General features: G+C 25.5%; 12 protein-coding genes and 1 long non-coding RNA gene across 24 annotated transcripts; 6 read left to right on the top strand and 7 right to left on the bottom strand.

Annotated features, from left to right (window-relative positions):
• The first annotated feature begins 22,345 nt into the window (after positions 1-22,345).
• Positions 22,346-24,566, top strand: LOC122860590. Its single transcript, XM_044164475.1, has 7 exons — positions 22,346-22,592; positions 22,641-22,922; positions 23,013-23,236; positions 23,306-23,559; positions 23,631-23,911; positions 24,003-24,141; positions 24,230-24,566. Exons 1-7 carry the CDS (start codon positions 22,346-22,348, stop codon positions 24,564-24,566), a joined length of 1,764 nt encoding a protein of 587 aa, XP_044020410.1.
• A 1,148-nt stretch (positions 24,567-25,714) lies between these two features.
• LOC122860581 lies at positions 25,715-29,184 on the top strand. The gene is made up of 7 exons (XM_044164462.1): positions 25,715-26,248; positions 26,331-26,607; positions 27,519-27,730; positions 27,870-28,114; positions 28,211-28,491; positions 28,571-28,709; positions 28,791-29,184. Exons 1-7 carry the CDS (start codon positions 25,715-25,717, stop codon positions 29,182-29,184), a joined length of 2,082 nt encoding a protein of 693 aa, XP_044020397.1.
• A 690-nt stretch (positions 29,185-29,874) lies between these two features.
• Positions 29,875-31,657, bottom strand: LOC122851524. The gene is made up of 4 exons (XM_044150796.1): positions 31,038-31,657; positions 30,806-30,959; positions 30,223-30,716; positions 29,875-30,129 (listed from the first exon to the last, which is right to left on the bottom strand). Exons 1-4 carry the CDS (start codon positions 31,482-31,484, stop codon positions 29,959-29,961), a joined length of 1,266 nt encoding a protein of 421 aa, XP_044006731.1. The 5' UTR covers positions 31,485-31,657; the 3' UTR covers positions 29,875-29,958.
• Positions 31,658-32,436: 779 nt separating this feature from the next.
• On the bottom strand, positions 32,437-33,857 carry LOC122851517. The gene is made up of 3 exons (XR_006373692.1): positions 33,733-33,857; positions 32,978-33,514; positions 32,437-32,913 (listed from the first exon to the last, which is right to left on the bottom strand). It is a non-coding gene; the product is annotated as an uncharacterized LOC122851517 (long non-coding RNA).
• A 218-nt stretch (positions 33,858-34,075) lies between these two features.
• Positions 34,076-53,536, top strand: LOC122851497 (cytochrome c oxidase assembly factor 5). Of its 3 annotated transcripts, none has more exons than XM_044150761.1 (4): positions 34,076-34,243; positions 34,317-34,418; positions 34,914-34,996; positions 53,419-53,536. In XM_044150761.1, the coding sequence occupies exons 1-3, from the start codon at positions 34,139-34,141 to the stop codon at positions 34,953-34,955; spliced, it is 249 nt and encodes an 82-aa protein (XP_044006696.1). In that variant the 5' UTR covers positions 34,076-34,138; the 3' UTR covers positions 34,956-34,996; positions 53,419-53,536. The 3 variants fall into 3 exon arrangements, with proteins under 3 accessions (XP_044006696.1, XP_044006705.1, XP_044006713.1); XM_044150770.1 differs by lacking the exon at positions 53,419-53,536 and adding an exon at positions 35,450-35,470; XM_044150778.1 differs by lacking the exon at positions 53,419-53,536 and adding an exon at positions 35,204-35,252.
• Positions 35,032-43,485, bottom strand: LOC122851469. Of its 2 annotated transcripts, XM_044150728.1 has the most exons (6): positions 42,947-43,485; positions 38,659-38,885; positions 37,153-37,314; positions 36,789-37,026; positions 36,419-36,712; positions 35,032-36,337 (listed from the first exon to the last, which is right to left on the bottom strand). In XM_044150728.1, the coding sequence occupies exons 1-6, from the start codon at positions 43,023-43,025 to the stop codon at positions 36,123-36,125; spliced, it is 1,215 nt and encodes a 404-aa protein (XP_044006663.1). In that variant the 5' UTR covers positions 43,026-43,485; the 3' UTR covers positions 35,032-36,122. The 2 variants fall into 2 exon arrangements, with proteins under 2 accessions (XP_044006663.1, XP_044006654.1); XM_044150719.1 differs by lacking the exon at positions 42,947-43,485 and having other exon boundaries at positions 38,659-39,302.
• LOC122851460 (monocarboxylate transporter 4) lies at positions 44,352-55,669 on the bottom strand. Of its 2 annotated transcripts, none has more exons than XM_044150705.1 (12): positions 51,409-51,844; positions 49,881-50,071; positions 49,401-49,602; positions 48,733-48,873; positions 48,237-48,425; positions 47,258-47,513; positions 46,992-47,181; positions 46,745-46,912; positions 46,462-46,684; positions 46,148-46,387; positions 45,830-45,955; positions 44,352-45,762 (listed from the first exon to the last, which is right to left on the bottom strand). In XM_044150705.1, exons 2-12 carry the CDS (start codon positions 49,998-50,000, stop codon positions 45,608-45,610), a joined length of 2,010 nt encoding a protein of 669 aa, XP_044006640.1. In that variant the 5' UTR covers positions 50,001-50,071; positions 51,409-51,844; the 3' UTR covers positions 44,352-45,607. The 2 variants fall into 2 exon arrangements, with proteins under 2 accessions (XP_044006640.1, XP_044006631.1); XM_044150696.1 differs by lacking the exon at positions 51,409-51,844 and adding an exon at positions 55,412-55,669 and having other exon boundaries at positions 45,207-45,762.
• Positions 55,670-57,605: 1,936 nt separating this feature from the next.
• Positions 57,606-68,322, bottom strand: LOC122851445 (monocarboxylate transporter 3). Of its 3 annotated transcripts, XM_044150666.1 has the most exons (6): positions 68,206-68,322; positions 67,793-67,898; positions 60,048-60,348; positions 59,837-59,980; positions 58,009-59,771; positions 57,606-57,934 (listed from the first exon to the last, which is right to left on the bottom strand). In XM_044150666.1, the coding sequence occupies exons 2-6, from the start codon at positions 67,883-67,885 to the stop codon at positions 57,785-57,787; spliced, it is 2,451 nt and encodes an 816-aa protein (XP_044006601.1). In that variant the 5' UTR covers positions 67,886-67,898; positions 68,206-68,322; the 3' UTR covers positions 57,606-57,784. The 3 variants fall into 3 exon arrangements, with proteins under 3 accessions (XP_044006601.1, XP_044006618.1, XP_044006609.1); XM_044150683.1 differs by lacking the exons at positions 67,793-67,898; positions 68,206-68,322 and adding an exon at positions 65,526-67,485; XM_044150674.1 differs by lacking the exons at positions 67,793-67,898; positions 68,206-68,322 and adding an exon at positions 61,376-62,617.
• An 18-nt stretch (positions 68,323-68,340) lies between these two features.
• Positions 68,341-70,434, bottom strand: LOC122851481. Of its 2 annotated transcripts, XM_044150749.1 has the most exons (7): positions 70,024-70,434; positions 69,759-69,948; positions 69,581-69,699; positions 69,421-69,525; positions 69,090-69,355; positions 68,709-69,030; positions 68,341-68,449 (listed from the first exon to the last, which is right to left on the bottom strand). In XM_044150749.1, exons 1-7 carry the CDS (start codon positions 70,057-70,059, stop codon positions 68,441-68,443), a joined length of 1,047 nt encoding a protein of 348 aa, XP_044006684.1. In that variant the 5' UTR covers positions 70,060-70,434; the 3' UTR covers positions 68,341-68,440. The 2 variants fall into 2 exon arrangements, with proteins under 2 accessions (XP_044006684.1, XP_044006676.1); XM_044150741.1 differs by lacking the exon at positions 68,341-68,449 and having other exon boundaries at positions 68,626-69,030.
• Positions 70,435-70,581: 147 nt separating this feature from the next.
• LOC122851414 (delta(14)-sterol reductase TM7SF2) lies at positions 70,582-74,621 on the top strand. 2 transcript variants are annotated; one of them, XM_044150622.1, is made up of 8 exons: positions 70,582-70,777; positions 70,982-71,136; positions 71,548-71,770; positions 71,856-72,124; positions 72,286-72,951; positions 73,038-73,291; positions 73,378-73,505; positions 73,578-74,621. In XM_044150622.1, the coding sequence occupies exons 2-8, from the start codon at positions 70,987-70,989 to the stop codon at positions 73,862-73,864; spliced, it is 1,977 nt and encodes a 658-aa protein (XP_044006557.1). In that variant the 5' UTR covers positions 70,582-70,777; positions 70,982-70,986; the 3' UTR covers positions 73,865-74,621. The 2 variants fall into 2 exon arrangements, with proteins under 2 accessions (XP_044006557.1, XP_044006566.1); XM_044150631.1 differs by lacking the exon at positions 70,582-70,777 and having other exon boundaries at positions 71,131-71,232; positions 73,578-74,278.
• Positions 74,622-74,960: 339 nt separating this feature from the next.
• Positions 74,961-75,485, top strand: LOC122851437 (gonadal protein gdl). Its single transcript, XM_044150653.1, has one exon. The coding sequence runs from the start codon at positions 74,961-74,963 to the stop codon at positions 75,483-75,485; it is 525 nt and encodes a 174-aa protein (XP_044006588.1).
• Positions 75,486-75,848: 363 nt separating this feature from the next.
• Positions 75,849-79,342, bottom strand: LOC122851396 (lon protease homolog, mitochondrial-like). Of its 4 annotated transcripts, none has more exons than XM_044150581.1 (5): positions 78,971-79,342; positions 78,677-78,904; positions 78,425-78,603; positions 77,796-78,316; positions 75,849-77,717 (listed from the first exon to the last, which is right to left on the bottom strand). In XM_044150581.1, the coding sequence occupies exons 1-5, from the start codon at positions 79,219-79,221 to the stop codon at positions 75,861-75,863; spliced, it is 3,036 nt and encodes a 1,011-aa protein (XP_044006516.1). In that variant the 5' UTR covers positions 79,222-79,342; the 3' UTR covers positions 75,849-75,860. The 4 variants fall into 4 exon arrangements, with proteins under 4 accessions (XP_044006516.1, XP_044006536.1, XP_044006525.1 ...); XM_044150601.1 differs by having other exon boundaries at positions 77,796-78,265; XM_044150590.1 differs by having other exon boundaries at positions 78,431-78,603.
• Positions 79,343-79,420: 78 nt separating this feature from the next.
• LOC122851428 (nuclear exosome regulator NRDE2-like) lies at positions 79,421-80,623 on the top strand. Its single transcript, XM_044150641.1, has 3 exons — positions 79,421-79,896; positions 79,963-80,274; positions 80,349-80,623. Exons 1-3 carry the CDS (start codon positions 79,529-79,531, stop codon positions 80,470-80,472), a joined length of 804 nt encoding a protein of 267 aa, XP_044006576.1. The 5' UTR covers positions 79,421-79,528; the 3' UTR covers positions 80,473-80,623.
• The last annotated feature ends 31,961 nt before the right edge of the window (positions 80,624-112,584 follow it).

Here is a 112,584-nt window from a genome sequence, read left to right as displayed (position 1 = left end):
ATGCTTGTGAAATGTCAGGATGTATGAGTTGTGGTGATGATGATGATATTATTTTTTGTGATTATTTTATTTTTAAGTCGTTTGCATTCAATGTTTAATGAGTGTTGTTAATGTTCCGATTTTTATATCAAAATTTTTCATATTGTGCTATACCATGTCTATTTTCTCATGTTTTTGTATGTGTTTTATAAATTGTTTTCTTACCAATTGGTTCTTCATCTGGATCTTCTGTTGTTATCTCTCTGATCCTAGACATTTTAAATTTTTGTTGCATTGTTGATATAATATACCTTGATATTTTCCATCAACTTTATTATAGTATATTATTCGGTCCTCATCTCGAAAAAACTTTTCAATTTTAACCGATATTGCTCTTATCTCGTCTGCTGAAATCCTATAAAAAAAATTATTTTATATTTTGCATGATGTCATTGGTAATTTCAGGAATGTTTTAATTTTTTCATTTTTTTACTTTTGTTTAACAGCCATTGCCACATTTCCAATTATACGTGAAATCACTCTTCGATTTTTTTCTGGACAAGGCAGGGTTTTCGTAGTTGATTTATCATAAACATCAAGAATTGCTAGACCTTCTCCATCAGATTTCAAAGCATTCCTAATTGAAAGACTTCTAACAAAATTTATTTGTTCAAGATCCAAATCTTCTTGTTCTTGTAAATCTTCCTTCACTTTCACCTTCTGAAACCTATACGTGTAAATTATAAAAAAAAATTTTTCTTAAACATTACCTCAATGACATGATTTATAAATATACCCTTAAGACATACTGTCAATTTTCCCATTGTTAAGTTTTAATGAATACTTTGTAAATAAATTAAATACAAATCATTCAATACATTTATAGTAAATGTCAATGTTAAGTTTTTAGAATTATTTTTTTAAGTTCACTATAAGTTGTGTAAAAAAAAAAAAGTATAAAGAACAAAGCGATATGTTATATTTTAAAATTAAAAATAAATTATTAAAGTCGATTATTTTTAATATATTTTCAATTTCCAAATTATAACCAATCATAAAACAATAATTTTTTTATTTTTATAATAAAAAAGATAAAAAATTGAGAATTTTACACGAGGCATTATCTTGTTCACATTTTATTCGTTGTGTTGAACTAATATTAATTAAGTACATAAATATGATTAAAAAAAAATTTAACTTGCCATTTTGATGTTGTCCGTATTTTCCAATAAAATTTTTATTTATTAAAAATAATTTTACACAAAAAAACTGGCGTCGATTAGTGTGTCTTGGTCGACAACAAAAACATGAATGATCTGGAACGAACTCGTTCAAGTTTTTACTGCATTCCTTCTTCCGTTTTTTTTTTTTTTATTTGTTATTCAACACTGTTGAACACCACGAAAAAAAAAACACATAGATTGGAGAGCCCGCCAAAGAGTCGAGCGACAATTCCATATAAACAGCGTTGAACCGTAATATAAATATTATATATGATTAAGGCTGTTTTACAAAATTGTCGCTGCGCTCGAAATGCCTTTACATGCAATACACCGTATCTGTTGGTAACCAAAACCAACCAGAACATGAAGTTATGAATTGATAATTCTGGTTAATAAAAATACATAAATCAATTCATCGAGACGTGATTCGAAAAAAGGAAAATTTATTTATTGAACATCTATTTGAAACAGAAAAAAAAAATTCATACTTTTTTTTTATAATACTAAATTTAATTTATATTTATTAAGAAAAAAATAATTATCGAGTTTAATATAACTGTCATAATTCTACATAATACAAGATTTTAATAAACATAAATCTATTAATTAGTATTTTTTGTTTATAATAACAATAATTTATCATAATTATTTTACATAATGCATGCAAAAATATTGTTGAGAAGTATATACATTTATACATTCATATACAAAATTCTATCAAGCTCAAAAACCAAGATCTTTTTTATTTCCGAATTATGATGAATTCATACGTATTAATTGGTAAATAATATTATTCGGTGTCTCATCGAAATTTTTAAAAAAATGTTCGTGGAATCACTTTTTTTTTTTCCAATATTCCTTCGTTCTCTTGGGATTCGCTATGATTTTCGACTAGTAATTCCACTGATTGAGTATAAAATGTCATATGAGTGGGTAATTGTTTTTGTTGTATTACGATCCATAAATCAGTATCATCCACAACATAAGCCTGAATATGTTCATCTAAGTGTAATGTATTTAATTTTCTTACGATGAAATATATAATCTTATGAGCTCTGATCATGTATTTAATTTCAGCAAACACTGGCGCATTCCCAGAAGTGTCAATTAATACGTTGACCCCTACTTTGTATAGAGATCCATTATATTTTGCCTCGGATATTAACTCAACCTCTTCGTGTCCTGCGACAGGACTCATATCTTTAAACTTATCAAAATCCAACAAATTTTCGCATTTCATTTTTTTTTTTACTCTGAATTTTTCCGCATTTGTCATCGGTTTGTTGTCAATAAACCTTTTCGCAACAGTCAATTGAAATCTCAACGCCAAAGTATATGGGGTATTTCGTCGTGAGATAGAGGAACTCGCAGATTTTTTTCGATCACGATGAACAGCTTCACCTCTAATTCCCGACGCGTATCGTAAGGGACCTACGATTCTCATAAGACCCGGATAATGAAATAAAAAATGGTCTTTTGGAGTTCCATGATCAATTTCTAAGTCTTTAATATTTTTATAAAATTTTATTATTAATGCATGTAATTCATCAGGAGTATTTTCTTCAAAATTTGGCGCCATTATGATGAAATAAATTTTCCTAAATAAAATATAAAGATTCCAAATTTCATTTTTTCGTGGGACATATCGACCAACTAATATTCCTAAATATTCTATGAGGAAAGACATTTCGGATCCCGTCAATGAAAGTTTTTTTTCTTTTATCCATTTTTCTGATATCATAGAAGGGATATTTATGCCACTAGCCTTATCAATATTCAACAATTTTATGTTGTCATTTATTTCATTGATTGTAAACTCTAGGCCTTCATGGAATAATAATTCATGGAGGATTCGCGAAATCCAACGTTTGGCAGTACCTTCTTGTATGTCATGAAGAACATCAATAGAAGGATTATCAAAGATATCAAAAACATTTTCAAATACGGATCTTTCTAACACACCTCGACTATGCTTTCCTTTTAATTGAGCACGATTTACGTCTTTATCGTAACTGTCATGATTTCGTAAGAGAGAAAAATCTGGTTCTTCCAGAGTTTGAACTTGTATATTATCTGCAACACATATTCTACAACAATGTGTAGCCGTAAATCCAGACACAAACCCTAGAACTTCATTTAAACCTAAGTTATCTCCTAACAATCTACCGATACAGAAAAAAACCCGATGTGTATTACCATTAATCATTACTTTAATTCCAGTATTCTGCAATTCTTGAATTTCGCTTATCAATTTTCCGAACATTATTGCATTACCTAATTGCTTGTAATCTTTTTGGTGATGAAGTTGAGCTAAAAACCAGTTTTCTAACTTGCCCGAAAATTCTGGTGGAAGACAACTAATAGTAAAATAAACTGCGGTTATTTTTTTTTTATGTGAAGAAAGTGGATCATTTGGCTCAAAATCATCGATAAATATACTTAGTGGTATTAGTAATTTATCTGACGAGTATTTTTTTTTAATTTTATGCCATGCTTTTCCTTGAACGAAGGAAGTAATGGGATAAGAAGATTCAGATTTTTTCAAAGACTCTACAATAGTATCAAAAACAAGTGGCAGCTCTAAATATTTTTTTAATAACTGTTTCATGGGGACTGACTGAATGTATGTTTTAACTGGTAACCAAACTTTTTTTCTATTTTTTTTTACCGTTACATATCTCAGACGTGAATCGACTAATTTTGGAACAGGTCTAATAAGCGCTTTTTTTGCTGTAAAATATTTAAATGCTTTTGATTCTGTGTCCATTAGAGAAAACGAATTTTGTAAATATTGCAACCCTATGTTAATACGATTATTACTAGAAAATAATTGAGGATCAATTTTTTTTAAACCTTCGATTGATTCTTTCTGGAAATGACTGAAAATTGCGAAAATTTGTTGGATCACTGATCTCGATAACGAAACATTAGCATATAATTCTTTAGCAACAACTCCACATTTTTCTATCAATTCATTTTGATAATCTAGCAATTGCTGGTCAAAAGCAGGCTCAATAATAATCGGTTCCGGAATTCCTCGATTTTTATTTAAGATTTCTTCAAGTGATTCATTTTTTGATGGTGATCTTATACGAATTTTTTTTGTTTCTTGAGAATTGTTTGGATGGGTCTTCCGTTTTTTATCTTGAAAATCTTGATTTAATTTTAGGGGATGATATTTTTCGACGTGTTTTAAATAATTGTATATGTCTCCACAATTTTTTTTACAATTATCAAACGGACATTGACACGTGATAACTCCTGATTTATGACTGATTTTTACGTGTTGCAAAATATCTTTTCGATTATTCGTTGTCCAAGAGGAGTTGGGACAAATTGGACACTTATACATATTTGTTTAAATTGTGTTTTTACACTTTCAAAGTAGAATTGAGTGATCTAAAAAAAAAAAAATATATATATATATAATGTTAATATATTTGTGTAATTATATAAAAATATCTCTACTATTTGAAAAAATGGATTTAAAAACAAAATATTAAGCTCTAATAATTTATAATACTTGATAAAATATAAAATGCAACTTTGATGCAGTTATTATATTTTATTATTTTTTTAAATTTTAACTTTCATCTTGTTTTCTTTTAAAATTTAAATTTTCATTTCTAAATAATATTCTTCTTTTTTTTAATATTGTAATTAACTAAGTGTAAATTTGATGAATTGAAATACTAAGTTCATAATAAAATTTAATTGATAATTTGAGAATTGCTATCACACGTGCTGAGAAAAAGAAAAAATAGCTTAGTATACTTTATTTTTTCAGTTCGTTATTTCATTGTCAAATTAATTTATTTTAATGTTGTTTTGGGTGTAGATTGTCTAGTGATTTCATATTGTTTGTTTTCAATTTTATATGTTTATAATTTACAAAATAGATACCCGAATTTTATCAAAATAATCATTAAAAGGAGTCAATCTATAAATTGATCGGATTTTTAGTTCAATAGTGAACAATTTATTATTTTTATTCAACTATTTTCTGGTCTCTTTAATTTTTTTCTCACCTTCAGAATTTTTTTATTACTGATCGTTGAAGAAAAATCAACAATTGAATAACTTGCCAGAAAATTTTATGTCTGATATTAATGTCGTCAAAAGTTAATGAGTCTTCTTTAGTTCGTATGCTGAATGAACTAATTTCCAACCACTTAATTTCTAAAAAAAATTCAACATTATTCTTGTATTTAAATTCATACGATCAATAAATTGAATCTTCATTTATATTTAAATAGCTCCTAACTTACCTACTTGATGATTAATTATCACGTTTTAAGTATTTTTTACGTATGAGGTATTGACATATATTATTTATTTAGATACATCTTATATTTATCGAATAAATACCATATTCATAATTTCACTGCAGGGTTTAGAGGTTAGAATTCTATGGCCGCAACGTTTAGCAATTATTCAGTTGGTTTGTATTTATACGTTTGCAGATATTTTTAATTTATAGAAAAAAAAATATTAAAATATCTAAAAATGTATTAACTGTGTCAACATTGTGTTTTCGAAAAAACAAAATTATATTGAAATCTTGACAGGACCGCATCATCAGACAATTGAACACATTTATTATTATTTCTTTTCATTGTCCTTTACGTTCTGGTTGGTTTTGGTTACCAACAGATACGGTGTATTGCATGTAAAGGCATTTCGAGCGCAGCGACAATTTTGTAAAACAGCCTTAATCATATATAATATTTATATTACGGTTCAACGCTGTTTATATGGAATTGTCGCTCGACTCTTTGGCGGGCTCTCCAATCTATGTGTTTTTTTTTTCGTGGTGTTCAACAGTGTTGAATAACAAATAAAAAAAAAAAAAACGGAAGAAGGAATGCAGTAAAAACTTGAACGAGTTCGTTCCAGATCATTCATGTTTTTGTTGTCGACCAAGACACACTAATCGACGCCAGTTTTTTTGTGTAAAATTATTTTTAATAAATAAAAATTTTATTGGAAAATACGGACAACATCAAAATGGCAAGTTAAATTTTTTTTTAATCATATTTATGTACTTAATTAATATTAGTTCAACACAACGAATAAAATGTGAACAAGATAATGCCTCGTGTAAAATTCTCAATTTTTTATCTTTTTTATTATAAAAATAAAAAAATTATTGTTTTATGATTGGTTATAATTTGGAAATTGAAAATATATTAAAAATAATCGACTTTAATAATTTATTTTTAATTTTAAAATATAACATATCGCTTTGTTCTTTATACTTTTTTTTTTTTACACAACTTATAGTGAACTTAAAAAAATAATTCTAAAAACTTAACATTGACATTTACTATAAATGTATTGAATGATTTGTATTTAATTTATTTACAAAGTATTCATTAAAACTTAACAATGGGAAAATTGACAGTATGTCTTAAGGGTATATTTATAAATCATGTCATTGAGGTAATGTTTAAGAAAAATTTTTTTTTATAATTTACACGTATAGGTTTCAGAAGGTGAAAGTGAAGCGGAAGATTTACAAGAACAAGAAGATTTGGATCTTGAACAAATAAATTTTGTTAGAAGTCTTTCAATTAGGAATGCTTTGAAATCTGATGGAGAAGGTCTAGCAATTCTTGATGTTTATGATAAATCAACTACGAAAACCCTGCCTTGTCCAGAAAAAAATCGAAGAGTGATTTCACGTATAATTGGAAATGTGGCAATGGCTGTTAAACAAAAGTAAAAAAATGAAAAAATTAAAACATTCCTGAAATTACCAATGACATCATGCAAAATATAAAATAATTTTTTTTATAGGATTTCAGCAGACGAGATAAGAGCAATATCGGTTAAAATTGAAAAGTTTTTTCGAGATGAGGACCGAATAATATACTATAATAAAGTTGATGGAAAATATCAAGGTATATTATATCAACAATGCAAAAACAAAAAATTTAAAATGTCTAGGATCAGAGAGATAACAACAGAAGATCCAGATGAAGAACCAATTGGTAAGAAAACAATTTATAAAACACATACAAAACATGAGAAAAATAGACATGGTATAGCACAATATGAAAAATTTTGATATAAAAATCGGAAACATTAACAACACTCATTAAACATTGAATGCAACGACTTTAAAAAATAAAAATAATCACAAAAAAAATAATATCATCATCATCACCACAACTCATACATCCTGACATTTCACAAGCATTAACAACATTCATTGAGACATTAGAAACAACGACGTTTTAAAAATAAAAATAATCACAAAAAAAATAATAAAATCATCATCACCACAATTCATACATCCTGACATTTCACAAGCATTAACAACATTCATTGAGACATTAAAAACAACGACGTTTTAAAAATAAAAATAATCACAAAAAAAATAATATCATCATCACCACAACTCATACATCCTGACATATCACAAGCATCAACAACACTCATTAAGACATTAGAACCAACGACGTTAAAAAATAAAAATAATTACAGAAAAAATAATAAAATCATCATCACCACAACTCATACATCCTGACATTTCACAAGCATTAACAACATTCATTGAGACATTAGAAACAACGACGTTTTAAAAATAAGAATAATCACAAAAAAAATAATATCATCATCATCACCACAATTCATACATCCTGACATTTCACAAGCATTAACAACATTCATTGAGACATTAGAAACAACGACGTTGAAAAAATAAAATTATCACAAAAAAAATAATATCATCATCACCACAACTCATACATCCTGACATTTCACAAGCATTAACAACACTCATTGAGACATTAGAACCAACGACGTTAAAAAAAAAAAATAATTACAGAAAAAATAATATCATTATCACCACAACTCATACATCCTGACATATCACAAGCATGAACAACAATCATTGAGACATTAGAACCAACGACGTTAAAAAATAAAAATAATCACAAAAAAAATAATAATATCATCATCACCACAACTCATACATCCTGACATTTCACAAGCATTAACAACATTCATTGAGACATTAGAACCAACGACGTTTTAAAAATAAAAATAATCACAAAAAAAATAATATCATCATCACCACAACTTATACATACTGACATATCACAAGCATCAACAACACTCATTGAGACATTAGAACCAACGACGTTAAAAAATAAAAATAATTACAGAAAAAATAATAAAATCATCACCACAACTCATACATCTTGACATTTCACAAGCATTAACAACATTCATTGAGACATTAGAAACAACGACGTTGAAAAATAAAATAATCACAAAAAAAATAATATCATCATCACCACAACTCATACATCCTGACATTTCACAAGCATTAACAACACTCATTGAGACATTAGAACCAACGACGTTTAAAAAAAAAAATAATTACAGAAAAAATAATATCATTATCACCACAACTCATACATCCTGACATATCACAAGCATGAACAACAATCATTGAGACATTAGAACCAACGACGTTAAAAAATAAAAATAATCACAAAAAAAATAATAATATCATCATCACCACAACTCATACATCCTGACATTTCACAAGCATTAACAACATTCATTGAGACATTAGAAACAACGACGTTAAAAAATAAAAATAATCACAAAAAAAATAATAATATCATCATCACCACAACTTATACATCCTGACATATCACAAGCATCAACAACACTCATTGAGACATTAGAACCAACGACGTTAAAAAAAAAAAATAATTACAGAAAAAATAATAAAATCATCATCACCACAACTCATACATCCTGACATTTCACAAGCATTAACAACACTCATTGAGACATTAGAAGCAACGACGTTAAAAAATAAAAATAATTACAGAAAAAATAATAAAATCATCACCACAACTTATACATCCCGACATATCACAAGCATCAACAACACTCATTGAGACATTAGAACCAACGACGTAAAAAAATAAAAATAATCACATAAAAAATAATAAAATCATCATCACCACAACTCATACATCCTGACATTCCACAAGCATTAACAACATTCATTGAGACATTAGAAACAACGACGTTGAAAAAATAAAATAATCACAAAAAAAATAATATCATCATCACCACAACTTATACATCCTGACATATCACAAGCATTAACAACACTCATTGAGACATTAGAACCATCGACGTTAAAAAATAAAAATAATCACAAAAAAAATAATAATATCATCATCACCACAACTTATACATCCTGACATATCACAAGCATCAACAACACTCATTGAGACATTAGAACCAACGACGTTAAAAAATAAAAATAATCACAAAAAAAATAATAAAATCATCAACACCACAACTCATACATCCTGACATATCACAAGCATGAACAACAATCATTGAGACATTAGAACCAACGACGTTAAAAAATAAAAATAATCACAAAAAAAATAATATCATTATCACCACAACTCATACATCCTGACATATCACAAGCATTAACAACATTCATTGAGACATTAGAAACAACGACGTTGAAAAAATAAAATGATCACAAAAAAAATAATAATATCATCATCACCACAACTTATACATCCTGACATATCACAAGCATCAACAACACTCATTGAGACATTAGAACCAACGACGTTAAAAAATAAAAATAATCACATAAAAAATAATAAAATCATCATCACCACAACTCATACATCCTGACATTCCACAAGCATTAACAACATTCATTGAGACATTAGAAACAACGACGTTGAAAAAATAAAATAATCACAAAAAAAATAATATCATCATCACCACAACTTATACATCCTGACATATCACAAGCATTAACAACACTCATTGAGACATTAGAACCAACGACGTTAAAAAATAAAAATAATCACAAAAAAAATAATAATATCATCATCACCACAACTTATACATCCTGACATATCACAAGCATCAACAACACTCATTGAGACATTAGAACCAACGACGTTAAAAAAAAAAATAATTACAGAAAAAATAATATCATTATCACCACAACTCATACATCCTGACATTTTACAAGAATTATTAACACTCATTGAGACATTAGAATCAACGACGTTGAAAAAATAAAATTATCACAAAAAAAATAATATCATCATCACCACAACTCATACATCCTGACATTTCACAAGCATTAACAACACTCATTGAGACATTAGAAGCAACGACGTTAAAAAATAAAAATAATTACAGAAAAAATAATAAAATCATCACCACAACTTATACATCCCGACATATCACAAGCATCAACAACACTCATTGAGACATTAGAACCAACGACGTTAAAAAATAAAAATAATCACAAAAAAAAATAATATCATCATCACCACAACTTATACATCCTGACATATCAAAAGCATCAACAACACTCATTGAGACATTAGAACCAACAACGTTAAAAAATAAAAATAATTACAGGAAAAATAATAAAATCATCATCACCACAACTCATACATCCTGACATTTCACAAGCATTAACAACATTCATTGAGACATTAGAAACAACGACGTTGAAAAAATAAAATAATCACAAAAAAAATAATATCATCATCACCACAACTTATACATCCTGACATATCACAAGCATTAACAACACTCATTGAGACATTAGAACCAACGACGTTAAAAAAAAAAAATAATTACAGAAAAAATAATATCATTATCACCACAACTCATACATCCTGACATATCACAAGCATGAACAACAATCATTGAGACATTAGAACCAACGACGTTAAAAAATAAAAATAATCACAAAAAAAATAATAATATCATCATCACCACAACTCATACATCCTGACATTTCACAAGCATTAACAACATTCATTGAGACATTAGAAACAACGACGTTGAAAAAATAAAATGATCACAAAAAAAATAATAATATCATCATCACCACAACTTATACATCCTGACATATCACAAGCATCAACAACACTCATTGAGACATTAGAACCAACGACGTTAAAAAATAAAAATAATCACATAAAAAATAATAAAATCATCATCACCACAACTCATACATCCTGACATTCCACAAGCATTAACAACATTCATTGAGACATTAGAAACAACGACGTTGAAAAAATAAAATAATCACAAAAAAAATAATATCATCATCACCACAACTTATACATCCTGACATATCACAAGCATCAACAACACTCATTGAGACATTAGAACCAACGACGTTAAAAAATAAAAATAATCACATAAAAAATAATAAAATCATCATCACCACAACTCATACATCCTGACATTCCACAAGCATTAACAACATTCATTGAGACATTAGAAACAACGACGTTGAAAAAATAAAATAATCACAAAAAAAATAATATCATCATCACCACAACTTATACATCCTGACATATCACAAGCATTAACAACATTCATTGAGACATTAGAAACAACGACGTTGAAAAAATAAAATGATCACAAAAAAAATAATAATATCATCATCACCACAACTTATACATCCTGACATATCACAAGCATCAACAACACTCATTGAGACATTAGAACCAACGACGTTAAAAAATAAAAATAATTACAGAAAAAATAATAAAATCATCACCACAACTTATACATCCCGACATATCACAAGCATCAACAACACTCATTGAGACATTAGAACCAACGACGTTAAAAAATAAAAATAATCACAAAAAAAAATAATATCATCATCACCACAACTTATACATCCTGACATATCAAAAGCATCAACAACACTCATTGAGACATTAGAACCAACAACGTTAAAAAATCAAAATAATTACAGGAAAAATAATAAAATCATCATCACCACAACTCATACATCCTGACATTTCACAAGCATTAACAACATTCATTGAGACATTAGAAACAACGACGTTGAAAAAATAAAAATAATTACAGAAAAAATAATAAAATCATCACCACAACTTATACAACCCGACATATCACAAGCATCAACAACACTCATTGAGACATTAGAACCAACGACGTTAAAAACTAAAAATAATCACAAAAAAAAATAATATCATCATCACCACAACTTATACATCCTGACATATCAAAAGCATCAACAACACTCATTGAGACATTAGAACCAACGACGTTAAAAAATAAAAATAATCACAAAAAAAATAATAATATCATCATCACCACAACTCATACATCCTGACATTTCACAAGCATTAACAACATTCATTGAGACATTAGAAACAACGACGTTGAAAAAATAAAATGATCACAAAAAAAATAATATCATCATCACCACAACTTATACATCCTGACATATCACAAGCATTAACAACACTCATTGAGACATTAGAACCAACGACGTTAAAAAATAAAAATAATCACATAAAAAATAATAAAATCATCATCACCACAACTCATACATCCTGACATTTCACAAGCATTAACAACATTCATTGAGACATTAGAACCAACGACGTTTTAAAAATAAAAATAATCACAAAAAAAATAATATCATCATCACCACAACTTATACATACTGACATATCACAAGCATCAACAACACTCATTGAGACATTAGAACCAACGACGTCAAAAAATAAAAATAATTACAGAAAAAATAATAAAATCATCATCACCACAACTCATACATCTTGACATTTCACAAGCATTAACAACATTCATTGAGACATTAGAAACAACGACGTTGAAAAATAAAATAATCACAAAAAAAATAATATCATCATCACCACAACTCATACATCCTGACATTTTACAAGCATTAACAACACTCATTGAGACATTAGAACCAACGACGTTAAAAAAAAAAAATAATTACAGAAAAAATAATATCATTATCACCACAACTCATACATCCTGACATATCACAAGCATGAACAACAATCATTGAGACATTAGAACCAACGACGTTAAAAAATAAAAATAATCACAAAAAAAATAATAATATCATCATCACCACAACTCATACATCCTGACATTTCACAAGCATTAACAACATTCATTGAGACATTAGAAACAACGACGTTGAAAAAATAAAATGATCACAAAAAAAATAATAATATCATCATCACCACAACTTATACATCCTGACATATCACAAGCATCAACAACACTCATTGAGACATTAGAACCAACGACGTTAAAAACTAAAAATAATCACAAAAAAAAATAATATCATCATCACCACAACTTATACATCCTGACATATCAAAAGCATCAACAACACTCATTGAGACATTAGAACCAACGACGTTAAAAAATAAAAATAATCACAAAAAAAATAATAATATCATCATCACCACAACTCATACATCCTGACATTTCACAAGCATTAACAACATTCATTGAGACATTAGAAACAACGACGTTGAAAAAATAAAATGATCACAAAAAAAATAATATCATCATCACCACAACTTATACATCCTGACATATCACAAGCATTAACAACATTCATTGAGACATTAGAAACAACGACGTTGAAAAAATAAAATAATCACAAAAAAAATAATAATATCATCATCACCACAACTCATACATCCTGACATTTCACAAGCATTAACAACATTCATTGAGACATTAGAAACAACGACGTTGAAAAAATAAAATGATCACAAAAAAAATAATAATATCATCATCACCACAACTTATACATCCTGACATATCACAAGCATCAACAACACTCATTGAGACATTAGAACCAACGACGTTAAAAAATAAAAATAATCACAAAAAAAAATAATATCATCATCACCACAACTTATACATCCTGACATATCAAAAGCATCAACAACACTCATTGAGACATTAGAACCAACAACGTTAAAAAATCAAAATAATTACAGGAAAAATAATAAAATCATCATCACCACAACTCATACATCCTGACATTTCACAAGCATTCATTGAGACATTAGAAACAACGACGTTGAAAAAATAAAAATAATTACAGAAAAAATAATAAAATCATCACCACAACTTATACAACCCGACATATCACAAGCATCAACAACACTCATTGAGACATTAGAACCAACGACGTTAAAAACTAAAAATAATCACAAAAAAAAATAATATCATCATCACCACAACTTATACATCCTGACATATCAAAAGCATCAACAACACTCATTGAGACATTAGAACCAACGACGTTAAAAAATAAAAATAATCACAAAAAAAATAATAATATCATCATCACCACAACTCATACATCCTGACATTTCACAAGCATTAACAACATTCATTGAGACATTAGAAACAACGACGTTGAAAAAATAAAATGATCACAAAAAAAATAATATCATCATCACCACAACTTATACATCCTGACATATCACAAGCATTAACAACACTCATTGAGACATTAGAACCAACGACGTTAAAAAATAAAAATAATCACATAAAAAATAATAAAATCATCATCACCACAACTCATACATCCTGACATTTCACAAGCATTAACAACATTCATTGAGACATTAGAACCAACGACGTTTTAAAAATAAAAATAATCACAAAAAAAATAATATCATCATCACCACAACTTATACATACTGACATATCACAAGCATCAACAACACTCATTGAGACATTAGAACCAACGACGTCAAAAAATAAAAATAATTACAGAAAAAATAATAAAATCATCATCACCACAACTCATACATCTTGACATTTCACAAGCATTAACAACATTCATTGAGACATTAGAAACAACGACGTTGAAAAATAAAATAATCACAAAAAAAATAATATCATCATCACCACAACTCATACATCCTGACATTTTACAAGCATTAACAACACTCATTGAGACATTAGAACCAACGACGTTAAAAAAAAAAAATAATTACAGAAAAAATAATATCATTATCACCACAACTCATACATCCTGACATATCACAAGCATGAACAACAATCATTGAGACATTAGAACCAACGACGTTAAAAAATAAAAATAATCACAAAAAAAATAATAATATCATCATCACCACAACTCATACATCCTGACATTTCACAAGCATTAACAACATTCATTGAGACATTAGAAACAACGACGTTGAAAAAATAAAATGATCACAAAAAAAATAATAATATCATCATCACCACAACTTATACATCCTGACATATCACAAGCATCAACAACACTCATTGAGACATTAGAACCAACGACGTTAAAAAATAAAAATAATCACATAAAAAATAATAAAATCATCATCACCACAACTCATACATCCTGACATTCCACAAGCATTAACAACATTCATTGAGACATTAGAAACAACGACGTTGAAAAAATAAAATAATCACAAAAAAAATAATATCATCATCACCACAACTTATACATCCTGACATATCACAAGCATTAACAACACTCATTGAGACATTAGAACCAACGACGTTAAAAAATAAAAATAATCACAAAAAAAATAATAATATCATCATCACCACAACTTATACATCCTGACATATCACAAGCATCAACAACACTCATTGAGACATTAGAACCAACGACGTTAAAAAATAAAAATAATCACAAAAAAAATAATAAAATCATCAACACCACAACTCATACATCCTGACATTCCACAAGCATTAACAACATTCATTGAGACATTAGAAACAACGACGTTGAAAAAATAAAATAATTACAAAAAAAATAATATCATCATCACCACAACTTATACATCCTGACATATCACAAGCATTAACAACACTCATTGAGACATTAGAACCAACGACGTTAAAAAATAAAAATAATCACAAAAAAAATAATAATATCATCATCACCACAACTTATACATCCTGACATATCACAAGCATCAACAACACTCATTGAGACATTAGAACCAACGACGTTAAAAAATAAAAATAATCACAAAAAAAAATAATATCATCATCACCACAACTTATACATCCTGACATATCACAAGCATTAACAACACTCATTGAGACATCAAGAACATTGATAAAATTTATATGTTAAATTAATTTCTGATTCTTTAGTATGTTTTTTTTTGATGAACGTAATTTACAAATTCTCTACTTAAATAAATTGTCAATATTTACATTTTATGTTTTAAAAAATAAATCATTCGAAGGAAATCTATTTTACATTCAAATTTTTATATATATTTTATTTTTATTTTAGATTTAGATGTTGAAAGAAGTCGTCAATTTTTAAAATTGAATCTTTGTGATCCTGAAGAAGAAGTATTAAATGCATGGCAAAAAACTGTAGACATTCGTTACAATGAGTTGTTTCCTGCAGCAAATAAATCAAAAAAAAGGAAGAAGAGCCTTGACCAAAGTAAACATGATACATATTTGAGTAATTGGCAAAATTTTAATACGATACTTGGGCCTAAGCTGGTACAATTGGACTTTGATTCGTGGTTTCCGAATGCAAACAAGATATCCGAAGAAAAAATTGATGTATTATTAAATAAACTATATATTCGTCGTTTGCAAGGCAAAAAAGAAAACCAAATACGATGGTCAACTGAAATAAACGAAATAGGAAAAGTTATTTCAACATCAGATGATGAAAATTTAAAAAATTATTTGCGTATTAAACTTCTTATTTTTTTAATTCCATCAACTGGAAGAGGTTCGTCAACTGATAAAGTTACAGTTATGGATAGTATTGAAAGTATTTTTTTGCTAATTCAGGTTTGTAAAAAGTTAAAATATTTTTTTTACTAAATTTACAAAATTGTTAAAATCATTTATTTATATTTCAATATATTCGTTCCAGAACAATCAGGATATCGACACAGCTTTAGATCAAAAACGTGACGATCTCATAAGAAAAAAGCAAAAGTTACAACCACTTGTTGCAATTGTTGAAGATAAATATGAAGAATCATTTTGCTGCATCAACAATATTAAGTGGAAAGCACATAATATTTTAGACGCTTTTGATTTATTATTTAAAAGTTTTTTCACTTTCGATCTAAACTATCCATATCAAAGTTCTATCCATTATCAAATAATTCAAGAATTTATATATGGAATAACATCAAAATCTATTCTTTCAAATGCACGCCAAGTTTTAAATGATTTAAAACGTATACCAAACAACGCACCAGTACAGTTTCCACCAGTTGCATCAAGACCAACACCAACACCAACACCAACACCAACACCAACACCAACACCAACACCAACACCAACACCAACACCAACACCAACACCAACACCAACACCAACAACAACACCAACACCGACAACAACACCAACAAATAAAACACCACAACTACAAATATTTACACAAGAAAAACAACTTGCACAACCACAACTATATAATGAAGAAGTACAAACTGATACATTACAACAAACAAATAGTGACCAAATAAAACATATTTCAAAGACACAATCACAAACAGTTGATATAACTGTAAAACATAAGACACTAAAAAAAAAAATACCAGTAAATGAAAATGAACCGATGGATACATCACAAAATTTATCAGTAATTACCAATTAATTTTTGGAGAATTGATTTAGCTAAAGAATTAACTGGCAAGCCACATTTTTTCCTTAGTCATTTGTCAATAATTTTTTATTTATTTAAATAAATTTAAACTTATAGAAAACAAAGCCAAAGAAAGGATGTTGCTTACCAATTAATTTTTACAAAATCGTTTCAGCTGAAAAAATTGGAATGAAAATCAATCAAATCTAAAAGTTAAAAAAAAAAAAATATGTTAAAAAAGTCTATGCAAATTAAACAAGTTAATAAGAAAAAAGATACAGATTTATAAGTTAAGAAAAAATATTAGAATTCAATTGATAATTTTTTTAACATTATTTAAAAAAGTGTTCGATTATAGAAAAACAAAAAAAAAAAAAAGCTTTAATTCAAAAGAAGAATAGATAATCTTTAGTATTTTGGAAAATAAAGATTATAATTTTTTTACAGCTTCAAAAAAAAAAAAAAAAAAAAAAAATATTCTAATATTGATAAAAACAAAAAAAAAAAATTCAGTTAAATATAGATTCCATATTTTTAATGATTATTTTCACAATTTTCAAATAACAATTTTTTATTTTTTTTTATTGAAAAGTAAATATTAAAAAATGTTAACGAATTGTTTAAAAAAACAATTCATGATAAGATAAAATAATAAAAAAAAAATAAAATAAAGCAAAAATTCTGAAATACTAATATTGCTATATTTTTTTTTTATATCTAAAAAAAAGTAATTAATAACAAATAAATAAATTTCTGTAGTACACAATAATAATCTTTTTTTTTTTTTTTTTTTTTTTTTTTATATCTTTATTTAATAATAATCTTAAATTATTATGTTAGATAATTAAGTTAATGAAAAAAAATATAAATTTTTAAGACAAAAAAAAATATAACAATACACTTGATAATAAAAATTATTTTTTTTTTTAATAAATATATATTGATATATATGTATACTTTTTAAGAAATTTTTTAATAATCGTTTGTTATTGAAAATCTTGGATAATAAAAAAATAACATAAACTTATTGAGTGTAAATTATTTAATTATTTATTGAAAATATTAAACTATTCTTTATTGAAAAAAAAAAAAAAAAAGATGAAAAAAAATTAGTCTATTGTTTGATTATTTATAATTTCATTATCGATTAAATAAGAAAAAAAAAAAAAAAATTAATTAATAACAGTTGGGCAGATACTTTAAAATTACAATCAGTTGTATCAATAGTACAAAATCATACAATACAATAATTAAAAATTAAACAAATAAAATTCTAATAAAAGGTAGATGATCAACTAATAATTAAAAATCTTATATTCTATAAAATCATTCTTTTATTGTTCAAAAAAAAAAAATATCAATTAATAAAATAAAATATGCACCTAATTTTATAATTTTAGAAAATAATTATATATACTTTTTTTTTCTAAATTTTTTGTAATATTTTATTTAAAATATATAAATAAGTATTTCCTGCAACTCATTTTTTCAGCAAAAAAAATATTGAAACATATATACAAGAAATAAAATTTAATAAATACTAGTCACTGATGGTGCAGCGGTAAAGCGTTAGGTTCGTAATATATTCGGTCGTAAGTCGTAAAGCGTGCGTGAGTTCGAGTCTCTGTAGATGTAAATTTTATTCACTGATTTTTCAAACGAAAAAAAAAAAAAACGTATGTAATCTGACGAAGATTTAGTATGATTGAAGGGTAAAAAAAAAATAAAAATATATATATATTTTTTTTTTATTTTTTCAGACTTAAATTTAGAAATATATTTCTTTTTTTGTTCCAATACCCGATTGATGCACGAAAAGTGCTTTTCGATTCTAGAAATTTATTCCTTAAAATAAGTCATTCACTCTTTGTACATGGCCATTATTTGCATATATTAATTGACTTGTTATTTCAAATTATACATTTATATTGTAATATCAGTAAATTTATACTAAAATTAGTCGAATTATTTCCTTACTTAAACCAATTGTAGATAAAGTTTAAAGACGCAAGTAACTTAACAGTTATGACTACTCGTGAAACTAGAAATTTTTTACTTACCTTGATCCAACACTTGATGGATAAAAATATTATATTATTTACAAATAGAAATTTATTTCTCGAAATGAATTACTTACTCTTTGTACTAAACCACTGTTTTCATGTTGTTGATGATTTGTTGTTTCACGTTATACATTTTTAGCTTAATATTATTAAATTGATGCTTAGACTAATCAATTCATTTCTGTTTGCAAACTAATTGTTATCATACTGTAGCAAAATAAATGTAAATTGAAAAAACTAACGTATCGCAAAAATAGAAATATATTCTTTTATTTTTTCCAATACCTGGTTAATACAAGAAAACATTTTATTTAATTTTAGAAATTTATTTCTCAAAATGAATTATTAACTCTTCGTGCATGGCCATTATTTTCATATTTTAACCAGATAGTTGTTTCAAGTTATATATTTTAACTAAATAATGGTAAATTTATAGTCAGATTAATCCAATTATTTCTTCATGCAAACTGATAGTAGACAAAATACTGAGACACATGTCAATGATTAATATCGACTAATCGTCAAGCTAGAAATATTTTTCTTATTTCGTTCTAGCACCTGCTTGATACAAACAAATATTTCACTTGGTATAAGAAATTATTTTCATAAAATAAACTATTTTTTGTTTTTAAAAACCTATCAATTTCTTAAAACGAAGTAAAATTTATTTATTTTATGACATTTTTTATTTCTAATAAAACATTTCTTGTTCAACATAAAACTACTATTCTTTATTATTAGAAACATATTCCTTCAATCAAAGAATTTCATTTTCTTCACGTGATCAATTATTTATTTATATGAAATAATTTTTTTTCTTAACCGAAGGGGCAGATTGGGAAGAAAAAAATTTCTAATATACAGAAATAAATTTCTGTAATATAGCCGAATTTTTTCTCAGTGCGAGTGATTCGAATAGTTCGAATTATTCGAAACTATTCGACTATTCGAGGCTCGAATAATTCGATTCGCTACGAATTATTCGAAATTTCGAATATTCGCCCACCTCTAGCAAAGGGGAAATCGCCGTTGAAAATATCGATAAAATTATCTCAGGTCGATTGGGGAAGGAGACGCATATTCTCTTACTCCTCTTATTTGTAGTGCATCCGCGGCCGAAATTTTGAGAAATTTACATAGAATAAAAGTAAATATTGCAATTGGGCTTCAATTATTTTATGAAAAATTTCGTTTATAACTATATCGTTAATTTAAACTATTTTTCTAGAACATTCAGAGAAAATAAAAATGTTCCACATAAAAAATAACCAAAATTTTTTTTTTCTAGATAAATTATTTAATCGATAGCAGTTTTTTTTTTGGTTTTTTTTAAAATAAAATATTTAAACAAAAAATTTTTATATAGCATGCTATCTAGATTCGAATTCTTCATAATAAATTTTGTTTATAATGATATCGATCATTAATTTAGCTTTTTACTTGATTGAATGTAAAGTATATATATTTTGAATACAATATATACATGGCAAAAAAACGTTTGCTGGATCAGCTAGTTAATATATAAAAATGTGTCAAAACATAAACAAATTTTCGAATATCGCGCGCGTTTTATCTAGCCTAAAATAGTGGATCAATACAAAAAATCGATTGTCTTTTTTATAATAGATCGATATATATTATGTATGTGCAAGGATGGGCATGTATAAAACATAATAGTCCCTAGTAAAGTATTAAGGTTGTTTTTAAATGAAATTCCCGTAATTTAATTTTCGATTTTTTTTTTTAATGTTTAAATGAAATAATTATCTATTTGGTGGAATTTTTTCGTAATTTTCCGCTGCGTCGGAGGAAAGGAGTGGCCAAATAGATTAATTCTTAGTGTACATTAATTACTCAGCCATTTCGCACAATAATTTTGATTGAATATAGAAAATATTATTGAGGGATTAATCTAGACTAAAAATTAATTTATTTATTGCAAAATTCGAGTGATTTAAAGTTTGGCGCTTTTATTGGCTCTTCGTATTAAAAAAATGGCGCTTTTCGGCTCCGTCCGAGCCGCACCGTGGCGCTTTGCCCCTTCCAGTACCGGGCAACTCTGATTGTTACAAGCGAGATTATGAAATACCAATGGGGACAGGTACACGTAATTACTGTGATTGCAACCGTATGGACTATTTTTTAAGAGCATTGAAAAACATTTTATCAAAGTTTGCAATAAAATAAGAGGAGTTAAATATTGTATAGGCATGTGATAGTGGTTCTTTGAAATACGCTGAAGTTTTTTCTCTCTTAACTCATATTTATCTTTATGTATATCATCTAAAAATTTATTTGTACAGTATTGAGCGGTATTTAAAGTGATAATTATACTGTTTATTGTGAACATATATTTTTTGAAAATGCATCATAAATATTTTTTTGTTGTTTTAATATTACTGGCCATTTCGAGGATTCAACATGCATCATATCTTCAACTTGCAATTAAAACAATCAACTTTTTTGGTACTATAACAACAATTTATTTAGGTGGAGAAGAAAAATTTACACCAGATGAGACACTTTATCAGATAGATAGAAGCATGTCTCGACTTTCAGATATGATAGCAATAAAGCTCGACCTGCTTTCTTTAAAAATGAACAATATTGGAAGTACTATTGAAAAATATATATTACAACAAGAATACTTGAGACAGTATGAAAAATTATATGACAATGTTGATAGAATTAGTTTTTTATATAATGAAACTCGAAGATGGGCAAAATCCGAAGAGAAAAATAAAACATGGGATCTTCAAAGCAGAACTAGTCAGATGATATCTCTTGATTCTGATTATCCTCAATCAGTCTTGTTTACCTTGAGAAAATTTTTTTTTCCAATAAGTAAAAGGATAAAACAAACTTTTTTTGATAAATTTAATAATGTATTAGAGAAGATTGAATGTGACGAGGATCAGATAACGCCACATCATGAATTATTTTTATTATATAAACAAATTATTTATACAGAAGTTCAAAGCATGGCTGCAATGGCTTTTGCATATATGTGGAGACATGAAAATAATAAGGCTATTAATGAATTGAATAAAGTAAAAATGGAAAGAATAAAAAGTATCATTGAATACACCAGTTTGTTTAGAAATAAAATGAAATTTGCTAGAAATTTCATTCGACGATGTGATGAAAATTACAAAAAAAATGAAACCAAGATAGGTGGGTCTAAAAATTTAATTTAATTTAATTTAATATTCGTATACATATATATATAATTTGAAAAAAAATAATATGCTGTTGTTTTTTAAGATCATAAAACATATGCTGCTTTCGATAATGTATTCTACAAAATTGTACTCTTTAGAGAACATTTTGAGCCAACTGATACAATTACCGAATGGGAAATACCAGATCCTTTTCGAATGTGTCAAATACATAATGATTGCCGTGACAGTAATCATAGATATGATAAAATTTGTCCTGGTTTGATTAAGAATTGTCAAAGAGCATTGACTATCGAGTATTGTCAACGAGTAAGTTAAAAACAATCTTTATAAATTTTCAACAAGAAATATGATTAAAAATTATAAAAATTTATATAGAACGGAGAAGATCAAACAAGTACCAAAAAATATTATTGGATGATAGTTAGAAATTTAGAAAAATCCATGAACTTTGGTGATATAAATCATCCATGCGAGCCATTTTCATTCCATAGAAAGAATATTTTTCATACAGATTACATTAAAAATATTCAAATTCCTGTTTATTGTGATTGCATTGATGATAGTATTTACACTCGAAACGATACAATCCGAGCTTTCAGTTTGTTATGGTCACAAACGAGTGATAACATGTTGAGTATTATATGTATATAATTTTTTAGCTTTAAAATATAATTTATTAGATGATTATTTGTTCATATAGGGTAGCAACTGGTGCAAGACTTGTTGCAAAAGATCGTATGATTCATATTCAGCTTCGTGAAGGTAAACTTTTGCCTTATGGAGGAATTGATAAAAAAACTGAGAGATGGATACCACTACCAACCTTTGAATCATATGAAAATTTTCCTAAGGTGGCAATTGATTCAAATGGCAAGCGACATTCATTGAGCGAAAATATAGATTTTGTTTCTATACATCATCTGTATGCAAGAACGATATGTTTACAAAAACTGACTCTTGCTGAAAAGCATTTATTGACGGGTAAAAAAGAATTTGAAAAATATCACAAAGTGAACAAAAAAAAATAAAAAGTAAAACAGTTAATAATAGAAAAAAATCATTACAATTTTAGGGGTGAGGTTCAACTATGAGTATCTCGATAAAGACTTAGAAAGATGTTTCAAGTTTGAAGTAAAATATGTTGGTTTTAATTATCAACATGGAAACATAACATCTACAAGAAAATATAAAAAACAATCATGCAAAAAGCTGTAATAAAAATTTAAATTATATTTATTACTATAACAAAACATTTGAATTATTTAATTGAATATATAATTATTAATTTACACATTTCAGACCTGAATTGATTTTAAATAATCCAGATGATCCACTCAAATTTAATACACATCCACATGATTCTAAGGAAAATCAACTTATTAAAATCAGAGCATCAGACTTGATTAAGGATGCATCACAATCAACTATTCCATTTTTCGATCTTTTAGAAATTGCACCTGAAACAAGCCTACCAATTACTGGGATTGAATTATTTCACAAAGGACAGATTGATGGTACATCTGGTGGATATATTTCTTTGAAATTATATCCAATAAATTTAACTATGTATATGAATCCACCATTACTTCCCGATACTTTAAATATTCACAACATAACAATCCCTGAATTTGGATAATAAGTTTTAATAAGATTATAAATAGTTAAAAGTTTACATTTTTCATTTTGAAAAAATCCAACTTTGAAACAATTATGTAATTTAAATGAAAAAGTCCTGTTTGTTTATTGTATATAAGCTGTTTATTTTAGTTAAATAATGATAATATATATTTCGCAATAATAGCTTAATTTGAAAAAATACATGAGTAAAATAAAATCTCACTATTATTATTATTATTATTATTATTATTATTATTATTATTATTATTATATAAATTAAATTATCAACCATAATAATTATTTTTAAAAAATGTTCATAACAATTAACAAATGATGCTAACTGTTTGATATTTGCCCAACGATTCCTGATTCTACTCGCCATATATAGGTATGTTGATCATTCTACATTCCGCCGTTTTGAGGGACACCAAAAAACACCATCACTTTTTTTGGCATTCACCTGCGTCAATGCTAACAATGTTATTGATATGCAAATATGTTATTAGAATAAGGTTAATTACCAATGTTAAAATAATGTTCACATTATGCGTTATTACGAAAAAGTTTATGGGGGAAAAAGCTATATAAGAGTTCATGGACAAATAAAATAAAATAATTTTTCAAAACAATAATAAAAATTTAAAAAAAAAGAAACGTGCCTTAATAAGGTGCTTCGGTAATATATCCATTCGTTTCTGTTTACATATTATTTTGAAGCAACATACGCATTAAGCAACAAAGATAAGACATATCTATTTATTTATTTAATTTTTTTCGTTGAAAAACAAATATCCTAATGAAGCTAAGATTGCCAGGCTGATTAGGCAATTTTTTTTCTATTCTCTCGTCAGCACATTACGTGTACCAATCATCATTGGTACACGCAACTGTTTTACTAGTAGATTATTATTTTTTTTTTTGAAGATACAATTTATCAAATGAAATTTTCAAGGTGAACTACAAAATTAAATATTTAACTTGTGATTATTCTAAAAAATAAAGCGATGTTTGAAGCCTCTCCAGTCATATATAAGTAGTGCCTGAAAAATTAATTGGTGAAAGAGTATTTTATTAATCATCAAGTAACTATTGATTACGTATTTTAATTAAGTATAATTTAAATAAAAAATTATTCATAGGATAAATGTGAAAATAGAGGTTTTAAAAATGCATCATAAATACTTTATTGTTGTGTTAATATTACTGGCTATTGTCGAGATTAAAAATGCTGAATTTGTAACACTTGCAATTACAACAATTAGTGTAATATCTAGTATAGTAACAATTTATTTGGCTGCAGAACAACAATTTTCACCAGATGAGACAGCCAATCGAGTGAATGATAACATCTTTGATCTCTCTCAGACAATAGCAAACAGACTTGATAAACTAAATTCAGAGCTTAACAATATTGAAATTTTTATAAAAAATTATCTAGCAGCAAAAGATTACTCAGATCAGTATGAACACGTACATGATTATATTGATAGAATTGATTTTTTATACAAGGAAAGTCAAAAATGGGCAAGATACTTGAAGGAAAATAAAACATGGGATCTTGACAGTAAAATTGATCAAATGATATCTCTTGATCTTGATTATCCACAAGCAGTTTTATTTCAATTGGGCAGATATTTTTTTCAAATAAGAAGAAGACCTAAACCAACTTTTTTACACAAATTTTATGATGCAATTTTACAGGTAAAATATTTAAAACAATATAAAATAATACTATTGATATTGCACACAGAATAAATTGATAATTATTTATGAAATATTACAGGATACAAATAGCACACTCTGTGATCAGGATGTAACCCCACACTATCAATTATTTTCATTTTATAAAAAACTTATTTATACAGAAGTTAAAGGTTTTGCTGCAATGGCATTTTCATATTTATGGAAAAATGGTTCAACATCTGAAATGGAAGCAGTGCAAAGTAAAAGAATAAAAAGTATCATTGAATACACAAAATTGTTTCAAGAAAAAATGAAATTTAGTAAAAATTTTATACGACGATGTAATGCAAAAGAGAAAGAAGAACTAATAATCATAGGTAAGTTTATAATAATCAGAAAAGATAAAAAAATAAAAAATTTCTAGAGATGCACACGAGACGAGACTGACAATTTTTGAGGCGAGACGAGACCGAAACGATACTAGCATTAGTCCGAGACTTCTCGCGAGACTCTCGCGGTGTCATCAATAATATCAAATTTGGTTTTTTTAATTTTTTTTTTTTTTTTTTTTTTGTGGTGCCTTTTTTAGTATTAAGTTCTTATACATATTGCATCTATATAATAACTATAAACAAACAAAAAAATATATAAAATGAATAAAAATTAAATTGAAATCCAGCTTAATTTAAAAAAATAATGGTAAATTATATTTTGATTTAGACGTACGAAATAAATAAAGAACATCTTCATTATATATGTTAAATCAAAGTATAAATAAGCATTTTTTTTTTAATTTAAACTTGATTTATTTATTATTAATTTATATTCATTTTATATATTTTTTTTGTTTGTTGTTCAGTACAATCGATACGTAATTTTTGAGTTAAAATAAATGCAATATTCATTGTTAATTAATAATTGAAAAAAAACTAATAAAGTACTCATACGTTATAAAAGAATAAAAAAGAAAAAAAAAATATTTTATATGCATATATTACAAGAATGTCTAAACATTTCTCCAACCAAAAATTTACTCCAACTATTTTCCGACTTTTCTCCAACTTTTTTCCGCCATTTCTCCAATTTGAAATGTACTCCAACTTGTTTCCAACCTTTCTTCAACCAAAAATTTACTCCAACTTTCTTCCAACTTCTTTCCAACTTTTATCCAACCATGGGTCATTTTCGTAAAAAGGTGGAGAAAGTTGGAAAAAAGGCGGAGAAAGTTGGAAAAAGTTGGAGAAATATTTCTACCAGGAAAGACATTTTTTTATTGTTGTTTTTTAAGGTAATAAAACATATGCTTCTTTCAACAATATGTATTACACAACTGTACTCGATATGTCAAACTTTATGCTTTATACTGAAAACCCAAAGCCTACTTTTCGAATGTGTCAATTACACAACGAGTGCACTGGTCAAAGTCATAGTTATGATAAAATATGTCCTGGTTGGATTTCGAATTGTAAAGAAGTATGGAGTATCGACTATTGTGAGCGAGTAAGTTAACAACATTCTTGTCGCAGTATTATCAATATTCATGATTAAATTAATATGAATTTAAGCACAATATATAGAGATTACGTTAAAAGTTTAAATAAAAGTTAAAGAATTATAATTATTGATAAAATTAATATAGAATGAAGAAGATCAAACAAGTACCAAAAATTACTATTGGATAAAATACACAGAACTTGATACAAGAAAGGAAAAGATTTTAGGTGATAAAAATCATCCTTGTAAATCAACTCAATTGTCAAATGAAGTTCTAGGTGGTAGTCCAATCTTTAAAAAAACCACTGAACATTATCCAGTTTATTGTGATTGCGTAGATGAAAATATTCGCCGTCAGAGCAAATCAATTCGAGCTTTTAGTTTTTTATGGTCCGAAACGAGTGCTGAAATGTTGAGTATACAAACCCCTCAAATGATAATTTTTATTTTAAATGAAATTTGTTAAATGATTATTTGTTTGTATAGGGTAGCAACTGGTGCAAGAATTGTTGCTCAAGATCGTATGATTCATATTCAACTTCGAGAAGCTAGACTTTTGCCAAATGGAGGAATTGATAAAGAAAGTGAAAGATGGATACCACTTCCAACATTTAAGTATCGTAAAAATTTTCCCAATGTAGCAATTTATGCAAATGGAACGAAGTATCAATTGAAAGAAAATATTGATTTTGGCCCAATACATAATCATCATGATAAAGAAATTTGTTTACAAAAAATAATTTCCGATGAAGAACTTTTATTAACTGGTATACATAAAAATTCTTGTTAAATACAAATTAAAAGTAAATAAAATGTTAATTATAAAAAAAATTATTTGAGTTTTAGATGTGAGATTTGACTATGATTTTAACACTGCAGACTTTGGAAAACGTTTTAGACTTAAAGCAAAATATGTTGGTTTCAACTATCGAAATGGAACGATTACTCATAAAATGGAAAGAAAAGGACCATCATGCAAAGATCTGTAATAAAAATCTAAATTATATTCATTAAAAAAAAAAATATCATTTAATTAAATATATAATTATTAATTTACACATTTCAGACCTGAATTGATTTTAAATAATCCAGATGATCCACTCAAATTTAATACACATCCACATGATTCCAAGGAAAATCAATTTATTACTATCAGAGCATCAGACTTGATTAAGGATGCATCACAAACAACTATTCCATTTTTTGATCTTTTAGAAATTGCACCTAAAACGAGCGTACCACTTAACGGGATTGAATTATTTCATAAAGGACAGATTGATGGTACATCTGGTGGATATATTTCTTTGAAATTATATCCATTAAATTTGACTATGTATATGAATCCACCAAAATTACTTCCTGACATGTCAAATCTAAAGAACATAACGATGCCAGAATTTGATCACAAAAAGATTTTAGAGTTGTCATCTGATGAAACTTATCTTTCAAATAACTTATAAAATGAAATTTTTGTAGTCTCGATATAAAGGCTACGTATTTATTTAACGTTTATCTACTCGCAGTGAAAATTTTACTCTATACATACACGAATAAATTTATTTATTTAATTTCAACACAAATACTTTGATTATTTAATTTAAATAAATACACTGCTAAAGAAAAATGATGGTACTAAAAAAAAAAAGGCTAATAATTTTTTTGAGATTAATGTGCATGAGATTTCTATCGCTTGTACACATCGCTTTAATGGTAAAGATGCAAGAAATAATGACGATGAAGTTTTACGACTTCAAGCACAATTTAAACTCTAAGAATTTCATGATATTGTACGAAATTTTATGTTTATTACAAATCAATTATGCGATAAGATGAATTTATAACAAATTAATGCCTCTTTTTTTCAATGACAATCAAGGATAAATATAATATCATTGATAATTTAACAAAATCATTTGTAATTGTTAATTTATTTAGTAATTTTATTATTAAATTAAAATAAATAAATAAAACTGATTAATTTTAATGATAATTAGATAATATTAATTTATTTGTTTTAATTAAACAATATTATCTTGTCAATAAGATAATATTATTTTAATCATACAATCATTAAAATTTACTTGACTTAATTAAGATTTAAATTAATAGCTAACAATTGTTCATCTAATTGTCGTTTTGTTTTTGCTCTTTTTCAACATAATGGACTGTTATAAATATTCATATTTAATTTGTGTATTAGCCATACCATCTTCACATGAAATGACTATATACTATTAATTTTCTTCAACGATTTTTCTGCCTTCTTTTGCTTCTTGATAACGCGTATAATTCGAACAGAATTTTAATTCCACGTTTTTACAATGACCAAAAGACACAATTATATCAAGAGATGCATTTATACCCCTCATTCGAAATTTTTTCAAGGCTTTTAATTCAGTAAACACCTGCAAAAAAAAAAACATTTCATAAGTACCTTTATGTAAAGAATAAAAAAAATATTTTTACTTTTTTTAATATAGATATAAAGTTTAACTTACACTAATAAATTCTTCTGGCAATTCAGGGATTTCCTCTGGTGATTCTGCTGCAGCCCAATATGATAAATTCAGATGAGTCAATGTATCAGCAACGTTTAACAATGACTTGATTAAAGTAACAGGTACATATTTACGATCACATGAAAATTTTTGAAATGCAATTTTCAATACTTGTAGTTTAGAAAGACGTATAAATGCATTAGTTAATGCTGCTTCGTCAATATATTTTATTCTCAATCGAAGTTCTACGAGATTTGGACAATTTTCACTGATAACTGGCACTATATTACAATGGCTATATGTTGTCAAGTCTAATTTTCTTAAATAACCACCACATTTATTAAGCAATGATTTTAAAAAATTGAATTGTCCATCGATTGTTGGATAATTTGCCTTTAAAAAATTTGGACTCTTTTTTAAATGCCAATGAGTTAGTTCGAGTTTATTGACATTATGCCAAGAATCATCAAGAGCTCTTTTCCATTTTTTGCATACTAAAAAAATAAATTAATTATCATTACTAAATAATTTTTTAAATTAAATAATTTATCTTATGTCTTAATGTTAATTAATATCATCATACCCAATGCAAATTTTGGTCTTTCACATACTGGAAAATTCATGAATATATTAGCCAGGCAATAATCATCAACACGTTCAAGTATCATCGAATAATCTATGGCGTTTGGAACATCATCATCATCATTATCATCATGGTGACATTCGTGACAGGATTTCTGAAAAAAATAATTAATATTTATATATTAAATAACAATAATTCAATATTCATTCCAGTTATTATTATTTGAACTTACTTTATTATTCGTTTTGCGAGAAACACGTTTCGAAATTCGACCTGTAACCTTAGATTTTTTTCCCTTTTTTTTTTTTAACTTTTTTCCAACTGCAGCCTGGAATTTGCTAATGCTCATTTTGCCAAATTGTTTTTGATTCAATTGTTCATTATTATCTTCATAACTTGAGTCACAAGTGGCTTCTTCTGTTACAATTTTTCTTGATTTAACTTTTGATTTTCTAACTGCAACTTTGTGTCCATTGGATTTTTCAATTTTGTCCATAATTACCATCATGGCATCATACATGTCATGACCATAATTAAATGACAACTTTGAAAATATATTGGTTTCACGTTCCCCAAGATGATACCCTTTTCTTTTTAAAAGTTCACAACAAATATTAAATGAGTCAATAAACAATTGTTGATCAGTTTTCTCAAGCTGATGTTCATCAAAATGTTCCATCTTAGTAATGAATATATTTCAAACTTGTTTTTTTAATCTATATGGTTTTTGATTGTTGTATATTCACAATATTTACAATGTTTTTATTGTTGTTTTATACTTGAAAGATTTTTAATAAACGAAGCACATGAAACTCCAAACTGCTTTAAACTAATTACAGCGACCAGCCACGATGTGTCCTTTGTAGCAAATGAAAAAAAATGGAACATGTGGTCATGCATGTGGAGTTTGTGGACATATTTGTTTGAACACGTGTTGACGTGTTGAAACTTGAAATTGTTTATGGGCCGGTTTTATAATCCATAGTTACAGTTAACTAGGGGACGTTCCAAAAATCATTCGGAAACCCGGAAGGTCAAGATTGTGATCATAGAATATTTTTGATATTTTGTTGTGGTAGACATGATTTTTTGTTCATGTATTTTTATAGGCACAAAACAATAAATTATTATTGTTTAATTATTAATAATAATTATAAAAATACTTTTCACAACTATAATAAGTAACAAAAGTAAATGGCATATGCAATATGGCTGTTTTTGTTGCTTACAATATCTACAGTAACCTCTAGTTACTTTTAAGTTTATTTTATCACTATATTTTTTCATCTACTGCGCCGGTCCGGGTTTCCGAGTGATTTTTGGAACGTCCCCCATGTAGTTAAAATATTTAACTAGTAGTTTGTTAACTAGTGATTAACTTTTTATCGGCTGCTTTATCATATTGATACAAATTTTACATCTAGATGTCAGGACGTCGTCTTCTTTGAAAATAAAAACATAAGGAAAGACTTTTAGAGGTTATAAGATTGTTTATATATATTATGATTTATTTATTATTTATTATTAACAATTATTAGATAAATTGATAAAAGCTGTATTAATATCTTAACTGTTGGTGTTGTTGTTGTTGTTGTAATTGATCATCATTGGTTCGGATTATTTATTAATTGATCATGTGATGATTTTTCTATTTCAAATATATTATAATAGGTATATGGATTTGTGTTCATATTTGAAAAATTAATTGAGCGTACTGATAAATCATCAAATGTATAATATTGTCTAGCTTTTACTTGTGCAGCAGCAATATAATGACCACAATTAAGAGATAGTCCCATGTGCTACAATTGACATTAATTTATAATTTAATTTAAGTGTTTTTTCATTATTTTCACGCTATAAATATTGTCCCATATTAATTGTTTGTTTAAATTCAATACAACATGATATGTTACCACCAAGTACAAAACATGTTACTTGCACACATAAAACTTTGGGTGTTTGTTATAAACTAAATTTTTTGGTTAGTGGTACACATCTTTGACAGAATCCTTATTTATAATCATTATTATCAAGTTGTTGACGACTAAAATAATTTTATGATGCTTCATCAAGTGTACTTGCTTTTATAATATCAAAAAGTAAATCTTAAAAATGTAAAACTGCTGTTTAAATATATATGACGACAATGACGACATCCAACTTTAGTACCTATGTAACCACCAAATATTTGATTAATCGGTGTTGTTTCTATCAAGTTAACTTGCTTCATTTAAATATGCACGTTTTATACCCTCAAGAAGATTATGTCAAAGTTCATGTGCATTTTCTTGGTACTGATGGTAGTGTGTCTTCTTTGCATTTGTCAATTATTATACTTGGACTAACTGTTGTTGATCTTGTCGTATCCTGTTTAAACAAATTATTTATTTTACTAATTTAATCACATTTTAAGGATTAAAAATATAATGTATATGGTCGGATAACAATTTCATCATTAGTTGTGGCTATCAAATGAACATGCTGACCAAGTGGTAAACCAGATACATGTTCTGGTGTTCGTAAACCAAATCTAAATCTTCTTGTATATGAACTAATATCTCTTTTTCAATTAAAGGCAATTGATTCTTGGCTGTTGGATCTTCCAAGCGAACTGGTGTCTTTCTTTTGCTTTGTTTTCCATGATAAATAATTTTTAACAACAGCACCAACAGTTATTGTTCCCATTGCTGCAAGAGCAGTCACCAGCTATAAAGAATAAAAACTTGTCAATATATAGCAATATATAGGTATATTTACAAGGAAAATTTAACACTCTTTTAATTATTTTAACACAATATTTTTCTATTAAATAAACATTTGTCTTACCAAACTTTGAAAGGAATAAAAAATAATATAATAATCCTTATAAATTATTAATATTTTTTTATTAAAATAATAATTATTATTAAAAGTACTTAACATACCGTGACATCTACCGTTTGAACAGAAGAAATAAGTCGACTTATGGTAATGAATTCGGTTAGTTACTTAACTAGTAGTTAAATTTTTTATGGACTAGTAGTTAACTGTAATTATGGATTATAAAACCGGCCCTATCTCTGTTTCGGCTAATTATATCATCAACCGATAAACACAGTGTTTGACTTGACAAGTTAAGATGGCGTCTAATTCGTATTCTTCAATTTTTATTTCTACTGATTTCTACAGGTTATGTGAACCCAAAAAAAAATCAGCTGTTTATGATCAACTTGTGTTGTGTTTTTAATTTACAATATATAATATTTCCATTACAAAATATTTATAAAACAAATCCCAAAATCATCATTAAATACTTGTTATATTTATATAGTCAATTAGTTTAACAACAAAATGAGATACGAAGGAAAAGATGAAAAATTAAAAGATCAATCAAAATGTGCTGGTGTTCGTGCTGACTTGAAAATTTGTCTCTTGGAAAGTGACTGCTGCAAAATAGTTGAGTTAAAATATTTAATAAACATTTGTATCAAATTATAATAATACTTTTAATTTTATAATTAAATTACAGGATAAAAAAACACCAAAAGAATGTATGAGAATAAACGATCCTTCTATATCTGAGGAGTGCAAAGCATTGAGAAATGTACTTTTCGAATGCAAAAGATCTTTGGTAATTAAAAATATTTATTTATTTATTGGAGTAATAGTCAAGTGGTATGACGTTCTATTACTAGACTTATGTCAATTACTCCTAGAAATAATTCAACAATATGATACTTATTAGATTGAGTAAATAATATAAATTAATAATTTAAATTGGAACTTGACATTAGGCATAATAACAATATAATAAATAACAAAGTCACTGGGTATCAATGATGAATCCTAGTGTAAATAGTTAATATTTAATGGATGCTTTTTGGCAATTTATAGTCAATTAATAGATTAGATTTTACACTTGCCAAATTCATTTTCATAATTAGATTTTATTAGTCAATCAAATCATGGATTTAATGAATATATAAAAACCTAATTATTCAATCATTTGAAAGCCAAAAAATTCAATTATTCAAGTTCTAAATTAATTATTTATCTCAACATTTAATTAATGTTTTAATTCAATTTTAATAATAATATACTAATTTATTTTTTTTACTGTTTAAAGCTCGATGGGAGAAGGCGTTTTCGTGGTCCAAAAGGATACTGAAATAATTTATAATAATTATTTAGGAAATTAAAAAACAACGAGTAAGTTGTGTATATATTGAATGAATATAATAAAATTTAAGATTGTAGAATTAAATAATTTTATTATTAGCTTTTTTTTATTTACATTGGTTTTTTTTTTTTTTTATCTTTTAAACAAGCGTTCATTACAATAATTGAATAATTTTTTATCGTAGTTTATTAATTTTAATATTTTTTTTAATACTACGTTTTTTTTTTTTTTATTAGATTGTAATCGTTTTTACACGAAAATGAAAAATTTTTTAATTCTTCAAACTGGTCCAAAGTCTCAACAAACTTGTCATTTTAATTGATGGTTATTTTATTTGTTGAAATTATTTATAATTAATATTTCTTATCAGACGTGGTACTTTTTTTTTAAATTTTTACAATATTTTTTTTTTTTGTTATATTGATCACAGCGTAATTTCAAGTCACTCAATTTTTGATTTTATAACATTTTTTTTTTTTTAGATTTCATGGTCAGTAAATACAGCATTTACAATTTTAAAATAAATAATTACACTTATTGTGTGTTTTTAAAAATATTTCTACATTTTAACTACAAAATTTTTAATTAGATAATTTAAAATTCTCTTTCTAATTATTATTTTATCGTTCGGCAAGCTAGAAAATTTCATTTAAAATTTTTAATTCTAATAATTTGTAATTACTAATTATACAAAATTAATCAAGTAATTAACTATGTTATTATTTTTCCGCAACGATAATTTTTAAATTATCGAACGTGATTCGATTTTATAAACTAATTAGCGCTTGAACACAGGCAGGATAAAATTTTAAAATAGCAATTTGTCAATTTCATTTAAAATAATTAAATACGTTTTTAAAATTTTCATTGTTTTTTGTTTTGTTTGCATAATTCTGTGTTTTATTTTTCGATTTTATATCACAGCACATCAAACGTATGATATGTTTATAATTAAAAAAAAAAAACAAAAATATACAATAAAATTACGATAAAATTATTAAATTAATTTTCAATTTTCATTGTACAAATAAAAATATAAAATGAGCTCTACTTTAGCAAGTATTTTCATTTTAATTTTTTGTTATTTCTAACTCGTTTTTTAATGAATTTAAAAAATTTTTTTTTCCATTTAATATTATATTTATTATTGAATAATCAGAAACACACTGATGGTCGATAAAGACCAGTGTATCCACATAAACGTGCACGTAATGCTGGTAATAATATTGCTGCTGCATTTAAATTATCTTGTAATTGTGAACATTCACAAATCAATAGATACATCTTGTCACCTTGTGACATTGATTTATGAAGAGTTATACGTTTTAATCCAACTGATTTTGGTAAATAACGATAAATCATTCTTGCCCCTGTAATTGACAAATTAATCATTATTTAAATAACACAATTAAACTTTAAGATAATAAATTTAATAGATAAAAAAAACATACCTGTCCAGTAGAGCCAATTTTGTTCAAACTTAAGATTATCATCACCTTCAAATACTTTGAATATTGATACAATATAGCCAGTGGACGGAATTGGTGGTCTACCACCAGGTGGTTCAAGTGGTGGTCTTGCTATTGTTGCAACTTCATTAAATAAATCTAATGTATGACTTGCTGCATAACGCATATCACGTGGATCAAATTTACGTAATGCTGCACATTGTACCTCTTGATAAAAATCAGCTGGATCTGTATTGTGTTTGTTTATCAAATAATATGTGATGAATGGAAAATCAGCTGTTGAATAAATACAATAAATTTAATTATTGATTAATTTAAAATTAAAAAATTAAAATTAAATCAATAATAATACCATTTTTTTCCATATTTGTTAGTAATATACTTTGTGATGCTGATGGTGCTATTTCAGCAATTAATTCAGCAACAGTATCTCTTTGTAAAACTAATGGTCTTGTTGTTGGTGATTCAGCAACTGGATCTAGTGGCTCAAGTGGTGTCATAAAATGTGCAAGTATACATTGTTTTGGATCTTCAACTTCTAAAACTGATAATGGACTTCCAGCTCTTTTTTTATCTGCAATTGGTTGATGCTAAAAAAACATAAAATAAATATATAAATAATTTAATCAATAATATAAATAGGTCGATGGAAACTAGATAATTTATCTCATGCCAATTGGGAATAGACATATAAATTTTATGTAGTTGTAACTCACTGGTACACCAGCTGGTAAAAAGCGCTCAAGTGAAGCTAAAGGAATGATAAAACAATCACGATCTAGAGTTGCAAGAGATACTGGTTCACCACGTGGTGGACTGTTGTTTGAAACAACAAGAGGTGTATAAATTCCAGATGATCTGTTACCATTAAATGACACCTGTAATAAATTACATATAATATTTTAACACATTATTACATTTTCGAAATATTTCGAATTTTTTTTTTTTCGAAAAGTTTATAAATACATGGCGAAAAATTTATTGAGCAAATCACTTGTCTATGATATTTCCACGTTTTTTAGTGACTTGAAATTTATTAATAATTAACTGGCATGTGTTAATAATAAACAGGCGTATCTCTAATATAATAAATAATAAAATTTCGATTTTTTCCAAGAAAAAATCTCTTAGTAAAAATTAATTTATATTAGTGAAAGTAACAAATGTTTTTTTTATTTTTTATTTCATAACTAACTTCGTGACACATATCAAGGTGTTCGTGTTGTTTTTTTTTTAATTATTTTTTATCATGCATAAATGTCTACGTGTTTGCTTGCATTTTAATCAATATTTCTGAATAATAAATTTGATAAATATAATTTTAAAAAATATTTATCATCATTTTTTTTTTTGAATACTAAATAATGTTTAATTTATATTTTAATATTTAAAAATTCATGCTGTAAATATTTTGATGACCACTTGATTTTTTAATATGAAAAATTTCCATATTTTCTTTCTTTTTTTTTATTCATAAAAGATGATTGTTCAAATTTTTATTTTTTTTTATATTCATGACTTGATCGTTAAATCTATCACGACCCTTGAGGTTTTATCTATTTTTCATTAAATATTCTGGCAAAATTATTATGAATATTTTAATAAAGGTGTCACACTGTATACTTTAACGAAAGTATTCAAAGAAAATATTACATGTATGTGTGAGTTGGATGAATGTGTTAATGCAAGTCGATAAAATACAAGAACCACGTGAACCAGGAAGTTTGTATGGCAATATATTGAGCTTAACTACTGCCAGCTATATTCTGTGAATTTACCTCTGTGATACTGACAATATTATTTTTAAATTTAACTATAAATTTTTCATCACATTTATGGTTTTAGTCTATATCACATTTATAGTAGCAATCTATTTTATATAGATACTTAAAAAACAAATATTTATTTTAAATGAAAAAAACTATATATAATTTTTATTTTTAAAAATACCATCTAAAATTAAATTAAAAATAGTAAATAAAAAAAAAATATACTATTTTACAAAATGAAAATATAAATTTAATTAAATATAAAAATTTAAAATGTCTTGTTTATTTTAAAAAAATATTTAAAAATTTATTTCATATATTTTTTTTCAATCATTAATATTTTTTTTTTTTTTTATCAATTAAAATCTATTAATTTTTATTAAAATTTACATCATTTAATTGATGCTTATTTGAAGATGAATTAATGAAAAAAAAAATATTCAAAATAAATACCTGTCTTGATGCTGTTGGTGTTGGTAGTTCTGATAAATCTTTTTGCCCATTTCCATTTTGTTTTCTCTTATTACCATTACTATTATTGTTGTTGTTGGTATTGTTGTTGTTGTTGTTGTTGCTGTTGTTGTTATTGGTACCACCCCATTTAATAACATGTGATGATGAATTTTTTCTAATTCCTGCACCAATAGCACGTTCAATAGTATCTTCATTAGCAGCAATACCTGTTGGTGGTGACAGGAACAAATGTGTACGATAAGCATGAGTTTGATGTTCATCCATTGTGTTATAACCAAATTCACGACTACGTCTAATTTGTCCACGTCCACTACTACAACCAGTACCAATAATACTTGAACGTATTCCTAATCTAGGATTACCAGGCAATACACTAGCACTAGTATTGCCAATAGTAGCACCACCACTTGATGCGTAACCACCGCAAATACCCGAACGCGTTTCAACAGCCGGCGCCTTATCCGCACCAAAGTTCTTCCGGAACATAAGATTCATGATTTTTGTTGTTTTTTTTATTTATTTATTAATATCAAGACCAAAACACAATTGAATAAATCAATTACATAGACAAGGACAATGAATTCAAAATTTCAGAACGAAATAATTATCAACATGTAGGTTTTTTTTTGGTATATTTTTTTTTTGCTTGTTAGAAACACATAGTTTATTTTTACATATGACTTTTTTTGTTTAAGCACACTTGGAGGATTTTTGCAAATATTTATTTTCCCTGATCGATTGAGCAATATTATCGATCACCTCCTGACCACATTTACACACTGACACACGTATCCACATTGTCAATTCTAGAATTAAATATCAATTTTTATATTTTTTTATAAATTTGATTTATTTATTTATATTTATTTGATTAATAAAAAGAGAAAAATAGAGAGAGCTTTATTTTAAAAAAATATTTGAGCCTGCCAACTTTAATTTGATCCTAATTAAAGCAAAAAAAAAATTATTAAATTTGAATCTAAAATAAATTGCCAATGTCACGAAATGGAAAAAAAAATTTCTATATTTATTTTTAAAAAGCAATTATTTTATAAAGCATATATTTCGATTGAATAAAAAATTCATGCAATAATTTTAATTATTTGTTTTTTTATTTTGTAAAAAAAGTTAGTGTAAAAAAAAAAATTTTAAATACTAACTTCCGAATATATTTTATAAATTTTTTTTGTTTATAATTTTTACGCAGATACGCGTGTCAAAATAGCATCAAGGACAAGGTCACTGTGTATTTCCTTGTTGATTTTTTTTTTTTTTTTATTGTTACACAAATAGTAAAGCATAAATGACAATACAAATATACAACAAACACATTTAAAAAAAAAAAAATAAATTACTAGAACAATTTGAAGAGAAAAAAAAAAAGCTCAATAAAAGCGCACACAAATAATTCACAGTGTCATTGAGCTGAAGTCAAGGTCCTTTGTGACTTTAAAGTCGATAAAAGACATGAACTTGTAAAATCTTAAAAATCTTTGAAAGAAAAAAGAAAAGTTAAATAAAAATACCTGAACAACTATGAAGTACTTTTAATTTTTTAAAAATGTATATTTAAATGCGTGATATTTTGAAAAATTTTTAAATATAAAAAAGGAATAAATAAATATAAAAAATTATAGGTACTTTATTATGGCAACTTGTGTGTTGAGCTTAACTCTCGCACAACTGAACAAACCGATGTTGACTAACATTAACTGTCTGACCAACTACACGCGATTTCTACTTAAAACCAGGGTGGGGTTATCGAGTGATTAATATCACACATTGTTCTCATAAATTTATATATTTTTTATATTTTTTTTTTCATCACATTATTGTTCTTTTCACTATTATTTTTATTTTTTAAAAATCGATCAAATGACATTGACGTTAATTGATAAATCGTTTTGTCGATTTAGATAGATAAAATAATTTAAAATGTGTATAAAAAATTTGATATTAAACCTTGAAATCATATAAAAATTCATCGATGAAAATAAAATAAAAGTATAGCAACAATAAATTTACTTTTTTTTAAATTATTTTCAAGAGATAAATAAAATGATAATATAAGTTTTATTCGAAGGTTAATATTAGTAAAATAAGAAGCAAAAAAATGATAATAAAAAAATTGGCAAAGTGGATTTTGTTTTTATATTTTTTATTTAAAATTTATTGGACTTCCTATTGGTATATGATAAAACATGGAACAAGTTGGCAAGCTCGTCCATAAGTCTCAAGGACCTTAACCACAAAAAAAAATAATAATAAAATGAAAAAGCAATTGAAGGATTATCGATTTGTCATTTCAATAAATTAATTAACAATAAAAGCATAAGAAAATTTAAATCATAATCTTTCAAATAAATTTAATTTTATTTATCAATATTACTTTACTCTTTTTCCGGATATGTCAAATAAATTTTATTAAATAAATCACTTTTAATTGTTCTTTTTCAACATAAAAACACTTGTCAAGATGTTGACACGTTAATGGTCATTGCCATTTCAAGTAAATATTTGATTTACTTATTTTTTTTATTTACAAAAAAACCAGTTAAAATGACACGAGCTTAAAATTTACTAAGATTCAATCTTTGATATTTTTAAATGCAATTTATTTCTCCTTCTTTTTATATATATTTGCTTATTTTCATCTCTACTTTTTGCAATCTTTTGCATAAATTTATATTACTATCTCACTCTTTCTAACGCTGAATTTTATTATAATTCAAATATCCCTGCAATAAAATTTATTTGGCATAAGATTCGAAAACTAAAGATAAACTAATTTAATAATAGAATTAACAAGGCACAAATATATTATAAATAAAATTCAAGGTTTCGTCTAATACTTGCAATGAGACATTGAAAATTATTTCATCTTTAAAACGCTTTTTTAATCTTTAAATATTCATATCAATGTTTTAATTTTTTCTCATTTCAAGTATTGAAAATTCAAGAAAATATAGAAGAAAAATTATCAACACAAAAAGCTTGATATAAATTTTTAATTCTTTTTTCTCTTTTTATGAAAATTTATAGAAAAAAAAAAAATGAAATGAAAAAATTGTTCTGCTCCAGTTGGCTCCTGTTTTTATTCAATTTTTTTTTTTCATTATTATTATTTATTAGTTTTACTAAATATTTTTATCATTATTTTATTTTCAATGTAACTTTCAATAAATTTTCAGTGAAATTATTCATTCACTCTTGGGAATTTTATTTAAATTTAATTTTCAATTTTACAAAAATAAAATGTAAAAAAATTTGTGTAACTATTGTTATTGTTGTTATTATTATTGATATTTTTAATGTTTAGTTAATAAATTTATTCATTGTGAAATATCAAAGGTTATCGATTAAAATATGTGTGTGAAAAAATCGCTTGTCAATGAATAGAGAGACGCATAATTTCTTCCAACTTGGCAGTCGTCCAATTTTTATATTCCACCACTTTCAAATGTATATATATTTTTTAATTTACATTTTTTTATACTTTTTTCGACATTCAAATGCAGCTTAGCACAACTTGTGGCTGTGAAAAACATCTAAATTTTACCGGAAGACGTGACTAAAATACAGCCAATTTTTTTTTATAAAATTTACTTTTTTTTTTCTTTTTTTCTCGTCCTGTTAATTGTCAGGTTTTTTGGGTAAATATTATACTTAAATGAGAATTAAAATTTACCAGGATGTTCGAGTAATATTGTACGTGTTTAAACTATCTAAAATTTTAATCCTTTTCATCGTAAAAAAAAGACCAAAAAAAAAAAAGCCTTAATTTTTCTTCTTTTTTAATTACCCGTTTATGGCTTTTGTATTAATTAATTTGACAATTAATATTTCAAGTAAAAATTAATTAATCAATTAAACATTAACACTAACTTTTCAACTCTTTATTAAATAAATTTCTTTGGTTTTTTAGATTGGCTAATCGTTCGGGCGCCGGCATCGAAATATACAAACGAAATAATCGAAATACGTACGAAATAATCGAAATACAATATCAATTTTTTCCATAATTAAAAAAAAAAAAAAAACAGCAAAAATAATATTTTAATTAAATAAATTTATGCAAATCGAAATGGTGGCTGCTAACTAGCATCATGTAAATGCGCTGGCAAAATTTTATAACGGTTTTTTTCTTTCTCACATTTTAAAATACAACGAGCCAAAAAAAAAGCGCATTTTTTTGAAAATTTTTCATAATAACTATATGCTTAAATATATTATCAATAAATATATTAATTTTCGTAAATTAACTTACCTGATGAATCTTGAAGTGGACATGCCATATAGCAATATTTTTTTTCTGTACTTATTGGTACAATTTTTTGTCCACTCATTTTGCTGACTTTGATTAAATAATTATTCTTAAAATCTAATAATTATATCACCAAAATTGACTTAATAATAATTACAATTAGTAGTAGTAATTTATTTTTATTTTCTTTCTATTATCACTGTGATATTTAAAGCCAAATAATTAATTTATTATATAAATATTATACTTGATGAGTTTCGAATACATCTGTCAATGTTAATGTCGCAATATTAAGCGCGTATATTTAAAACCAATCACTTTAATATCTCACCAGACGTCGCTTTATAATTAAAATTAAAAATAGACATTAAATATATTATTATAATTAATTATTAATATTGTTATTATTTAATTATCTTCGAGCCCAATTAGCCGGATACTGTATCACCGTAAAAAATAATATATACTGAGCTTTTTTTTTCGTTATTTATTTTTGGCAAATTAGCTTAAATAATTTATCTTTATTATTAATTAAAAAACAAAATAATAATATAAAATAATAAAATTTAGACAAGGTGTCTATCCAGTACCCGGCTTTGGGCTCTACTGGACCGTTGGAAAGGTTGGAAATATTCTGGAGGTGGTCATGATGATGCTGCGGATACAGAGGGTGTTTTTAAAACTTTTTTTTTTATTAACAAATATACGATGCGCCAAAGTACATTGCGTTGAATTTTCATATCCATTTCCCCACATTGTTTGATTATGTATATATTTTTTACATATTATATCCTCTCTCTTCTCTTCTCTCTGTATCTAAATTTACCCCTAACATGTATTTTACCACCCCTCTCGTGACATGAGCCGGTACCTTGTTACTATCTACTCTAGCATGTCGCAATGTATCTGCAGAGCATGCAGAGTCTGAGCTTTGCGCACAGGTATATGAGCTTTTTTTTTTTTAACTACTTACTTTTACTCTCCCTCTCTCTCTCTCTCTCCTTCTCTCTTATTCATTATTTTATTTTATTATAATTTTTTATTACACTTGCACACGTGTGCATCATATCTACAAACTTTTTTTCTAAAAAAAATTTTTTTTTTTCTTTATTGTTCAACTTCTTTTGTAATTTTTTTACTTTCTTATTATTTTTTTTTTTTTTTTCTTTTATTATTCTACAGTCATTGTTTTACATTTTCTCTTGAAGAAATTTTTTACTCTTGAGACTCTTGATGGTGTCATAACGAACAAGATGCCTTGATTGTTTTATTAATTTTTTAAAAATAAATTTTATAACACAAAAAATTAACTTTTCACATAAATTAACATTACATATAAATATTTAGCTGAAAAAAATTAAAATAATAATATATTTTGACTAAAATAATAATTATTTTTAATACAAAATTCAATTTATATTTTATTTATTCTTCAGACTAATCATTAATATTAATTGATGACTAATGCGATATACATTGACTTGATAAATAAAACATTCATATACATATCTTTAAAGAATAATTAAAAAAAAAAAAATATATATAATATTTTAAAATTATGATAATGGCACAGTTATTAATATTGTTGATTTAAAAAATGTCTTCAGAGACTAGTAATTATGTGAATGAAAAATAAACATTGTATATCAATGATTATAATTATAGTTGTTTTTTTTTTTTTTTAATTATAAAAACAATTCAATTAAAAAAAAAACATAATAATAATTTATCTTAACCTTGAATTATATTCTACACAAGATATTTTACAAATTGAGTGGAATTTTTTTTAATATATAATCATTTTTTTCGATTAAAAAATTATCATTTTTATCGTAATTTTTTTTTTTTTATAAATAATAAAAATATATTATTATAATAACAATAATAATTATTATATATCTTTGAGTTCAATGTGTGTTATTAATTCAGATGTCACGGATATTTTTATCAATGACATTTGTGACGTTATTTAAATGATAAATGATGTAATAAAATTATTTGTATATTGATAACTTAATTTCTTTTTAATATGCTAATTTAGAACAATTTATTATTGTAAATAACATACGTATATATTTATATTTATATATGTTTTTTTGCATCATTATTTTACAAATAAATATATATTTTTTATTTTATTTATTTTACTAAATGCTCTGTATCACATTATTCATTTTTTCTTTTTTATATCTCATTTACAAATATATATAACATATTTATTTTTTTTGTTAAAGTAATTGCGACATCGCAGTATTAACAAAAATAATAGTATACACTCTTTTCTTTAATAATTGAGCTGTGTAATTATAAATATCTATACATTTTTTTTTATTTCTTTTTCTTATTTGTTCATCTTGAGTATCTAATGCTCGTTGATATTATTTTACAAAATATATTACAATACCTTTTTTTACATTTTTTATAGTATAACAAACTTTAAAAGTTTATTAAATGCTGGAAGACTTTTTTTTTATTTTGTACTTGCGAATCACATTCACACACTCGCAATCTCTTAATAAAAATATATATTTTTCTAACAATTATTTTTTTTCTATGAAAAATAAAATCTACATTTTTTTTATTTAATTGACAAATTTAAATGCAAATTTTCACAGAATTTTGCAGTCTTTAAAATAAAAAACAATTTAAACTTATTATTTATATTTAAGGTGTTGTTTCATCTAAGTGTTGATTTGTTTTTCTATTTTCCCATCTATTTATTGCTTTAAGTGGATAGCATATAACTGCTGATAAAACAATAACTGCACCAGCAATATAAAATGGTGCATTTGTACTCTCAAAATAAGTTCCAAGAAATCCTAAATAAAATATTAAATTACTATATGTATATAATTGAAAATAATTATTAGTTAATTAATTAATTACCAGCCAAAGGTGTGCCAATAGTTGCAGCAATTCCTTGAAATAATAAAATAAGCCCAAATGCATTTGTTAATTTTTCTAAACCCATTAATTCAACAACAAGAATTGATCTCAATGCAGCAAAAACAGCTGTAGAAAAAAAATAATAATAATTAAAAAATAAATATCTAACATGCATTTTTTTTATATTTAATTATAATAGAAATAAATAAAAATTTTAATAAATAATCTATTGAGCAATTAAATTAACAAATAGTGTAATTATATGCTTGAAAGAATAAAAAAAAAAATAGATAAAATAAATAAATAATTAAAACTTACAAATACTTAATCCAAAGATAGCAGCATAAGAAAACTGGTATCCAACAGTCATTGATATACAAGATAACATTGTTACAAGACCACCAACAGTTATAAATATATTATTAACAATGAGTGTATCAACACGTGGAATACTACTTGCTAAACCACAAACTATACGTCCAATTGTATTTGCAATTCCAATAACAGATACCATCAATGTTCCATAGCTATCATCAACACCCATATCTTTAGCACGACCTTATGAAAAATTAATAAATTTCGAATTTCGATTATCATCAATTTATTATCATGTTTTAATAAATTTATTTTACCTGGTAAATACATAAATGGTGTATAAAAACCAAGCATTGTTAAACCACCACTTATTGCAAGTATTAAAAATGATGGACTTTTTAATAAACTTAAATCAAGCATTGTTGTTAATATACGTGTTACACTTTCTGGACATATATAACAATTTCCACTTTTTTCTTCTTCAACATCATGAGCTGTTGGTAATCTTGTTACAGACATGTGATAACCAACTGAAGACATCTGTAAATATTTTATTGTATTATTTCTTTAAACATAAATTCATTATTTATTATTTATTACTTGAGATTTGTAGTGTGGTAATCTTGCCAATGAACCACCATAAAAAATATCATCTCTATAAAATGGTCTTTGTGGATCTCTTGATGTTGAATTACGTTTACCAACTTTTTTTAATGAATGTTGACTACCATTTTCATCACGTCGTCCACTAATTGTATGTCTTCGAATCTTGAAATAATCAAAAGAAATTAAAAAACACTCAATTTTTTTTAATAATATATTTTTGATTAGTGTTGATAAAACTCACTGTTGGTATCCGACCATTTAGTCTTTCTAGGTCACCGGAAAGTAAATTATTTTCTTCTTCAGTTGTTTTAATGTCATCAGTTACAATATCCATTTCTGGATAAATTGGTACTGAAAGTCTTTTTTCTGATGTTGATAATTGTTTTTCCATTATTGATGATACATGATGAAGTGAACGTACTGATCCATTGCTGTTTTTTTATTTTTGAATTTAAAATAATTAATTAAGTATATATTGATGATAGATAAGAAAGATTTATTTCTTACACAACAATTTCTGGATTACTTCCAATGACTTGAGCTGCTGTCGGATATTCAGCATTATTATTTGTTTTAAATATCCAACCAACTGGAAGTGGTTGACTTGCATGAAGTGAATTAACTGATATACCTTTTATCATTAAAGGATTTTTTGATTCATTGCCAATATTTTCTTGTTTAACTTCAAATTGTTTGACTTTTATTCTTTTTGGACGAAGTGGACGAAATAATGCACCAAATACAGCACAATGCAGTAACATAACTGTTATTTTAAAAAATCTATTAATTATCAATTAAATTTAAATCGTGTAATGTCTTATTCATCAAATTAATTGATGTAAAAATTTTAATAATTTTAGTTATTATTTTGATTATTATAATGAAACAACAAATGATATTTATTAAAATAATAATTTAAATAGTTGATTGATTTATATTTGACTTTAAAAAAATGACTTTAAAGTTGATTAAAAATTATTTTAAAGTCATGTAAAGTCTTATTCACAGATTCAATAATTTATTGTATACAAATAAATTGATTCATTTGATTTTTACAAAAAATATTAATTTTACAAAAATAAAATTTATTCAGCACAAACAAAATTAATTAGCTGACTTTTGAATTGCAGGGTTTTTTTTTTTTTTGCTTATTCGACATAAATATGAAAATTATTTTTTTGAAATATTGATTTATTTGTGGTAAATAAAATTTTATTTCAAATGATAAAAATAAATTTCAAAAATCTATATACTCAAATTTGGTTTTTTTTGTATTATAATTTTTAAAAAAATTTTTAAACTACAATTTATTAAATTAATTATGAATATTCAGCTTATTTTTTCTAGTACTTATTCCATGTACAAATATTTAATTTTCATTCTATAAAAATATTCATTTCTTTCAAATTATTTTCGAGTATATGCAAATTTGAAATTAATTTTCATTAAATTATATTGTTTTAAAAATTTAATAAATTGATCTTACCACCCTGAATAAACATTGCTCTTCTCCATCCATAATTTTTAATTAACTCAGTTGATACTGGTGCAAGTACAAAAGCACCAATACCAGAACCACAAACAGCAATACCAGTTGCAAGTGCTCGCCATTTTTCAAAATAAAATCCTGTTGTTATCACTGCTGGCACGTATATCAATCCACACCCAACGCCCCCTTAACACAATTAAAATTTTAACACAATTATAATTAGTTTTCCTCATTTTTCTTTTTTTTTTTTCATAATTATTTTTCATCATAATTTTATATTGTTTGTTTTTCATAATTTTGTTATCATAAATATTGTTTAGTCTTATGTTCAATGCAATATATATGACTATAATCTTATCAGATAGATATAGACTATCTAAACATTTGTAATTAGAATATTTTAATTACGAAATAATGACATATTCATGTCATTTAAATTTCGTTCAGTTCAATTGATATTTAAATATTAATATTTTTCAACTTTTATAATTACCTATAACACCGTAAGTAATGCAAAGAATTTTAATTGATGAACTCATACTAGATAACACAAATGCTCCACAGCTAATAACACTTCCAACCATAGCAACTAATCGAAATCCATATCTATTTGCTAATGCTGATACAAATGGACCTGAAAATTAAATTATTTTCCATGAAAATAAATAGACAATATTTTAATATACAAAAATTTAAATATCTAAATATTTTCTTGCCATGATTTTTTTGTTTTTTAAATGATAATATCAATCAAGCTTGTTGATTTAATTTTAATATTACAATCAACTTGAAATATCTTTTTAAATACATAAAAAAAAAATGAAAAAAACAAAATAATAATTTAATAAAATTACTAAGCTATTTAGATATATTTAAAAAATGTATTATTTGTTAAAGAATAATTATGTTTTGTTAAAATTAAACAAAAAAAAAAGTTTGAGATAAAAAACATTGTAAATTATTGATAACGAGGAAACAGTGGGTGTTCTAATATCAAACAATTAATCAACTTGGTTAAATCAATCAATTTATATCTTGACATTTTGTCAGTTTAAATATTTGCAAACCTACTTGTTATTATATTGTAAAATATCTTTTTTTTTTTCAGCAAAAGTTTCTCATTGTTTTCGTTATTTTTTTATGTATTTTTTAAATTTTTACCTGCCATCAAGTAAAAGCCAGTTTGTAATGATCCAACCATAGCAACTTCTGGATCAGATACATCAAATTCACTGACAATGTGTTTTAAAAATGTTCCAAAACTAAATATTATTCCATCGACAATTAAATTACACATAAATGATGCTGCAACAATAACCCAGCCCCAACCACCGTCTGGTGGTACCACCATCTCCACTTCAACCTTTATCAAAATTTTAAAAAATTTATTTATCAATTAACTTGTTAATTTTTCTCTTTTGATAAATTCATTTTTTTTTTTAAATACTTTTATTTAATTATTTTTATATATAAATTAAAAACAATCATTTCACAATAATTTTGATACATTTTTTTTTTATCGAAATCTTGACACAGCTGGTAAAGAAATAATATTAACGTCATGAATTTTTTTTTTTTTAATATAATTGAATAAATATTAAATTGAAAAATTTAATGAAAAATAAATTGGTGATAATTTACCTCGTTATTATTGTCATTTTTAATTTCCAATTGAAAATCATTTTTACTTTCAAAATGACCATTATGTTTTGTTGTTGCTGAATCACAACAGCCACCTTTAAGCTCTGTCGATGGCGCCATAATATAATCTTAATAATATTTATTAAATTATAATATTTTTATCGATAAATATTTTCCTCTCATCAAAGCTCCTGCAATAATAAAAAACATGCAGAAAAAAATTTTTATAAAATCAACAGAAATAAAAATAATTATTCGATAAAAAAAATAAAACAATTTTCATAATTATATATCTAGATTTTGTAATAATTAAACATAGTAAATAAACTTGAATGAATTGCATTAATAATATATAATTATATATTATTAAAAATAAAATTTCTTATCAATATTATTATGACAAAAATAAAATAATTTCATCATCAAGTTAATGATGAGTAAACATAGCTAAATAAAATTAAAAATATCAATAAATAATTTTGATATTAATTGAATTATATTTTATTAATATTTAAAAAAAAATTAAAATGAATAAATAATTACGATGTGTGTAGTAAAAATTCATGACAATAGAAATAATTTTTTTTTTTTTAAGAAAGTTATATAAATACAGGAAATAAACAATTTATATACAAACGGAAGTAATTTTTTTTTAAATATAATATCTTAACAATTTTATTATTAATATTTAATAATATGATCCCTTTAATAATTTATATTATTGTTTTGATTTATCAAGGGATAATAATCCGAATGAATAAAGAAAAAATAAAATGAGAAATTTAATTAATTGTTTGAAATGAAATTGTGATGAAAAGACACCGCCATGTATATTCAATTAGATACATCAAAATATGTCATATTTAAATAATTAAATTGTCAAATTGTAATGATCTTTTCTTTCGATATATTAGAGTGGCCTTGACTTTACTCCCTGACCTCCACTCAACCTTCATCCACATCAATCCAGTTCACTGTCTATATTTTTTTTTTTTTTAATTTTTCTTTCTTTCTTCATTCAGACATTTAAATTTCAACTTTAAACACAATCCAAAAAATTCAAAATAATTAATTAATTATTTATAAAAAAAAAAAACAAGTTTTATTTAATTAAACCGGTTTTTAAGAATTTTTTTTTTTTTTTGTTTTTTAATTTTTAAATTAATTATAAATATTTGTTTCTATATTTTGTTATAATTTATTTATTTAATCAATTAATATATTTTATTATTTTTCCTAAATTACATAACAATCACATGATTTTATTTTTTTTAATTAAATATAAATTAAATCACTAATTTAATTATCAATTTTAATTATTATTTGTGTTATTTAATTTTGATTCAATTTGTAATCTTTTTTTTTTATCAATAACATGATAGAAATCAATGATCATTATCAATATTAAATTAACAAAATTGTCTGGAATTTAAATTGAAAAAAGACAATTAAATTACCCTTGTTGTTTTAATTTTTTAGTAGCTTAAATAAAATTAAAATAATTATTTTATATTTAAAACAAAATTACCTATTTGTTTTATAATTTTTTCGCTTTTCAAAGCAGTGCTTTTTTTTTTCGATGAGAGTAAAGTTGTGAATTAATCCGAGTCCCGTGGCTGACTGTTTCGAAACTTGTAAATATCAGTAAACTCGTGTAATAACTCTGACTTGTATCACAAGTGAACACACACAAAAGAATGACACTCAATAACCAATAATAATATATAAAATTATATCATTAATAATTAATATCGATTAAATAAAATTCGAAAAAAAAAAAAAAACGAGAATGATTGAAATCTAATAAAAATCATATAAAAAAAATAGTTAATTTTTTTGTTTTTTTTTTTACAAATATAATAATTGTTTTAATAGTTATTATAATATTATCAATAAATAAATAAGCAACTATGTTTGGCAAGTAACACGTCTCATTTCTACTTAAGCACTCGATGCTTTCGGTAAGACGCTCCGGGCTTTTATTTATTATGTCCCCCTCTTGCCACCCTCCACTTTTTTTATTTATTTATTTTTTTTTTTTTCATTTTATTTCATCTCCCTCTCTTTGTCATCACTCTTCATCCACCAACAACGATTCAACCAACACTCGTAATATGAAAAAAAAAAATTCATTATTACGATAAAAAAAAAATGTATAAATTTTTTCGATTATAGAATTTTTCCATTCAAAATATTTAATTAGATTTTTATATATATATTTTTTTTTTTTTTGCTTTTTTTATTACCTAGGAGAGTGTGATTATTAAAACAATTTATTTAAGAAAAAATAAAAATCAAGAAATAAAAAAATCGAAATTTACGGTTTTTCGAAACGTCTCAATTTCTATTTTTTTCTTTACGAATGATTATAGAAGAAAAAAAATTAATACTGTCATTATATAGTCTTTTAGAAATTTAGAATATTAAAAAAAAAAAATACAATTATTTAATTAAATATTGAATTTAAAAAATTACTTTGTTGCAATTACTCTAAAAATTGTTGAGCCAAGATGAGACTAAATGACACATTGAGTCAGACTTGTACTTCAGTGCATATCACTCTACTTCCAGACGGAAATGCTTTTATTAAAAGAAAAAAAAAATTAATAATAAAATAATAATAAATAACCAAGTGAATAATATAAGAAAAAAATAGCAATAATTTTAAGTGTATTTTAAAAAATATAAAAAAAGTTCATATAGTCCATCATCAAAATCGTTTCAAAAAAATAATATACAAGTAGAACACAGCAATTTATATATTAAAAATTTACAAAAGCTTTTGTCTTTATCAGTGACAAGACTTGATAAAAATCTTAAGTTAATGATTTATAAAAATTTATCATTGTCACTTGACTTTTAAATTATAACTTGCAATCATTATTAAAAATTAAAAAATATATATCACAATAAAATTGATAGACATTTAAAAAATGAAATTAATTAATTAATCTTATTAAAAATATATTAATTATATTTTTAGTCTTAATAATAATTAATAACATGACCTAAAATAGCTAATAAATATATATAAAAAAATGTAAATTTAGAAAATAAAAAACGAGTTCGTCGTCTCGTAAGAAGATTATACGATATTTTTAGTTATCTTATGACGCAATTTGTGTTTGTGTAGGTTAGCCAGAAAAAAAATAGAAGGGATATTAAAACATGTAGTCTAATTTTTATTTTTTTTCTCTTCTAAAACTTCATTGACAGGAAGTTGACTTTCTTCATTCTTCCTGCTCTCATTGTTATTTTTTAATTTTTATTAAATCATTGATATTTTTTAATAAATAAATAAGGAAAAAATTATCATTAATTATTGTTAATTATACCTTTTTTAAATTGCATTTATATATTTCAAGGAAAATAAATATATTACCTACGCAAATTTGTTTTTTAATTTTTTTTTTTTTTTTTTACAAATTGCGTAGTTTGTTGATTACACCTCGATAAATAATATTTAATGATATGTTTACTTTCAATTATTTTTATTTACATTATAATATCATTTTTTTTTTCATTTATTTTTTTGCAGATTTGAAGAGTTTATTTGGACGAAAAAATAATAACATTGGAGCACGTGGTTTATCAAATAACCACGTGCACAACCATCATGTCATCTTGCGCATGTGTAAAGGGTAAAAATAAATAATCACTTGAATTAAAAATTTAATTAAAATTAAAAAAGATTAATTTTTTAATTAGTTAAATTGTAAATATTTATTCTAATAAAGAAAAAAATTAATAAAAAAAAATATTACATTAATTGTTGATGCATAAAAATAAGTTTTTTTTTTTTTAAATTAAAATTTTTAAATATTCATATGAAAATTTATGTGACATTTTGTATGAATTTTTAATTATTTCTTTTTTTTTAATAAACTTTGTATTTAAATTTTCAATTCAACCGGAGGCTCGTTCTCCCTTTCCTCAATATTTTTTTTTTTTTTTGATTCAACAAGTTTATGACGTCAATCGAACAACAATATTTTTTTTAAAATTTCTTTGCATTCTTTAAAATTTAATCATACTGAAAGAGTAAACAAAATTTTTCATTTATTTTATATATGGATTATTTAATTTTTTAATTTTACTACACGTGGAAATTTAATTTCAAACAACTTTTTAAATTTTAATTTATAAATTTTCATTATTTATTTTATTTTTTTTTTTATTTACACGATGTCTGATTGAATAAATTGACAAAACATACAGTGTAAATATAATGATTGTATTGAAAAAGTGTCATCTTATCGAAATTTTTTTTTCGAAATATTCTTATCGAAATATCAAAATATTTTTTATTTTTCGAAAGATTAAAAAATGTATGTTTAATAATTTATTTAGCAAATAATTTGTGTAAGTTTTTAAGTGACTTGAAATTTATTAATAAGGAAAAAGGTATGTGTTAGAAATTAATGGGCGTATCTCCAGTATTATTGGCTGTAAAAATTTGAATTTTCCATTAGCCTTTTCTATTTTTCCCGTTTGACAATATCGAAATAGTTTCTTGTGCTTTTTCAACGTCAATTCTCCCTGTTACTTAAAAAACAATTAAAAAAAAATATTGTGGATAAGTAATAATTAAAGATAGGGGTGCATTTGCTTACTTTTGTCTATGAAAAAGACATTTTTTTTTTTTTTACACTTGGCTGTTTCAGCTACCTTTGATGCAGATTGCAGTGTATTGTATTTCGAAGAATTTTGAACATTGATTAGAAGAAAAATCTCTGATAAAAAAGAGAGATGTGACAGGGTCGATTAGTCGATTAGTTTGAGAGTGAAAAAAAAGGGGGAAGAAAGAGGGAGAGTAAAAAAAATAAATGTGATTTCAACGACACTTGTGCACTCGACTGAACAAACCAACTTAACGACCGTCCTCGATAATATGTATATAATGTGAATAACATTGTAACTTTATAAAAGCAAAACGTAGAGAATACCGGTTATCACCGATTTTGCGTTAATCGAATGGAGTAATTCGAACCACCACATTTCCTCTATCAACACATCCATTTCTTCTTTTTTTTTTTTTTTTTTTTGAATTAATCAATTTAAATTGTAATAGATAAAAAAAACTTGAAAATTCACTTTTAATATCATACTTAATGGCTTGTTTATGTTTTTGAAAAAAAAAACAAAAAATCCATATTTAAATGTAATTAAAAAATTAATAATTATATATCTTTTTTTTTAAATTAGGTCGTATAATTAAGTGACTTATTTTTTTTTTTCTCTTCTTCATTTATTTTTTTTTTTTTTTTGTAAATTTTAAAATGACACTTTGCAATAATTTCTTGTGAAACACTTGATTACACATTAAAGTAATTTTTTTTTTTTTCTTTAATCACAAAGTATTAAACAGAAATGAAAAAAAATATAAAATATAAAGATAACAAGGTAATCCATTTTTGATAAATTTATAAAATATTCACAAAACTTTTATAATATATACTACATTCACAGAAAAGTTTTTTAATAAATTTTTTAAAATACAATTTTAATTAATTGAATTATAAATTCATTACCATTTTTCCTGGTGAACATGTGACGTTCACTTGGCTGACGTAATTGATGTAATTGTCCGTGAAAATTGACTTTTTTATAAATTACAATAAATATAAAATAAAATTTATAATAATTATTCATTTATTAAATTATTGTTAAATAAATATTAATTTTATTATTATATATATTAACGCGTGTGTGTTTTTTTTTTTTTAAATAATTTTATGCAGAAAAATTTCGGCATCCCGCCAGTTTCGCGACGCCTCGTGGACTCGACTGACCTTTCTCGCGATGATTTAAACCATTTGAACGCACTACTTTGCCTCTCTCAATATAATTTCCCCCACTTTTATAAAATTTTTTTAAATATACATCCAGTAGATATTTTTATATTAATTTTGCAAATCTAATCATGTGGACAATGCTAATTAAGGATTAGGATTCAATTAATAATTTGTAATTCATTTTCTTTTTTTATAATAAAAATTCATAATTCATTCATCTTATTATTTTTTTTCTCTCCCTATATGGTAGGATTTTTTTTTCGAATAATTTTTGACAATATCCGTTTTTACACTTGTACATTATTCAATATTTCTTCTAGCTCGAATTAATTATCATTTTTTTTATTTTTTCTTTATTTTCTTTGTACCATATCATGTATATTATTTTTCTTTTTTTTTTTTTAATAACATATGCACAATAACAGGTTGCGCATTGCATAGGCAAAAATTTTAATTAATACATAAGAATGCCTTTGACTTAATTTTTCATTTTTTTTTTTTTTTTTTCAATTTTATCTTGTGATTTTTTTTTTTTTTTATGCCAATCAAAAGGTCAAGTTGATATACAATTGAAATATTTAATTAATTCAAGCACATGTTTAACTTTGTGCATATAAAAAAAAAAAAAAAAAAGTATTACTATTTTTCTATTATTTTTATTTTCATTCTTTTTCTCGTGTTAATTATTTTGCATACACTCATACTTTTTTTTTTTTTGTTAATTCACATTTTTATTAATTATTTTACTTTTTTTTTTGTTTTTATTTTTTTATTTTTAATTAAAAAACATTTATTAAGACAACGTCAAGTTTTTTTTTTTTTTCTATCGCATTTATCAAAAAACAAAAAACAAAAAATTAATTATAATAATTGATCTATATTTTATTCTAAACATTGAAAAAGAAAAAAATTTAAAATTGTCATATTATCCTGCTAAATTTGTTCACAATTATTTTGACTATTTACATTGTAGCGATCTTCTCTTTAATTATTATTCGATCTTTTTTTTTTTTTGGTTTTTCAATAAGGTTTACAATGATTACATAGTATGGACATAATATTTAATTTATTATTCTCATATATGGCAATTGTGATGTTAAAAAAATTGACCAATTAAATAGTAAAAATATCATTGTCTTTTTTTTTTTTTCGATCTTCTCTTTTGCACAGAAAAAAAAATGTATTTAATGATTTATTTATTAGTAAAAGTATATAATATAAATTTATTTTAAAAAATAATTAACTTAAAAAAAAAAAAAAAAATCATTTCTCACACAGAGAATTTAAATATTAATTTGCCATTTTATTTCAACTAGGTTCACATATTTATGGCTTTTTCTTTTTTCTAATTTACTCTTCTTTTTTTTAAATTTATATATATATTTTTTTTTTATATTGTTTTCGTGTTTTCGTCTTTTATTTTATTTACACTTATCAATAAAAATAACTACAGCGTGTAAGCTCACCATAATTGTTTTGTAAATAAAAAAGAAACTCAAAAATTTTATTTACAATTATTTTATTATTGAATATTTTGAGTTTCTTTTTCAATTTTTATACACGATTTTAATCTCATGATTTAAGATGCAAGCATATTTTATCCAGGATAATCAAAAAAAAAAAAAGAAAAAAATTTATAATCAACCTGGAAAAATTGGTGGGCTAAGTACAAGTTGTATATTATTAAAATTAATTAATTGTTTTAAATTTTTTTTATGTTTTTTTTCTTATTTATTCATTTTATTATTATTTTTTTTTTGCGACAGTGCAATGAAGCTTAAAGCTTTTATATATATTTATTATTAAAAACAAAAAAAAAAAAAAAATAATAATTTTATACTGCTGATTGATACTGATTGTGTTTTTATTTATTTATTTTTTTACCTTTAAGTTAAATAAAGGTCAACAGCCATAGAAGCAATAAATCAGCTTGTGCTTTTTTTTGTTATTTTTATTTTTTTTTTTTATAAAAGAAAAGAAAAAAAACTAGGTGGGTTTAAATATTTAAGCAGACTTGAAGAATTGGCTCGGATAATATTTTGGCCATTATTGTAACTTCATCTTTTTCATTAATCTGTTATTTTGAATTATCTAATAATTTTAATTTTCTTATAAAACTGATTCAATTTGTTTAATTTCTTTTTCTGGCTCAAGAGGTGATGGTGCAGTTTCAATAATTTCTGGTATATCATCTTCATTTTCTTCTTCTTCAATATCTTCATCAATTGGTGTTAGAGTATCCATAATAATTGGCTGTGTCTAAATGCAAAATGAATAAATAAATAAATAAATATAATAAAATGATAATTTAGTTAAAAGAAAAAAAGTGTTACCCTTTCTGTTGTCCATCGTTTCATAAGTGGTGCCATAAAACTAGTTATTGTACTCAATAAAAAGAATAATGCTCCCATGAAAAATGGAAGATTATAACTTTTTGAATAAACATACAACATTCCAGCTAATGGTGAACCAATAATAGCAGCAACACCTCTAAATAATATTAATAAACCAAATGCATTTGTTAATTTATCAAGACCAAGTAAATCAACAAGTATAATTGATGTTAATGATATATATCCAGATATTGCAAGACCAAATGAAATACTCATTATAACAAATGATTCATATGTTGTACAAAATGGTACTGAACCAACAGCAAGTGTTGATATTAATAAACATATATTATTTAATAATAATGAATTAACTTGTGGAAAATCAGCAACGTAACCACAAATAATACGTCCAACTGTATTTGTAATACCAATAATTGAAATTAAATATGATGCTGTATTTTTTTGTATACCTTTTGCAACAGCAGCATCAACAATATATACAAATGGTATATAAAGACCAGCCATACCAAGAAAATTACTAATACAAATAAATAAAAATACTGGATTTTTTAATAATGTCATATCCATCATTGTTGATAATGCATCTTTAAATGATTCTGGTAATTCAAAACATGGACATAATGATAATTGTTCTGTTTGTTTTTCAATATCACCATCACGTGTATCACCACGTACTGATTTTGATAATGATATAACTGATTGACGATAATTTGCTAATGATTTTTGACTTTGATATTCTGGTAAATTATGTATACTACCACTGTAAAAAATATCTTTACGTGATAATGGACGTACAATTGATGGTTTTAATTTAGCCATACTTGATTTACTTGTTGTAAATGTTATACTACTATCATCATCATTATTTTCCATATTATTATTACGTGAACCTAACATACTACTTGCTGATAATCTTAAATGTAATGATTTACGTATATCACCATTTGAATTTAATGTTGTACGTGAATTTTTAATAGCACTAAGACTTGGTTTATAACGTTCACCAGTACTTGTTTTACGTAATCTATCAAAAAATGGTACAGAACCATTTTTAGGTAAACCTTGTACATGTGTTGTAAATGCTGGTTGTGATGCATTTCTTGGCATTGTTATTTTATTATTAAATTCATTTTCAATAATATCTTTGGAATCTTTGGTATCTTTATTATCATCAATTTTTTTATTATTATTTTTTGAATTTGGTATTTTTAATTCCATACTACCACTTTTACTTGTTGCACTACTTGTTGATGAATTTTCTTGTACTTTAGCTTCAGATATTGTTGGTAATGTTGGTACTGTTGGTACTGGTACTAATTGATCAAGATTAAAACTTGAATGTACACCTGGATCAACATTTATTGGCATTTTCATTCTTTTTTCCATTGAACCATCTGGTAATTGTACCATAAAATATGAACCACCAATACTACCACGTTCCATTTGAAAACGTTTTTCTTCAGCCATTCTTTGTAATAATGGTTTAACTGATGATTGTTTTGGATATGTTAGTGGTCTCATTAATGCACCAAATACAGCACAATTTAATATTAAACCAGCAAGTATTATATGTGAACCTTTCCAATCATAATTTTCTAATAACCAATTTGATAATGGTGCAAATGCAAATGTACCAACACCAGAACCACATACAGCAATACCAGTTGCAAGTGATCTTTTTGATTCAAAATAATAACCGACACATACAACTGCTGGTAAATATATTAATCCAAATCCAATACCTATTGATAATTAAATAATTAATTAATTTTTGCTTCAAAATTTAATTTAATTTATCTTTAATTACCTCCCATTACACCATATACAAGTGTAAGCATTGTTACTGATGGTGTAAATATTGATAAACCAAATGCTATTGTTGAAATAATACTTCCAGCCATGCAAACAGCTCGACAACCATATTTATTTGTCAATGCACTAACAACTGGACCTATTAAAAACATTAACAATAGCATTAATAAAAATACATTTTAATTTAATAAATATATCATATTTACCAGCAATTAAATACATTCCAGCTAATATTGATCCAACCCATGCAACTTCACCTTCACTTATATCATAAGTTTTCATATATGATTCTTTAAATATACCAAATGTATATGCAATACCATCAACAATCATATTACACATAAATGATGCAAATACAACAATCCAACCATATCCACCATCTGGAGGTGGTGGTATATCATGATATTCACATAATGATCCACCATCATCATCTGGTGATGTTTCATCACCACCACCATCAACTCCAGTTAATCTTGCTTGTTCTTCAACTGAATATTCACTCTCTGTCTGTAAATTACATAAAAAAAACAAAATACTTTTATTAATAATTTATAAATAATAAACATTAATATGACTTTTTAATTTATATTCTGGAGTTGTACGTGTCATTATGGAATGTCATCATCCTTGACACAGTTTAACTCCAGAAATGGCCATGTTTATTGAGTTAAATAAAAATTATTTATAATCCTTCTAATTTTTAACAAATGAAAAATTAATACAGGATATTGATAATCAAATATAAGTTAATTTATTTCATCGAAATATTGTAAAATTTATAAGCTCAACAAAATGGTGTTTCTTTTTTTTCAACAAGTTGTAAATGTTGTTTACCTTGATGATAAATTCAGGAGAAAAAAAAAATAAATTTAATTAGTATTTATCATGCAATTTACAAGATCAATTATAAATTGATAACAAAAAAAAAAAAAAAAAAATTGGATTAATAGAAAGAAAGATTAATATGATCCAACAAAAACTAATTAAATTTTTTATTAATTCTTCTGAATTTATAACATCTGTAAATGTAATTTATTTGTCTATTGTTTATCAATTTAAAAAAAATGAATCAACGAATAAATTAATTTCCGTTATCATTTGTGTTTATTTGACATTCATTAAGTGAGTCTTTAGCAAATCAACAATGTCCATTGTGTGTAGATGTATTTTATAAATATATAACATTGAAAACATAAAAACCCAATTCGCTAAGTATCGTAGTATCGTATTTAGTAAATTATTATTTTTTTAAAAATCAGCTGATTGGGCGATTGTCAAGGCTAGTCACGTGTACCCTTTACCCCGCATAGCCTCTGGCCATTGAATGATAATGAGTCACCCCTGCGTTAATGCCTACAATCTCTCCCAAAAAAAAAATAAAATAAAAAAAAAACCAATGTGTGACAAATATAAAAAATATCATCATAAAGTAATACACATAAACACTAGAAAAAATATTTAAAAATTATTAAACAATTATTATTAATTTAATAGCTATTTATTTATTTATAAAAAAAAAATTTTAAAAACCCACCGAGCTTATTTTTCTTACACGCTTGGAGCCATACTGGCTATATTGTGATTTGTTTAATGACACTTTCGACATTTTTATAATTTTTTTTAAAAACTATTAAACACAAAATTTATTTATTGTTTTTATTTAATTTGCTATTTTTAATGTTTATTAGAGAATATTATTCATCAAAATTCACTCGTCGTAGTCAGCTGCCATGTTCAACAATTAATTTTATTTATTTCAATTGAAAATTAAATATAAACTAGAAAAAAAAAACCAACTAGAAATTTATGCTTATTTTTTTTTTCTAATCACCAACACTAAATAAATTTAATCTTTTTTTTTTTTACACAATTACACAAATAAATTAAACACTGCTTTTTTTTTATTTTATTAATTTTGTCTTTTGATGAGTGAATAGCGTGAATAGTGAATTGTTGTGAGAAAATACCAAAGTGAACTCAAACTCGACAAAGTTCTCTTTGTGAGTTCATTGGGCTCTCTCTCTCTCTTTTTTTTTTTTTTCTATTTAATGTGAAATGTACCTCCTATAAACGCACGAGTCATTGGTGCGTCGGTAAAACTGTCACGGCACATTTTCTTTTTTTTTCTAACCCTCTCTCCCTAGCCACATTTTCCTCAAACACTTTTGACAATTTTTATATATCCTTCTTTTTTTTTTGTCTTGCGTCTTATTTTTAATTTAAATATACACTCTATAATTATTCAACAAAAAAAATATATCTTGCTAATAAATATACGCTTTTTTTTTTTTATTGTTTTTATTTATACACACACCCACTGCGACGCGAGCTATTTAATTTTTCACTGACTTGATTATACCAAGAAAATTATACAAACAAATAATTTTTTACTCCAAAAAATAAAAATACAATTTGTTCTTAAAATGGTGGAGCTTTTTTTGTAAGTCCAAAATATTTTCTAAAAAAGGAAAAATATTTAATGGTCGTGTGTAAAAATGTTTTTATTATTATTATTTTTTTTTTTTTAATAAATGGTTTATGTTTTGGTTTCGATGGTTGATGCCAGCGCCACAGTCACCGAACACGCATGCCGAATAAGTAACTAAAAAATAAAAAAAAAATAAATATTTTCTTGCTCTCGCGACAACCAGACGCCGTTGCGCGCGCGTTTCACAAATTTCCCCTACTATTTTTATTTTTTTGTGTTAGATTTTTTTTAGTCTCTCCCCCCGCTTTTATTGTTTTAGAATTTTCATTTCCCACTGCGTGAAAATTCAACCAATCATCTTGTAAAATAGAGCAAGTATTTTCTCCTACTCTTGTTGTTATTGTTCCCCTTCTTTTTTTTTTTTTTTTTTGGTCGTTGTATGATTCAATCGGTTTATTTGTTTCTCTCTCTCTTTCTTGAATCCCCACTCTCTATTTTTTGATAACTACCAATCAGCTTGCTTGCTCGCTCTCTTGAGAAACATGCCCGCGAACATTCGATCAAGGAGATTACTGTGTCGAGAGTTTTTGTATTGCTCCATGTCCTCGAATACAAAAAAATAAAAGAGAAAGAGATATATAGTTGAATCACAAATTAAACCGTTTCTTCACACACTTCTTGTACGTAAAGACCCGTTTTAAAATCATCAACGATATATGCATTTGTAAGAATAAATAAAAAAAAATTTTTTCTCTTAGATAAGATTGAAGCAGGTATAAATTTATCATGGCGCAACTTTTAATTTTTTTTTTATTTTCAACTTATGCTTGATTTATAAATTTCGAAATTGTCTATTTCTAATTTTTTTTTTTTTTTTTTTTTTCGACAGAATCATCAAGAGACTTAGACATTTGAAAAAAAAAAAAAAAACATTTGCATAATTTAAAGATGTTTTTTTATTAGAAATGAGATTTGAAAAAAAATTTTAATGCTTTTTTTTTTTGTCGTTGGAATATTGTTTAATGGGGGTTAAATAATTTGGTATAATTTATTTTAATGACGGACAATTAAGTTGATTTTTTAGTATTCAAGTTTTTTTATTTATTTTTATTTTCGGTAGATTAAACAATATTGTGCTTGTTAAGCTATTAAATTTTATAATTTTTCATTTTTAATTGAGTGGAATAGAATTGTAGACATTTGAGAATCATTTGTTTTATGAATAAATTAGATAACTGCCAATTAAAATTCATCGAGGCTTGCTCGAGAGTAACAATTATTATGTTTATATTTGTATACTTGTAATGTTATGAAATTTTATCAAGTTTTAACTTCTGTTTGACGGATAAATTTTATGGCTGTGTGAATACTAATAGAAAAGAATTATATATATTTGAACAGTTTTTACAACAAAGTAAAGATTTATTTGTATTTTGAATAAATTTAATGTTTAAAGAAGATAAATTATTATTTGTACATGGAACACTAGAGAAAATTAATTGAATATTCATGATTTATTTAATGAATTGTAGTTTAAAGATTTTTATAAAAATTATAATACAAAAAAAATTAAATTTGAGTATATAGATTTTTAAAATTTATTTTTATCATTTAAAATAAAATTTTATTTACCACAAATAAATCAATATTTCAAAAAAATAATTTTCATATTTATGTCGAATAAGCAAAAAACAAAAAACCTTGCAATTCAAAGTCAGCTAATTAATTTTGTTTGTGTTGAATAAATTTTATTTTTGTCAAATTAATATTTTTTGTAAAAATCAAATGAATCAATTTATTTGTATACAATAAATTATTGAATCTGTGAATAAGACTTTACATGACTTTAAAATAATTTTTAATCAACTTTAAAGTCATTTTTTTAAAGTCAAATATAAATTAATCAACTATTTAAATTATTATTTTAATAAATATCATTTGTTATTTCATTATAATAATCAAAATAATAACTAAAATTATTAAAATTTTATATCAATTAATTTTCTCGTATTAAATAAATATTTTTTTTTTTTTTGCCAAATCAAATGAACAGTTATAATCAGTTATCATAATCAATTTTATTTTATGTCAATAAATGATTTGAAATAAAAAAAAAGCTTGTAATTAAAAAATCATCGGATTTATATTATATAAAAAAATACTTTTGAATCTATATTTAATTAATAATGTCACTGCATTTAAACAAAAAACTTTATAAACATTAAATTACATCAATTGGTTCACTTATGATAAATAAATTTCAAATATTATTTTTTTTTTTAAATCAAATAAATCAATTTATATTCGTATCGAATAAATATTTCTCCCACTTTACAATCAAATTATTAATATATATATCCTAAATGTATTTTTATATTTAAAATTTCTATTGAAATTTTTTTTTTTTCTTTCTTTTAGTTTCCTAGAAAGTTGATATTGTTATACAGTCTATAGATAAGAATAAACTTTAGCTTATCATTTTTTCTATTTTTTTTATTTTCAATATATAATTAATCGAATAAAAATACAGTCTTTCAAAATTCTAAGAATTGACACAGTGCCAGGTTACCCTTGAGTTTGATTTTAACATTTTTTGTTTATCACAATAATTTAAAATTAATATTTCATTTTTTATTATCAAATTTTTATATTTTTTTAACACAGATTATAATCTCGAATTAAAAGAAAAAAAAAAAACGTTGTCATATCACATTCAATAGCTTGTCAAGTGCCTTGTTGATTATACACATGTATATAGATTTTTTTTTTATCTTTCAGACTTTATATAAAAACGTTGACCCCGGTATTTATAAATCTACCTATAAATTTCTTCCTCCAATAATCAAAAATCAAAGATTAACGATAATAATAATTTTTTAAAATAAAAAAATATCAACGTGTCAGCTTAAGATTCTATAACAAATTCCTAACTCACTCTTTTCGACCTTTGATTTAATTTTTTTTTTTTCCTTCTTTTTCTCTTTCAATATCAATTATAATTTTATTATTCTATAAAAAATTTACTCAATAGGCTATCCAATTCTGCTTCTTTTAAATTCAAAGTATCAAATGAAAAAAAAAATTTAATACAAATTTATTCTGCTCAACCAAAATATTTCAAATTTCAAATTTAAATAAAAACTTGAAAAACCACATATTTAAATTTGATAAAAACAAAATTATTATAAACTTTTACTAGCAGAAAAATATTTAATTTCTTGAATAAAAAAATTTAAGAAAAAAAAAGCAAACATACCTTGTTTTTTCGTCGCATTTTAATTTGATATTTATATATTAAATTGCTAGCGCGCGAATAATTTATAAAAGTATATAAAGTAATTTAAAAAAAAAAAAAAAATGACACGTGCTTAATCAAGTGAACAAGAAAAGCTTCTGATTAAAACTAATAATCACATACACGTATACAAATAAACTCTCACAGTAACACACGTTTAAAAAAACATTTTTTAACTAAAATTATTATGTTACGTTTTTTATTCGACAAACTACTGAGTATAACTAATTTTTTTTTTCAAGTTGAAATATATCGTCAATATCGATGTAGATACTTATTATCACTAACAGTCGTATGCAGTATACCATCCCAATATGTAAGTTGTAACATTCCCCACTCTTTTTTTTTCTTTTTCGATTTAATAAATTTTTTTTTTTCCAATTTTTTTTTTTTCTACTTCGTCATCATCATCCGTCTCATCCGTCTCTCCTGACCATTCATTTACACCAACAACATCGTCATCGTTTGTCTGATATGCTTATAAACAACATGATACAATAATACACATATATATAAAAATCGTGTCCACTGTATATACTGTGCCTACACTTATCGTTGTTATTAGTCATCATCCTCTCTAGAGTGGTGATCATCATACAAGATAATTGAAGATGTAACAAAGAAAATTATACGCTTATGCATATAAATATGCATGCAATGTAAACAATTTATCTTTAAATTAATAAAATCATTTTTTAATAAATGATTTATTTTAATAAAAAAAAATGAATTAAATCATTTTTTTTTCAAATATTATTTTATGTTTGATTAATTTATATGAATATCCTGGCCACAATATCCTCAACAAAAGATACCAAAGTATAAAAATTATATGGCACAACAAAAATATCTCCACTAGCAAATAAAAAATAAATAAATTACATATTTATCCGAAAATGTTTAATAATTATCTTGGCAATAATATATAATAATAAATTCAAAAAAATAAAATAAAAAAAAGCAAACATTTCATAGAATATTTTAAAGGTAAATATTAAAAAAATTAAATTTGAAATAATAATAACATTGAGTCATTACAATACGATGATTAATTAATTTATTTTTAAATTAATTAATTTTCAATTTATCCAACATGTATGATAATAGTAAATTTAAAAAAATAAATAAATTATTAAATGCAATATTTATTTATTTATTTTTTTCATATATACTCTTGTCATGATAATTTTTTTTAAACATTTTAAATAGTCATTGAATCATTATGTTTACATGTTACTGTGCTTTTATAATTTTTATAATGATAAATATTAATTCCTCATATTTTTTTATATCATTACACATTCCAGGATGTTAATTTTTTTATCAAGGAAATTATTTATCGCAAAGATGATTTATGTTCAGAATATTTTCATCCAAATAACAATAATTGCTTGACACTCATAAATAAGTTCGACATTTATTTTATACAAGTTTAAATTCTTTTTGTTTTTATATTTTTTTAAATCATATTGCCAGGATAATGTTAAGCATTTATATGACGTGTAGTTTTTCCATCATTGCTTGTAAAATTACCATTAAAAACACGAAAAAAAAAATAGGAGTGAATGAGAACACACGCTATTTATCGTGTCATTATGAGATTGTTACGTGCAATTACCATTTAAAAAAAATAAAACAAAGAAAATAAAAATAAAAAAAAAATTAGAGTAAAGCTTATGTGTATACGGTGTTTCGTTTGACGTCATGACGTATATAAAAAGCCAAGAGGACAATATCGATTCAGTGTGAATCACCGACAACATAAAAGCTCCCTTCAATTGCAGCTTTTTCTACAATTTAAAAAAAATATGCATTATACTATTGTACAAATTCACAAACAATCACGTCCATATTGTCATTTCAACATGTAATTTGTCTCAATATATATATTACTCAAATAATCATAGAAATAATTTCTATTCAATTTTAATTTTATTTTTTAATTAAAAAATACTTGTCATTTAGCATTTTAATCTAAATTTATATTAATTTTTCAAGATTTAATTCAGGACCAAGTGAAGATGAACGAAATAATATTAAAAATGCTATTTTTTTTAAATTAAAAATATAAAGAATGCTTGAAAATCAATAAAAAATAATTATAGTTAATTTAAATGATGCTGATGATGATGATGAAATTGTAGCTATTTTAATAAATCTAAAATAAATAATAGATAATTATAAATATATAATAAACATGATAATTATTAATAATTTATAAAACTCACAGCAGTTGAATTGGGACGAGATCTTATTTGTAGGCCATCATCGTCACCAAGTGGCTCCTCGTACTGATCCTCACGACTGCTTGTCGGGCCCATTTCACCTTCAATCCTTATTTTTGTTTATTATTATTATTATTATTAATCTCACCAGCAATTAAATTATCTATCGAACTTTGTCACCCAAGACACTTTTGGTCAAAAATAATAATTTAAAAAATAATAATTTACATCTACAAGGCTTTTAAAATTATTTCTTAAAAAAAAAATTAAAAATAAATTAACACTTGTTATTAATTCATCACTATTATTCGTCAATAATGGTTAATAAAAAATTACAATAATTATTATTATTAAATAAAAGCTCAGAGAATTTTTTTTTTCAGAGAAAAAAGAAAAAAAGAAAAATTTATCATCACCTTTTTAACACACGATGAAAATTTATTTTTTAGTTTTATTAATATTAAATTATAGTTAATTGTTTAATAATTTTTTATTTTTTTATTGGGTTATTTTAGTGGACGATCCCGCGGTTGGGTAGCGCCGCAGCGCCCCGGGATCAATAAACCGACGCCGGCCGTCGCCTTCTGTTCCTTCCTGGCGTCCTCGAAAACTGTTATACTTTTCACAAATGCCTTGGCTACCCAGCTTCTATTACTCCCACTTAAAATAAATATATTTTCATGAGCACGCGCGATAAAAAGCCCTCATTTTTAATCAACCAATTTGCCAATAATTTATCGTACAATTATAATTAACAGCAATATAAACTTATATGTATATATAAAAAAAAAAATAGTTGATTATTGTTTTTGTTAAATAATCTTGGTTGTTGATGTTTTTTTTTCTTTGTATTATGTATTTAAAAATATTTATCATCAGCATAATGATCCAATGTTCTTTTACTTGATACATTACTTACTGTATCAGCATATTCATGACATTTTTTTATATTAACTAATATTTCATCAGCAGCTTTAGCAACATGACTATTATCTGATTTTGTTAAGCCTTCAATAGTCTCACGTGGTATTGATGATAATATTAATTCTAATAACGAAAAATCTTTTAAATCAAATGTCAAAGATTGTAAAAGATGTAGAGCTTTTAATTGTAATTTTTTATCAACATCTAGAGTTGAATCAGTCAGACAATTTGGAATGACATTGTAAACTTTGTGATGTATTAAAAATGGTAGACCTGGTTGTGCAAGACTTACATTGTAAATAATTGATATCAATAATCTAAAATAAAAATGATTATTAGTTTAAATTTAATAACCAATAATGATTAATACATTTACTTTTTCATTGTAATACCAGATGGTATTTCAGGAACTTTATGAATAACTTGAATTATTTGAGCTGTTAATTTTTGTCCATCAGGATGTGTTGTCATAAAACTACGACCCAATGTTATTGATGATATATTTGATACTGTTCCAAGTAATGATTTAACAAGATGAAAATCATCACAATTTGCTTCTGGATATTCATCACTAAAATATGTGATAAAACTTGCTAATATTGTTGATGTTGTAACAAATAATTCACCAACTTTTTTTGGATCCTGTTGTACAACAAAAAACAACATTAATAATTTATTTTTAATGTTTTTTTTAGTTTTTTCTTTACCTCTGTTAACCAAAGTTTAACCATTTGTGATACTTTTGATGATAAACATAATAAATTACTGGTGACTGATCCCATATTGGTTGAAAATTTATTTTGACTTTGTAGCTAAAAATTAAATTAGTTTAGTAAATGTCAAAAATAATTAATTATATTAATGTACCTCTTGTGACAATTCTCTATTTGTATTTTGTAATTCTTGAGCTTTCATTTGTTCTTGTTGCCATTTTTTATACAATTGACTGTATTTTGCCTCCAGTTCAACAACTTTTTTACAACTTTCTGTCAAATAATAAATTTAAATTAGCTATTAATCTACAAATTATTAATAATAATTTTACCATTTCTTGAATTTATCAAAAGTGTCTGGACATCGTAAAACTTTGCCATAAACTCTTTCATTTCATCATAAACCTTGTCAATGTCACAATCAACTGATGTTTCTATAATTTTTTCTTTAATAACATCCAGAAAATTATCAATTTTAATCTGGACTTGTTCAACCTTGTCAATTGAATCATCTTCTATCAGCTGCAATGGAAAAAAATTAACAAAATATCATTAAATACTATTTTTCAAATTTTAATATATTTTTTTTTAACCCACCAAGTCTTTGGCTTTTTGAAGTATATCATCATCCATGATCTTCAAAAGAAAAACTTTCTAATTATTTTTTTTTCAAATATATATTATTAAGTGACTTTTTTTTTGCTACTTATTAACCGTTAAAAAAAATATATATATTTTTAAAACCGTCAAGAGAGATAGAAACTGCGCAAATCCAAACTGCGCATCCCTCTCTCTTTTTTTTTGTTGGAAATTTTTATCCACTGGAGCCTTAAAATAAATCAAAATAAATTGCCCAATATTTTTAATATTATTATTAACAAATGGTTTATTTAATATTAATAATTAAATTTAAAAAAAAATGCTTAATTTCTATTGACTAATTGTCAGACATTTTCGATGAATTACAAATTCTAAATGGTAAATACAAAACACGCGCCCAAGTGTCATTTATCGGTTGGCCATATTGAATTTTTCGAACACACTCTCATATACACTCATATACATTTTATTCAACCAATGAAAAACCTTAAAAACATGGCTTTTTTTTTTTTATTTTTTTTTTTTTCTCTATATGGTTTTGTGAACACACTGGAATTTACGGCGTCCATGCCGATTGATGCTGATGCATTTGGCATCCCTCAATGTTAAAAAAAAAAACAGTATTTTTTATAATTTGTTAATTATAACCTAAAGTAAATGCATTCTCAGCAAGCTTCACGTTAATGTCGACAGTTGTGTGTTGAATAATAAAAACCAATATATAAACCAGTGAAATTAATAATAAAATAAGGTACAAAACAAATTTAAAAAAAAAAAGCCAAACAAACAAACAACAAAAAATATTGTTTATACTTTTTTAAAAATTTTTATTTAGCTTTTTTTTTTTGTTTTTCTTTCAATGTTTAATTGTTTTTCTAAAAATAAAATTAATGAGCTTTTGCAAATAAATATGCTAACGTGTTAATTGTGTTTTTTTAATTTTTTTTCTATATAGAAATAATGAAGTTTTATGAGGGAGAAGAAGTCCTGGCAAAGCCACCAAATGATGAGGAATTCCAAAAAGGTAAAATATTGGAAATAACTGGTGATGAATATAGAATACAATTTGAGGGTGGTGCTGAACATTCTGTAGCTGAATATAATATTCAGGTAAGCATTAAAACAATTAGTCTAAAAAAACGAATATAAATTTTTGGTAAAAATGTTTCATGCATGTTTATGATGCCGGAAGGATACACATGTTTGGTAACCCCCTTTTTTTTACCATAATAATAAACAAAATAATGCTGTTTTTTTCATTATTGTTTATGATGAATTAATTATTAAAAAAAAAAATTAATTATTAACGATAAATATAACAGAGTAAATTGAATTTAATTGTGAAATAATTTGTTTGCATTTTGGAGGGAAAGTATTTCTGTTTATTTTACACGAGATAGCGTAAAGGGGAGGGAAGGTTATGCTTTCTATTTTACCCCCTATGTATGAATTGAAAACATGGTTGAATATAATGTGCTTGAAAAAAATATATTGTTAATGATTATTTGAATTATTTAATAGCCGGAAAGACCGTCAAGAAGTGCAACTAGACCACGTACGAGAAGAACTCCGTCAAGAAAATCACCAAGTAGAAGATCAACAAGTCGTAGATCACCAGGAAGATCACCTAGTCGTAGATCACCGAGTCGTAGATCACCAGGAAGATCACCAAAACTTGCTAGTGCTAGAAAAGTTACAAGAGTTGTAAGAACTACACAAAAATTAAATCAACAAGATGATACAGGTAAATTGATAAAAATAAATAATATACTTATAAGATAAGCTATTTTATTTAATTGGTAATTTTTGTTTTGTTTATTTATCAACAGATAAACCAGTTGAAGTATCTAAAACAGATACTGAAAATATCAATGAAACTGATGATGTTACAGAGCTTATTCCTCTTAATGCAAGAATAAAAGAACCTTCAGTTGCAACAAGAAGATCAACACGTATTTTATCAATGATGAAAAATGATAAAACATCATCAATTAGAGGTATTGATCGTGCAGCATCACTTCCTGTTGAACGTAAAAGTATTATGTATGATTATTTGACAGACAAAGGTGAAAGAGGTTTTTCTGTTCAACGTGATCAGGTAAATAATTCATTGAAAATTTTCGTTTTATTTTGTTAATTATCATCGTTGTAAATAAATAATTATTTCAAAGAACAATGATGATGTAAATTTAAAGTAGAAATAAGTAGTATATTGTTAGAGCAATAGATTTAATAAAAATAATTTTAAATGTTATTCAGGATCTTCAAAAATTATTGCATTATGAAGAAGAAGCACTGCCAGATTCATCAACGACAATTGAAAAAACAAAAAAAGAAATTGAACTTATTAGTAAACCACAAGAATGGGGTGGTTGGTTTGGAGTAATGTGCCTTACAATAATCATACCATTTATTATAATTTTATCACAAATTGCCTGCTCCAATAATAAATGTACAATTGGACAATTTCGTTTGCCAATAAAATGGCAAACATATTTTAATATTTATCCAACAATTGGATATTTTGGACTAATAACTGTCATTGGATTGATTTCATTGATACCAATTGGTAGACTAATTGATGGACAACAAAATAAAATAGCACGACTTCAGTATCGTATCAATGGATTCATCACATTGATTATATTATTAATTGCTTATGGAACTGCTGAATATTATTCATACAAAATAAGTGATTGGATAATCAAATCAATTCTTAAACTTTCTATCAGTGGTTGGATATTTGGAACATTAATATCAATATTGTTATATGTCAAAGCTGGAAAAGCATCTGTTGCTGCTCTCAATATTTATGGTTCAACTGATAATTTCATTTATGATTTTTGGCAAGGACGTGAAATTAATCCAAGATTTGGAAAATTTGATTTTAAAATTGTTTTAACAAGAACTGGTCTCATTGGAGCTGTAAGTTTATTTAATTATATAGAAATTTTTCGTAGCTATTTAATGTTGTTGATGATTGCATTGATGATTTATTTCATGGTTTTTAGATACTGATTAATACTGCTTTTATTTTAAAAAGCTTGGAGGGTATAAATCTAGATACAATAAAAGATGTTAATGCAACATTACTTGTTGTAGCAGGATTACAAACTTGGTATTTCATTGATTCACTGATATTTGAATCAAGATGTTTGACAAGCTTTAAATTTTTATATGAAGGTACTGGATATATGCTTTGTGTTTGTAATTTACTTTATCCATTTTTGGCAACTTTAACAACAAGATACATCTATTATCAAAAGTAAGTTTAAAAAAAAAGCATACCTATCAATTGATTTGTTGATTTATTTTAAGTAAAATTATTATGATTAATTTATTTTTTTCCAGAGTCAACAAGCCTGCATATGAACTTGCAGCTTTGAGCTTGTTCTTTTTCATTGGATATATTATTTATCGAATCAGTAACTCACAAAAAGATGAATTTCGTAGAAATCCATATGCTCCATCTGTCTCAAGTAAGTATATTATTTAATAAACATTTGAATATCACAATGTTGTGCTAATTTTTTATATATTAATGTCAACAGAATTGGAAACAATATTAACACCACGTGGAAAAAAATTAATAACATCTGGCTTTTGGGGATTATTGAGACATCCAAATTATTTTGGTGACATTATAATGCATTGGTCAATTGCAAGTATTTCATTATTTACAAATGATGTTTTACCATATTTCTCTGCAATTTGTTGTACAATTATTTTACTTCATCGAGCATATCGTGATAATTCACGTTGTAGAAAAAGGTATGGTGCTGCTTGGGAGCAGTATTGTTTACGAGCCAAATCTATGGTCATCAATCGTGTTTATTAAACAAAAATATATTTAAAATTTTATTTTTGTTTGTATAAAAACACGTTAAAAACAAAAAACAATTTCAAGTGGACAATATCTGTTAATTTTAAAAGACATTTTTTGATAAAATAAATAATTCAAGAGACATTGATGTTTGCAATAAAAAAAAATCTATATGTCGTGTCGATTAGTGGAGAATATTCGACAAAAAAAAAAAAAAAAGAGAAAAGACAATTGTTTTAAAAACAAACAAAATTACGTAAATTTTTTTTTCATAGAAAAAAATTTTAATAATCTTAACTTGGTTATAATATTTCGAGGGAAATTAAAAAAACAAAAAAAATAAATTTAACAATTGTATAGCACTGAAACATGAATTGTAAAAAGAAATGAGATTTTTTTTTATTTAAATTTATCAATATAATAATTTGTAGAGTAAAAATTTTTATATCCAAATGTAATTAATTATTTTATAACGATATTATAAAAGAAAAAATAATAAATTTGGATATTAAAAAATGGAAAAAAAAATATTTTTAAATCAGTATATGCAATTTAAATGAACAAATATTAATTAAAAAAAAAAAAGAGCAATTTTTCATGACTAGTTTTAAGAATGAATTTCATTTTTGTAATTAAGTGATAAGATTTTTTTTCAAATGCATTTATTTAGAAATATATTTGATGATAGTAATTGGATAATAAAAAAATTTGTTTGTAATAAATGTTGTTGTGAATTTTATTTAATTTAAAAAATAACAAGTTTGTTGATCATAGAAATACAGCCAAATTCTTCCAAGATATAACAGTCTTATCTATTTTTCAAATAGTTGTAGTAAATAGTAATAGATAGCTTTATCTTGTGTTGTGTCAATAAACGTAGTCAAAGAGAGATAATAAATTTGACAAGCTTTTAGTGATAGAGACTAAATAGGTCTCTAGTCTTCTTGAGTGATAGATATAACTCTTCAATTTTTAATATAAATTAACAACAAAAATTCTCATCTGTTTATTGATAAGATAGTAAAAAAAAATATTATTATTAATCATTTTGTTGGTTATGTTGTTAAAGTAAATACACAACTGTCAAAATAAAATATATAATTTATCAAAAATGGAACCAAGTGATCCATCACCTGAAGATTTACAAAGAAAATTATACTTTTTAGTTGAACAATTACAAAATATGGCTGGAACTTTACCACCAAAATATCAAATGCGTTTGCCATATGAGTTGTTATCTGGTCTAGCAAATTGTCTTTTGAATGATACAATATTCGAAATAGTCAAAGGTCTAATGGAGATTCAACATGTTACTGAAAAACATTTATTTCAACAACGATTACAATTAATTAATCAACAAAAAATTGAATTACAAGAAGCTATGGAAAATTATGTAACTGATGAAGATAAATTAACAGCAAGAATTGCACTTGAAGCTAAACACAGAGAAGAACTTAAACAAACAGATATGAAATTAGTTATGCAATTGGATAAAAAAGTTACTGATCAACAAAGTATTCTTGAAAAAGCTGGTGTACCTGGTTTTTTTGAAACAAATAATCCAACTGATATTCAAGTTCAAATGAGACTTTGTGATTTTATCATTAGAGTCAGTAAAATGGAAATACCCAGCTAACATATTGACTAAATTATTATTATTTACAATAAAAAAACAAAAGCAATGTTTTATTAATAAAACATCAATTTATTTTCAATCAAATTTATTATTTTGTACATAATATTTACACCATCATTATTTAATTTTGTAAATTATTCAATTATCAATTTAAAAAAAAGATAAAACCAATTGAAATTATTGTAGTTGTCTAGTAAATAAAATATTTTTGTAATTAAAAGAAAAAAAAAAAACTTGTTAAATGTAAACATTTTCCATTAATGGAATGTTTTCCCTTTTTTTTCTATAAAAATTGTCATTTTACAATTAACACAATTACAAAAAACAAAAAGACTTGTCAATATATTAAAATTATCATAAAAATTGTTAATTAAATTAATTTTGTTTACCATGAATTGTGGCATTTTGTGTTTGTTTATATTGAATATTAAAAGTATCATTATTCAATTGATTATCATCACCAAAACAAATATTATAAACATCACTAAAATTAGTTGCAAAATGTACTTCTAATCCATCAGTTATAAATTTTGGTAAATCATCAAAATCTTTTTTATTTTCATCTGGTAGAATAATACAATTAACACCAACTCTTTTAGCAGCAATAATTTTTTCTTTAATACCACCAACAGGTAGTACTTTACCCATTAAACTTAATTCACCAGTCATTGCAATTGATTGTCTTATTGATTTTTTTTTAGCAAGTGATATTAATGCACTTGCAATTGTAACACCAGCACTTGGTCCATCTTTTGGTGTTGCACCTTCTGGTACATGTAAATGTAAATGTGAATCATATAAAAATGTATTATTTGAATCATTTGTTTTCATAAAATTTCTAGCAACAGTCATTGCTATTTTAATTGATTCTTTCATAACATCACCAAGATGTCCAGTTGCTTCAAATGTACCTTCATTTTTTTTATCACTTAATTTATTAATTGATGTTTCAATAAATAATGTTGAACCACCCATTGCTGTCCATGCTAAACCCATAACAACACCTGGTGGTGTTACATCATACATACGATCATGTGTAAATACTGGTTTACCAACAAAATCAACTAAATTATTATCATCAATATTCATTAATTTATCTGTTTCATTTTTAACAATTTTAAATGCAACTTTACGTGATACTTTTTCAATATGTTTTTGTAAATTTCTAACACCACTTTCACGACAATATGATTTTATTAATGTTTTTAATGCATCATCATTTATAATAATATTATCATTATTTAAACCACAATCTTTCATAGCTTGTGGTACTAAATATTGTTTAGCAATTGCTAATTTTTCTTCAGCAACATAACCAGACATATCAATCATTTCCATACGATCACGTAATGGTTCTGGTATTGTATCAATAACATTTGCTGTACATATAAATAATACTTTTGATAAATCAACTGGTACATCAAGATAATGATCAAGAAAATTTGAATTTTGTTCTGGATCTAACATTTCAAGTAATGCTGATGATGGATCACCCTGATGTCCTTTACCAATTTTATCAACTTCATCAATTAATACTAATGGATTTTCAGTTTTAGTTTTTTTTAAACATTGTATTATTTTACCAGGCATTGCACCAACATATGTTCTTCTATGTCCTTTTATTTCAGCAACATCAGTCATACCACCAACAGAAAAACGAAAATATTCACGATTTAATGCACGTGCTATTGAACGTGCTATTGATGTTTTACCAACACCAGGTGGTCCATGAAAACATAATATTTTTCCTTGTGTTGAACCTTTTAATTTTGATACAGCAATAAATTCAAGTATACGTTTTTTAATATCTTCCATACCATAATGATCATTATCAAGTATATCAGATGCTTCTTGTATACCTAAATTTTCAGGACTTGATGTACCCCATGGTATTGATGTTAACCAATCAAGATAATTTCTTGTAACATTAAATTCACTACTATGACTTTCTAAAAATCCTAATTTATTTAATTCTTCATCAATAACATCCATAACATGTTTTGGTACATTTTTATCACGTATTCTTTCACGATATTTTTCATCAATTGCATCTTTATCATCTTTTTCTAAACCCAATTCTTTTTTAATTATTTTAAGTTGTTCATGTAGTATATATTTACGATGTTGTTGTTTTACTTTATCTTCAACTTCTTTACCAATTTTTTGTTGTAATCTACTTAATTCATGTTCTTTTTTTAATAGAGCAAGTGATAGTCTTAATCTTTTTGATATCTGTAATAAATAAATTATATAATTAAAGTATAATAGCACATTAATTTAATGTTGTTTAATAATTATAATTTATCTTACATCCGTTTCTTCTAAAACTTCTTGTAATTCACGTGCCTCAGCAGCAGTTAATGCTGCACCTAAATCACTAAGATAAACTGGATTATCAACAACACGTTGTCCTTGATGTAACATTTGTTGTAATGAATCACGATAAAGTGGATTCATACTAATAATATCACGTATTGTTTTAATAACTTCTTGTGTTAATGCTTTTATTTCTTCATTTTGATTAAATTTATCATGTGTTACATTGACAACTTCAACCATAAGTAATGGTTGACTACTTGAAGCAGTATCACCTTGAACAACAGTTTGTTGTTCTTGAGATTTTTCATCAGATTTTTGATCATCAACTGATGTTGATGATTCTTTTTCAACAATTGTCGTTGTATCATTTGATGTTTTATCTACACTATCAACAGCTTCAATTTTTAATTCAGCTTTTCTACGACTTGAACGTCCACCTCGACGTGATTGACCAGCCTCGTCTACAGGAACGTAAATTGTTGTATTTAGTAGTGGAAACGTCAATTTCATTTCTGTATACATAATAATTAATAAACTAATATAGAGGAGTATCAAATTCTAATGAATATTACTAGTTAAAATTTAAAAAATTAAAAAGGGGAATTTATAAAAATTATTACTCTCACGTTGTGCTGGTTTTGGTGATAATTCTTCTGGTATTTGATTGACAATTTTAATTCTTCGATGTGCCATAACAACGAGTCTTAATTTATCACCAAGATCATGAACTTCATGGATCTGTCCAAATGTACCAATTGGATAAACATCATCTATATTTTCAACAACATCTGATTGATTTCTATGAAATTAATTAACTCAATTTATTATCTTGTTTTGATGACAAATATATATATAAAATAATATTTTCTTACTCTTCACTTTTCTTTAAAAATATTCCAACATATGGCTGATTTAATTTAACTTTTCTTCTTATTAAATCAATGAGAACTGGATTTGATAGCTCAATGAGTTTAATAAATCTTGGAAATACTGGATTTCTATTTATTGCAATAACTGGAACATGTGGCCAAACTTCTGGTACAACAACTGTTGCTGGAAGTGTTGCTGTATAATCTTCTTCTGCTTCTTGTTCATGTTGTCTATTAACAAAAATAAATAAACAATATTATTTAAAAGTTAAATTTATTGGAGTAAATAATACTTACTCAACTGGATCATCAGGTAATGGTGGTTTTTTAGTTGAAAATTGTCTTACACTTGCAAAAACACTAGCTCTTAATATATTTTTATTAAATAAACAACGAGATTTATTATTATTTAAATCTAATATATTTATTTTTCTTTTTGCCGGTAATACTTGATGATTTTTACCAATTGTTAATGAACGATTTAACGTCATTCGATGACGTATAATCATTCCTAAACGTTGATTTATTGAACTCGCTAAAATATGCATTATTTAGCAATTTTTATTTATTTAATTAAAATTGTTATTAGTTTTTTATTTGTGACTGTCAAAATTTATTTTTTCGAGATCTTTCTCGATGCTATTTTCTATGGTTCTTGCTTGCAAATTTGGATGATGCAAGGAGGTTATATATTTTACACACAAAGTCACCAACACAAGCTGAAAAAGAGAGAGAAAAAAGTACACCAACCTGACCTGAAAATACGAGATTATTCTCGGGCATTTTCGAGGTTGTTCGTTGTGTTTTGTTTTGATCATTGAAACTGAAAAAAAAAAAAAATCAAGAGAGCACACAATGGACCAGGAAAACATTCAAACGCTTGCATCAAAAGCATCTTTAATTAGTTCAAGTGATTACTCAAACAATAAGATTAATAATAAAATAAAATCAAGCAAAAAACCTGAAACAGTGAGTAAATATTTTGAGGATACACCTGGACAAAGAAAGTTTGGAATTGATATGAGTAATTTTGATATGAAAAAATTACAACAAAATAGAGCTGAATCATTCAAAAGAATGATTTGCTCTGATGTAGTTAGCAGAAAAAAAATAAAATTTGATAGAAATCAGATAAATGGTACTACATCAATAGCTAGTCTGTCTGATGAAACTGATGATGATTTTTTTGACAGATTATGGAAAAATAGAAGTGCATCAACTGAGTAAGTTAAACAAATAAATTAGTATTAAATTATTGTTGATTATAATTATTTTATTACATTTTTTAGAAGAAATACTTTATTTAAAAATGGACTATCAGGAATTATCAACAAGAAGAAAAAGAAAGATTTGTTTAATAAACAAACAGCAACAACATTGAGTAATTTTAAATTTGATATGAAGAAAAAGAAAATTTATGATGATGATAAAGATGCTGAAAATGTTGATGATGATTTGACAATGAATAATGTTGTTGATGGCCAAAAAATAATACAAAATCCAAGTGGTACTGTTGATCAAGTAAATTTATTTAAAAATATTCTTATTCCATCAAGTAATGACATCTTGTCATCTGAAAATATTCACCCACTGTCACAGAGGTTTGTCAAGATTAATCTACATTTTCTCTTATATATTGATCATTTTTAGTTTAATAATAATTTTGTTTTTAAAGATTTACTGTTGCTGAAATTATTGATCAGAATATTTTAAATACTGAAGAGGATGATGACGACGATGATGATGATGATGACAATCAAGAAAATCGTAAATGTCCAACACCACCATATTTTAATTGAATATAATATTCAAGCTGTTAATTATATTAATTGTTATTATTTTATTCGATCAGTTTATATATTTTATTTTAGTTAAATTTGTTATTAATAATTAATAAGAGTGTAATAATTAATGAATATAAAAGAATACATATGAAAATTAAATATTCAATACGATTGTTTTATAAAATTATATAAATTCATTAGTAATAATTGGTTAAACATTTATTTATCGAAGTAATTTTAGAATTACTGTTGTTACTTTTATTGTCATATGGAATCTAATGATTTATCAACGATCATTATCAACCAGTAAAAATAATTAGTGAGTGGTTAATTTTCCAACATTATCATCTTCGTTGTTCGTATTTAATCTTCAAATTTGCCCTCGTTTGCATGTGTTTCCACTTGAACTTGTATTTTTATCTTCATCTTTATATTTAACTGAAGTAGAATAAAATTATTCAGGAACTTTTGATCCGGTGGACTTTTTCTTATTGAAATTACGAACGAGTTGTTTCCAATAGTTATAATTACGTATTTTGATTTGAGTCCAATAATTGCATATTTATTTAATTATTCAAAAAATTAGTTTATTATTTTTTTTTTTTTCATTTTTATTTTTACATGAAATAGGTTTTTTACATTTTTGCAAACAATTATTTTTCAATATTTATGCTATCTATTTATTTTTCAAAATATTTATGCTATCTCATAATTGTATATAATAAAAAAATAATCAACATATTTTAATACAGTTGATGTATTTACATTTTTTTCATAAAAAACCAAGTTATACTTATCATTTTATAAATTTTATAATAATTTTGTTTTTAAAATTTACTGTTGCTGTGATTATTAATCAAAATTTTTTAAATATTAAAGACACGACGACGATGATGATGATGATGATGTTAATGATGATTTCTAATAGTAGAGTTGACTGATGTTTTCAAGGTTTTTACTTTGATTTGACTTTGTTCTCTTAGCATTTTCAAATTCCAATGTGGATTTTCATTTGCAAGATTAACAACTTTAACTTTTATTTCATAGGGAACGTAAACTCTTGAGTAACAAAATGATTTTTCTTTTTTGCAAGTTACAATTAATTTTTAAATTATTTGATTTACCAGTTATTTCGTGATTTGTTTTTAAAGTTCTTAACCAGCCATCACTTCCTGAAAATTTTATAGGTTCAAATATTTTTTTTGCTTCGAATCCCTATGTTCTAATTTTTTCATTTGTAATTACTTTTCCTTCCTTTTGGCTCTCAATGCACTTATTTATAACCCACTTATTCACACAATTTATTTTTTCACGAAAAGATCCTCCTTGTTGAATATGTTTTTTCCACATTTCAATCTGACGCCGGTCTTTAATATTTTTACATCCACTGTGTTCTTTTAACATATTTAATGACCAAGTTGGATGTTCGCGTGCCAATTTAACTACACGTGTTTTTTCTTCAAAAGAAATTTCATCATAAACCTTGATTTCATCTTCAAGATTTTCATTTTGATTTACGCCATCATCATCATCATCAACATCATTATTATCAAGGTCATTTTCGTCTGCGGTAGAGCTTAGTTCATCATTTTTTTCTGTACAAAAATTATATTTTTTAGGAGCAAGTGATCCAGTACGAATTCTTGTGTTTTTTTGATGATCAACATTTTCAATGACTAGTCCTATTGAGTGATCATTCGAGTTATTCATTTTATCAACATCAATTGAATCATCTGTAATTGACAACATTTCATCCTCGATGCTTATACTTTTATTCATAAATAACTCTTCTTCCTTTTTAATAGAATCAATCACATGTAATTTTTCAATTGAGTTTTCATTTGAAAAAGTAATTTGTATATTTTTAACATTAGTTGAATCATCACAGTTATTTTTTTTGTCATCTGAAAAATGAATCAAATTGAATCAAATGACAATTTAATAAAAATCTTAACATTATTTAAAACATACCTGCTTTTAACATCTTCTTGGAATGAATTTCATCAACTGATATTTTTCTTTTTTTTGGTATCATCTTGTCTTGGCCGTGAACTTTGTCAACTTGTTGTTTTTGTTGTTGTTGATTTAATTGATCAGAATTATGAATCTGTTTATTCCACTTCTCAACTTGATGGCGTTTTTTTATATTTCTATATCCACTCTGTTTTCTTAACATATCTATTGGCCAAAATGGATTTTCGCTTGCTAATTCAACCTCACGTTTTTTTTCTTCAAAAGAAATACCATCAGTTATTTTAATTTTACCTTCGCGATTTTTACTATGATTGAGGCTATTATCATTATCATCGTCATCAACATAAAGATGGAAATCATTATTATCATCATCATCAACATTATTAACATGATTATCAGCTTCAAAGTAATTTTCGTCTGTGGTAGAGCTTAAATCATCATCTTCTTCTGTACAAAAATTATATTTTTTAGGAGCAAGTGATCCAGTACGAATTTTTGTGTTTTTTTGATCGTCAACATTTTCAATGACTTCATTCAAGTAACTTTGATTATTATTATTAAATGAATTGAAAACTTCATTTGACTTTATTCCTAGTCCAATTGAGTGATCTATCGAGCTATTTATTTTGTCAACTTCAGTTGAATTATTTGTGTTTGACAAGATTTTATCTTCAATGGTTTCTTCTTCTTCATTTGAAGAAGCAGTTTGTATATTCTTAGAATGACTTGAATCTTCACAGTTATTTTTTTTGTTATCTAAAAAATAAAATAAATTGAATCAAATGACAATTTTTAACAATCAATAAAATTCTTAACGTTATTTGAAACATACCTTCTTTGAATAGCTTCTTGGAATGAATTCCACCAAGTTTGTCAACTTGTTGTTTTTGTTGTTGATTTAATTGATTAGAATTATCATCATAACCTGCGTCACCAGTGGCTTTTTCTGTTGTTACAATTTTTATTGATTCAACTTTTGATCTTTCAACTTCAACTTTGTGTTCATTGGATTTTATAATTTTCTTCATAAATATAACCATGGCTTTATACATGTCATGACCATAATCTAATGACAACGTTGAAAATATATTGGTCTCACGTTCACTGAGATAATATTCTTTTTTTTTTAAAAGTTTCCAACAAACATTAAATGAGTCAGTAAACAATTGTTGATCAGTTATCTCGAGCTGATGTTTATCAAATCGTGCCATTTTATTAAAAAATATATTTTAAATTCGTTCTTATAAGTTATGTACTTTTTGATTGTTGTATTTGCAATGTTTACAATGTTTTTATTGTTGTTTTATACTTGAAATATTTTCAATAAATGAAACATATGGAACTAATAAAAAGAAACCGACCCTGAGCTAGAGAGTACCGCGACAGTTTTCATGTGAACACAGATATATATAAATACGTATTTCCATTTGACCACAACAATTCTATTTTCAATTATTCAAAAAATTAGATTATTATTTTTCAATATTCATGCCACATCACATCCTTAGCTGTAATAAAAAAATAATTAACATTTTGATATTAATAATGAAAAAAACAACAAAAAATTGAATTATTTAGTATTATTAATTAACCAAGTTGACAAAATAATTTAATAATGATAATGAAATAATTGAACAAGATAAAAAAAAACGAAAATGTTATGTAAATGTAAATATAATAATAGAAAATACCGTCTATAATTGAAATCGTGGAAGTATAATTGATATGGCTAGATCCACTGGGCTGCCCATGGCGGCGATCGTGGTTTGGATTTGCGGCTTATTGGCGGTTATGGATTTTTCTACTATTCGTAATTTTATTTTTTTTTATGCAGTTTTGGCTAGAGATGCACATTGATTTCTACCACGAATTTTAAAAGTTATTAATTATTTAAGGTATAGGGATCTGACCTATGGGCGGAGTTTGGTTGCTCACGCACACATTTATTGTGTAAAGGCTTATCTGTGAGGCAATATGGCGCATTCCAGACCATTTTACTATAGTATACTATCGTCAACAAACTGTACCATATAAAATTTTTCAATGTAGTTTCAATGGTCTGGAAATAGTTCACTGTGCGCCACCAGATGCCATGGTGAATAGGTCAGATCCCTATAACCGGCCAAAATTTTTGGGGGCGTGTCCTACTTTTTACTAGAGAATCTTATCATTTCGTCTATTTTATTGCATAATAAATCATATTCTTGTAATTTAAACAATTTTAATTAGTTTTTATTTTCTCGTAATGACCCCGGCAATAGTGCTTTTTTTGTCAGTTTGCAACACTGATCTTGACGCCATCTTAATATCTATTTCATGAATGTATGTGTGTGTATGCTGTGTAAAAGCTAAACATGGATGCTAAATTTTGCTAAATTTGCTGTTTAAATTTTCCCGCTTCAATGCGCTGTTGCCAGAGCCTCAATACTTGTTCTCATAAAATTGCTAAAAATCGTGTTTTTAGCTTATATTTTTATTAATTACGTGAGATTTAGTCTTATAAGCCCATTTCATCCTGATATCAAAAAATTCCGTATTTTTTCTTTTATTATCTATTAGTTTTTGGGATAGGTGAGACCAAAACAAGTATTATTTTGTTAAGTTCGTAGATATTTTCTAATAATGAGCCTCAGACCATTTTTCATTTTGGCCGGTTATACCTTAAGACGAAAATTTAGGGTCAAAAACAGTCAAAAAGTACCAGGCGAAGCATTGAAAATCTGCTGAAGTAGTATTAGTGTGTGTAAATACGAGGCGCCCTATCACTCATACTTTTAAAGACGCGTCAGTAAAGTATACAAATTTTAGACATTAGAGGGCACTTATTATTTTTTTAAGCTATGGTTACAAGGGTGCCTCTTTGAACCCAAAGAATCATCATACCTTGGGATTTACATACCGCCTTAATTAATACATTGATTCATCAGTTTTACGAAAAAATACATTGTTTAATTTTTTACCTCAAATTGATTGTTGATTTCATATATAGTTGGAATTAATTATACATGTTTCTTTGTGTTCATGAGAAATACAATTTTTATTTTATCTTTATTCCTCTTTTTGGATTATTTTAATTGTGTTTATGAGAAGAGCAGTTACTATTATGATTGTTTAGACAACCCTCTCACAAGGAATGATTTTTTATTATTTAAATAAAATTAAATTTAGTTGATTAAACTTTTTTCTTTATTTATCAATAATATATTTCATAAAAGAAATTTTAATTTATAATTAACTTACTATCAAAGAATTTTTTTATTTTTAAAAATCATTTTGTTCTTTTTTTATTGCAATATATTTGAATGAATTTTATCATTATTTATTATTTTTACTACCCATTATTTTCCAATGTAAACTATTAAAATTTTATTCCACAAAATTTTTAAAAATTTTAATGTAATCTTCTATCCTTTGTTAACAGTCGTCGCTGTGTTTTAATGCTGAAAAAAGCAACTCAAATGAGCATTTGCAACAAAAGAAGCCAACTATTCTTGGTGATGGCCGTAGTCTCACGTTACTCTTCAAATTTCTCTTCATAATGCTGTTAGTGAGAGGTACCGTATCATCTTATGTAGTTGCAGATAAAAAAACAGAATATAACAACACAACAAATGCCACAACACCAGACTGGTTAAGAACACAAAGCTGTGCAATAATCGATCATTTTTCGTTCGTACTTGTAACCTTGATCAGTTCTTGTCTATCCGCGTGCTACTGTTGTTATTTCAGTTTTCTGAATTTCAAAGCAACAATACAGAAATTGACCGCCATCAGTTGTAGCATATTGATGATTTTTACTTTGATCCTCCAAATTATTTATGAATCTCACAGCGACTCTTACAGTAGGTTTTGTATTTGCATTTTCATTTTTTTAATTTGGTTTATACAGTTTAATAATTTTATATATATTTTTATTTTCCATAGAATTAGGATTTGTCTGCTGGTATCTAATTGTCATGGATTTTCTTTTAACATCTTCTTTATCGGCAATTAATACAGTAGTTGACCACGGTCCAAAGACGTTGGTGAGTTATTTACAAACAAGAAGACTAGAAATACTAGTATTTCTAGTCTTCTTGTTTACAAAATACTCAAAATACTTGTTGTTTTCAGCTGTTGTTCCGTCTCTACCTTCATTCGTCACAGCTAACTTCTTCAATTGCTCAGATATTTTATTTTATATTTTCTTATTGGTTACTAAAGGGAAAGCGAAGAGGCTTGCACATCGTCGACAATTCCAAGATTTATTTGTTACAACATTTGGATGTTCATGTCGGGTCATGGTGCCCCGTGAACAATTAAGTTAAAATAAATATGTTGTACCTGAGCGCTCCCTGGTGAAAATATTTCTCCGAATTTATCCGAATTTCTCCGTGATTACTCCGAATTTCTCCGCGATTACTCCGAATTTCTCCCAAATTGACCCATGCGGAGAAATGAGTGGAAAAATTTTCTCCTCGTCGTTGATTTCGGAAGAATTTCCCCGCGGTAAAATTATTTTTTTCACATGTTTCTCCGCGTGTGTTTTTTTTCGCGGAGAAATATTTCCGAATGTTCCCTTACCCAAGTTGATTCGGAGAAACGAAAGAAAAATTTCTCCTCTTCGTTGATTTTAGAAAAAATTTCTCAGCAGTAAAATTATTTTTTCACACGGTTGGAGAAATGGCGGACGAATCTCTCCACCCTTTCTCCAACTTTCTCCACCATTTGTTCAATTTTTTTCCAACTTTTTCAATTTTCAATTATTTAAAAAAAGAATGACTAATTATTAATTGTTACATAACGCAAAGCATAATGATGTTTATTTTTTTTGAAAAAAATGAAAATTCGAAGACACTTTTTTTCAAAAAAGTTGATATACCTGAGGTACTTGGTCTACAAAACTCCCGTGATCGTTTCATCAAATTGATGAATGTGAGAAAATAAGTGGAGAAATTTCTCCTGCGAGTTGCCGTTAGGACTATATATGCGTGGTCTTCGGCCCCTTCTCTTGTGAACGCCTAAGCTCGCGCGTCTGTTTATCCATATAAATACAAGCAGTATGCGCGCTATTTGTTGTTAAATTAATAACTCGGTAAATAATTGATAAAAATATCTAAAAATTCGTATAAAACTTCTTGATATACTGCTCAACAATATTGCCACTGACAAGTTAATCAGTTTTTAAATTTCTTCGACTCTTTTTTCATTCAAAGTTAGACAGATTGAATTTTTCCTCGACGTTAAACAATCATATAATAAAAATTAAACAATATAAATAAATGAGTTTTTTGCTCATACTGTTGTAATCGGCAGCTTATAATGAAGCTACAGTCAAAAATTCAAGTCGATTTATTAATTTTTAAAGAAGTTGTCACGAGTTATATGATTAAAAAAAAGTATTTTTTTCAAAAAAAAAAATTTTGTTTTTATTTTTTATCACGTTAACTAATTATTATTTGTTATTAATTATTAATTATTATTACAAAAATTTATTTGACGAAAAATATGTATTTTTCAATTCTATTAACGACTGTATTTTTTATTTTTCTGATTTATCAATTTTACTTTTTCTTATTTTCCACCCACCGAAACATAGCGTTTTCTTGTCTTCGAGCGCTCGACTGGTTATTGGATCCGGACCCTCAACTTTGTTTGCTAGTGTGTTGCCGCGCACACACATACTACTAAAGAACTTGGTTTTTTCATCAGCGGCGCCACAAAAATTTCAGGACACGGGAATAAAAAATAGCGTTATTAATATACGTGCCCTTCGTGGCATAAATATTGGTACGGCGATGGGACTTGGAAGCAACCTTAATCATTTTTTTTTTTTTTTTTTTTTTTCAAACTATTCAACGAGCTCCTTAATTAATTTTGCTATCGTTAAATAAATTTACTTGTTATTTTTTATTTTTTTTTATATTTTCATTGTTTTATTTTCGTCTTCGTATCGTTATTATTTTATTATTATTTTTAATAATCATTGGAAGAATGAGTCGACAGCATTTTGCCGAGTTTATCATTTCCTAACTTTATTATTTCATCTCTGACTTGTATTTTACGTTTTAACACATTAATTTGCACTTGGGCCTCGGTCAGTGTATTTCTTCCTTCCACAATTCTGTTGTGCTCGAAAGCCAGAAGGAATAAAATACCCCGACCTGATCCCAATGCGGCCATATAGTTCATCATACGTTCGTCTTCCGCTAGTAGACCATAGGAGGTTCCTAGCCCGATGTGAAGCTCGAATAAAATAAAAAATACTGATCTTACAATTTTCATAAAATCGAGCTTTTTTTGCCACATGTTCTTAGCAAACTTTGCGAAAGCAAGAAAGCCATTAATTGAAGAAACAACCGCTGTTACATCATCTTTTGTATTATTAATTAGTGATAAGATCGTAATACAAACTAGTAATAACAGCTGTTCGGGATTAAGGTTTAAATAATCTTAATCTGGTTTGTTATACGATTGATAAATTGTGTTTATTTAATTTTTTGATTTCTCTTAATTTACGCAGCAATGTCCTCACAAGTTAATATCAAAATATATCATTGATTGCTGATAATGCGACGAATGTTGTATACATTTAAATTAACGTAATATTGGACGAGCGTTGGGAAAACTTAGAGGCCCGTTTTGAAGTTATTGCAATGACTGTTAATGTGAGACTGTTTTCTTTGGGTCCTGAGACTATCCTTGATCGTCACCAAGGAGGATCTCAGGGTGCACACATAGCCGAATATATGTGCGTCTCGACGCACATATACACAGCCAAATGGATGCACAAACCCGAAAATTTCTCAAACATTTATTTTGCATTTTAGAAACGATTTTCTAAAATGCCCAAACGAAGTAATGGTCGACTTCGGCCTGGGTGGCCAGCCCTTTATACCTGAGTGACAGCCCTGGTGAAAATATTTCTCCGCGATTACTCCGAATTTGTCCGTGATTACTCCGAATTTCTCCCAAATTGACCCAAGTGGAGAAAGGTATCAAAATTTTTTTAGAAATTTTCTCCGAATCGACTTGGGTGGAGAAACGTTCGGAAATATTTTTCCACGATGAGAATACGCGGAGAAACATGTGAAAAAAAAAATTTACCGCGGAGAAATTTCTTACGAATTTTCTCCGAAACGATTTGGGCGGAGAAACGTTCGGAAATATTTTTCCGCGATAAGAGTACGCGAAGAAACGTGTGAATGTTCACTGAGATAATATTCTTTTTTTTTTAAGAGTTCCAAACAAAAATTAAATGAGTCAGTAAACAATTGTTGATCAATCTCTTTTAACTGATGCTTCTTAATTTGTTTCATTTTATTCATCAATATATTTTTCAAACTCGGTTTTTTAAGTTATGTAGTTTTTGATCGTTGTATTTTTAATCCTTACAATGTTTTTATTATTGTAATTGATTGTAATATACTCGAACGATAATTAATAATAAGCATGTACATGGAATTAATAAGGAGAAATCGGCCAGAGAGTGCCGCGACAGTTTTCATGAAAACCACGAATAGAGAAAGATAGGCATTTTTATTTGACTACAACAATCGTATATTTATTCGATTATTCAAAAAATTAGATGATTTTTTTTCATATTCTTATTTTAATTGCAGACAATTATTTTTCAATATTTATGCCACATCACTTAACTGTCATAAAAAAATAATTAACATATTGTGATACAGTCGAAGTATTTACATTTTTTTCATAAAAAACAAAGATATATTTATGTTTAATAATAATTTTGTTTCTTAGATTTACTGTTGCTGAAATAATTGATCGAAATATTTTAAATATACTAAAGACAATAAGAAATAATAATAGTATAATAATTAATAAATACAGAAAAATACATATGAAAATAAAATGTTCAGGACAATTGTTTCAAAAATTATATAAATTCATTAATAAAAATAAGTTAAACAATTCATAAAAATATCTTTGAAATTAGGTTACTAGAATCCGTAACTTATTTGTGTAATGAAATCCAATGATTAATCAACAATCATGAACAAAAAAAAAAAAACACCAAGTTGATAATGATTGATCCAGCCGGTGTAAATAATAAGTGAGTAATTAATTTTTGATTATTATCAGCTTCGTAATACTCTAGATATTTAATCCTTAAATTTCTCCTTGTTTGCCTTTGTCTTCACATGAACTTGTATTTTTATTTTTATATTTTACTGAAGTAGAACTAAATTTTTAGAAACAGTTCATCCAGTGGAAGGACTAATGGTTTTTTTTTTATTAAAATTTTTAACACTAATTTTTTTTAATTGTAATTGATTTATAGTTTAAAGATTTTTACAGCCACTTTCTTCTCTAAGCATTTTTAAACTTCTATGTGGATTTTCGTTTAAAAGATTCACAACTTTACGTTCGTTGTGATGAAGTCCAATGATAGATCAACTAGTGAAAATAATGAGTGAGTAATTAATTTTTCAACAATATTAGCTTTGCAGTTCTTATTTAATCTTTGAATTTGCCCTTGTTTGCATCTGTTTCCACTTGAACTTGTATTTTTATCTTCAATTTTATATTAGACTGATGTAGAATTAAATTTTTTATAAACAGTAGATCCAGTGGAAAAACTATAGTAGCCTTACTTTCTATTAAAATCTTTAACAGTTCGTTTCCAACGACTGAGTTGACTATAATTTTTAATAATAAAACCACTTTGTTTGCTTAACATGTCCAAACTCCAATGGGGATTTTCATTTGCAAGATTAACAATTTTGACTTTTATTTCATTGGGAACGTGATTCCTTGATAAAGAAAATGACTTTTTTTTTTGCATATTACAATCAATTTTTAGATTATGTGGTTCACCAGTAATTTCATGGTTTTTTTTGAACATTGATAACCAGTTGTGACCTGCTGAAAATTGTATAGGTTTAAATATTTTTTTTGCTTCAAGTCCCAATGTTTTAATTTTTTTATTTGTAATTATTTCTCCTTTTTTCTGCTTCTCAATGCACTTATTTATAACCCAGTTGTTTACAAAGTTCATTTTTTGACGAAGGGTTCCTCCTCGTTCAATCTGGTTTTTCCACGCTTCAACTTGATGGCGGCCTTTTATATATTTACATCCACTGTGTTTTCTTAACATATTTAATGACCAAGTTGGATGTTCGCGTGCCAATGTAACTACACGTGTTTTTACTTCAAAAGAAATTTCACTAGTTATTTTAATTTTACCTTCAAAACTTTTATTCTGATTTAGGCAAATCACATCATCATCATCATGATCATCAAAGTAATTTTCGTCTGTAGTAGAGCTTAGTTCATCATCTTCTTCTGCATAAACACTATATTTTTTAAGAGCAAGTGATCCAGTACTAATTCTTGTGTTTTTTTGATGATCAACATTTTCAATGACTTGATTCGAGCAACTTTGATTATTATCTTTAAATGAATTGGAAATACTATGTAACTTTATTCCTAGTCCAATTATATGATCTTTTGAGTTATTTATTTTCTCAACACCAATTGAATCATCCTCAACTGGCAACATTTTATTTTTAATAGTTATACTTTTTTCTAAAAATAATTCTTCTTTCTTTTCAATGAAATCAACCATATGTAATTTTTTAATTGAGTTTTCATTTGAAGAAGTAATTTGTATATTTTTAACATTACTTGAATCATCACAGTTATTTTTTTTTTTATCTGAAAAATAAAATAAATTGAATCAAAATACAATTTAATAAAAATTTTAGAACATTTAGAGTATACCTGCTTTGAACATTTTTTTGGAATGAATTCCACCAACTGATATTTTTCTTTTTTTTGATATCATCTTGTCTTGACAGTAAACTTTGTCAACTTGTTGTTGTTGATTTAATTGATCAGAATTATCATCATAACCTGAGTCACAAGTGGCTTTTTCTGTTGTTACAATTTTTATCGATTCAACTTTTGATTTTTCAAGTGCAACTTTGTGTTTATTGGAATTTATAATTTTCTTCATAAATATCACCATAGCCTTATACATGTCATGACCATAATCTAATGACAACGTTGAAAATATATTGGTCTCACGTTCACTGAGATAATATTCTTTATTTTTTAAAAGTTTCCAACAAACATTAAATGAGTCAGTAAACAATTCTTGATCAATTTTCTCAATTTTCTGTCTATCAAATTGTTCCATTTCATTAATGAATATATTTCAAACTTGTTCTTTTAAGTTATGTATCTTCTAATTGTTGTAGTTGCAATATTTACAATATTTTTATTGTTGTTTTAGACTTGAAGATTTTTAATAATAAAACCAAATGGAACACTTGGAAGTTGGAACTGATAAGGAGAATTGAGAAACCGGCCAGAGAGTGGCGCGACAGTTTTCATGAAAATAGAGTGGGTGTAAAGCGGCTTTATAATAAAGCACTATGAATACATGAAAACCATGAACAGACATAAATATATAATCATATAATTATGTATGTATTTTCATTTTGACCGCAATTATTGGATATTTACCTATTTAAAAAATTAGTTAATTTTTTTTCTATATATAGAAAAAATATACTTGTATTTTTACATGAAATAAGTTTTTTACATTTTTGCAAACAGTTAATTCTTCAATATTTATGCCACATCACATAACTGTATATAATGAAATAATAATTAACATAATTCGAAACAGTTGATGTATAATTGCATTTTTTTCATAAAAAACAAAGATATATTTATTATTTTTATAATTTAACAATAATTTTGTTTTTCAGATTTATTGTTGCTGAGATTATTGATCAAAAATTTTTAAATGCTGAAGATATGACGACGATGATGAAGATGATAATAATCAGAAAAATCGTAAATGTCCAACATCACAATACTTTAACTAAAAAATAATATCCAAGCTGTTCTTATATGATTTGTTATTATATTTTCAAAAAGTTTACATGTTTTGTTTTAATTAAATGTCTTGTTGATAATAAATAAGAGTATAAAAATTAATGAAAATAGAATATATGTGTAATAATTAAATTGACAAATGCTTAAATTTATTATTAATAATTACCTAAACATTTATTTATAAAACTATCTTCAAAATAAGGAATCTAGAATTTGTTACTTTTGTTGTGATAAATTCCAATGATTGATCAACGATCATTAACAAAACAAAACAACCTGATAATAATACATCTAGTGAGTAAAATAAATTAGTGAGTGATTAATTTTTCAACATTATCAGCTTCGTATTTAATTTTTAAATTTGCCCTCGTTTGCCTCTGTCTCCACTTAAATTTGCATTTTCATATCTTCATCATCTTTATATTATACTAGAATAGAATTGAATTTTCAAATTTTCATTTTTTTTCAGTGGAAAGACTAGTAGCCCTTTTCTTATTAAAATTACTAACAGCGTGTTTCCAATGGTCAAGTTGACCGATGGCTTCAAGATTATTATTATTATTATTATATTTTCAGACTCCAATGTGGATTTTCATTTGCAAGATTAACGACTTAAACTTTTATCTCATGGGAAACACAAATTTTCGAGTATGAAAATGGTTTTTTTGTTTGCAAGTTACAATTAATTTTCAAATTATCTGGTTTACCAGTAATTTCATGGTTTTTCTCAACCTTGATACCCACTCATGACTTGCTGAAAATGGTATCGGTTTAAATATTTTCTTGGCTTCAAGTCCCCATGTTTTAATTTTTTTATTTGTAATTATTTCTCCTTTTTTTTGGTTCTCAATGCACTTATTTATAACCCAGTTATTTACAAAATCCATTTTTTCACGACGAGATCCTCCTTGTTCAATCTGTTCTTTCCACCGTTCAACTTGACGGCGCTGTCTAATATTTTTACATCCACTTCGTTCTCTTATCCAATCTAATGACCAATTTGGATTTTCTGTTGCCAATTTGACTATACGTGTTTTTTCTTCAAAAGAAATTTCATCAAAAAACTTAATTTCCTCTATAAGATTTTCATTTTGATTAAAGCTGTTATCATCATCATAATCATCATCATCATCATCATCATCATCATCATCATCATCATCATCATCATCATCATCATCATCATCATCATCATCAACGTACTTTTCGTCTGTATAAAAATTATATTTTTTAGGAGCAAGTGAACCAGTACGAATTCTTGTGTTTCTTTGATGTTCAACATTTTCAATAACTTCATTCGAGTAACTATGATTATTATTATTAAATGAGTTGGAAACTTCATTTGACTTTCTTTTTAGTCCAATTGACTGATTGTCCGAGTTGTGTATTTTATTAAGATCAATCGAATCATCTGTAACTGGCAACATTTCATCCTTAATGGTTAAACTTTCTTCTGTAAATAATTTTTCTTCCTTTTCAATAAAATCAATCATATGTAATTTTTCAATTGAGTTTTCATTTGAAGAAGTAATTTGTATATTTTTAGCATTACATGAATCATCAAAGTTATTTTTTTTGTTATCTGAAAAATATATATATATATTTTAGGTATATTATAAATGTTGATACAATTTTAAAAAAATTTTATCAACATTTATAATATACCTGCTTCGAACATCTTCTTGGAATAAATAGTATCAACTGGTACTTTCCTTTTTTTTAATATCATCTTGTCTTGACTGATGCTGATGTCAATGTCCACTTTGTCAACTTGCTGCTGTTGTTGTTGTTGTTGTTGTTGTTGTTGCTGCTGATTTATTAAATTATAATTATCATCATAACCTGGATTACAAGTAGCTTCTGTTGTTACAATTTGTATTGATGCAACTTTTGATTTTTCAACTGAAACTTTGTGTTTATTAGAATTTATAATTTTTTTCATAAATATCACCATGGCCTTATACATGTCATGGCCATAATTCAATGACAACTCATAAAATACATTGGTCTCACGTTCACACAGATAATATTCTTCTTTTTTCAAAAGTTTCCAACAAACATTAAATGAATCAGTAAACAATTCTTGATCAGTTGTCTCAAGCTGATGATGATCAAATTGTTCCATCTTATTAATGAATAGGATATTTTTCAAAATTGTTTTTCTAAGTTATGTACTTTCCGATTGTTGTATGTGCAATGTTTATAATGTTTTTATTAGTGTTTTATACTTGAAAGATTTTTTCTAATAAAACACTTGTAAGTTGAAACTGATAATCAGCTGATATTGAGAAACTGGCCAGAGCGCCGCGACAGTTTTCATGAAAACGCCGAGTGGACATATAATTACGTATTTTCATTTAACCACAATAATTGTATATCTAAATATTCAAAAAATTAGTTTATTTTTATTTTTTTTTCATGATTTAACTTTAATTTTATTTTTACATGAAATAACTTGTATTTTCACAAAATTTACAACAAAGAAAAATTTAAGAGAATTAAAATAAAAAACAAATAATATACATATAATGAAAATTGTAGAATAAAATTTAATTCAAATTAATTTAAAATTTATCAATTATTATAAATAATGCATCTATTTTTTCATTGTCAATTTTCATATAAATTTATATAAATTATTTTATTTTAATTAACTAAATTTCTTCGCTATTTACTTAATAGAAAAACGGTAATTTCAGTTCGAAATAAATGCAGTGACCAGGCACACATGGCAAAGGTATACAATGACCGAGAAAAATAGCCATGGGGTGCCCGGCAACTGAATTTACGATTAAATTTTAGTAAACTGACCAAAAAAAATTTACCAATAATTAAACAATGTAATTATCAGTACTTTTTTTTCCACAATATATATAAATATTAAAAATTATTATATTATAAACAAATAATATTATTATCATTAAACTTAAATTATTCTTTGAAAAAAAATATAAATACATATATTAAAATGAGCTAAACAAAACTAGCCGGTAAATCTACGTTTGATGTCCCGTCGTAATTCGTAAATATGCTGTACCTCCCTTTCATTTCCCTCACAGTATGTATGCACTGAGTTAAAGATAATATAAGAAAAAAAAAAAAAAACCAGACAACCTGGGACCGAAATTATCTATTCAATATGAACGTGAGTTGCAAAAAAAAAAAAATCAATAATTTGAACTATTAATCCAGTAAAATGAAAAATTAAAATATTTTAAAAATTCTGCTTAATCTCTAAAAATTACAATACACATTAATGTAAAATTCCGGTAATACTCCGTAAAATTCCGGAAAACTCCATATCACTCCGGAATTGGCATTAAAATTTTTCGGTCATTTATTTTCCTTCATTTTACACAGGAATTCGAGTATTTTGGAATTGCTACGGATTTTTCGTATTTTTTCGATTTTTTTCTAACTGAGCCAATTCCGGAATAATCCGGAGTAATCCGGAGCAATTCTGGAGAAATATTTCCACCAGGGTAAATAATGATTATAGATAGCTATGAAAAATTTTGATCCTCCATTGATTTATCATCAATATACTCCAAAGCTAAATTTAATTTCTCTTCATCAAATTCCAGGTCATTTAGTGGTAATTTATCAATATAATTTAAAACTGTTGATTTTTTTTCTTTGATGTTTCTTTGATGAGTATAATTTCAAAAGTATTCATCAAACTGCATATTCTTTATTTGGCAAATCTTTAAATGTTTCATTATATTTGTGCCATATCCCTGGTGAAAATATTTCTCCGCGATTTCTCCTGAATTTCTCCGCGATTACTCCGAATTTCTCCCAAATTGACCCATGCGGAGAAACGAGTGGAGAAAAGTATCAAAAATTTTTTCCGAATTTTCTCCGAATCGACTTGGGCGGAGAAACGTTCGGAAATATTTCTCCGCGATAAAAGTACGCGGAGAAACGTGTGAAAAAAAAAAAAATTATCACAGAGAAATTCTTCCGAAATCAACGACGAAGAGAAATTTTTCCACTTATTTTCCTACCATTTCCTACATTCATCAATTTGATGACGCGATCACGGGAGGTTTGTAGACCAAGTACCTCAGGTATATCAACTTTTTTGAAAAAATGTGTCTTTGAATTTTCATTTTTTTCAAAAAAAATAAACATCATTATGCTTTGCGTTATGTAACAATTAATAATTAGTCATTCTTTTTTTAAATAATTGAAAATTGAAAAAGTTTGAAAAAATTCAACAAATGGTGGAGAAAGTTGGAGAAAGGGTGGAGAGATTCGTCCGCCATTTCTCCAACCGTGTGAAAAAGTAATTTTACTGCTGAGAAATTTTTTCTAAAATCAACGAAGAAGAGAAATTTTTCTGTCGTTTCTCCGAATCAACTTGGGTAGGGGAAAAATCGGAAATATTTCTTCGCGAAAAAAAACACACATGGAGAAACATGTGAAAATTCTTCCGAAATCAACGACGAGGAGAAAATTTTTCTACTCATTGCTCCGCATGGGTCAATTTGAGAGAAATTCGGAGTAATCGCGGAGAAATTCCGAGTAACCACGGAGAAATTCGGAAAAATTCGGAGAAATATTTTCACCAGGGATGTTTTATCTTCCTCAAAAAGAAACTGTAAAAATTAATTAAAAAAATTAATTAGTTTAAATAAATTCATAATATTTTCTAAATATTAATTTATATTAATTTTTTTTTTTTTTTATACTTATAATTTTCGGCAAATGTTTTAAAAAATAACGAGATGGTTGTATATTACAAATTGAAATATCTTTGCAAGATTTTAACATTGTAAATGCAGTAAATAAATAAATTTCAGCTTGAAAAAATAACAAATTTAAATCCAATCCAATAATTTCAATTCGACAAAATAATTCTTGTATAAATTCTAATAATTTATGATTTTCTTAATTATTTTGATAATCGCATAACTATTTTCCATGTAATTTTGTTAATTCAAGTAGTCCATCAATAAAAGTATTTTGTTTTTTTTGAAATATAAAACATGCTTCTCCTTTGATTGATTCCATGAATAATTCTGTACCAATTTTACCATCAGGATTAAAATTTTTTAAATCCTTTAACAAAAATTAAAATCTCAAAAACAAATAATTAGTTAATATATACACAAAATTTTTTTAAATAATAATTTTTTTTTCAATTTATGTATAACTTACTTTTGTTGAAAATGATGATTTAAATGTAGCCCTAATTGGTGCTTGTTCAGAGAAAGTATAATCATGATTATAATTATCACGAAATTGACTAAAATTTTGAGCAGCTTGTCTTGATTCCATTACAATTGACTGGTGTAATGAGCCTATTTTATGTGTCAGTTCTTGTTCCAACGTTGATATTCTCCCATTGATTCTATTTTTTCAAACTTTATTGTAATACTCTTTTGTAGCATAGAATTTTGCGACGGTACTCCAGATTACAGACAATTGTTCAAAATCAACTTCAAGCGATTCATGCCAAAAGCCACCTGATGAAATACGTTTGTTCTATATAACAAAAAAGAAAAAAAAAAATTAAAATTAATAATTTAATTAATTTATGCAAATAATTTTAAACAAATGATAAAAGAATTAAAAAAATATATAATATTGCTTCTATATTTACCGATGATTTTTCCATTTTAAAAAGTAATTAAAAATTTAAAATATTTTGATTTTAATTAAAAGTCAAAGTAAAATAGGTGTGCTCTCGTCAAGGTATTTTACACGACTGTGGAACTACTGTGCGGTTGTGCAGGGACTATCTATGCTATCTATAAATATTGCTAAATATAGATATCTCCTTCTTGCGGATTTTTTTGTAACTGGCCCAAAATATTTAGGGACAAATTTTAAAATTTTTCGGAGCAATTTATACAAAATTTACATGCAATTTATACAGATAAAATTAAAGAATTATAATTAAAAAATTTTATTCTATATACCCAGGCAAAAATTTTTAAAATCAAATTTTTTTTATATATACAAAAACTTCACAAGTGCCGCCAGCGGAAGAAAAAAGCTCTAAATTGTAATGCCCAGTGAATACACGTGCTGACCACATGTTAACAGCAAAAGAACAAAATCAGTTTCGTATTGTTAAATTTAGACCGAAAAAATATTAATTAAATGAAAACAAATCAAATCCTTTTTGTGAATTATTTAATTAAATCATTATTTTGCTCTGTGCAATTGAAAAAAAAAAAAAAGATTTATCAAACTTGTTTTAAAAACTAAATATTGTTTTTTTTTTTATTATTTAAGGTTGTATGTAAATAGAATTTCTAACGATACGATTTCCGAATTTTTGGACCCATATAAAAGCCAGAATAATTATCTATTTCCTGGTGAAAATATTACTCCGGCATTATTCCGACATTTCTCCGTTTTTAGCCCATTTTCGGAGAAATTACTCCGGCATGAGGTTGATGGCGGAGAAATTATTCCGGCATAAAAGTAGTGGCAGATTAATTTTTCCGACATTAATCTCATGTCGGAGTAATTTCTCCGCCACCACCCTTGTGCCAGAGTAATTTCTCCAGAAATGGGCCAAAAACGGAGTAATGCCGAAGAAAGCCGGAGTAATAGCGGAGAAATATTACTACCAGGGTTTTGTTGATTTTTTTCAGAATTTTGTACCTCAGTTTTTTTTAGATAATTAATGTCAAAGTTGACAACTTTAACACGTAGGTATAAGGACTGAACACATATTTTCTTCTCTAGCTCAAAAAGTTTCTATACGATTTTTCTCAATTTACTATCAGTTTTTACTTCTTTACAAGACGGATTTTTTAAGCCCTCATGATCATTTTCTACCTCGGATTTTAGAAGATATTCAATTATTAGGATCAAAATTTTTTATCATTAGCGGTCATTCTCTTTCTTTTATTCGTCGTACTGTCTCATATTTCTTGGCTATGGTAGTATGTGTGTATGTAGTCAACCTGTCTACGGAAACCCGGGGGACGTTCCAAAAATCACTCGGAAACCCGGAAGTTCAAGATTGTGATCATAGAAAATTTTGATATTTTGTTGTGGTAGACATGATTGTTTGTTCATGTATTTTTATAGGCACAAATCAATAAATTATTATTGTTTAATTATTAATATTAATTATAAAAATACATTTCACAACCGTATTAAGTAACAAAAGCAAATGGCACATGCAATATGGCTGTTTTTGTTGTTTACAATATCTACAGTAACCTCTAGTTACTTTTAAGTTTAATTTATCACTATATTTTTTCGTCTACTTCCGGGTTTCCGAGTGACTTTTCGAACGGACCCCTCTATTTCTGCGGAACTGCGCGGTTAGAATGCGTGAAAAAAAACTGGCCAAAGAACGTAGCCATTGGTCGAAATATTTTAAATAATATTGGTATAATAATTAATAAATATAGACCAATACATATGAAAATAAAATATTCAAGACAATTGTTTCAAAAGCTATATAAATTTATTAATAATATCTACTACCTATTAGTAACAGACTATTACTAATTATTAATTAGTTAAACATTTATTTATAAAAATATCTTTGAAATTAGCGAACTGGAATCCGTAACTTATTTGTGTAATGATTTATCCAATGATTAATTAACGATCATGAACAAAAAAAAAAAAAACAACTTGATAATGATTGATCTAGCCAGTGTAAATAATAAGTGAGTAATTAATTTTCGAACATTATCAGTTTCGTAATACTCTAGATATTTAATCCTTAAATTTATTTTTGTTTGCTTTTGTCTTCACTTAAACTTGTATTTTTATTTTTATATTGTACTGAAGTAGAATTAAATTTTTAGAAACGGTTTATCCGGTGCGGAAGGACTAATGGTTCTTTTTTTATTAAAATTTTTAACACTAATTTTTTTTAATTGTAGTTGATTTATAGTTTAAAGATTTTTACAGCCACTTTCTTCTCTAAGCATTTTTAAACAGCTATGTGGATTTTCGTTTAAAAGATTTACAACTTTACGTTTGTTGTGATAAAGTACAATGATAGATCAATGATGATTATCAACCAGTAAAAATAATGAGTGAGTAATTAATTTTCCAACAATGTTAGCTTCGTAGTTCTTATTTAATCTTCAAATTGGCCCTCGTTTACATGTGTTTCCACTTGAACTTGTATTTTTATCTTCATTTTTATATTTTATCGATAGAATTAAATCCTTTAGAAGCAGTTGATCCAGTAGAAAAATTAGTGGCCTTTTTCTTATTAAAATCTCTAACAGTTTGTTTCCAATAACGGAGTTGAGTGATGTTTTCAAGATTAAAACCACTTTGTTCTCTTAACATGTTCAAACTCCAATGGGGATTTTCATATGCGAGATTAACAACTTTAAGTTTTATTTCATAGGGAACGTGAGTGGTCGATAAAGAAAGTGATTTTTTTTTTTGCATGTTACAATTAATTGTTAGATTATTTGGTTTACCAGTAATTTCATAGTTTTTTTTTAAAATTGCTAACCACGAATGAGCGGCTGAAAATTTTACAGGCTTAAATATTTTTTTTGCTTCAAGTCCCCATGTTTGAGATTTTTCATTTGTAATTATTTTTCCTTTTTTTTTGGTTTTCAATACACTTATTTACAACCCAGTTGTTTACCAAGTTCATTTTCCGTCGAAGAGTTCCTCCTCGTTCAATCTGATTTTTCCACACTTCAATATTTAAAATTGCAAAATCTATATAATTAAGAGGTAGTTTTTTTTTGGCTATTGTTAGAAATTTGTTAATTAACAAAAAAAAAAAAAATTTGCGTTTTTTTATACCTCGCATAACTTTTTAAAAAATTAACTTATATACTTCCATTTGGTCTTAAATTGTTGGCCTTTTAAATACCGAGAGCCACCCTATCTTGATAAAAAACGCTCCAAACTCACGATAATTAGTTATCAACAATTGTTTATAATAATAAGTAGTGTCTGGTATATGTTCTAATAAAAAAATAGCCATGAAGGATTGCTTTTAATGATTTTTTAGAAGAGAGTGTGGCTCTCAGAAATTTAATCAGGAATTTTTTGGGCTTTACAAAATTTTTTTATGTTCATTTGTTCAAAAGTTATTGAAAGTATAAACAACTAACAATTTAAATATTAACACTGTTTTTTGACGAAAAAGGGATGCGCGCATTAAATTAAATATTCAAGACAATGGTTTTAAAAATTATATGGTTTTAATTATTATATCGTAATATCCCCAATTATATGAATTTATTAAAAATAATTAGTTAAACATTTATTCATAGAAGTATTTTTAAAATTAGATAAATACAATTTATTACTTTAGTTAACGATTATTATCAATTGTTATATTTTTTTTTTTTCATTTTTATTTTTACATTTTTGCAAAGAATTATTTTCCAATTCTTATGTCTCATCTCATAACTGTATAATAAAAAAAAAATTAATAAAAATATTTTGATACAGTTAAGGTATTCACATTTTTTTCATAAAAAACCAAGTTATACTTATCATTTTTTAAATTTATTAATAATTTTGTTTATTAGATTTACTGTTGCTGAAATTATTGATCAAAATTTTTTAAATACTAAAGACACGACGTCGATGACGATAATGATAATGATGATAATCCAAAAAGTCGTCCAACACCACAATACTTTAATTAAAAATAATATTGGGAATTTATTATTTATAATTAGTAATGACTTAAACATTTCTTTATAAAAGTATCATCAAATTTAGGTAAATAGAATTTGTTCTATTTGGTGTGAAGAAGTCCAATAATTGCGATCAATGATCATTATCAACTAGTAAAAATAATTAGTGAGTAATTAGTTTTCCAACATTATCAGCTTTTTAGTTCGTATTTAGTCTCCAAATTTGAGCTTTGTTGAATCTGTTTTTCCTTGAACTGTATCTTTATCTTCATCATTATCTTGATATCTTACTGAAGAAGAATTAAATTTTTCAGAAACTTTTGATCCAGTCGCCCTTTTCTTATTAAAATTATTAACAATGTAATTCCAATAGTAGAGTTGATTAATAGTTTCAAGATGATTACAACCACTTTGTTTTCTCAGCATTTCCAAGCTCCAATGTGGATTTTCATTTGCAAGATTGACCACTTTAACTTTTATTTCTTGGGGAACGTAAATTCTTGAGTATGAAAATGATTTTTTTGTTTGCAAGTTACAATTTATTTTTAGATTATTTGGTTTACCAGTAATTTCATAGTTTTTTTTAAAATTTGCTAACCACGAATGACCGGCTGAAAATTTTACAAGTTTAAATATTTTTTTTGCTTCAAGTCCCCATGTTTTAATTTTTTTATTCGTAATTATTTCTCCTTTTTTTTGGTTCTCAATGCACTTATTTATAACCCAGTTATTTACATAATTCGATTTTTCACGATAAGATCCTCCTTGTTCAATCTGTTTTTTCCAACGTTCAAGTTGAGAGCGTTTTCTGATAATTTTACATCCACTTCGTTCTTTTAACATATTTAATGACCAAGTTGGATTTTCTAATGCCAATTTAATTACACGTGCTCTTTCGTTAAAAGAAATTTCATCACTTACTTTAATTTTATCTCCAAGACTTTCATTTTGATTTAAGTTATTATTATCATCATCATTATCATCATCTTCATAATCATCATCATCACCAGCATCGAGATAATTTTCGTCTGCGGTAGAGCTTAGTTCATCATCTTCTTCTGTATAAACACTATATTTTTTACGAGCAAGTGATCCAGTACTAATTCTTGTGTTTTTTCGATGATCAACATTGTCAATGACTTTATTCGAGCAACTTTGATTATTACTATTAAATAAATTGGAAATTCCATTTGACTTCATTTCTAGTCCAATTGAGTGATTGTCCAAGTTATTTATTTTATCAACATCAATTGAATCATCTGTAACTGGCAACATTTCATCTTTAATGGTTATACTTTGTTCTGTAAATAATTGTTCTTCCTTTTCAATAAAATCAATCATATGTAATTTTTCAATTGAGTTTTCATTTGAAGAAGCAATTTGTTTATTTTCAGCGTTACTTAAATCAGCACAGTTATTTTTTTTGTTATCTAAAAAATAAAATAAATTGAGTAAAGATACAATTTAAAAAAAATATTAACATCATTTTTAATATACCTGCTTTAAACATCTTCTTGGAATGAATTCCTACTGATATTTTTCTTTTTTTTGATATCATGTTGTCTTGACTGTTGTTAATGTCAATGTTCACTTTGTCAAGTTGTTGTTTTTGTTGTTGTTGTTGTTGATCTAATTGATCAGAATTATCATCATAACCTGAGTGACAAGTGACTTCTGCTGTTACGCTTTTTATTGAGTCAACTTTTGATTTTTCGACTGCAGCTTTGTATTCATTGGATTTTATAATTTTGTTCATAATTATCTTCATGGCATCATACATGTCATGACCATAATTTAATGACATCTTTGAAAATATTTCGGTCTCACGTTCACTAAGATAATATTCTTTTCTTTTCAAAAGTTGCCAACAAAAATTAAATGAGTCAGTAAACAATTGTTGATTAGTTTTATCAAGCTTATGTTTATTAAATTGTGCCATCTTATTACTGAATATAATTTCCGTCTATGTAGTTTTTAATTGTTGTATTCGCAATGTTTACAATGTTTTTATTGTTGTTTTATACTTGAAAGATTTATAATAATAAAACACTTGAAAGTTGTAACTAATAATCAGCTGATATGGAGAAACCAGCCAGAGAGTGTCGCGGCAGTTTCCATGTAATCCATGAAGGCATGAACAGACCTATAATTACGCATTCTCATTTGACCACAACAATTGTACATTTAAATTTATTAAAAAAATCAGACTATTATTTTTTATTTTTTTATTTTCACATGAAGTAAGTTTTTTACATTTTTGTAGACAAGTAGACAGTTGAGGTATTTATAATTTTTTTATTAAAAACCAAGATATTTTTATCATTGTTTTAATTTAATAATAAGTTTTTTTTTTTTTGGATTTACTGTGGCTGAAATTATTGATCAAAATATTTTAAATACAACATAAAATAATAAGGACGACGATGATGATGATCCATGATGATATCGTAAATGTCCAACTTCACCATACTTGAAGTAAAAATAATCAAGTTGTTTATTACATTGATTATTTTTATTTTCAGACAGTTCATGTATTCTATTCTAATTAAACGTGTTATCATCAATAAATATAGAAGAATATATTAATTAAGATTATTTCAATAATTCAAAATATATTAAGTATTAATAAATTATTAATAATGAATTAGAATGTAGTGAATAATTGATATAGAAGAATTTGTTACTTTTGTTGTAATAAAGTCCTATGATTGATCGACAATAATTATCAACCAGTAAAAATAATTAGTGAGTAATTGATTTTCCAACATAATCAACTTCGTAGTTCGTATTTGATCTTCAAATTTGGCTTCAAATCAATCTTCATCTTTATATTAGACTGATGTAGAATTGAATTTTTTATAAACAGTTGATCCAGTAGAGAAACTAGTCGTCTTTTTCTTATTAAAATCTTCAACAGCTTGTTTCTAATAGTAGAGTTGATTAATGTTTTTAAAATTAAAACCACTTTGTTTGCTTAACATGTCTAAACTCCAATGGGGATTTTCATTCGCAAGATTAACAATTTTGACTTTTATTTCATTGGAAACGTATTTGTTTGAGACATGATAAATTAAAAAAACTTGATGCATCACGTTGTAATGTAGATAGACCTGGTCTTTATTGTTTTTTTATCAATGATTATCATCAACACAAGCAATATTATTAAAAAATTTAATAAGATCTCTACCAGATAATATATTTTCAAAATATCAAATTTTAATTAATTTATTACTTGATGGTATTGGCCTGGATCACAATAATTCAAGCTCATTTTATGGAATGACATCACCCGAAAATAGTTTTACTTATCTATACACTCATTTTTATTCAGAAAATGATAATTTGAGATTATTAAATTTATTGAATAACAATATTAAAGAAATACCAGATCATTTTTTATTAACAGTTATAAGTTATAACTGTTAATAAAAAATGATCTGGTATTTAATATAAGTTATAACTTATAACACTTTCTTTATTGATGAATTTAATTGATAACATACCCAATATTTAATAATATTGATATAGTTTAGAATCTATTACATTGAGAACATTGAATTTAAGAAAATAATAGAATAATTAAATCAACAAATGAAAGTTTTTTAAATATTCAATTTTTAACTGGTCTTGAGTTATCACTGATAACTTATCAGGTAAATAAAGTAATAATTATTATTGAAATTAATTAATAAAATTTAGAAATCGAATAAAAACATCAAGAACATCAGCCAGGAATTCATCCTGCTGAAATAATCGGACCACCAACTTATGAAAAAGCTATTCAACTACCAGGATTAATTCGTTCATTGGATCATCTTGATTCTATATCAACGGAAAGAATTGGTAATTCTGGTCAATCACTTGATCAACAAGCTTGGATTAAAAAAAAAAGTATGTATTTAGGAAAAAAATATAAATAAAAGTGCTATAAGTGAGGATAATTTGAATAGAAAAAGTAGAGAAAAAAATAAAAATATTAAAAAATAAATCCATGTGTAGTATTTTTAAGAAAAGAAAAAAAATAAATAATAATTCCTTGTTGACTGTTAAACTCAGATAATACTGGACATAGAAAAATGTCCCAAAAGATTCATTAAAATAAGTGTTCTAAATACTGAAAAAAAAAAAAATAAAACAATTCCATTGATATTTGACATTGCGTGTACAAAGTTTACTTGAGTTTTTTGTCAGAAAAAAAATCCAAAAAAACAATAAAATTTATTTAGAAAAAAAAATTGTTATATCTTATTATTACAAGTATACTGCATAAAAAAAAATATATATGAAAATAAATCCACATAGTAGTATTTTCAAGAAAAGAAAAAAAAAAAAAATAATTCCTTGTTGGCTGTTAAACTCAGATAATACTGGACATAAAAATATGTCCCAAAAGACTCATTAAAACAAGTGTTCTACATACTTGCTGGAAAAAAAAAAAAAAATCCATTGATACTTGACCTTGCATGTACAAAGTTTACTACAGTTTAATGTCAAAAAAAACATTCAAAAAATAATAAAACTTATTTAGAAAAAAAATTGTTTATAAAAAAAAAAACGACACAAAAATGAATTAATTAGTAGTATTAATTAACCAAATTGACTAATTAATTTAATGATGATAATAAATTAATTGAACAAAAAAAAAAAAAAAACAACAATGTTATGTAAATGTAAATATAATAATAGAAAGTACTGTCTATAATTAAAAATGTCATGAGCAATAGTTAATAAATAATAATGTATTGAGTCATTAAACTTATATGGATAAATAATAAATTAATCAATTTATGAATGCGGCATGTGCACATAGATAATATAATTATTAAGTATACACTATAAGATATATATTGTTTAAAAAAAAAACAAACAAATTAACAATTAAAAGTTATTATTAACTCGGTTTATTTGTTGCATTTTTTATACTCAGCACAAGAGTTTTATTTCAACTCAGTTTTAATCATCAATTATAATTTATTTGAAAAAAAAACAGTAAATTTTAATTCTAAACTTTGATGGTACATATATATAAATTTATTATTAACATTCGTCCATGTCATATGACCACGACGACGACGATGATAATGACAAAAATCAAGAAAATTGTAAATATCAAACACCACCATACTTTAATTGAAAATAATATTCAAGTTGTCGATTATATTAATTGTTATTGTTTTTAAACAGTTTATATATTTTATTTCAATTAAATTTGTTGTTAATAATAAATAAGAGTATAATAAATAATTGATATAGAAGAATAAAGTGAAAATTGAATATTCAAGACGATTGTTTCAATAATTATATATGAATTTATTGATAATAATTACTTAAAAGTTTATTTGTGAAAGTATCTTTGAATTTAGGTAATTAGAATCTTTCGCTTTTATTGTGATGAAATCCAATAATTGCTCAACGATCATTATCGACTAGTAAAAATAATTGGTGAGTAATTGATTTTCCAACGTTGTCAGCTATTTATTCTTCAAATTTGGCCTCTCTGCTTTGTTTCCACTTGAACTTGTATTTTTATCTCCATCATATGATATTATATTCGTATTGTACTGAAGTAGAATTAACTTTTTTCAGTGGAAAGATTAGTAGCTCTTTTCTTATTTAAATTTTTAACAACTTTCTTCCAATGGTAAAGTTGACTTATAGTTTCAAGATTATTACAACCGCTTTGTTCTCTTAGCATTTTCAAACTCCAATGTGGATTTTTTTTTGCAAGATTAACAACTTTAGCTTTTATTTCATGGGGAACGAAAATTTTTGAGAAAGTAAATGATTCTTTTTTTTAAGAATTACAATTAATTTTTAGATTTTCTGGTTTACCAGTAATTTCATGGTTATTTTTGAACATTGTTAACCAGCTACGACCTGCTGAAAATTTTATAGGTTTAAATATTTTTTTTGCTTCAAGTCCCCATGTTTTAATTTTTTCATTTGTAAGTATTTCTCCTTTTTTTTGGTTTTCAATGCACTTATTTATAACCCAGTTATTTACGAAATTCATTTTTTCACGAAGAGATCCTCCTTGTTCAATCTGTTTTTTCCACAAACTAATTTGATAGCGGCTTTGAATATTTTTAGATCCACTTTGTTCTCTTAACATATCTATTGACCAAGTTGGATTTTCACTCGCCATTTTAAATACTCGTGTTCTTTCCTCAAAAGAAATTTCACCACTTATTTTAATTTTACCTTCAAGATTTTTATTTTGATTTAGGCAATTCACATCATCATCATGATTATCAAAGTAATTTTCGTCTGTAGTAGAGCTTAGTTTATCATCTTCTCCTGTGGAAACACTATATTTTTTAGGAGCAAGTGATCCAGTACGAATTCTTGTGTTTTTTTGATGATCAACATTTTCAATGTAACATTTCATCTTTAATTGTTATATTTTGTTCTGTAAATAATTTTTCTTCCTTTTCAATAATATCAATCATATATAATTTTTCAATTGAGTTTTCATTTAAAGAAGCAATTTGTTTATTTTCAGCATTACTTAAATCAGCACAGTTATTTTTATTGTTATCTGAAAAATTAAAAAAAAATTGCATCAAATCACAATTCAATAAAAATCTTAAAAACATTTAGAATATAGGTACCTGCTCCGAACATCTTTTGGGAATAAATTTCACCATCTGATATTTTTCTTTTTTTTGATATCATCCTGTCTTGACTGTTGTTGATGTCAATGCTCACTTTGTCAGCTTGTTTTTGTTGTTGTTGATTCAATTGATCATTATCGATGTTTATCGAATTGTTCCATATTATTAATAAATATATTTCAAACTTGTTTTTTTAAGTTATGTAGTTTTTGATTGCTGTATTCGCAATGTTTCTAATGTTGTTTTATACTTGAAAGATTTTTAATAGATAAAAAATCTAAAAAATATGAAACTCTAAACTAATAAGGAGATACTGGGAGAAATATAGAGTGGGTATAGCAGAGTATAAGTAGGATAAGTAGAGTGTGGTGTCAATAGTCGTCTAGTTTTTGATTGGTCCGCTATTTCCTGCTTTTTGTATGGAGTAGCGAGAAGAGAGAGTTTTGAACAGTTCAAAAAGGCTGTAATTGTTTATTGAAACTTATTCAATATATAATTCAAATAAATAATCATTTATATTTTCAACTATTTAATTATCGTATTATTAAATTACTTATACCCACTATAGAAAAATCGGCCAGAAAGCGCCGTGACTAGCCACGGCTGTTTTTATGAACAGATATAATTACGTATTTTTATTTCACCACAACAATGTGGTTTAATTGTTATATACTTAAAAGATATGTAATTAATAATGAAACACATGGAACTAATAAAGAGAAACCGGCCAAAGAACGCGGTGACAGTTTTCATGTAAACCATGAACACAGATTATAAATAGGCATTTTTATTTGACCACAACAATTATACATTTAATTATTTGCAATCATTTGAAAAATTAGATTATATATTTTTATATTTTTATTTTCACATGAAGCAAGTATTTTTCAATATTTATGCCACATCACATAACTGTAATAATTTAACTGTAATAATTTATTACTAATAAATAAATAATAATCATATTTTGATATAGTTGAATTATTCAAATTTTTTTTATAAAAAATAAAAATATATTTATCATTTTTTAAATTTAATAATAATTTTGTGTTATAGATTTACTGTTATTAAAATTATTGATTGAATTATTTCAAACACTAATGATACGAGGATGAGGACGATAACCATGATGATCAAAAAAACCGTAAATGTTTAAAACCACCTTACTTATAAATTGAAAATCATGTCCAAGTTGTTATTTTTATGTCAATTGAATGGGTTATGATTTATTAATAAATTATTAATATATAATATATAATATATTATTATTAATAATTAAGAATATAATAATTAATAAAAATAGAAGAATATATTATATCTTCAAAATGAGATAACTAGAATTCATGACTTTAGTTAACGATTATTATCAACCAGTAAAAATAATTATTAATTTTCCAACATTATCATCTTTGTACTTCGTATTTAATCTTCAAATTTGCCCTCGATTGCCTCTGTCTTCACTTGAAATTGTATCGTTATCATCATCATCGTTCCTTATCGCCAATTTAACTACAAGGGTTTTCTCTTCGAAAGAAATATCATCAACTATTTTGATTTTATCTTTAAGATTTTTATTTTCATTTAGGTCATTCATATCATCATCATCATCATCATCATCATCTACATCAACATCATTATAATCATCATCAAGACAATTTTTGTCTGTGGTAAAGCTTAGTTTATCATTATCTTCTTCCCAACAACTATATTTTTTAGGAGCAAGTGAACCAGTACTGATTCTTGTGGTTTTTGGATGATCAACATTTTCAATGGCTTCATTCAAGCAACTTTGATTATTATCTTCAAAAAAAACTGATTCAGAAGAATAAGAAATTTCATTTGACTTTATTTTTAGTCCTTTATCGCACCCAGACACTCAACTATAGGCATTTTTATTTGACCACAACAATTGTACATTTAATTATTTAAAATATAAAATTATTTTTTTTCATATTTTTATTTTCACATAAAAGAAAATTTTTTTACATTTTCGCAGACAATAATTTCTCAATATTAATGCTAAATCACATATCTCAAATTGAATAATATTTTTGTGTTTTAAATTAACTGTGACTCAAGATGACGATGATGATGATTGATGACAATATTAAGAAAATTGTATATGTCCAACACCACAATACTTAAATTAAAAATAATATCCGAGTTGTTACTTATATTAATTGTTGTTATATATTATATAATAATAATAATGGATAATAATAATTTATTATCTTCAAAAACTTTATATATTTTATTTTAATTAAATGTGTTATTATTAATTACTTACTTATTAATAATTGATAAGGGTATAATAATTAATGCATAGTAAAGAATACATATGAAAATTGAATGTTCAAGACGATTGTTTCAAAAAATTATATAAATTTATTAATAATATTTAACTGAACTTTTATTTATGAAAGTATCTCAAAAATTAAATAACTAAAATTCGTTTCTTTTGTTGTGATAAACTCAAATGATTGATCGACGATCATTGACAAAAAAAAAAAAGAAAAAATAACTTGATAATGATTGATCCAGCCAGTAGAAATACTTGGTGAGTAATTAATTTCCCACAATAATCAGCTTCGTATTTAATCTTTAAATTCGCCCTCTTTTGACTCTGTTTCCACTTGAACTTGCATTTTAATCTTCATCATCTTTATATTTTACTGGAATAGAATTGAATTTTTAAATTTTCAATTTTTTTTAGTGGAAAGGCAATGGAAATTCACCAAGTATTTCTAGTGGCTCTTTTTTTATTGAATTTACTAACAACTTGTTTCCAATTGTAAAGTTGACAAATGTTTTCAAGATTATTACAACCACTTTGTTTTCTCAGCATTTCCAAACTCCAATGTGGATTTTCATTTGCAAGATTAACAACTTTAACTTTCATTTCATGGGGAACGTAAACTCTTGAGTATGAAAATGACTTTTTTTTTTGCAAGTTACAATTGATTTTTAGATTATTTGGTTTACCAGTAATTTCGTAATTTTTTTTTAGAATTGCTAACCAACCGTGACTTGCTGAAAATTTTATATAATTACATATTTTTTTTGCTTCAAGTCCCCATGTTTGAATT

This window comes from Aphidius gifuensis, linkage group LG1, assembly GCF_014905175.1.
Source record: "Aphidius gifuensis isolate YNYX2018 linkage group LG1, ASM1490517v1, whole genome shotgun sequence".
Classification (NCBI taxonomy): Eukaryota; Metazoa; Arthropoda; class Insecta; order Hymenoptera; family Braconidae; genus Aphidius; species Aphidius gifuensis.
This window is presented reverse-complemented; position numbering and strand designations above follow the sequence as displayed.

Bases quoted from the DNA above. Each gene is read 5' to 3' on its own strand.
- LOC122860590 (XM_044164475.1), top strand. From the start codon at position 22,346: ATGAACAATATTGGAAGTACTATTGAAAAATATATATTACAACAAGAA. The intron at 23,237-23,305 runs GTAAGTTAAAAA...AAATTTATATAG, and splicing joins CTATCGAGTATTGTCAACGA to AACGGAGAAGATCAAACAAG. The intron at 23,560-23,630 runs GTTGAGTATTAT...TTGTTCATATAG, and splicing joins TCACAAACGAGTGATAACAT to GGTAGCAACTGGTGCAAGAC.
- LOC122860581 (XM_044164462.1), top strand. From the start codon at position 25,715: ATGCATCATAAATACTTTATTGTTGTGTTAATATTACTGGCTATTGTC. The intron at 27,731-27,869 runs GTAAGTTAACAA...AAATTAATATAG, and splicing joins GTATCGACTATTGTGAGCGA to AATGAAGAAGATCAAACAAG. The intron at 28,710-28,790 runs GTAATAAAAATC...TACACATTTCAG, and splicing joins GGACCATCATGCAAAGATCT to ACCTGAATTGATTTTAAATA.
- LOC122851524 (XM_044150796.1), bottom strand. From the start codon at position 31,484: ATGGAACATTTTGATGAACATCAGCTTGAGAAAACTGATCAACAATTG. The intron at 30,717-30,805 runs GTATGATGATAT...TTATTTTTTTAG, and splicing joins AAGACCAAAATTTGCATTGG to TATGCAAAAAATGGAAAAGA. The intron at 30,130-30,222 runs GTAAGTTAAACT...TTTTTTTTGCAG, and splicing joins TGCCAGAAGAATTTATTAGT to GTGTTTACTGAATTAAAAGC.
- LOC122851497 (XM_044150761.1), top strand. From the start codon at position 34,139: ATGAGATACGAAGGAAAAGATGAAAAATTAAAAGATCAATCAAAATGT. The intron at 34,244-34,316 runs GTTGAGTTAAAA...ATTAAATTACAG, and splicing joins AAAGTGACTGCTGCAAAATA to GATAAAAAAACACCAAAAGA. The intron at 34,419-34,913 runs GTAATTAAAAAT...TACTGTTTAAAG, and splicing joins TCGAATGCAAAAGATCTTTG to CTCGATGGGAGAAGGCGTTT.
- LOC122851469 (XM_044150719.1), bottom strand. From the start codon at position 39,174: ATGAATCTTATGTTCCGGAAGAACTTTGGTGCGGATAAGGCGCCGGCT. The intron at 36,713-36,788 runs GTATTATTATTG...TTTATTCAACAG, and splicing joins AACAAATATGGAAAAAAATG to CTGATTTTCCATTCATCACA. The intron at 36,338-36,418 runs GTATGTTTTTTT...TGTCAATTACAG, and splicing joins AAATTGGCTCTACTGGACAG to GGGCAAGAATGATTTATCGT.
- LOC122851460 (XM_044150696.1), bottom strand. From the start codon at position 50,000: ATGGCGCCATCGACAGAGCTTAAAGGTGGCTGTTGTGATTCAGCAACA. The intron at 46,913-46,991 runs GTGAGTTTTATC...GATTATTTCAAG, and splicing joins TAAATGGTCGGATACCAACA to ATTCGAAGACATACAATTAG. The intron at 46,685-46,744 runs GTAATAAATAAT...AAATATTTACAG, and splicing joins TACCACACTACAAATCTCAA to ATGTCTTCAGTTGGTTATCA.
- LOC122851445 (XM_044150666.1), bottom strand. From the start codon at position 67,885: ATGGGCCCGACAAGCAGTCGTGAGGATCAGTACGAGGAGCCACTTGGT. The intron at 59,772-59,836 runs GTAATTAAAGAT...AATTATCAATAG, and splicing joins TGTATATGGTGTAATGGGAG to GTATTGGATTTGGATTAATA. The intron at 57,935-58,008 runs GTAACACTTTTT...TTTTGCATTTAG, and splicing joins AACGATGGACAACAGAAAGG to ACACAGCCAATTATTATGGA.
- LOC122851481 (XM_044150741.1), bottom strand. From the start codon at position 70,059: ATGGATGATGATATACTTCAAAAAGCCAAAGACTTG. The intron at 69,949-70,023 runs GTGGGTTAAAAA...TTTCCATTGCAG, and splicing joins TTCAAAAAGCCAAAGACTTG to CTGATAGAAGATGATTCAAT. The intron at 69,526-69,580 runs GTACATTAATAT...TTTAATTTTTAG, and splicing joins ATAGAGAATTGTCACAAGAG to CTACAAAGTCAAAATAAATT.
- LOC122851414 (XM_044150622.1), top strand. From the start codon at position 70,987: ATGAAGTTTTATGAGGGAGAAGAAGTCCTGGCAAAGCCACCAAATGAT. The intron at 72,125-72,285 runs GTAAATAATTCA...AATGTTATTCAG, and splicing joins TTTCTGTTCAACGTGATCAG to GATCTTCAAAAATTATTGCA. The intron at 72,952-73,037 runs GTAAGTTTATTT...CATGGTTTTTAG, and splicing joins GAACTGGTCTCATTGGAGCT to ATACTGATTAATACTGCTTT.
- LOC122851437 (XM_044150653.1), top strand. From the start codon at position 74,961: ATGGAACCAAGTGATCCATCACCTGAAGATTTACAAAGAAAATTATAC.
- LOC122851396 (XM_044150581.1), bottom strand. From the start codon at position 79,221: ATGCATATTTTAGCGAGTTCAATAAATCAACGTTTAGGAATGATTATA. The intron at 78,317-78,424 runs GTAATAATTTTT...TTATGTATACAG, and splicing joins AAAACCAGCACAACGTGAGA to AAATGAAATTGACGTTTCCA. The intron at 77,718-77,795 runs GTAAGATAAATT...TATTTATTACAG, and splicing joins AAGTTTTAGAAGAAACGGAT to ATATCAAAAAGATTAAGACT.
- LOC122851428 (XM_044150641.1), top strand. From the start codon at position 79,529: ATGGACCAGGAAAACATTCAAACGCTTGCATCAAAAGCATCTTTAATT. The intron at 79,897-79,962 runs GTAAGTTAAACA...TACATTTTTTAG, and splicing joins AATAGAAGTGCATCAACTGA to AAGAAATACTTTATTTAAAA. The intron at 80,275-80,348 runs GTTTGTCAAGAT...TTGTTTTTAAAG, and splicing joins ATTCACCCACTGTCACAGAG to ATTTACTGTTGCTGAAATTA.